Source organism: Heterodontus francisci, chromosome 30 (assembly GCF_036365525.1).
Source record: "Heterodontus francisci isolate sHetFra1 chromosome 30, sHetFra1.hap1, whole genome shotgun sequence".
Classification (NCBI taxonomy): Eukaryota; Metazoa; Chordata; class Chondrichthyes; order Heterodontiformes; family Heterodontidae; genus Heterodontus; species Heterodontus francisci.
Window position 1 is genome coordinate 54,938,386 of NC_090400.1, and position 125,008 is coordinate 55,063,393.

At 44.8% G+C, this 125,008-nt stretch overlaps 3 protein-coding genes and 1 pseudogene across 5 annotated transcripts in view; 3 read left to right on the plus strand and 1 right to left on the minus strand.

Moving 5' to 3' along the window:
• Positions 1 to 18,136, plus strand: part of prr11 (proline rich 11) — a 22,810-nt gene extending 4,674 nt beyond the window's left edge. For all 3 annotated transcript variants that reach the window (XM_068010692.1, XM_068010691.1, XM_068010693.1), the window contains exons 2-11: positions 1 to 87; positions 4,248 to 4,401; positions 6,102 to 6,233; positions 8,718 to 8,966; positions 10,096 to 10,194; positions 10,271 to 10,369; positions 10,797 to 10,903; positions 12,093 to 12,155; positions 13,493 to 13,586; positions 14,922 to 18,136. The exon at positions 1 to 87 is cut by the window's left edge and continues 67 nt beyond it. In XM_068010692.1, coding sequence (XP_067866793.1) covers positions 1 to 87; positions 4,248 to 4,401; positions 6,102 to 6,233; positions 8,718 to 8,966; positions 10,096 to 10,194; positions 10,271 to 10,369; positions 10,797 to 10,903; positions 12,093 to 12,155; positions 13,493 to 13,586; positions 14,922 to 14,993 — 1,156 coding nt within the window. In that variant the 3' untranslated portion in view covers positions 14,994 to 18,136. The remainder of the gene's footprint in view (positions 88 to 4,247; positions 4,402 to 6,101; positions 6,234 to 8,717; positions 8,967 to 10,095; positions 10,195 to 10,270; positions 10,370 to 10,796; positions 10,904 to 12,092; positions 12,156 to 13,492; positions 13,587 to 14,921) is intronic.
• Positions 18,137 to 36,720: 18,584 nt separating this feature from the next.
• On the plus strand, positions 36,721 to 51,691 carry smg8 (SMG8 nonsense mediated mRNA decay factor). Its single transcript, XM_068010697.1, has 4 exons — positions 36,721 to 38,263; positions 42,554 to 42,699; positions 45,451 to 46,335; positions 48,840 to 51,691. The coding sequence occupies exons 1-4, from the start codon at positions 36,745 to 36,747 to the stop codon at positions 49,035 to 49,037; spliced, it is 2,748 nt and encodes a 915-aa protein (XP_067866798.1). The 5' UTR covers positions 36,721 to 36,744; the 3' UTR covers positions 49,038 to 51,691.
• A 5,840-nt stretch (positions 51,692 to 57,531) lies between these two features.
• On the plus strand, positions 57,532 to 120,097 carry gdpd1 (glycerophosphodiester phosphodiesterase domain containing 1). The gene is made up of 10 exons (XM_068010699.1): positions 57,532 to 57,883; positions 73,863 to 73,905; positions 95,304 to 95,439; positions 97,712 to 97,757; positions 107,080 to 107,201; positions 108,594 to 108,683; positions 109,995 to 110,128; positions 112,520 to 112,579; positions 113,273 to 113,324; positions 117,062 to 120,097. Exons 1-10 carry the CDS (start codon positions 57,748 to 57,750, stop codon positions 117,191 to 117,193), a joined length of 951 nt encoding a protein of 316 aa, XP_067866800.1. The 5' UTR covers positions 57,532 to 57,747; the 3' UTR covers positions 117,194 to 120,097.
• Positions 120,098 to 122,768: 2,671 nt separating this feature from the next.
• On the minus strand, positions 122,769 to 123,739 carry LOC137346525 (dehydrodolichyl diphosphate synthase complex subunit DHDDS pseudogene; annotated as a pseudogene).
• Between the last annotated feature and the right edge of the window lie 1,269 nt (positions 123,740 to 125,008).

Below are 125,008 nucleotides of genomic sequence, written 5' to 3' on the forward strand. Positions count from 1 at the left end.
GGCATGGAATGATAGTAAGCGACGTCTGCTGGCAAAAAACAAACGGAATGTCTGCAAGGCAAAGCCAACCACTGCCGAAACAGCAGGGTGAGCAGTTCTGTGACTGATCTTTAATTAGCAAGGTTTTCCTGTGAATGTGGTGTGGATAATTTTAGAAGTCATACTATAAATGAACGAAATTAGTTCCCTTTCTTGCTTTCTGCCCACCCCCAAAAGAAATGTATTGAACTGGTTATTAGAACCTTTTAAAAAAAGGTTTCCAATTGGTTTCGGGTGTTTTTTGTTTACCAACAGGTAGTTTTTTTTTTAAACAATTTGATGTTTGATTTTTCTTCCGATTCCCCCACCCCAATCTCAAAGTAGGCTTTCTCAGTCACAGTCCATCCTGTTCAGGAGAGACAATTTTTAAATTCTTTCATGGGATGTGAGCGTCACTGGCAAAGCCAGCATTTGTTGCCCCTTCCTAATTGCCCTTGGGAAGGTGGAGGTGAGCTGCCTTCTTGAACTGTTGTAGTCCATGTGGTGTAAAGGTACACCCACAGAGCTGTTTGGAGGGGAGTTCCAGGTTTTTGACTCCGTGACAGTGAAAAAAAGGCAATATAGGTCCAAGTAAGGGCAATGTGTGATTTGGAGGGGAACTTGCAGGTGGTCCCATTGCATCTGCTGCCCTTGTTCTTCTAGGTGGTAGAGGTCGTGGGTTTGAAAGGTCCTGTTGAAAGAGGCTTGGTGAGTTGCTGCTGTGCATCTTGTATATAGTACATACAGCTGCCATGTGCACCGGTGGTAAAGGGAGTGAATATTTAAGTTGGTGGATGGGCCACCAATCAAGTGGACTGCTTTGTCCTGGATGGTGTCGAGCTTCTTGAGTGTTAGAGCTGCCCTCATCCAGGCAAATGGAGAGAATTCCATCACACTCCTGACTTGTGGAGATGGTGGACAGGCTCTGGGGATTCAGGAGGTGAGTTACTCACCACAGATTTCCCAATCTCTGACCTGCTCTTGTAGCCATAGTATTTATATGGCTGGTCCAGCTCAGTTTCTGGTCAGTGTTAACCCACAGGATGTTGATGGCGGGGGATTCAACGATGGTAATGATGTTAAATGTCATGGGGAGATGGTGGCTGCCTGGCACTTGTGTGGCGCGAATGTTACTTACCAAGTATCAGCCCAAACCTGAATGTTGTCCAGGTCTTGCTGCATGTGGACACAGATTGCTTCAGTATCTGAGGAGTCACGATGTTTACTGAACACTCTGCAATCATCAGTGCACATCCCCACTTCTGACCTTATGATGGAGGGGAAGGTCATTGAAGCAGCTGAAGATATTTGGGCCTAGGACACTACCCTAAGGAACTCTCCTGCAGTGATATCCTGAGGCTTAGATGTTTGGCCTCCAACAACCACAACAATCTTCCTTTGTACTAGGTATGACTCCAACCAGTGGAGAGCTTTCACCCCAATTCCCATTTATTTCAATTTTGCTAGGGCTCTTTAATGCCACACTCGTTCTAATGCTGCCTTGATGTCAAGGGCAGTCACTCTCATCTCGCCTCTGGAATTCAGCTCTATTTTTTTTGTTCGTGTTTGGTCCAAGGCTGTAATGAGTTTTGGAGCTGAGTGGCCCTGGTGGAACCCTAACTGAGCATCACTGAGCAGATTATTGCTGAGTAAGTGCCACTTAATCGCACTGTCGATGGCACCTTCCATCACTTTGCTGATAGAGAGTAGACTGATGGGGCGGTAATTGGCCAGATTGGATTTGTCCTGCTTTTTATGGATTGGATGTGTCTGGACAATTTTCCACGTTGTCAGGTAGATGCCAGTGTTGTAGCTGTACTGGAACAGTTTGGCTAGGGGCACGGCTAGTTCTGGAGCACAAGTCTTCAGTTCCCAAGAAGGGTCACTGACCCGAAACGTTAACTCTGCTTCTCTTTCCACAGATGCTGCCAGACCTGCTCAGTGGTTCCAGCATTTCTTGTTTTTATTTCAGATTTCCAGCATCCACAGTATTTTGCTTTTATTCTTCAGTACGACTGCCAGGATGTTGTCAGGGCCCGTAGCCTTTGCTGTATCCAATGTCATTTCTTGCTATCATGTGAAGTGAGTCGAATTGGCTGACGACTGTATTGCTGGGGACCTCAGGAGGAGGCCGGGCTGGATCATCCACTTGGCACTTCTGACTGAAGATGGTTGCAAATGCTTAAGCTTTGATCTGATCCTTTGGTTGTGGGATTGCTTAATTCTGTCCATCACGTGCTGCTTAGCATGCATGGAGTCATGTGTTGTAGCTTCACCAGGTTGGCACCTCATTTTTAGGTTGCCTAGTGCTGCTCCTGGCAGGCTGTCCTGCACTCCTCGTGGAAGCAGGGTTGATCCCATGGCTTGATGGTAATGGTAGAGTGAGGGATATGCTGGGATATCTAAGGTTGCAAGTTGTGGGTGAATACAATTCTGCTGCTGTTGATGGTCCACAGTGCCTCGTGGATGCCTAGTTTTCAGCTGCTAGATCTGTTCTGAATCTATTCCATTTAGCAGAGTAATAGTGCCACACAGCATGATGGAAGGTCTTCTCCGTGTGAAGTTGGGTCTTCATCTTCACAAGGATTACTGTGGTCACTCCTATCAATACTGTCATTGACAGGTGCATCTGCGACAGGTAGATTGGTGAGGGCGAGGTCAGGCAGGATTTTACCTCTTATTGGTTGCCTCACCACCTGCCATAGGCCCATTCTGACAGCTGTGTCCTTCAGAACTCTGCCAGCTCAGTTAGTAGTGGTGCTACCAAGCCACTCTTGCTGATGAGCATTGAAGTCCCCCACCCAGAAGTGTGCCCTCAATGTTTATCCCAAGTGGTGTTCAACATGGAGGAGCACAGATTCGTCAGCTGAGGGAGGGAGGGCGGTAGGTAGTAATCAGCAGGAGGTTTCCTTGGCCATGTATGACCTGCTGTCGTGAGACTTCATGGGATCCAGAGTCAATGTTGAGGACTCCTAGGACAACTCCCTCCTGACTGTACACCACCGTGCTGCCACCTCTAGTGGATATACCCAGGGATGGTGATGTCTGGGACATTGGCTGTAAGGTATGATTGTTAGGCTGTTGTGCTCTCAATTTTGGCACAAGTGCCCAGATGTTAGTGAGGAGGACTTTGCAGGGTCAACAAGGCAGGTTGTGCCATTGTCGTTTCTGGTGCCTAGGCTGATGTCAGGTGGTCCGTCCAGTTTTTTTGTTCTTCGACTTTTCTGCAGAGGTTTGGTACAACTGAGTGGCTTGCTCAGCCATTTCAGAGTCAACCACATTGCTGTGGGTCTGGAGTCACATGCAGTGCAGACCAGACCAGGTAAGGACAGTAGATTTCCTTCCCTAAAGGGCATTATGAAGTAGGTAGGTTTTTATGACAATCTGGTAGTTTCATGATCACCATTACTGAGTAGCCTTCAATTCCAGATTTATTAATTAAATAAATTTAAATTCCACCAGCTGACAAGGTGGGATTTGAACTCCTGTCCCCAGGGCATTAAGATTTTTGGATTACTACTCCAGTAACATTGCCACTACGCCACTGTCCCCATGGTGGCAATTAGCTCTTGTGCTCAGCACTGTTGCTAATTGCAGTGGCCCTCCCACTGCTCTGCTTGGGACTTGCCTGATTTGAATGGCTCAGATCCACATTGGGAATCACTGTTAACTAGTTTAGGTCATTAGCTCATTGGTTGTTGCATGGTGGCTGAAGGAGCTGGGGACATAATCTAGGCTGACACTTCAGTGCAGTACTGAGGGACTACTGCACTGTTAGCAGAAGCATCAAACTGATCCCCAATTGCCCTCTCGATTGGATGTTAAAGAACCCACAGCATAACATGAAGAATAGCAGGGAAATCCTGGCTGTCATTTGTCCCTTTTTTAAAAAAGGTTAGCCGATCACTTATCTCATTGCTGGTTCTGGTATTTTGCTGTGTAACAATTGGCTATTGCATTTCCTACATTTACAACAGTGACCATGATTTAATCTACTTCGTTGGTTGTGAAGCGCTTTGGGCATCCTGAGGTTGTGAAAGGCACTACCTAAATGCAAGTTCGTTCTGTCCTAATTTAACTGAATTTGTCTGACAGCATGCAGCATTTCACAAGACTTGCCTACTAATACTTGATACAAATAAATTATTTGATGTTTGTTTGTTCCCACTTTGTGGATAGTTTGTAGGATGCATGTAGTTCGCTTACATTTATTTTTGTTTTAAATCCAGGAAGAAGGATACGCCAGTGTCTAACAGCAATTCCTTCCTGCATGAGCCAGTTCCTGTCAGGCTCATTTCTTTAGTGAATGTGAAGAATATGCTGAATCCTCTTAAGGCTGTGGTTTCCTCCATGTACAGCTGGTGGCTGAACAGCATTAGGCAGGTATAAGTGCAAATCAGATCTTCTCCAATTCACATGCTACAGGTTATTTTGATTTTCCACAGCCAGTTGTGTAATTATCTCTGTCCAATAAATTGGATGAGTTGACTATAATTCTCTACTTCGACATCTTAAAAAGGATTGTTTTTCCGATTCACATTTTAGAATTGTTTGGTCAGTTTTAGTTTGTATTCTGGTAAATTGGAATCTGGGAGGAAGAAAAATTCTTGCAAATTCCCTACCTCAAAATGATTCCTTGCTGTTTTGGTCTGAGTACCCTTGGCTACCTCTCCCAAGTAGCTGTTGATGTGCTCCTCAACAGTGAGTGTTAACAGGCTGTTTGGCTGCGAGGGAAGAATACACTAAATTCCACAGCTTCACAAAATTATTCTTCTCCAGCTTTGGGATTCTGCTTACTCCTTCCCAACTAGGGCACTGTTCAGTCTCCATGACTTGCTGACCCAGACCCCTGCTTCTATGAAGACTTTCTTCCTTCTATCATCCATGTGTACTCTGGCAGTTCACGTATGAGCCAATACCAATCCACTGTACATGAACAAGCATGATCTGGGGTAAAAGTCCCTTCAAGGCTTGATCCTGGCAGAACACCTTCCCCTATCTCCCCCTCCCATATCCAAACCCCAGTTCCTCTTTTAATATGCTGATTACTCACCTCCTCAATAGTTTCTCCTCAGATCTCCACCTGCAAGCAGATACATTTTAGATCTTGTATTCGCGAGCCTTTTTTAAAAGTTCTAGAACATATGAGATGCACATAGACACAACGGAAAACATACAGGAGAGGGTAGAGATTTTCAGAATGAGTGCAGGTGGGAGTAGGGGTGGAAGAGGTTTGTGACAAATGGTACAGAGGCAAGAGAACACACACAGTATTGAGATGTTGGAAAGAACACAGGTTGTTAGGTGAGACATCAATATTTTTATCCAGGAGCAACATCTTGGATGATCAGTTTGCCCTGTGTTTAATAATTTGTGGGTGAGGTATACTTGTCTTCATTCAACCCACCCAAAAATGTTCTTGAGTGCAGCAAAATTCCTAGTTCTCTTGCAGCTCATTTGGCTGAGATTGAAAGCTCTTCTTCACCAAAGAGGAATGTAATTAGTTTTATCTTAAAAGCTTAAAACTGTGATGGAAAGAATAAATTCCTTTTTATGTCTGCTCTTTTCTCTATTCTCTGTTTTGGTTTCTTCTATCTTCCCCACCCCACCTCCCCCGATGCCTGTTAAATTAAGGTACTGCAAGATTTGGGTGCCTTGAAGATATGTCCAGGTGGTCATTTTTCATGTGCAAACCTCAATGATGAATGTTGACAGGCTGGTAAAATATATGGGAATCGCAGCCAAACCCAATCCTGTTTTCACTTGGCATTGACAAACGTGCACTTTCTATCAGGGGTTGCTGGATTCTAATTGAGTGGAAATCCTGGCTTTTTTACCCTCATCTTGCCACCACCCCACCATCCCAATCCCAAATTGCTACAATTAAGCCAGTTGTATTGCCTTGCTGCCATTTGATTGCAAACAGTTAATTCATTACATTGAGACTAAAACCCGGGACCTTTTTGATCTGTGGCTCAGATACATGCTGCCTTTATGAAATAAACCAGGAGATGGAAGAGTTGGTTAATTGACAATCAAATCCTATTGCTTTGCTGATGATTTTGTTTCTTTTGTGTTTACAGGGATTAGTAGTAGTGAAGGACACTCTATTTCCTTCTCGTGTTTATTTGAGAGAGCTGAATGCGCTGCGGCAACACATTGAGGCACTTGAGATGAAACTAACACAATTGCGAGAAATCGTCAATGTAAACCTGGTAAATACATTATCTTTATCAGGATATGTTTCTTTTGTCCGTACTGTATCCACAGTTTAAAAGAAAAATACAAAATGCTTCTACTTGCTAGTTGTTGGAATTCTTATGTTGGGTGAAATTACGTAGGCAATCTGACAAGCACCATCCAAATTTATTGGACTGAGTAGAGAATTCCCACAATTCAGATCACCAATGTTTCAGTGCTAAATAATCATTTGTTGCAAATATTAAGAACTTCGGGTGGGCACAGAATAGCTTTTCATTATAGAAACCACTGACCTGAAGAATTTGGAAATGCGATGAACAAAAAACTCCTAAGCCAACAGGGTCAAATAAGAGTATGTTCATGGAAATTAAGGTATAGGTAAAGGAAGTTGTGATTGAGATTTCTTGCTTCATTTAAAGACTGTGTTCTGACTACAATGTAAGGATTACCTTCCAACTTTTTTAAAAAATCGTCAAGGAATACAATTCTTGGAATTTTAGCTTTTCATTCTTTAGTGGAAACAACAGTCTTATTTTTCAGACAGGTAGTAAGTAAGCCTATTTAATGAGTAAAACTGAACTAGAAGATGTATATAAATTGGCTGAATAATAGGAAACCAAGAGAAGCAGTCAACTGTAGTAGCTCTAATTGGACATGTGAGCTATTGTGTAATATTTATAAATAAATGGTCTTACTGAAAGGTTATTGGAAATGGTGTTTATTAGTGGATGATGCCGATTTAAGTGAGAAAGCAAGATTTTTATTGGAATCAAAGAATGTATTTTAATTACCTGCAAAGACTTGACAAAGTGAGTAGATAAATTGCGAATTAAATTTGAATGCTAAGAATTACATGAATACTGGTATAAAAATGGGTAAGAGATGAATTGGTGAGATAAGTGGTATTCTGTTTAGTTGTGGTATCCATGCTTGTGAAAAGATGTAGAAGCAGCAGAAAGAATCTGGAGGATGACAAACTGAGCTATGAAGAGGGGATAATGAGTTGAATCTATTATAATTTGAGGGGAGAAAGATTTTGAGTGAATGTGATCCATGTTTTAGGAAATGGATAAGTTGAAAATACTTTGTGGAAAACCAGAATATGTGAACAAGATAACTGGCTCAACTGCACACTCATTCATCCTAGATCACTGATTTTTGGAGTAAACCACCACCTAGTGGAGTAAATAATGACTGTCAATTTGAAAATCTACCTGTTGAGGTTGTCTGACTTATCCTTTTATTCACAGCATGTGGCCAATGCATATACAGTGAAGAGAAACATTTTGCCATTTGAAATGTCCCTTTACCTTGAAGTAAATGTTCTGCATTATTGGTTTATAGATGTTAGATAATGTTCTGAACTTTCACTAACTAGAACTGCATAAGGCCATTGAATGATTCACAAGAACAGATTCAGGTTCCCAGGAAATGGCAGAGGTTTTAAGTGGCTACTTTGCATCAGTATTCCCTACAGTAGGCGATGCTAAGTTACCAATGTACATTGTAAGGTTGATGCTAAAGTTGGAAGTGTTAAAATGAATAATTGTATAGTCTGGGATGGAATAAGGGGTTCTCAAAATGGATCAAACCATTGATCTTCGTTACATTAATCCAAGAGAGCTCAAAAAAAGTGGGAGCCGTTATTGAAAAAGTATATGTCAAAACTCAGGAATTACATGCCCATTATCATGACTTCTGTAGTAGGCATGTTGGGATTATTATAGATATATAATATGACCACCTTGACAGAGAAGGAGTTATTAGATACACTTAGCGTGACTTCTGGGGGGAAAAAATCTTGTCTGTAATCTGGTTGAATTTGTTGAGAAAGTTACTAGATTGGCAAACTATCTACTTCTGCCAATGTATATCATGACTTTCAAAAATAAATAAGCTGCCACACAGTAGGCTATGCAATAAGATAAACTCCTGTGGGGTTAGTGGATAGATTTTAAGTTGGATGAAGAATTGATTGCATTCATGTATGCAGAAATTTGTTAATGGCAGTAGTTCTGCATGGGAACCAGTTACTTGTGGAGTGTATCTCTTCACAATCTGTATCTATGATCTGATTGAAGGTCAATGGGAACTGTCTATAAATTTACAGGTTATAATACAGGTAAATTATAGTGTTATGCACATGGGCAGGGTTAGTGACGAGCATGTGTAAACCATGCATGAATGTGAGCTCAAGTCCAAAGAGGTTTTGAGAGCACATCAATGCGAAAGTGGTACTATGACTCGGACTGCTGAGCATATTGAATCCCCAAATTGAGAGATTTCCTTTCTCCTCCAAGATAGTTCCAGTTGCACAATTCCTTGTTTTTTTAATTTGGAAAAATCCTTCATTTATTTAGGAATAATCTGCACTGAATACACATAATGGAAAAATTTACTGTGTTACACAGTAAGGCGCAACTTTTGTATTAATGAGAATGTCTGTAGTTTTAAATCTTGTCAGCTGTTCTTGAATTCTGCCCTCCTATCTTTTGCAGGAGTCTAATAATGCAAAAGCTGCTGAAACATGTTGCTGTCGAAAGTATGTCGATTTCTCCCCAGGTCCTACAAAAATACCAGTATGGCCAGTCCAGCCAATCATTAGTCGTACCATGCTGCCAGAACCAGTTGGAGCCCCTCCTCCTCCTCCTCCTCCTCCTCCTCCACCACCCCCTCCTCCACTACCTCCTCCCTCTGTTTTTGTACAGAAGATTCAGCGAAAGACTAAGAGTGAAAAATCTTTGCAAGTGAGTGTGTGCCAAGCTGTGGAATTGCTTTGCAATATTTCAAAGTTATTTGATTTTTTTAAACATTGATTAAAATATGACTTACATTCTTATAATTAATGTTTGTTTTCAAATAATTCCACAACACTTTAAAAAAAAAAAAAAAAAAAATTTTGAGAGACCTCAGGTTTGTTGATCCTTAATGAATTTTGCATTTTGGCTAGATGTCAATGTGATGTAGATAGCTGCATAAGTTAAATACTTGAATCAAATCACAAATGCAGGATGAGGCAGCCTCACAGATGCCTGAACTTGGACAAATCCATACCTGCAGAGTGCCAACTTGGCTTTGTTGGTATTCTTGCCTCTCTTCATGGGTTCAGGATGACCCTTCAGTGCAGTAACAGAGGGAGTGCCGCTTTATTAGAGGTGTTGTCTTTTTTGAATGAGATGTTGAGCTGAGGCCCTAATCCATCTGTAAAGTATCCAATAGCGTAATTTGAAGAGTGGCGGGTCCTCATTATTTCCTGGCCAACATTCATCCAGATTCAAATCCTGTTCCATTCCATTCTTGACTAAAGATGGATCAAGTTGGGTAAAGGAGGCCACAGCATTTCCCATTATACGAGGGAGTTAGGAGCAAGAAAAATTCTGTGAGGTTTCTCTGAGAAATAAAATGATGGGACAGATTGAGCGTGCCATTCTCATGCCGATGCTTTGGAACAGCAAACAGATGGAACATTAGACATTTGGAACACATTGGGAGACCAACTGAACTTTAGTGAATTATGGGTTGCTTGTCCTCCTTAGAGCTGCTGGTGACAAATTACTGTGGGCGATTTTTAAAGGAAAAGATCACCTTCTGTCTTTACTCCCTTCATCTTGTAAAATTAAGAACATTTTCCTTGTACGCTAGGAAAATCTAACTCTCACTCCTGACTTTCATTCTTATTCACTTTCACCAATGCTAAAGTTTACTCTAGTATCTATTACTTGCCATCTAGCCAATAAATGTCATTCTAATTTCTGAGAGCATTATCCACAACAGCATTAATCTGGGGTATAATCTTAAGAAATAGATCATTTTTAAATAAAATAAAACATTGTGACTTGCAGACACTTTATTGCTGGCTCTTATTGTATTCGGCAGACTGTCTCTGAGGAAATGGGTAGACTGCCGTCCATAACTATGAAAGATTTGCTTAAAGTAAAGCTGAAGAGGCCTGCAGATAAATTAGAAATAAAAAAGGTTAGTGTTACTCCAAAAGGCTATTTGTTTCATTAGTATGGAGTAAGCTGTGTAATGCTTTATGTGGTATTCATAGACTGTTCCTGAGAGGATGGATGGACCACTATCTGTGACAGTAAAGGATTTACTTGAAGTGAAACTGAGGAAGACCCAGAACAAGTTGGAAGAGCCAAAGGTGAATACTGTACAAACCTTTCATTTTAAGCAAATCTTTCTGGAATTCTCAATTTCACCTGAAGGAACAGGATAGTTATCATGAGTGATTAGTCCCGTTGCTGCATTGCTTATATATTAAACTAACACACACAAAATGTTTATTCCAAGCTTTAACTAGCCATTTTAAACCACAAATATGAACAAATTATGGCTACATTTATCTCTAGGTTGCCATATCGTGAAAGGAATGTTATTTAATTTGACAGGAAGATTTTTTACTTCAGAATTTGCTGTATATCTTTTTTTTTTAAAAACTGTTTGCACAGGACATGTAATAAGCTTTTGATATTACTAATCATAAATGTGCCTGGAAATTCAGCTGTGAACATTAGTGTCATTTTTAACTATTATTGTCTGAAGTACTGTGATTCGTACTTTGTTCACAGATGGATATACCAGGAAAGAAAAGGTTTCCTTTAGTCACAATCTCTGATCTACAAGGCTTTAATCTGCAGGCAAAAGCTAACCAACTGCAGAAACCAACAAAAATGATGTAAGCCTACAAGGTCCTTTAGTGACTATGATTGTGTGAACTCTAAACAGCACAAGAAAATAAACAGATTACAGAATAGTTTTAATTGTATGTAGTATTTTGGTATAATCATTTATCTGCAATTTTTTTAAGCTGGTGGGGAAAAAACCTTTTAGTTTTAAACCCATTTTTAATTCTAAATGTTAATCACATTTGTGGAAAGAATAGAAAAAATAAAGGCATTAATTTGTATAGTGCCTTTCATGACTTCGGTTTATCATAACATTTTATAACCAATGAAATACATTTGAAATATAGTCACTATTGTAAATGTAGGAAACATGGCAGCTCATTTTCACACAAAGATCCCACAACAGCAATGTGATAATGACCAGCCAATCTGTTTGTGATGTTAGTTGGGGGATAAATATTGGCCATGATACTGGGGAAAATGCCCCTGCTCTTTGATTAGTGTAATGGGATCTTTTGCATCCAACCGAGAGAGCAGACGGGGCCTCTGTTTAATGTCTCATCCAGAATATGGCACCTCTGACAGTGCAGCACTCCCCTGTGTTACACTGGAAGTGTCAACCTAGATTATTTACTCAAGCCCCTGGAGTGAGATTTGAAGCCAAATCACCTGACTCGGACAAGAATCTTTATCAGTCCTTGAATTGCCAGCCCTGAGAGTGAACAATTCTTCAAAACAATATCGTTCTATTCATATTTTTTGAGGATGTTATTAAACCTGAATAGGATGATATTGTTTTGAGAAATTGTTAGTATTCAGGACCCCCTATCAGCAAGGAGTTTATTGAGCCAAGCTTTTACAAGACTTGCTCGAACTATAACAATGCTTTTACCTAATTCTAATTAAAATCCACCTCTGTTTTCAAAGTAAATAATTTGAACACTTCTGCATAATCTTTATTTTGCCAGGAAGATTTGGTATTCTAAGCTTTGAACTTTTCCACAGTTGTTACTGATTAGTATTCAGATTGACTGAGCAGAGCCAGAAGTGAAAGACATTATTAGTTCAAATCTTGCCAACAGAATGTACAGTGTCCTTTTTATATATTTTTTTTAAAAAGCTAACTGTCTAATTATGGCATCTGCATAATATACAGAGCATGTAGTACTAAACTTGAAGACAGTATCGAACTGAAAAAATGGCTAATTATAACTTCACTTTTTGGATTTTATTTTTTAGAATCACTCCAAATAAACCTGTAGTGGATCTTCGGCAACGTCTAAAGAAAGTAGCTATAGAAAGGTAATATTAAGAATATGAGAAATAGGAGCAGGTGTAGCCAATTCGGCCCCTTGAGCCTGCTCTGCCATTCAGTAAGATCATGGCTGATCTGACTGTGGTCTCAACTCTACTTTCCTGCCTGCCCCCTAAAGACCCTTGACTCCCTTGGAGATCAAAAATCTGTCTAACTCAGCCTGGAATATATTCAATGACCCAACCTCCACAGCTGTCTGGGGTAGAGAATTTCAAAGATTCACAACCCTTAGAAGAAATTGCTCCTCATTTCCATCTTAAATGGGAGACTCCTTAATCTGAAACTGCTCCCAAGAGAGGAAATATCCTCTAAGCAGCTACCTTGTCAAGCTAATAAATATCATTATTCACATTTAAATTGTTTTTTTTTAAACAAGCCATAATGAAGCATATCCATTTCAGTCTGTCCTATCTAACTTACTTAAAAAGTAATGAAGTGGCTTCTGTTCCATTTGTTATAGTTGCACATTACAAACTCAGCAGAAGAGTGTTGTGATGATCTGGTGGCGCAGTGCACCAATGTACTGCTCTGTATTAGGCAGTTGATTCATACACTGGAAAATTATCTTCCCTTTCTCCTCTCCTCATCGCTGAAGACATTTACTCCTTCTTGGAGTACGGTTCCAATTGTGCTGGTTGCCATCCAAGTTCATGACCATGTTACTTCATGATCCTAGGTGGTGCACGTTGGCAAGCTGCTAGACTGCAGGTGAACATCACTGTCAAGTCTGATCCTGTTTACCCCCAAATTCTACATGTGTACTTCCCAGTAGGGTATCACTGGATAATTATTGAGGGAAACTTGTTTAAGTCTTTCACCACTACCCCACCTCCATCAAACTGTAACACTCTACTGCCACTCTTGCTTGGATCAGCTAGCTCAACCATCTAGGAGTCTCTGGCATATCTAGACATATTTTACTACCTGAATCATTGGGAAGCTTTTTCACTTTAAAGTCTCCCCTCACCTGCAGTTATTTTCATCACTCCCTTTCTACTCCCTTACCTTCCCAAGAGGCAGCAAGGTGCCAATCCAAATCATTTTGGCAGGATCGAGATTTAAATTGCTGGGCCTGAAGAAAGTTTTTTTAAAAAAACCTACACTCATCAATGGCTGAACCAGAAACAAAAATTAAACTGCTGTGAATTTTTACTGCTAAACAAGATTCATCATTTATTAAAACTGTTCAAAACCTAGAATTAATTAGAACCTTGTTCTGTAAAGCAGTTGATGCCAGAAATAGCTGTCTTGAACGATGGAAGCTTGTGATTTAGAAAGATGTTGAATACTACAATTAATTGTCCTATGAAATGTTTGGTTGCAGGAGTCCTGGTGGAACACCTCTCTATAAGGAGAACAGGGACACTGGGACAGGACTAACGCCAGTTATGACACAAGCGCTAAGACGTAAATTTGAGGTAATTTCGGGGAAGCAGTTCAATTGCTTTGTAATGTTCCTCCACCAACCCCATAGATAATTTACTTTGCAACTTTTTTTGACCTTTGCAAAATAATCTGGTTTTCCCCAGAACACAAGAAAAATTTATTTCCTTTTGTTCTTCCAAATTTTTCCCCGAAGGAATTGAGTGCTTGCTGGACTATAGTTCTATGATTGCTTTTTGGTCCCCTTCCAAGAAGCCACACTTCATGTAAGAGGCTAGAGGGTGATTGTCGATCAGCTGTTCTTCTGCCAGGGCATCACAGATGAGCCAAATGCTTACCTCGCCAAAACATCCCTATCTACACTCTTAAACCAGGTGTTACTGGTTAGTGACCAGCCTCTTCTGTTTGTCCACCACCCCAGTGCTGGAATCTGCTAACTCAACAGCCTTGGCTTAAACTGGTCATGTCTAGCCTGTGTGGCTTAGCTATTCAATGTTCCATCTAGCTGAACAAGAAGTTCCCAACTAGGGTTGTGACAGGGTTATTGGGGTGCTGGGGATGCAGTGGGTTGCAAGGAGGGAACTCATGAATAATGGCTGCAAGATGTATTTTCTCCATTGGTGGCGCTGTGGCACTGCCTGCAACTCTTTCAGGCTAATTCCTGATTCCACTCACTCCAAACCCCTGCGTACCCAGCAAACAATGCCAGCTCGTGGGAAATTTCAATACCCCCCAGTTTCAGTTTATAGAAAGAAAGACAGTGCCTACTGATCTGTACCGCTGTGCGACATAAATCTCTTTTTCGAAATGTTCACGAGCCCTCAGTCCCGTGCTGCCATAAACAAATAAATAGCAGCAAGTTGTTGCCCCTTTTTCTCCTCTTTTTTTTTTTTCCCCCCCCCCACCCCCAATCTGCATAAACATCTGTTAAAATGTTCTTTGTCCCAAGCTCTGCAGCACTGTGAAGCTTTCTTTTTGTTTTGCCCCTGCAGTGAAATCCTTGGGTGCCCATGATGTTTATAGAATGTAGATAAATAAACCTTCTTTTAAAAATTTGTCTCTGCTGCAAAAATACTTTACTGCTCAGTCTTTTTCTTTCTGGAAAGTTTCTTTAGTTGTGCTTGGATTCTGTGTTGTTGCTTGCTTGGCATCATCTTGAATTGAGAAATAATTTAATAATGGCGTTAGCACTTGAGGGTCCCTGCTCCAAATCTCCAAAGCGGGGGCTTGGCAAAAAATATTAGGGAATCTCTAGACTAAAAGAAACCAATATTTGTTTGATTTGTGAAGAGTAAAAAGTGATGCCTGATTGTAACAGATCCTTTGAAATATGGACAGTTTGATTTAACAAGCTTTCTGCTGTGTTTCAGATGGCTCATCCTAAAAGTCCTCCTTGTTGCTTCTCTCCGAACACCAGCTTTGATGAACAAAATGCACACTAACTTTCCTCGCAATACTTTTTAAGTTTTAAAATGGAAGAATTTTAATGTTTTGTGTTTTTGTATATGCATATAAAAATCATATGTAAATCTCATTATACATAATGTGCAGATGAATGGACTCTCTGTCTGAAGGTGAGTATGCTGTGCTTTCCATTATATTTGGTAACTATTCATGTTCAACCAGCATAGCTGTGATATGTGCATTGTCGGACTCCTATGATTAATTGATACTGTTAACCTAATTGCGTTGTGTGCACTATCCTCCCAGAGTGTAAATCTGCAGCTCGAGACTAGGAAAGAGAATTAAGCCAATTTTAAACCACAAGGCAAAAAGTCAAGTGCTTTCATTGTTTCTTTTTGATGAATAGCTATATTTCAGCATTGAATCTACATTTATACTGTAGCCATTAATTGCCTGGCCTGTGATACTGTTAACTTTACACAGTTCTGCTTTGACATTTTTAAATTGCAGTTTAAGAATGCAAAAAAGCTCAACTCTTCGTATCCATTTTTCCAGCCCTGTTGGTTTTCCTGTTCTTTTCAATTAACTGTGATTATCCTACACCTTTTTAAATATTAAACTCTAGAGATAATTCCCTTGACCACTAGGGAAAAAATGTAATTCTTGAAACAACTGTTTTCATCTGTAGCCTGTTTCCCTGAAGTTTGATTTACGCAATTTATTGGGGCTGATAGAATGTGGTACTTGGTCTTTTGATCCAACATGAACCTGAGTGGACCACAGTAGTACAGATTATACACTGCAAAATCTCTTAGCAATAGCACTTTACAGCATTGCAGATTCTGCAAAAGTTTTCATTACTTGCAGTGTCAGCTAATAGGTGAAAAATGCAAACAATTTATGTGATGGGAATTAAGTAATCTGGATCACAAATTTTTAATAGTTTCTACTCTGGCTAATTGCAACATATTTAGAGGAAGCAATTTAAATTTACTGTAATATATAAACGCACAGCTCTGTGCATGATCTGAAATATATTGGTACCTTTTGTATCTCTGCACTTCACCCTTTTTTTTTCAAAGCTGGCAGATGTTCACAGTGCATGTTTACAGCAACCAGGCTACTTACATGATGCAGTTGGATGCATATTTCAAAGAACTGGATATTCAGCTTTACTTCAGTCAATGGAAAGTAAACTTGTACCCAAAATGTTTTGTGTTAGAACTAACACTGGCTCGTTCTCTCCTTTTTTTGCTCTCGCTCTCTCCTGTCCTGCTCTGACCTATCTGGTTGCTGTGGTTTACTACCGATGGACATACATACCTATAATTTTAAAATGTACTTTAAAAAAATTTAACCCTGTTTTCATAACCTCAACTTAGGGACTGAAATGTTGACTTTCCTGGTGACAAGCTTTTCCTGATTCAGGTTCTCTTGTGTGAAACAGTTGTGAGCTTCCGGATGCAGCTGCAAATTTTCTTTTTTTTTAAAAAGTGAACACCAACTAGTGACTAACTGTATAACCTCCACAGAGTGTTTTTTTTATGGGGTGAGGTAAATGATTACTCTATTCCAAGGTAGTCAGGATAAAGTTAAATGATATCTTAAAAGTCCATATGGCATTTTCTGTTTTTCCCAGTGCTGGGAATTGAATGACTGCCTTTGCTGTCTGAGTGGCAATTGACCTTTCATTGCACAGTAAATGGATACAAGTTGGAACTCTGGACCAGCCCTTGATCTGTGCACATCTGGTCAATGGGAGGGTGATTGCCATAATCCAGTAATCCTAACAAATATAAGCATTACCTACAACCCATCTCCAGATGAGTACTACTCTGCAACAAGTTTTGTTTTCCTTTTTAACAACTGCACATACTTTAGAGTCTGAATCAGAAAGAGCTGTGAAAGTATGGGGAAACTTCAAGACCAATGTATTGTTTCCAGTTATTAATCGTCCAAAAAACATTTTTACCTTTTACAAGAGCATATTTTGACAGCTGCTTGAAAAGCTGTAACTAGCTCTGCCAAATTATGTGAAATCTCAAAGGTCTGTTACCTGTCTCCGTTAATATGAAAACAGTTAAAATCTTGCATTTCTCTGTCTAATAGCACCATGAAAATGGTGTTTTTCTTTGTAGTTAGGCAAACTGTATAAAAAGAACAAATGTCTTCAAATTACAAACAAAAGCTTTACTTTCACCACCATTGTGATCTAATTTTCCATGTGATCCTTCACTGGCCATGAAGAGAGCTCATGATTTGGAGCAGTTTGTGGGGATTTCATTACTCACAGGTCTCAAAACTGAGATTCTAAATGGGATTTGTGTGGGTTAGAAGTCGGAGATGTTTGATCAATTTAATAGTAGTGTTAAATTTTAATGATGTAAGTACTAGTTACATAATGTCTTGACCACACACAGCTTGGTATACTCAATAACAGTCACTGTTTATCCAATGTCATTTCCTGTGTGTTGATTTTAAAAGATTGTAAAAAAAGGGAATTGTCATCAAGCCTGAAGTGCTTTCTAAGTTTGGGAAAACAAACTGTTCATGCATTATTTTAATTCCTATTTCTGGCTTATCTGCTGTATGCCACTAAAACTTAATTTGTGTAGGAAATTCAGGGTGTTTAATCTGTTCAAAATACTCTTTCTACAGGGGTGAGGGGAGGGAGAAGCATTTTTTTTGAATTGTCGATTCAATGGGTGCACTACTGCACTCATATCAATGGTTGGGAGCAACCCTATACATCTTGGACTCATTTAACTAAAAACAGTGAGAGTGTATGCCTTCTGACCCCCTGGAAATGACCCTGAAGACACCACAGTATAGGGTGAAAAGCAACAGAGGCAGTCGAACCAAAAAACTGTACCTTTTTTTTTTCTCATATAATGGAGCATTTTGAACAAAAAAAAAAATTCCTTGAGAATGGCTGTTACCAAAATGATCTTGCAAAGATCTTCGACTAAAATTTGCACTTTTATTTATATAGTAGAATATAGAAGTGTTGCTTGTGGGCATAATCAGTAAATTTATTGTAAAATCAACCAACTAAATCAAACTTGTATTGACGGTTGCACTAGTCCCATTGTTGTAATGTTAAAATAGTTTTTAAAAATCAATTTTTAACTTTAAAGTATTTTTTGTATTGATGGCCTTTTTTTATTCCTCTCTATGTAATAATGCATTTTGAGTCTTGGCCATACCCTTCCAATGCATTATATGTGCTTTTTATGTTATTTAATAAAAAACTAAACACTTGTATAGTAATTCCTTTTTTGATCAAATATAGAGCTAAAGTTCTGATCACTCGTCTTTTTAAAAAACAAAATGCAATATTGGGGAAGTACCAATTGGCTAAATAGTTTTTCTCTCCGAATCCTTGACCAAGGACAGATGACCAGAGAACATGTGCACAAATGCACTGGCCATCCTGTTTTCCTGCAGGATATCTATTGAACAAAGGAATTTCACAATGACTGCCTCATATTCATTGTTTGTTCTGGGCTCATTGAATTAAGCAAAGGTAGATTGTTCTTGTAGATGTGTAATCACTGAGTGAATTTTCGGTCAAATAGGGAGGATGAGATAGTGGGCTTGCTGGTGCATTGTGAATGTTCTGGTAATAGTGCATACTATATCCTATTTTAACTATACTTGCTACAATGAGAGAGAACTGTTCCCAATTCAGCTTATAGAGGCTGAGTTAGTGATTACAGTTGTAGTGTATACAAGAGTCTACTATAGGTTATACTATAATATGGCTGCTCCTTTCTCTTCTCATTTTCCCCCACCACATTGTGTTTTCACTTTTCCTCCCTCTCTCCTCCCCTGTCTAGTCCAGTCCCACCTGCGCCTGCTCAGCACTGTTCACATCACTACCTTGTGTTTCCCTTTCATGGAATTCATCACCTAGATCCCAGATAATTCTATAGAGGAATGGGATATAGTGCTGAACTCTTACTGCCAGCCTTACTGCTTTAAGAAGGTCTGAGCACGAGGGGGAGGGGGGGGGGTCGCATAGGAGGAGAAGAGAATGAAAGTTGTTTCTGCACTGCTCTTGCACAACTTGATGTAGAACAAAGAAAATTACAGCACAGGAATAGGCCCTTCGGCCCTCCAAGCCTGCGCCGATCCAGATCCTCTATCTAAACATGTCGCCTATTTTCTAAGGGTCTGTATCCCTTTGCTTCCTGCCTGTTCATGTATCTGTCTAGATATATCTTAAAAGACGCTATCATGCCCGCGTCTATCACCTCCGCTGACAACGCGTTCCAGGCACCCACCACCCTCTGCGTAAAGAACTTTCCACGCATATCCCCCCTAAACTTTTCCCCTCTCACTTTGAACTCATGACCCCTAGTAATTGAATCCCCACTCTGGGAAAAAGCTTCTTGCTATCCACCCTGTCTATACCTCTCATATTGTGAAGTTGGGCTCAGGTAAGTTTATTTGAGAAGGTGGAGGTAATCATGTTTATATCTCCCACCCTCTTTCAAGAGCTGAAAGTAAAGGAATCTTTTAGCGTATGTTACCTTACATTACAACAGTGACTGTACTTCAAAAATACTTAATTGGCTGTGAAGTGCGTTGGGACATCCTGAGGTCGTGAAAGGTGCTATATAAATGCAAGTCTATGCAAAAGAAAAAGGAAGCAGATTCAATTGTAACTTTCAAAAGCAAATTAGATATACACTTGGGGAGAAAATTGCATAAATTGCAGGATTCTGGGGAAAGAGCAGGGGGAGTAGGACTACCTGGCAGGTCCTTCAAATAGCCAACACAGGCACAATGGGCTGAATGTCTCCTGTGCTGTAAGGTTCTATGGTTCTAAGATGTCGTCTGTATATAGCAATGGAAATAATGCTAGTAAATTTACTAAAGTAGATGTCATTATTGTGCTCACAATGTACAATTAACCTGATTGCAGATATGTAGTAATCTGATGATTTTGGAGATACTTGGGGATTCCCTCACTCCAGTTTAAAAAAAAAAACAAACCAGTGTAAACTCTCAAAGAATTTTTTCCAAAAATGTACTTTATTCATAAAATTTGTAAAAAAAAAAATTACAAATTACATTACAAAACAATTCAATTTTGACATTTCAGAAAGTGCAACCAAGATCAGATTCTTTTGATACTGAACATGAGGTGTCTCACAACTAGTGCCATTCCATTTTACATACAATGTACATTTGCATTACATACCAAAAACATTCTCTAATACATCCAGCCCGAGGGAATTTGAACAAGTTCCAGCCCCTCGTTATATTAAGGCGAGAGGACCTTACACCATGGCCTTTCCCCATTGACCCTTTACAGCAGCTACACCAAGCTTTAATGTGTCCCTCAGCACATCGTCCTGGACCTTGGAATGTGTCAGTCTGCAACACTCAGTTATGGACAACTTTTTGCGCTAGAAGACCAAAGAGTGTCTTTCACTGAGTTGATGGTCCTCCAGCAGCAGGTGATGTTTATCTCCGTGGGAACAGTCCATAGAGCAACTCGTGTTAGAGTTGTTCGGGATGAACCAGGACAAAAACCATTGCATTTCTTTCCACACCCGCTTTGCAAAGACACATTCCAGAAGGAGGTGGATGCTGGTCTCTTCCCCACAGCAGCTGCCTCAAGGGCCACATGCGGAGGAGGTTAAACTTCGGATGTGCAGGAAGGATCTGATGGGGAGGGTCCTTCTCACCACCAGCCAAGCTATATTTTGGTGCTTGTTTAAAAGTTCTGGTGATGAGGCATTCTGCCAAATGAGTTTAACAGTCTGCTCGGGGAACCATCCAACAGGATCCACCATCTCCTTTTACTGCAGGACCTCAAGGACATTACATGCAGACCACTACCTGATTGAGTTGTGGTCAAAGATGTTTTTCGGCACAAACCTTTCCACAAGGGACAAGTGGTATGGCACAATCCAACTGAATAGAGTGTTGCATGGCAACGCAGCATTCTTCGCAACGCCGGGGACAGATAGAAACTCAGCACGTAGTGGCGCTTGATGTCTGCACACCGGACGTCTAAGCAAAGTCTGATGCAGCCACAGACCAAAGGTGGTAATCAGGATGAGGGCGATGTCAAGGACATTTTTTTTCTCCCTTTTATTTAGAGGTTTGAACATCGTGTCCCTGTGGCCACTGTCCATTTTCGATCTCCTGATAAAGCGGAAGATGGCTCGGGTGACCGCCACAGCGTAGGAGTGGGGTATGGGCCAGACCTGCGCCACATACGGTAATAACGTGAGCGCCTCACACCTGATGACCAGGCTCTTACCCACAATGGAAAGAGAACGCTGCTCCCACATGCTCAGTTTATGGTGTACCATAACTACACGCTCCTTCCAGCTTTTGGCACATGCCCTGGCCCCTCTGAATCATATCCCCAACACCTTCAGGTAGTCTGACCTGACAGTGAAGGGAACAAAGGATCGGTCAGCCCAGTTCCCAAAGAACATGGCCTCGCTCTTGCCACGATTTACATTGGCTTCCGAGGCCAGTTCGAATTGGTCGCAGATGCTCATCAGCCTGCGAGCGGACAGCGGATCCAAGCAGAAGACGGCGATGTCATCCATGTATAGGGAGACTTTGACCTGAGCGCCTCTGCTATCTGGGATTGTCAGCCCTCTTATGCCTGCATCCTTCCTAATGGACTCAGCAAAAGGTTCGATACAGCAAACAAACAAGACAGGGGAGAGAGGACAGCCCTTCTGACTCCAGATTTGATTGGGAAACGTTTTGATTCCCACCCATTAATTGAGATTGCGCTACTGATGTTTGTGTAGAGCAGTTGGATCCAATTGCAGATTCCATCCTCAAACCCCATTTTGGAGAGCATGTTCATCATGTATGTGCGCGATATCCTGTCAAAAGCCTCCTCCTGGTCCTAGCTGATAAGGCAGGTGTCCACCTCCCTGTCCCGTACATAGGCAATTGTATCCCTGAGTAGCGCGAGGCTATCGGAGATCTTTCTGCCGGGTACAGTGCAGGTCTGATCGGGGTGAATCACCAACTCCAGAATAGACTTGACACAACTGCCATTGACTTTGGACAGAATTTTGTAGTCTGCATTAAGCAGTGAGCTGGGCTGCCAATTTACGGTGGTGTAGTGGTATTTTCACTGGACCAGTAACCCAGACACCGAGGGTATTACGCTGGGGACATGGGTTTGTATTCCACCACAGCAGAAGATGGAATATGAATTCAATTAATAAATCTGGAATTAAAAGCTAGTCTAATAATGGCCATGAAACCATTCTCGATTGTCATAAAAACCTATCTGTTTAACTAATGTCCTTTAGGGAAGGAAATCTGCTGTCCTTGCCTGGCCTGGCCTACATTGATTCCAGACCCACAGGAATGTGGTTGACTCTTAAATGCCCTCAGAAATGGCCTAGCAAGCCACTCAGTTGTATCAAACCACTACAATGTTGATAAAGAATGAAATTGGACGGACCACCCAACATCAACCTAAGCACAGGAAACCACAACGGCAAACCCGGCCCCGTTGACCCTGCAAAGTCCTCCTTACTAACATCTGGGGGCTTGTGCCAAAGTTGGCAGAGCTGTCCCACAGACTAGTCAAGCAACAGCCTGACATAGTCATACTCACTGAATCATACCTTGCAGACAATGTCCCAGACATCACCATCCCGGGTATGTCCCGTCCCTCCAGCAGGACAGACCCAATAGAGGCGGTGGCACAGTGGTATACAGACCCCATGAAGTTTCATGGCATCAGGTCAAACATGGACAAGGAAACCTCCTGCTAATTACCACGTACCACCCTCCACACCCCCCCCCCCCCCCTCAGCTGATGAATCAGTACTCCTCTACATTGAACACCAGTTGGAGGAAGCACTGAGGGTAGCAAGGGGACAGAATGTGCTCTGGGTCCATTGACTAAGAGTGGCTCGATCGCACCACTACTGACTGAGCTATCCAAGTCCTAAAGGACGTAGCTACCACACTGGGTCTGCGACAGGTAGTGAGGGAACTAAGAAGAGGGGGAAAACATACTTGACCTCGTCCTCACCAATCTGCCTGACGCAGATGCATCTGTTCATGACAGTATTGGTAGGAGTGACCACCACGCAGTCCTTGTGGAGACAAAGTCCCGCCTTCACATTGAGGATACCCTCCGTCATGTTGTGTGGCACTACCACCGTGCTAAATGGGATAGATTTCAAACAGATCTAATAATGCAAAACTGGGCATTCATAAGGCACTGTGGGCCATCAGCAGCAGCATTGTACTCAACCACAATCTGTAATCTCATTGCCCGACATATCCCCCACTCCACCATTACCATCAAGCCAGGGGATCAACTCTGGTTCAATGCAGAGTGCAGGAGGGCGTGCCAGGAGCAGCAGCAGGCATACCTCAAAATAAGGTGTCAACCTGGTGAAGCTACAACCCAGGACTACTTGCGTGCCAAACAGCAGAAGCAGCATGTGATAGACAGAGCTAAGTGATCCCTCAACCAACGGATCAGATCTAAGCTCTGTAGTCCTGCCACATCCAGTCGTGAATGGTGGTTGACAATTAAACAAATGATTACTTTTCATCGGTGTTCACTATGGAGAAGGACGATGTAGGTGTGGAGATCAGGGAGGGGAATTGTGATATACTTGAACATATTAGCATTGAAAGGGAGGAAATAGTAGCTGTTTTAGCGGGCTTAAAAGTGGATAAATCCTCAGGCCCAGATGAGATGTATCCCAGGCTGTTATGTGAGGCAAGGGAAGAGATGGCAGGGGCTTTGACACAAATTTTCAAATCCTCTCTGGCCACAGGAGAGATACCAGAGGACTGGAGGACAGCGAATGTGGTACCATTATTCAAGAAGGGTAGCAGGGATAAACCAGGTAATTACAGGCCAGTGAGTCTAACATGAGTGGTAGGGAAAATATTGGAAAAAATTCAGAGGGACAGGATTAGTCTCCACTGGGAGAGGCAGGGATTAAGGAATAGTCAGCATGGCTTTGTCAGGGGGAGATAGTGCCTAACTAACTTGATTGAATTTTTCGAGGAGGTGACTAGATGTGTTGATGAGGGTAACGCAGTAGATGTAGTATACATGGATTTCAGTAAGGCTTTTGATAAGGTCCCGCATGGGAGATTGGTTAAAAGAAGGTAAGAGCCCATGGGATCCAGGGCAATTTGGCAAATTGGATTCAAAATTGGCTTAGTGGCAGGAGGCAGAGGGTAATGGTTGAGGGCTGTTTTTGCGATTGGAAGCCTGTGACCAGTGGTGTACCACAGGGATTGGTGCTGGGACCCTTGCTGTTTGTAGTGTACATTAATGATTGAGACATGAATATAGGAGGTATGATCAGTAAGTTCACAGATGACACGAAAATTGGTGGTGTTGTAAATAGTGAGGAGGAAAGCCTTAGATTACAGGACGATATAGATGGGCTGGTAAGATGGGCAGAGCAGTGGCAGATGGAATTTAATCCTGAAAAGTGTGAGGTAATACATTTTGGGAGGACTAACAAGGCAAGGGAATATACAATGGATGGTAGGACCCTAGGAAGTACAGAAAGTCAGAGGGACCTTGGTGTACTTGTCCATAGGTCACTGAAAGCAGCAGCACAGGTCGATAAGGTGGTCAGGAAGGCCTATGGGATACTTGCCTTTATTAGCCAAGGCATAGAATATAAGAGCAGGGAGGTTATGATGGAGCTATATAAAACGCTAGTTAGGCCACCACTGGAGTACTGTGTACAGTTCTGGTCACCACACTATAGGAAGTATGTGATTGCACTGGAGAGGGTGCAGAGGAGATTCACTAGGATGTTGCCTGGCTGGAGCATTTCAGCTATGAAGAGAGACTGAAAAGGCTAGGGTTGTTTTCCTTGGAGCAGAGAAGGCTGAGGGGGGACATGATTGAGGTGTACAAGATTATGAGGGGCATTGATAGGTTTGATAGGAGGAAACTTTTTCCCTTAGCGGAGGGGTCAAGAACCGGGGGCATAGATTTAGGGTAAGGGGCAGGAGGTTTAGGGGAGATTTGAGGAAACATTTTTTCACCCAGAGGGTGGTTGGAATCTGGAACGCACTGCTTGAAGAGGTGGTAGAGGCAGGAACCCTCACAACATTTAAGAAGTATTTAGATGAGCACTTGAAATGCCATAACATACAGGGCTACGGGCCAAGTGCAGGAATATGGGATTAGAATAGTTGGGTGCTGTATGGCTGGCACAGACACAATGGGCCGAAGGGCCTGTTTCTGTGCTGTATAACTCAATGACTCTATGACTCTAACTAACTGGAGGAGGTGGCTCCACAAATATCCCCATCCTCAATGATGGGGAAGGCCAGCATATCAATGTAAAGGCCTGCTACCTGACCCGAACTCGGGTTCGGGTTGGGTCACGCTTCCGGGTCCGGCATTTGGGCTCAGGTCGGGTCTGGCTGGATCGGACACGCTCTATCACCACCTCAGGTAAGTGACTTTAATGTTAAATTTACTTTTTGGACTTTAAAGGTGGTTTTGTTACAGTTATTTTAAGCTTGTGCAGGTAAAGAACAAAGTAAAAAACGGAAGGTAAGTTAACTGACGTTCGGGTCAGGTCAGGTTGGGTGCGGGAAAAAATGGAAGGACTTGGGCCGGGCCGGGCTCGGGCTCGGGCTCGGATGGGGTTCTGTCGGGCTCAGGTCGGGTCTCATTTGCAGACCCGAGCAGGCCTTTACATCAGTGCAAAAGATAAGGTTGACGCATTTGCAACAATCTTCAGCCAGAAGTGCTGAGTGGATGATCCATATTGGCCTCCTCCTGAAGTCCCCAGCATAGAATCATAGAAAGTTTAAGGCACAGATAGACGCCACTTGGCCCATCGTGTCTGTGCTGGCTGAAAAGTGTTCCACTCATTCTAATCCCACCTTCCAGCATTTGGTCCATAGCCCTGCAGACTACGGCACTTGAGGCGTATCACAAATGTCAGTCTTCAGCCAATTCGATTCAATCCATGTGATATCAAGAAAAGTCTGAAGGCACAGGATACTGCAAAGGTATGGGCCCTGACAACATTCTGGCAATAGTACTGCTGACCTGTGTTCCAGAACTTGCCGCTCCCCTACCCAAGTTGTTCCTGTACAGCTACAACACTGGCATCTACCCGGCAATATGGAAAATTGCCCAGGTATGTCCTGTGCACAAAAAGCAGGACAAGCCCAACCCGGCCAATTACTGCCCCATCAATCTACTCTCAATCATCAGTAAAGTGATGGAAGGTGTCATCGACTGTGCTATCAAGCGGCACTTGCTTAGCAATAACCTGCTCAGTAACGCTCAGTTTGGGTTCTGCCAGGGCCACTCAGCTCCTGACCTCATTACAGCCTTGGTTCAAATATGGACCAAAGAACTGAACTCAAGAGGTGAGTTGAGAGTGACTGCTCTTGACATCAAGGCAGCATTTGACTGAGTATGGCATCAAGGAGCCCGAGCAAAACTGAAGTCAAAGAGAATCAGGGGGAAAACTCTCCGCTGGTTGGAGTCATACCTAGCGCAAAGGAAGATGGTTGTGGTTGTTGGAGGTCAATCCTCTCAGCTCCAGGACCTCACTGCAGGAGTTCCTCAGGGTGGTGTCCTAAGCCCAACCATCTTCAGCTGCTTCATCAATGACCTACCTTCGATCATATGGTCAGAAGTGGGGATGTTCGCTGATGATTGCACAATGTTCAGCATCATTCGCGACTCCTCAGATACTGAAGCAGTCCGTGTAAAAATGCAGCAAGACCTGGACAATATCCAGGCTTGGGCTGATAAGTGGCAAGTTACATTTGTGCCACAACTGACTTGCTACCAGCCAGAAGTATACTTTCATACACTTCCGCAATGACTATCTCAAACAAGAGAGAATCTAATCACCCCTTGACATTCATTGGCATTATAATTGCTGAATCCCCCACTATCATTATCCTGGGGGTTACCATTAACCAGAAACTGAACTGGAGGAGTCATATAAATATTGTGGCTACAAGAGCAGGTCAGAGGCTAGGAATCCTGCAGTGAGTAACTCACCTCCTGACTCGCCAAAGCCTGTTCGCCATCTACAAGGCACTAGTCAGGAGTGTGATGGAATACTCTCCACTTGCCTGGATGGGTGTAGCTCCAACAACACTCAAGAAGCTCAACACCATCCAGGACAAAGCAACCCACTTGATTGGCACCCCATCCACAACATTCACTCCCTCCACTACCGACGCACAGTGGCAGCAGTGTGTACCATCTACAAGATGCACTGCAGCAACTCACCAAGGCTCCTTAGACAGCACCTTCCAAACCCGCAACCACTGCCACCTAGAAGGACAAGAGCAGCAGATGCATGAGAAGTTCCCTTCCAACCCACACACCATCCTAACTTGGAACTATATCGCCGTTCCTTTACCGTTGCTGGGACAAAATCCTGGAACTCCTTTCCTAACTGCACTGTGGGTGTACCTACACCACACGGACCACCAATTTCTGAATTCTTCCCTCTCCCCTTTCCACTTGTAGATGAGGGTGATGATCCCTTTCCTCATGGATTCTGACTTGTTACCAGCCAGAAGTATACTCTCGTACACTACCGCAGAGTCGAATACAACTCAATCGGCAAGCTGTCGCGTCCGGGAGTTTTGCTTGTCTTGAAGGACCTGACGGCCTTTGTCAGGTTGTCCAGAGTTAGCGGTTTGTCCAGACCGTCCCAGGCAGGGAGGCTGTGACATCCGTGGGCTTAACGTCGTACAGCCTGGCATAAAAGAATTTACTGATCCTTAGTATATCAGACTGCAATGACGTTACTGAGCCATCCTATTCCTCAGGCTACTGATCACAGAGCTCTCTCTGTGTACCTTTTGGAAGAAGTAACACAAGCACGTCTCATCCTGCTCAACGGAGCGGACTCTGGACCGGAGGATGATCTTGGAGGCTTCCATGGCAAAGAGCGAGGCCTACTGGCTCTTCACCTCTTGGAGATCCTCCTTGACCTCGACCCCCATCGACTGCAGCTGGAGCAGATTTTGCATTCTTTTCTGGAGTCGGGACATTTCCCTCTGTCTCTCTCTCGCCCTCTGAACACTTTTGAGGATAAAGAACCTCTTGATGTTCTCCTTGATCGCCTCCCACCAGTGAACTGGAGACTCAAAGAGGGGTTTCGCAGTTCTCCAACCTTTGTAATCCCTTTTGAGTTCCAAAATGTTCTCTGGGGTTAGCAGTGTAGCATTGAGCTTCCATATCCCCCTGCCAACCCGCTGGTCATCCTGTAAGTGACAGTCAGTCAGTAAGAGGCAATGGTCAAAGAAGAACACCGGCTTGACGTCGGTGGATCTGACCGCGATAGCACGGGACACAAACAGGAAGTCAATCCTGGAACGGACAGACCTGTCCGATCTTAACCAGGTGTATCTAAGCTGTGCTCCTTCTGCAGGTTTGCTGAAGACGTCGTGCATCTTTTACTGTTTCCATCGGGAATCTGGACGTAGCGTCCAGTTTGTTGTCGTCACTGCCGGATCGTCCAGCTGCATCGATGATTGAGTTGAAGTCACCGCCTAGGGTGACCGGCCTGGACGTTGCCAGCAGCTGGAGGACAATCAGCCGTTCGCTGTATTGGACCAGGGTGTACACGTTGATCAGCCGGAGCGGAGCATTGTTGTATGTTACATCTGCTATGAGGAGGCGACCACCCACCAGCTCCTTAACTTCAGAGATGTTGAAGTTGTCTCCCCGCATCAGAATACCCAGGCCTGAAGAATGGGAATCATTTCCCCCCGACCAGATCGATGGCCCATGGGACCACCATCATGACCATTGCCTGTATGTGCTGAGGTGCGGTATCACAAAAATAGCAGGTCAGCCTTGACTTTGGCCAGGTAACCTAAGGTCGAAACACATCGTGTAGTGGATTTAACACTACGCACGTTAATAGAGGCAATTTTTAAACCCATCTTAAAGATTTTAGATTGTGCATCCAAAAGGTCTATGCAAGTGTCAGTTCCTGGGTATGCTTCTGCATACCTGTGGTGTGTATAAACTGGTCCACAGTCGTTGGGCTGAGAAAACAGACCTGCTGTGCCACAGGAGCATTGTACCGTCTGGGCGACATTCGGGGGAGGTCTTGTACTCGGGAAGGGTTTCCTTGTGCTCAGCAGGTGTTTTAGTTTCATTTTGCTCCTCATCGAGGCTATTGCTGTTCCTGGTTTCCCAGAGCTGGGGGTTGTTGGTTGCATCGTTGCTCCTGGCGTCCCAAATTGGATGTTCCCTGGGCCCTTCGCTGCTTCCAGTGTTTCTCAGCTCGGGGCCATATGTCTCCTCGACCACCTTGGTGTTTTGCCGCTTCTTTTACTGATGGCGGCTTTCTTGCCCTTCCTCATCAGAGGAGGAGCAGCCACTGGTGTCTGACTGGGACATCAGTCGCTTCTTGCCATTACTTCGCAGGGTGGCTTTCCCTGTCTTTTCTGTCTTCTTAGTATTTTTACGTTTTATGATTTCCTCACAAAGCAATGCCACGGTGAAATAGTGAAGGGTGCTCAATGCCTGCAGGAATAGATCCACCAAGGAGAGGATAAGGGGAGAAAAGCAACAAAAGAATCTATGCGAAACTCGCCATGTTTTTTTTCTCTTCCTATCTGGAGAATTAGCTTTTCTGTTTTAGCTTTGTGAGGAATATTTCTAAAGGGTTGTATGATGTGTTTCTAATGGTTTCCTAAAATAAATAATGGTTGGTATGGAATTATGCAATATGCTAATTAAGTACTCATTCTAAAGAGCTGCACTTCTACCTATCAACAGCCTTTGCAAATGAATAATTCATGTTCAGAGGGTCTATTATAAAAATGGTAATCAGCTAACTTTCCAACCATCATTCAATAATCGTGACATTTTGGCTGCCCTATTTCTCTTTAATTGTAACCTGTTCCCATCCCCCCCTATAGTGATGCTCTACTAGAATTTTTACTAATTTATCCAGTTGCCTTTTATGGATAAATATATTTTATTCATGAAAATCTGTAAAAAAAAAATTACAAAACAGTTCCAAGATGACATTCCAAAAAGTGCAAAGGAAATCAGTTTTCTTCAATACAGGAGTGAAATGCCTCACAACTCTTCCATTCCATTTTATATACCATGTACATGTGCGTAGATCCCCAGTACGCAAACACCAAATGTCACTACGTGCTGAGGTTCTATCTGTCCCCGGTGTTGCGAAGGATGGGACTGGTCACATTGCCACGGAACGCTCCGTCCAGTTGGACCGTGCCATATCACCTATCCTTCGTGGGAACGTTTCTGCGGGACAACACCTTTGACCACCGATCCATCAGGCAGTGGTCTGCACGGAATGTCCTCAAGACCCTACGGGAAAAGGAGATGGTGGATCCTGTCAGATGGTTCCCCGAGCAGACTGCCAAAGTCATTTGGCGGAATGCCTCATCACCAGAACTTTCAAACAAGCACCAAGACATAGCCTGGCTGGTGGTGGGAAGGGCCCTCCCCGTCAGACGCTTCCTGCATGCCTGGAGACTCGACCCCCTCTGCACACTGCCCTCGAGGTGGCTGTTGTGGGGAAGAGACAGTTGCCCACCTCCTTCTGGAATGTGTCTTTGCAAAGCAGGTGTGGAAAGAGATGCAGTGGTTTTTGTCGAGGTTCATCCCAAGCAGCTCTGTAACACAGGAGTCTGTGCTCTACGGGCTGTTCCCAGGGACGCACACCGAGATAAACATCAACTGCTGCTGGAGGACCATCAATTCGGTGAAAGATGCTCTTTGATCTGCCCGAAACTTGGCGGTCTTCCAGCGCAAAGAGTTGTCCACGACCGAGTATTGCAGACTGGCACATTCCAAGGTCCAGGACTACGTGCCAAGAGACGCACTAAAGCTTGGGGCAGCCACTGCAAAGGCTCAATGGGGAAAGACCACTGTGTAAGGTCCTCCCACCAAGCTGAACTGAGGGGCTGGACCCATGGAAAACCCCTCGGGCTGTATACACCAAATATGGGTTTGCTGTAAAATGTATATGGCATTTTTATTTTATTTCCAAAATATACTTTATTCATAAAAATCTGTAAAAAATACATGACAAAACATTTCCAAACAGCACCAAGTCAAAAATTACAAACACTGCAAAGGAGGTCAGTTTCCTTCAATACAATCATGAGTTGCCTCAGAACCCTTCCATTTCATTTCTCATGCCATATACATTTTACAGCAAACAATTTTCCCGATACAGTTCGAGGGATTCTGACATGCTGCCGGCCAGGAGCATACTCTCGTATACTTCCAGCAGGTCCGGGCCGACCCAGTCCCACAGGGCCGAATACAACTCGACCGGTAAGCCATCGCTTCCGGGAGTTTTATTTGTCTCGAAGGACTTGACGGCCTTTGTCAGCTCGTCCAGAGTTAGCGGCTTGTCCAGTCTCTCCCTCATGCTGTCATCTAAGATCTCTGTGATAGATGACAGGAAGGATTGGGAGGCTCTGTTGTCTGTGGGCTTCACGTCGTACAGCCCAGCATAAAAGGATTTGCTGATCCTTAGTATGTCGGACTGCGAAGATGTTACCGAGCCATCCTCTTCCTTCAGATAACAGAGCTGTCTCTGTGTACCTTTTGGAAGAAGTAACGCGAGCACGTCTCATCCTGCTCAATGGAGCGGACTCTGGACCGGAAGATGATCTTGGAGGCCTCCGTGGCAAAGAACGAAGCCTGCTGGCTCTTCACATCTTGGAGGTCCTCCTTGACCTAGTCTCCCAGCGACTGCAGCCGGAGTAGATTTTGCATACTTTTCTGGAGTCGAGACATTTCCCTCTGTCTCTCTCTTGCCCTCTGACCACCTTTGAAGATAAAGAACCTATTGATGTTCTCCTTGATGGCCTCCCACCAGTGAACTGGAGACTCAAAGAGGGGTTTCACGGTTCTTCAACCTTTGTAATCCCTTTTGAGTTCCTCAACATTCTCTGGGGTTAGCAGTGTAGCATTGAGCTTCCATGTCCCCCTGCCAACCCGCTGGTCATCCTGTCGGCCAATAAGAGGCAATGGTCGGAGAAGAACACCAGCTTGATGTCGGTGGATCTGACCGTGACAGTAAGGGACACAAACAGGAAGTCAATCCTGGAACGGGCAGACCCTTCCGGACTTGATGCTGGGCTCCGTCTGCAGGTTTGCTGAAGATGTCGTGCAGTTTGGCATCTTTCACTGTTTCCATCAGGAATCTGGACGTAGTGTCCAGTTTGCTGTCGTCCCTGCTGGATCGTCCAGCTGCGTTAATGATGCAGTTGAAGTCACCGCCTAGAATGACCAGTCTGGATGTTGCCAGCAGCAGTGGGAGCTGCTGGAGGACGGTCAGCCGCTCGCTGCGTTGTACCCCGCGGGGCGTACATGTTGATCAACCGGAGCGGAGCATTGTTGTAGATTACATCTGCTACGAGGAGGCGACCACCCACCACCTCCTTAACTTCGGAGATGGTGAAGTTACCTCCCCGCAGCAGAATACAGAGGCCGGAGGAACGGCAATCATTACCCTCTGACCAGATCGATGGCCCGTGGGACCACCATCGCCTGTCGGTGCTGAGGTGTGGTATTCCACACTCCTGCAGAAACAGCAGGTTGGCTTTGACCTTGGTGAGGTAATCCATTGAAACACAAAGCGTAGTGGATTTAATGCTATGCACGTTAATCGAAGCCATCTTTGTACCCATTTTAAAATTGCGTGTTGCTTCCCAGACCATTTGTCCTTGCTAGTCCCAGTTCTTGGGTATGTTCCTGAATACCCATAGTGTACACAAGCTGCTTCACATTCGTTGAGTTCAGAAACCCCTCCTGGTTACTCATGGGGGGTTTGTTCCGCTGGGGTGACATCGGGAGGGGGGGGGGTGGTCTTGTAGGCAGCAAGGCTTGGAATGTCCTCTGCTGTTGGTGTCTTTCCCCTCTGTTCCTCCTCGAAGACATCACTGCTCCCAGCTTCCTGGAGCAGAGTGCGGCAGACGCTTCGTTGCTCACAGTGTCCCTGGGCTGGGATGTGCTGGGCATGTCGCTAGGCTCAGTGCTTTGGGTTTGAGGCACGCTGGGCCCATCACAGCTTCCAGTGCCCGGGGGCTGGAGGGGCTTTATCTTCCAGCTCCTTTGAGTTCTGTCTCTTCTTTTGCAGGTGCTGTCATTCTGGCCCTTCCTTGTCCAATGAGGAGGAGCTGCTGTAGTCTGTCTCAGACTGTAGCCTCCTATTGTCACTGGTTTGGGTGGTGGGTGGCCTGTTGCTTTTTTGGTGATTTTTTCTTTGTGGTTTTCTTTTGTACCACTTGCCACTGACCTGTTTGTCCATCTGCTGCCTCCTCCTCCATTGATTCTGTCTGTAGAGGAGGGGTTTCCGGGCGCAGGGTAAGTGCTGGGTCGCTGGTTTCAGCTGCCTCCCCTTTCTTCTTCTTCTCAGGTAGACTTGCCTCGCTGCGGAGAGGTTTGCTTGTCTCCTTTCCAGCACCAGACCCATTAGTCGTTCCTTCTCCCAGCCTTTCCTTGGACCTTGCCACCTGAGTATAACTGAGGCAGCGTTTGGGGCAGGTTTTGTAGAGGTGACCTGCCTCACCACACAGGTTGCAACACTTACTCTGTTTACAGTCCTTGGTCTGATGGCCTTCCTTCTTGCAGTTCTTGCAGATGACTGTGCCGCAGTTAGCTACCACGTGACCAGATTTGCTACAGGTGTGACAAACTCTGGGCTGCCCAGCATAGACCAAGAAACTTCGACTTCCCCCTGATTGCGAAGCTGGAGAGAGGATGGATGATGGCTCCGTTGGCATCGACCGTCAAGGTCACCTTGACCTGCCACTTCCTGGTCCAAATCCAAAATGGGTCCTTGACATCAGTGCTGCTGCCAGCCCCCTCGACGTACCTGGCAAGGAAGGTGAGTACATCCACGACAGGAACATGGGGGTTGTAGAGGTGAATTGTCATCACGCGGTCGCGTTGCGACGGCAGTGTGAAGAGCATGAGGATTGACAGCAGTGCCTGGTTTTCCTTCTCCTTGAACACCTTCAGGAACTTGATGCATCCCGCCATGTTCTCGAACGTCATGTTGAAATATCCACTGCTGGGGAAGTCCTGCAGGCAGAAGATGTCCGCAGCTTGGAATCCACAGCAATCAATAAGGATTTTCCTAATGAAGAAGGTACGGTCAACAGGTGCATCTCCTTCCTTATCCTTCACCACCACCCGAATGGTGTTGCACACTCCCTGGCCTGAAGCTCTAGAACTGGTTACAGCCATTTTACTCAAAACCTACCTGGAACAGGATGAAAGGTCACTAATCATGGTCTCTCCCCTGCCAGGTTTCTTTGATACAGAACATGAGTTGCCTCACAACCCTTCCATTCCATTTTACATGCAATGTACATTTGCATTACACAGCAAAACCATATTTTGGTTCATACATTTTTTTACCTCAAAAATATACTTTATTCATAAAAATCTGTAAAAAAAAATACATTACAACACCTTTCAAAACAGCACCAAGTTGACATTCCAAAAAGTGCAATGGAAATCAGTTTTCTTCGATACAGGAGTGAGTTGCCTCACAACCCTTCCATTCCATTTTACAAGCCATGTACATTTTACAGTAAACCCATATTTGGTGTATACAGCCCGAAGGTTTCCCATGGATCCAGCCCCTCGGTTCACTTTGGTGGGAGGACCTTACACAGTGGTCTTTCCCCATTGAACCTTTGCAGTGGCTGCCCTAAGCTTTAGTGCGACCCTCAGCACGTAGTCCTGGACCTTGGAATGTGCCAGTCTGCAACACTCGGTGGTGGACAACTCTTTGCGCTGGAAGACCACCAAGTTTCGGGCAGACCAAAGGACGTCTTTCACCAAATTGATAGTCCTCCAGCAGCAGTTGATGTTTATCTCAGTGTACGTCCCTGGGAACAGCCCGTAGAGCACAGACTCCTGTGTTACAGAACTGCTCGGGTTGAACCTCGACAAAAACCACTGCATCTCTTTCCACACCTGCTTTGCAAAGGCACGTTCCTGAAGGAGATGGGCAACTGTCTCTTCCCCACCACAGCCACCTCGAGGGCAGTGTGCGGAGTGGGTGAGACTTTTGGCGTGCAGGAAGGATCTGACGGGGAGGGCCCTTTCACCACCAGCCAGGCTACGTCTTGGTGCTTGTTTGAAACGTCTGGTGATGAGGCATTCTGCCAAATGACTTTGGCAGTCTGCTCAGGGAACTATGGTGGTACAGCATGGTCCAACTGGATGGAAAGTTCCGAGGCAATGTGGCCAGACCCATCCTTTGCACCAAAGATAGAACCTCAGCATGTAGTGACACTTGGTGTTTGCATACTGGGGTTCGATGCACTGCTTGATGTGGCCGCACACAAAGATCACCATCAGGATGAAGCCAACATTGGGTACATTTTCTCCCCCTTGTTCCAGAGGTTTGAACATCATGTCCCTCTGGACACAGTCCATTTTGGATCTCCAGATAGAGTGGAAAATGGTTCACGTGACCATTACGGCGCAGGATGGAGTATGGGCCAGACCTGTGTCACACACAGCAACGTGAGCACCTCGCCCCTGATGACCAGGTTCTTACCCACAGTGGAGAGGGAACGCTGCTCCCACACGCTCAGTTTATGGTGTACCCTGGATGGGTGCAGCTCCAACAACACTCAAGAAGCTCGACACCATCCAGGACAAAGCTGCCCGCTTGATTGGCACCCCATCTACAAACATTCACTCCCTCCACCACCGACGCACAGTGGCAGCAGTATGTACCATCTACAAGAGGCACTGCAGCAATGCACCAAGGCTCCTTAGACAACCCCTTCCAAACCCGCGACCTCTACCAACTAGAAGGACAAGGGCAGCAAATGCATGGGAACACCACCACCTGCAAGTTCCCCTCCAAGTCACACACCATCCTGACTTGGAACTATATCACCGTTCCTTCACTGTCGCTGGGTCAAAATCCTCGAACTCCCTTCCAAACAGCACTGTGGGTATACCTACCCCAAATGGACTGCAGAGGTTCAAGAAGGCAGCTCACCACAACCTTCTCAAGGGCAATTAGGGATGGGCAATAAATGCTGGCCTAGCCAGCGACGCCCACATCCCTGAATGAATAAAAAAAAACCCTGGCTACTCGCTCCTTCCAGGTTTTCGCGTATGCCCTGGCCCCATGAACCTTTTATGGATAAATATGGATTTTGTTTCTACCTTTGTTTCTGGTAGGCTAACGAGCCTCTGCCAAAAAAAAAACAGGGGAGTGGGATTAAGTGGATGTCACTTTCAATGAATTTGAACTTTGGGGTAAGGGAAGTTTTCCCCTTGCAATGCACAGGAAAATGTTTATTTTTGGACAGTTGTCTTTTAGCAGTGCTGTTAATATTGGGGAAATGTAAGACTTGTGATTAGCTACAGTGACGTTTTAAACCCGTTATTATGAGTAATTTTCATGCCCAATGATTGACTTTGCCAGGTCTGTTTCCTATCATCTTTTTTATATCAAAAATGTTGCAGTTGGCAAAATCATTTTGTAGTTTGGTGCTGAACCGTGAAGAGACCTGGAAACAGGAGTATTACAAGAAAGAAAAAAGTGGGGTCGGGGAAGGGGGAGAAGATGGGTAGGAAGAGGTGATCTGACTTTAATTCCTCAATGGCTGAAGCAGAGATGAAACTCAGTGTTTCCATTCAAACCAGAGCACATTTTGTTTCCGGCCGGATGTGATGAACGGCCGGACTCCCTGCCAGGAACGCTTGTGGCCGCAGCAGTTCCTCCGCCGGACGCTGTTGAGGACGGGACGGTGAGCAAGATGGCGGCGGCCAGGGCGCTGAGGACCGCGCTGGCCTCGGACTGTGAGGAAGCGGCTTGGAAGGACGAGGAAATGTGCGTGGTGGGGATATTCGGCAAGACCTCGGAGCTGAGCGCGCAGAAACACGCCATCATCAACACCCTGTGCGACAAGCCGGTCTTCCCCTTGTACCCGGGGCTGGGCGCCGGCCATCACCAGGGCAACAACAACAACTTGCTGCAGTGCTACTACAACCAGGACAGCAAAGTCCTCTACCTGCTCCTCACCGCCGTCTGCGACAACCAGCAGCTTTTGCAGGCCTGCAGGACTTTGGCTGATGATGTTTCCCACGCCGAAGCCCACGAGTTCTGGAAGGGGGAGGAGAAGCTCCACTGCATCCATCTGCTCTACCTCTTCTCGGTCTCTCACATCCTCCTGCTGGTTCACCCCACCTGCTCCTTCGACATCACTTATGACCGTCTTTTTAGAGCCCTGGATACCCTTAGGCAAAAGGTCCTCCCCTACCTGAAGAATGCGATTAAGGATTGCCCGGTAGGGAAGGAGTGGAGATTGAACTGTCGACCCTGCCCTCCGAGACTGCTCTTTATTTTCCAGCTAAATGGGGCGTTGAAGGTCGAGCCTAAGTGTCTGGACCCCTCCAATCTGGATAAGCCGAAGAAGCATTCCCCTAAAAGGAGGCTCCAACATGCCCTGGAGGATCAGATTTACAGGATTTTCAGGAAGAGCAGAGTGTTGACAAACCAGAGCATTAACTGTTTGTTTACTGTCCCTGCCAACCAGGCATTTGTTTACGTGGTGGCTGCACAGGGGGACGACCCAATTAGTATGCTGATCGGGCAGCTGAAAAGCACCTGTGCCATCAGGGAGCACGAGTCCCTCCCATTGTCTGGGTCACGGCGCTATCAGATGATGAGACATGTCCGTCAGCCATCCTTCATATTGGAAAGCAGCCTCAATAGCTCCAGTGGCCAGCTGGTGGACTGCACCTTGAAGGAGTTTCTATGGCAACATGTGGAACTGGTTCTGACCAAAAAGGGATTCGAGGATAGTGTCGGGAGGAACCCACAGCCTTCACACTTTGAACTTCCTGCCTATAAAAATTGGCTGGCTGTGGCCTCAAAACTCTATGATGTGATGATAAGCGGGAAGGACGAGGACCTTGGATTTCTTGCCGGGGATCTTTCCTCCAAGATACAAGGTCAGCTGAAGGGGCTTGAAGGGTTTTTGGATGCGGATAATAAGTTTTCAGAAAACCGTTGCCAAAAGGCCCTGCCTCTGGCTCACAGCGCCTACCAGTCCAATCTGCCCCACCATTACACCACAACTGTCCACAAGAACCAGTTGGCACAGGCCCTACGTGTCTACAGCCAGCATGCTCGTGGACCAGCCTTCCAGAAGTATGCCATGCAACTGCATGAAGACTGCTACAATTTCTGGAGTAATGGGCACCAGTTGTGTGAAGAGAGGAGCTTAACGGATCAACACTGTGTTCACAAATTCCATCTACTGCCTAAACCAGGTAAGTCATAAATCAGAGGCTTTAATCTTGGTGGGGGGAGGCAAGAGACTACAGAATCGAGTTAGTAAATTACTCATAAATACAAACACCCACCCAGCTGTGGCAAAGTGATAGATCTTGGCATTACACTGCAATGTTTATACTCTCAAAAGCATTTGAGATATATCAGCTTATTATTTTATTGTGACCAAAGAAAGTTTGCAGTACAACAAGAAACCATGAGTCTGGATTGATACTGTGGGTAGGATTAGTGGCAGCTTTACTAAAGACCCTATAGTCAAATGCCTATCTCTATGCATTGATTCAGCTTTCTGCTGAGAGGCAGTGGCTAAAAATGCTCATTGATGTGGAAAAGCTCTATAATTGCTATAGATTGCCTTCACTTTTGTATAGCTTTACGGGTAAGACTAAATTGGCAAGAATCTGTCTTCCTAAAGCAGCAGGAGAGGAATGGATAATGACATACCACACCATCATTAGTATGTTATGCCATGCGCCATTGTGGCATGTGAATCCCAATATATTTATCAAAGCTTAATACTAAACTGTTGAAACATGGAAACTCTAAAGAAGCATATATTTTTGAGTTAGCTTAATTTGTAATTTCTGCATTATAACACAGTAAATGTTTGGTAGCGTAGTGTTTCTGGTACTGGACTAGAAGTGAATAAATTGCAAGTAGTGAAATTGTTTCTAGTAACTCTGATTATTTGTGGACTCGCACCAGGAAAGAAAATTTACCATAACAGCTGTTTTGTCCTAGAAATCCAACTGTTTACTAATGTCCACCTGTCCAACCTACACCAATCTGACACGTGATTGGATCTTAATACCATCTGACTGGCAAAGCAAGCCACAACATTTAGGGACGGGCATAAATGCAGACTTGGAAGCAGACAAAAGTAAAATGCAGTGATAACAAACAATATTTAATCAATTAAATATAGTGTTCCTAATTATTGGGAAAAATTCCAAGGGACAGGCTAATTCTTCATTTAGAAAGATACGGATTAATCAAAAGCAGCACAGATTTGTTAATGGAAGGTCGTGTCTGACTAACATTGAATTTTTTTGAGGTGTTAGCAAGGAGGATTGATGAGGGTAGAGCATTTGATGTAGTCTTTATGGATTTTAGCCACGCTTTTGATAAGGACCCACATGATAGATTGGTCACAAAAGTAAAAGCCCGTGGGATCCGAAGCAAAGTGGCAAGTTGGATCCAAAATTGGCTCAGAGGCAGGAAGCAAAGGGTAATGGTCGTTGGATGTTTTTGTGACTGGAAGGCAGTTTCCAGTGGGGTTCTGGAGGGTTCAGTACTAGGTCGCTTGCTTTTTATGGTATATATCAATGATTTGGATTTGAATGTAGTGAGGTATTAATAAGAAGTTTGCAGATGATACAAAAATTGGCCATGTGGTTGATAAGAAAGCTGTAGACTGCAGGATGATATCAATGGACTAGTCAGTGTGCAGAACAGTGGCAGATGGCGTTCAATCGGACAAGTGTGAGGTAATGCATTTGGGGAAGGGAATACACAATAAATGGTAGGATACTGAAAAGTGTAGAGAAACAGCGGGACCTTGGAGTGCATGTCCACTGATTCCTGAAGGTGGCTGAACAGGTAGATAAGGTGGTCAAGAAAGCATATGGGTTACTTCTCTTTATTAGCTGAGGCACAGAGTATAATATCTGGGAGGTTATGCTGGAACTATATAACACACTGGTTAGGCCACAGCTGGAATACTGTGTGCAGTTCTGGTCACCGCACTATAGGAACTAGAGAGGGTACAGAGGAGATTTGCAAGGATGTTGCCTGGACTGGAGAATTTTAGTTACGAGGAAAGATTGGATAGGCTGGGGTTGTTTTCTTTGGAACAGCAGAGGCTGATGGGAGACCTAATTGAAGTGTATATAATTATGAGGGGTCCAGATAGAGTGGATAGGAAGGTTGTATTCCCCTGGGTTGAAAGGTCCATAACCGGGGGGCATAGATTTAGGGTAAAAGGTAGGAGGTTTAGGGGGATTAGAGGGGAAATTGTTTCCCAGCAGAGAGTGGTGGGGATCCGGAACTCACTGCATGAAAGGGTGGTAGAGGCAGAAATCCCCATAACATTTAAAAAGTACTTGGATATGCATTTGAAGCGCTGTAATCTACAAGGCTACAGACCAAGAACTGGAAAGTGGGATTAGGCTGAATGGCTACTTGTTGGCTGGTGTGGCCATGATGGGCTGAATGGCCTCCTTTGCTGTAAATTTCTATGATTCTATAATGTTAACATTTATGTGGTGCCAGGAGTTAGCCAAGTCACGTCTACATTATTATTGACGTTAATTATAGAGTAGAAGGTGTTGATATCTCATCATCCATACAAGGGAGACTAATGTCCAGAATCATGGAAGTCTTGTGGACCCCCAGTTGACTGGGAGGGCAGACGCTGAAGGCTCATCTAGTCATTAAATCTGAGCTACAGAAGACATAAGGATTGAACAGTAGGAGTTGAAGACAAACGAACAGTACAGGAATTAGAAGAAGCACCAGAGCTGTATCAAATTGGCAGCAAAAGTAGGACCTTAGGGAGACTGAGACCCAGGCGATCACCCATCCCACAAAGGGGAAGTCCCAGAAACTCTCGCCTGCTTCCTTTGCACCAGGTATTTCTCTCAAACGTTTTTAATGAGCTTTATGGGGGATGTGGGAGGGCAAAGCAGTGGAGCAGCATGTTGCAGTGCCAACATCTTGCATCAGAGTCTAGGTGGTGATACTCTGCATATGTGAGTCACTAATCTTAGTCACGGAGAGATGCTGAGTAAGGATCTTGGGCATTCCCTTGAGGAGAAGGCGTGTAGTTACTCCCAACCAGTCGCCTCCACCACCTATTGGCTGATTGCTGAATAACACTGGCAAATGCATTTGAAAACTACTTGCACAATTGTGCAAAAGCAAAATATTGCGAATGCTGGAAATTTGAAACAAAAAAACAAAAATGTTTGCAACTCTAAGCAGGGCAGCATCTGCGGAGAGAGAAACAGAGTTAACGTTTCAGGTTGATGACCTTTCATCAGAACAATGGTGATTCTCTGCCAACGATTTGTTTTATTCCATCTCTCGATAAATATTTTGCTCTCGTTATCCTGTTGGTGAGAGACCAGGAAAAACCCTCTCGCTCTCCGGGGCCGATGATGAACCAACATTTTTGGCTGGTGGTCTAGTGTAGAACATGTTGGGAGATGTTGTCTTTTGATTGAGGCTTTGAACCAAAACCCCAATTTTCTGTTCCCAGTGGTTCAGGAGAGAATTAACTACAGCTTGCATTTATATAGCATCTTTAACATACCAAAACATCCCAAGGTGCTTCACAAGAGTGACTATCAAACACAATTAGGGAACAATTTAAAGAAGAACAGGGGCTTGGTTCAGTCCTGGTCAAAATCTATTAACTCAAACAACATTACCAAAAAAAGTCATCCAGAATCCTAGAATAATACAGCACAGAAGGAAGCCATTCCAATTGTCGTGCAAGTGCCTGGGTAGAGCTATTCAATTAATCACACTCTGCTCTTACCCCATAGTTAGCTCTATAAAAAGATTTTCCTTCAAGTTTTGAATCCAATTCTTTTTTGAATGCTACTATTGAATCTGCTTCCACTGCCCTTTCAGGCAGTGTATCCCAGATCATAAAACCTGCGATTTAAAAAAAAAAATTTCCACATGTCATAGGAACATAGGAGCAGGAGTAGGCCATTCAGCCCATCGAGCCTGCTCCACACTATCCTCATATCCCTATGTTACCTCTAGTTCTTTAGCCAATCATAAATCTGTGTCCTCTGGTTACCGACCTTGCTGTCACAGGAAACAATTTCTCCTTATTTTACTCTATCGACCCTTCATGATATTTTTTTGAACACCTCTGTCAAATCTCCCCTTAATCTTCTCTGCTCTAAGGAGAACAACCCCAGCTTCTCTAGTCTCTCCACATAACTCATCCCGGTTCTGTCCTAGTAACGTCTCATTGTAGTCTCTGGGATGTTGTGACTCGGAGCGGAATTTACATTTGCCTACATTATAGTTGTTGCTCCTCAAAAGTAATTAATTGTCTTTGAAGCGTTTTGACACGTTTTGACATGGGGTGGTGCAATACAAGTGCAAGCAACATGTCATATTAACCAAGCCTGGGTGCATGTCTCCTTCTCCCTTATTGACTATGGATTCAAGTGCAACAATAATTAAATAATCTTGAATACACTTTTTCTGTGTGTGCGTGTGTGTGCGTTTGCCTCTCTTTCTTGCAGGAGAAAAACCAGAACCTGACAGGAACCCACCCGTTCTGTATCACAACAGTCGCGCTCGCTCTACCAGCTCCTGCAACTGCGGCCGCAGGCAAGCCCCTCGAGACGATCCCTTCGACATCAAGTCAGGCAATTACGATTTCTATCAGGTATGGAAGGTGTTTTTATATGTTACAGGCAGACCTAGGGTGATAAATATGGACAAACAGGCAAATATATTTGCCATTACTGTGTCAGTGCAACTTCTTCCTCCATTTTCTTGCATCACTTTCTTTCCTGTTGTAGCGGTGGAAGCAAATGGGGAGAAATTCTAGCGACTGGTGATGGAGGTAGATGCCTGGGAATGGGGCTGCTCTTTTGAGCTGGGGGTCATGCTAGCTATGGAATGGGCACAGAAAAATAAAAACAAAGTCTTGCATTTGTACAGTGTCTTTAACAACCTTAGGATGCCCCAAAGCCTTTCACAGCCAATGAAGTACTTTTGAAGTGTAGTCATTGTTGTAATGTAAAAAACGTAGCAGCCAGTTTTTATTTATATATTCCTTCATGCACAACAAGGTCCCCACAAACAGCAACAAATTCATGACCAGATAATCAGTTTTCTAGTGGTGTTGGTTGAGAGATGAACAGGACATTGAGGAAAATACCTCTTCTAATAGTGCCATGGAATCTTTTACGTCCACCTGAGGGGGCAGACGGGGCCTTGACATAATGTCTCATCTGAAAGACAGCACCTCTGACCCCTTGATACCTTTGTACTGCACTGGAGTGTCAGCCTGGATCTCGTGCTCTGATCCTGGAGTGCGGCTTGAACCCAGAACCTTCTGATTCAGAGGCAGACAAGTTGGCGACCGCTGAGCCGAGCCTAACACCCAGACCTATAGTGTCAGTTTGGCTCAGTTGACCACATTCTTGCCTCTGAGGCACAAGGTTGTGAGCTAAGCCCCACTCCATGACTTGAGCAGGTGGTCCAGGCTGACACTTGGGTGCAGTACTGCGAAGGTGCTGCACTGTCTAATGTGCCGCCCTTCAGAGGAGATCTATATATAGGAGCACATGTGAATCCCCAGTTAATGCCCATTACCTGAATGCAATTAAACGCTCAATTAATATACCACTATCAGAGACCCACAAAACATTTGGGGTGAAATTGGTATCTTTATTGCAACAATACTACTTTAAATCCCCAACCCATGCCATTCCATCCATCCCTCTCATGCTATACCCATCCCATTCCTTTCATCCCTTTCATATAACCCCATCCCATCCCTTCTTTCTACCCCACCCCCATACCCTATTCCAACCTTCTTTTGCTTTCTGACCGCTGTCCCCCCTATGCTGTCTCTCTCTCTCTCTCTCTCTCTCTCTCTCTCTCTCTCTCTCTCTCTCTCCCCCTCCCGCCCCTCACCACCGATGCTGTCTAGTTCCCTTCTATGCCATCCCACCGACCCCCACAGTGCCGTCCAAACCTCCACCCCCTTCCTCCATCCCTCCAGCCAGGGTGAATTTAGTGTTGGGATCTCCTTAGCTTCCACTGTTTGTTTTCTCCACCAACCTCCACCGCCCCCCCGCAAACCCTCCTGCTGCCGCTGCCTCTAACCGTTGACCGCCCCGCATGCGTCATGCCCGTGTGCCCCACATGAGCCCGTGTGCCCCACATGACTCCATGTGCGCTGAGCCCTGCCCACCAAATCAACTCATCAACCAATCAGAACTGTGCGGACAGACAGAAACTGCGTACTATTATTATAGATGAACAATGGGGATTGTGAAATTGAGGTCAAGGATCAGCCGTGATCCTATTGAATGGCGGAGCAGGCTTGAGGGGCCTTCTCCTATAACCTACTCCTGCTCCTATTTCTTATGTTCTTAACCAAAACCATTTAATTAACCAATCATAATTTCATTACTATCTGTGTGTGAAATGGTTGTCACTTTATTCACATAACAACAGTAACTTGCACAAAGTGAGTATCTCTGCATGAAACACTTTGGAACACTCCTGAGAGATATAATAAGGTGCTGTATAAATGCAAGATTTTTGCCCAAAAGCTTATCGCACATAAAGTTACACAGACTTTTTACCTACAGGAAAAAAAAAGGTCCACTTAATTCTTCACTTTGGAAATATGTCTGTAAATGCTTTCTGGGACGGAGAAGAACACTTTTCAAAGCCTCTATTAAATCTTTTTGCCTTCTCTGTTCTCGCGCAAACAGTCCCAGTATCTCAAATCTCTTAACTATCGTTTCCCATCCCTGACATCATCCTGGTGAATTTACACAGGGAAATCCTAGAATGATAACATAGAGAAACGGTATCAACAACAACTTAGATTTATGTAGCACCTTTAACACATTAAAATGTCACAAGATGCTTGAAAGAGGCGTTATCAAACAAGATTTGACACCGAGCCACATAAGGAGATCTAGGGACAGGTGACCAAAAGCTTGGTCAAAGAGGTAGATTTTAAGGAACCTGTTAATGAAGGAGAGAGAGGAGGAGGAGGTATAGGGAGGGGATTCCAGAGCTTAGGGCCTGGTCAGCTAATGGCACAGCTGCCATTGTTGGAGAGTTGAAAATTGGGGATATGCAAGAGGCAAGAATTGGTGGAGCACAAAGATATTGAAGGGTTGTAAGGCTGAAGGAGGTTGGAGAAATAGGAAACGACGAGGCCATGGAGGGATTTGAATACAAGGACAAGAATTTTAAAATCGAGGCGTTGCCAGAATGGGAGCCAATGTAGGTCAGTGAGCACAGGGAAGAATGATGGGTGAACAAATCTTGGGGCAGATTAGGACACGGGCAGCAGAGATTTGGATGTGAGAATGTACTTGAATACCAGGTGCGGGAAAATTGTAAATTGCGTCTTCTGACTTTCTGTTTTAAAATATCTTTGCAGGTTCAAGAGGAGAAATGCTGTGGGAAGCTTGAGCACTTCTATTTTCCCGTCTTCCAACCCAGCACTCCTGACCCAGCTCCAGCCAAGAATGATTCCACTGTGTCCTCACTACCCCCGCAAGAGGGTGAAGGAGAGAAAATGAAAGAAAAAGAGGCCCAGACCCAGGGAGAGAGCACCAGTCTCAGTTTGGCACTCAGTCTTGGACAGTCCACAGACAGTCTGGGTACATTTCCCCCTGACCCCCATGCAGGAGGGGACAACCCTGACGCCCATGGCCAGGGAGGAGAAGCTAAACCAGAAAAGAGGCCCAGTATTGTGGATCGGCAGGTGTCAACGGTGGAATATCTACCTGGCATGTTAAATTCCAGCTGTCCGAAGGGACTTTTGCCTAAATTTTCTAGTTGGTCCTTTGTCAAACTGGGGCCTTCCAAAGCTTACAACTTTCACAGGGGCCTGGACCAGAGTGGCTTCATTCCTGGGACTAACTACCTGATGCCTTGGGACATAGTCATCAAGACCAGGTCCGAGGACGAAGTGGACATGGACAGTAATTCTTGGCCAGCACCCAACAAATCAGTGCCGGCCAAACGGGCTGGCACCGTGATCGGCCGAGGCAGGCGGAGGGATGACATTGCACGGGCATTTGTTGGCTTTGAATATGAGGATTCGCGGGGTCGCAGGTTCATGTGTTCAGGGCCAGAAAAGATTATGAAGGTAATGGGGAGCGGGCCAAAAGAGTCCGCCATCAAAGCCCTCTCCTCTGACATGCCCTTGTACATCCTGTCTCCATCTCAAGGTCGAGGACTTAAGCCGCACTATGCCCAGCTCACAAGGCTGTTTATTGTGGCTCCTGATGCCCCATTACAGATCGTACTCACACCACAGGTAAGATTTCAGCTCCAAAAATGTTTATCTGTATCCTACAGGCTTGTCAAGATGACAGTCTATCTGAAATCCAAAGAGTAATAAAAGCGGAGGAGTGATTTGAAAGCGGAACTGCAAATGACGGGCTTGAGATGAGTTAATGAATCATTAAAGTAGAACTTGAGCTGTTTATGACTGTTACGTTGAGCCCTAAGGTTAGATCAATTTAAACCCATCCCGGATCTGTTTATAACATATGCTTGTTTCATTTTCATTCAGTTTTTAAGCTAAGACCAGATACCAGTGCAGACACTGGTTGCCCATCGTGTCCTTGGTTTTTAAAAATTTTATTGCCTGCAATAGAGAACATAATAAATTGCAGGCATTGTCATCATTAGAGCAGACTGCTGTTGCTAGGGTTTCAAAAAGGCATCATGTTGAGTGTGAAATTTGCATATCCTGTCCATTTGAGCTGTGAAATAAACCCAGCAGTAGAGTTATCAGATGTGCTCTTCCAAACCTGCATTGTACCTGTAGAGTGTAATTTGAGTGACATGAAAGACTGAAGTAGTTGTGGTAACATGTCTACCGTTAGTAATGATGGGGACAATTTGTGGTGATGATTTAGTGCATCATACAAGAAATATATTGGTGTAATATTACAGTATTTAAGTGCAATATCTATAGCACTATTAAACTGCCCACAGTAAGTTGACGAATATAATTGTTTTTAAATACAGATGGTGATAGAATTGGTAGAGAAACTTAAGAAAGTCACCCTGCAGAGTTGCCTAGTGGCCAGAGTGTTGTGACAGTTGACATAGCATAACTGAATGAAAATGTTGACATAGCAATTTACAGTGGTTAATGTTGATGCAAAAGCATGACCAAACATTGTGCACGTTCTGCGTAAGATTTTTAATAATATATAGATATTAATAAAACATGTAATAAGCACTCGCTGGCAACATTGAGCTTCATTAGGAAACATTGCGTATGAGTGAAAGTTTACAAATGTTTGAAAGTAATGGCTGAATATACTTCAAAATCACGGCAAGGGCCTTAATATTCTAGCAAGCTAGTGGAAATTAGAGCTGTGTGTACAATGAGATAGCTAATTCTTCTCAGCATCTACCCAAAGGGATTAACAATTGTGAAGTTGTTTCAACATGTTTAGTATGAAATAATCTGCAGTTGATTACATGTCCCAGGTTTATGAAATGCTAAATTAATATTAATTGTCTCCCCTGTAAAACTATCAGTGGGAAAACCTCATCTGAATTAGGCAGTATCTCATTTAAGTGAGCATTTCCTTCCTTTGTTCATTTACTTAATCTTTTATAGTATATATCAGCTTTGCTTAGAATTGCCAACTCTTTTTAGAATTTAGTATTTTAGAAAGTCAATTCTCTGTTGCTCCTCCCCTGCCTTAGAGGGGAGAGAGTTACCACTGAGTCAAGGTGTCAGCTGTGGCTCAATGGTAGCACTGTCTCCTCTGAATCAGAGCATCGTGGATTCAAGCCCCACTCCCGTGATTTGAGACCATAATCCGGGCTGACGTACCAGTGCAGTACTGAGAGAGATCTGCACTGTCAGAGGTGCCGTCTTTCGGATGAGATGTTAAACCCAAAGACCCTATCTGCCTCCTCGGATGGCTGGGGATTTCTAGCCAGTGACCCGCCCCAATATTTATCCCTTAACCAACATCACGAAAACAAGTTATCTGGTCATTTATCTCATTGCTGGTTGTGGGACCTCGCTGTGCACAAATTGACTGAAGGATGCATTTTCCTGGTCATAATGGTGACGCCGGAGGGAAAACTTGCAGGAAGTTGAGGAGGTTTCTGCAAGGTATATAATGTTGGTGCCTATGAAAACATTTGTGAATTGAACCACATTTATTGTGATGGACAGAGGCTGATGAATGACTTGGTAAAGAAAAATTAGTTTGGGGGAAGGCTACATCCTGTGGAATGTGGTTGAGATTTTACTTGGAAAAGGTGAGATGCGCTCATCAAGACCTGGAATATGCTGCCTGAACAGGTGATGGAAGCAGATTCAGTAGTAACTTCCAAAAGGGAATTCAATACATACTTGAGAAGGAGAGCTTTGCAGGGGATTGGGATTCATTGGAGAGCTGGCACAGGCACGATGGGCTGGAAGGCCTCCTCTTGTGCAGTACAAAGCTTTTACATCCACCTGAGAGGGCAGACGGGCCCTCGGTTTAATGTCTCATCCGAAAGATGGCGCCTCCAATAGTACGGCACTCCCTCGGTACTACGGTGGGAGTGTCCCCCTGAACTGGGTGCTCAAGTCTCTGGAGTGGGAATTGAACCCACGTGTTTCTGAGCCAGAGGCAAGAGAACTGCCCACTGAGCCACAGCTGACATGTGAGGTTCATTGTTGCAGTAGGTTTAGGGAATCCCCATTCTGTGAAGAATTTGCAGTGTGGTAGTTTTTTAATTTGCAAGTGTAAGAATATGGTGTATTTTTCCTGTAAGATTGAATTTCCCTTTACCTTGCAGGTTCAGCCTGGGCCCCCACCCTGCCCCGTCTTTTACCCCGAGAAGCAGGAAATACCTGTTCCGCCAGATGGACTCTGGGTTCTCCGCTTCCCCTATGCCTACGTCACGGACCGTGGACCCTGTTTCCCCCCAAAAGAAAACCAGCCACTGATGAGTTACCGGGTGCTACGGGGCATCCTTAAGGCTATCCCACAGTGATGATGCTTTCCTAACTGCAAGATGCTTCTTTACAGCCAGAGAGAGATGGGATGGATTGAATGTCGGACTGTCCCACACCAACATTTAGGGTTGAACTGAATGTTCTTGGTGATGTGAATCCTCTCCTTGACCTAACAGACCTGGAATGCCTGCAGAATCAGTTCGCAAAAAGCAGATGTACCCTTTCTGACTGAAAGGATTAAGGACTCTGATCAAAACAAACTTGAAGCCCATAGGCAGTTCCCGTTACAGTATTCCTGATACTCTATGACTGTGCATATCCTGGTATAATGTGATGCAATCTTTTTCAGTCAAAATCTCACTTTGGTTGTATGAGGGAAAACCCGCACTTTGTTTTCTCAGTAAAGTGCTTTCTTCCTGTCGTGTGATGAAAAACCACGTGACAACACTTGGGGCCATTGTGACAGTCAGTGGTTGATGATTTGTGTCAGATACAAACTCAAAGGAGAGGGCTCAGTGATTAAAAGAATGGTTTTAATTGGGGGTTCCAATAACTATATACTGCTGTTCAGGAGCCTCATCCAAACCCTCAGCTGCACTGCAACCTCCAGTGACAGCTTCCTGTCATCCTTTCGTCTTTTGGTAGCCTTTACCCGGGTGTGTAAAAGTGGGTTTGGGGAGCATTGAACACATGAGTTTTTTTCTGTATACTCTTAAGTCTATTGTGGTGCTGCAAGCAAAAAGCAGTTTTGTCAGCTGATAGCCCCCTGCAGTCTGGCCGGATGTTCCCTAACTGAGTAAATAGTGTTGGGAAGAATTAACTGCTGTTATGACTTTGCATTGAGGTTAGATCTGTGTCCATGCATGTATTAACTCAAATTGGTAAATTTGTTTACACTATGATAGCTGTTAAATACTCCAGTAGCAAACATATGCCTTGGGGTTTTGAGTATCTTGGCTTTCAGCTCTTGTTGGATGAGTCTGATAATGTAGCGAGAGTTCTTGTGAAATAAAGTAATTAATGTCTTGATGGGCTAGTGGGTAAAGGTGAGCCCAGTATAGTGCCAAAGTGGACAGACCAAGAGGTGCCAGCTTTAATCCCCTGGTGAGACAATTTCAGAAAAGTGCCGTCCTGAGCAAGGAAAGTGTAGAAGGGCAGAGGTGAGAGTGAGGCTGTGCAGAGTCTCTGTTCCTGACCCATGTCAGGTGACTGTTGCTGGAAAGTGCCCATCTGAGCATTGAGAGTAGGATTGGGCTTGGTTGTGGTGCTCCCCGTGGTCAGTTAGCCTCGCTGCTTGGGCCGACACAATAAGAATGGCTGCTTGTTTGAGCTGCCAGAGGGCTGTTGCTGCATGTGGAGCTGTATCTCAGCACAAAGCCTCAGTTTCATTGAGTAAGGAAGGGTAAAGTTGGGAGAGGGGAATGGGGGATGAATTAATTCTCTCAGGCAGCTAAATGCAAATTTTTAATTATATATTGTCCTCTTACTTTTTTATTTTCCTAAAATATAACGCCCTCTCCTTCATGAACAGTTGAGTGAAATCTTTGTCTATCTCGGGCAGAGTTCCCAAGGTTGATATTACTGGGTCCAACAGCATGCTGATAGCCTCCTGATAGAGGTCTGACAAGTAACAGCTACACAGTGACAACTCAAAATGTTTGAATTGGGATTTTGATTGGTGAAATGAACTGGAGCCTGGGTCAGATGGGAAACCTTTAGGTTCTTGCATCAGTCATTACCAAGTCAATAACGGGTGATGCTAATTTGTTTTTACTAATGGCTGTTAGGAGTTGCTGTGACTGCCTTCTCTGGACCAGTGAGCGCAAGTCAGTTGTAGAAGAAAGTTACCCCACTTGAACAAGCCCTGCTCTGAGAGGCCAGCACTTAAAATTATGAACAAAATGACCAATCTGGTGTTGTAGCGATTGATGCTCCAGTTACATCCCCAAGAAGTGTGGAGTGTGGTAACAGTCTGACCTTCAAGTCTGCCAGCTATGTTGTGTAATGAGGCTTATCTCTTTTATTTTAAAGGGACCTTTACTGTCTCATGTCTTGGAGTGCGTTTTACCCTTGAAATTATGGAGAGCTCGGTCTGGTAATTTGCTTTTGTGACCGAGAGGGAAGGTCTGAACCTGGAAACAATTGTGTGGAAGGTGGTTGATCTGGTGGGGGAGAAGTGGGGGCTGAGGCTGACAGAGGTGTTAAGCGCACTCTAAGAAATTAATTTTAGATGTGCGGAGTTCTTGCTGTTGAAGGTTTAATGTTAACACAACCTCATGACTTAAGATACCAGTTCTCACTTTACAAACCCCAATTAAAATATAATTGCTAAAACCTACAAGTACAGTGTCTTTTATTTAATTTAATACCTGTTCTTCCTCCAGATTTATCTGACAAAGCTGCTTTGCTGCTGAGTCCCTTCAAAGGAGACTGAATTAAGAGTTCTTATTATTTGTTCATGGGATGTGGACATTGCTAGCAAGGCCAGCATTTATTGCCCATCCCTAATTGCCCTTGAGATGTTGGTGGTGAGCCACCTTCTTGAACTACTGCAGTCTGTGTGGTGAATGTACACCCACATTGCTGTTGGGGAGCAAGTTCCAGGATTTTGACCCAGCGATGATGAGGGAACGGTCAATATAGTTCCAACTCAGTATGTTGTGTGGCTTGGAGGGGAACTTGACAGTGATGAACAGTGGGTCACTGCTTCTGTGCAGTGCACCATAGGGTGATGGAACTTGGGTTTATCTCCTTAGAAATGCCCTGTGGGGTGAGGTGCTGAGTCCATACAAATTAGAAAGTCCTACATTTAGAGCCTGAATTAGCTAACCTTGTGTGGGCTAGCAATACTGAATCTTGAAGAATTTATGAAAATAATCCAAACTACTGAATGGGTCTTATTAAGCATCTTTTAATCAATATAGTTTATAATTAGGTGGATTGCCTACTTCCTCCTATGTAATATCACCTGCCTCCACCCTTCTCAGGCCATCTGCTTTTGTTAATTACAGACTCAACTATCCCAATGCTCTCCTGGATGAGCTCCCATTTTTTTATTCTCCATAAACTTAATTTCATCCACAACTCTGCTGTTCATATCCTAACCCGCACCCATCATCCCTGTGCTCTCTGACCTACATTTGTTGCTGGTCTCACAACATCTCCATTTAAAAAAAATTTTCATTCTTCTTTTCAAATCCTCCAATGGCCTCACCCCTCCCTATTGCCGTAACCTCCTCCAGTTTTACAACCCTCCGTGAACTCTGCGTTCCTCTAATTCTGGCCTGTTGTGCAATTCTGAGTTCCTTTGCCCCTCTGATATTTGGAGGCTGTGCCTTCAGCTGTCTAGGCCCTCAGCTCTGGAATTGCCTTGTTAAACCTCACTGCCTCTCTCTAACCACTTTTACGATGCTCCTTAACACCTACCTCTTACCAAGCTTTTGGTCGCCTGTCCTAATATCTCCTCCTTTGATGTGGTGTCAATTTTCTTTTTGAATTACACTCCTGTGAAGTGTTTTGGGGCTTTTTATTATGTTAAAGGTGCTTTATAAATGCAAGTTATTATAATTGGGTTTTTTGTTGTCCATTTTGAGAGATGCCTCTGTAATCCTTTACTGTCCTGTACCACCTGAAGGTCAGAGCTTGAATGACTTCCCTGCGTGTCAGTGCCAGTACTGTTCGTCAGTGGCCAGAAGAAGCATTGGTTTTTCCCTCCTCCCCTGTGAGGTGGAGACATTTTGCTACAGTTGCCAGCTCAGTGACCTCCAGGTCATTGCACCTGGAAACCGGAATGACAGTAAGGGTTGCCTGAAGCAGATTGGCTGCCACTCTTATTGGGGCATTGTAACAGGTTGAATCACACCCAGATATTAAACACTTCGATTCACAACAGAAAAATGTCAGAAATATACAGTGGGCTTGTCAGCATCTTAAAAGAGGTGATAGCTTAATCTAAGTGGCTTGTGGTGTCATCAATATTTATTTCATGGTCCAAGGAGATTTTGCATATTTCGCTTGGAATATTTACATCACGCACGACAACAATATTCTTACTGCAGAAAGTGATGGAAATACTCAGCAGAACTCTGAAGGTGACAAAGCTGAAATGTTAACTTTGCTTCTCTCTCCACAGGTGGGTGGGGGGGGGGGGGGAGGGGAGGTGGTGTGTGTGAGACGTAGGGGAGGAATATTGTAGTTACCTCGCATTTTGGAGGGAGGGGGGGGTGATCTGTACCCTTTTTACGTATTCAAAATAGTTGTCGTACATGTGAAACTCTTTGGATTTGCTTGGAGTATGTTGGAGCATTTGCAATGACAGCAGTGTTGAGACTATGTATACACATTGCTGCTAATGTGGAGCATTGTTTAAAGGAGCCTGTTCTTTTATGGCCACAGGGTTTACTTTCTGTAAGTAAACAGAAGCTTGGGATCAAACATAATTTTTAATTGTTTAGAGAAGGAAATTAGCATATTGCAAAATGAGATCATAGAGAGATACAGCACTGAAACAGGCCCTTCAGCCCACTGAGTCTGTGCTGACCAACAACCACCCATTTATACTAATCCTACATTAATCCCATATCCCTACCACATCCCCACCATTCTCCTAGCACCTACCTGCACTAGGGGCAATTTACAATGGCCAATTTACCTATCAACCTGCAAGTCTTTGGCTGTGGGAGGAAACCAGAGCACCCGGCGAAAACCCACGTGGTCACAGGGAGAACTTGCAAACTCCGCACAGGCAGTACCCAGAATTGAACCCGGGTCGCTGGAGCTGTGAGGCTGCAGTGCATTTTTTTGGAATAAAAACCGAAAACGCTGGAAATACTCAGCAGGTCTGGCAGCATCTGTGGAGAGAGAAACAAAGTTAACATTTCAGGTCTACATTTTTTTTTTTGGCTCCGGGTCAGAAGAGTCCGGCATGAAATTCCTGCCGTTAGATTGTTTGCAGTTGTAAAGGCAGAAGTGTGCTGAACATGTACTTAGGCTTGGTCAGTTTTTTTTTGTTTAAAATTACAGCCTAATACTATTCATTACAAATAAATATAACGTAGAGCGCAGAATCATAGTGTCAAACTTAAAAAAACCGCACATGTTGGAAATCTAAAATTTTTTAAAATGATGAACTTCAAAAGGACATAGATAAGTTGGAATGGGCAGACAAGCAGCAGATGAAATTCAATGCAGAGAAAAGTAAAGTCATTCACTTTGATAGGAAGAATCTGGAGAAATAATAAAACAGAAGGGGTACTTTAAAGGGGATGCAAGAGCAGAGGGACCTGGGATATGTCAATTGAAGGTGGCAGGACAGGTTGAGAGAGCAGTTAATAAAGCATACAGTATCCTGGGCTTTATTAATAGGGGTATAGAGTACAAGAGCAAGGAGGTTATTTGAAACTTGTATGAGACACTAGTTCGACCTCAACTGGAGTATTGTGTCCAGTTCTGGATGCTGCACTATAGGAAAGACATGAAGGCATTGGAGAGAGTACAGAAAAGATTCATGAGAATGGTTCCAGGGATGAGGAACTTCAGATATGAAGACAGATTGGAGAATTGGGATTGTTTTTCTTGGAGAAGAGAAGGCTGGGAGAAGATTTGATAGAGGTATTCAAAATTATGAGGGGTCTGGATAGAGTGGGTAGGGAACAATTGTTCCCACTCGCGAAAGGATCGAGAACGAGCGGGCATAGATTTAAAGTGATTGGCAAAAGAAGCAGAAGCAACATGAGGAAAAGCTTCTTCATGCAGCGAGTGGCTAGAATCAGGAATGCACTGCCTGAGAGTGTGGTGGAAGCAGGTTCAACAAAAGTACATGCCGTTCAAAAACAAAAACCCGTCAAGAAAGACCCATCCGTGGCTCACTCAGGAAGTTAAGGAGAGTATTAGACTAAAAGAAGAGGCTTACAATGATGCAAAAAATAGTAGCAAGTCTGAGGATTGGGAGTGTTTTAGAAACTAGTAAAGGGCCACCAAAAAGTTGATGATAATGGAAAAAATAGAATGAGTAAACTAGCCAGCAATATAAAAACAGCTTGTGAGCTTTTATAAGTACATAAAAAGAGAGTAGCTAAAGTAGACGATCCCTTAGAGGCAAAGACAGAGACAGGAAAAATCCTCATGGGGAATGAGGAAACGGCAGAGGCATTGAACAAATATTTTGTGTCTGTTTTCACAGTAGAAGACATCATTTCCATATCAGAAATAGGCAGTAAACTAAGGGCTAAAAAGAGTGAGGAAATTAAGGAAATTGATATCAGCTGAGAAAAAATATTGGAGAAACGTGAGGGACTAAAATCTGACAAGTCCCTGGGACCAGATGACCTAAACCCTAGGGTTCTAAAAGAGATAGCTGCAGAGATAGTGGATGCACTAGCTATGATTTTCCAGAATTTCTTAGATTCAGGAATGGTCCCGTAAGATTGGAAGTTTGCAAATGTTACATTGCTTTTCAATAAAGGAGGTAAGAGAGAAAACAGGGAACTACAGGCCAGTTAGCCTAACATCAGTCATTGGGAAAATGATGGAAATTATTATTAAAGATGTCTTAACAATGCACTTGGAAAAGCATTAGAGCAAGTCAGCATGGTTTTACTGAAGGAAAATCCTGTTTGACAAATTTATTAGAATTTTTTTGAGGATGTAATTAGTAGGGTAGATAAAGGGGAACTAGTAGATTTAGTATACCTGGATTTCCAAAAGGCATTTGATAAAGTGCCACATAAAAGATTAATAAGCAAGATAAGGGATCATGGTGTTGTGGGTAATATATTAGCGTGGATAGACGATTGGTTGACTGACAGGAAGCAGAGAGTGGGCATAAATGGGACATTTTCAAGTTGGCAGGCAGTGAATGGTGGGGTCCCGCAAGCATCAGTGCTGGGGCCTCAGCTATTTACAATCTATATTCATGACTTGGATGAAGAGACAGAGAGTAATGTATCTAAGTTTGCTGATGATGCAAAGCTCGGTGGGAAGGTAAGCTGCGGGGAGAAATTGAAAGGTTAAGTGAGTGGGCAACAAGATGGAAAATGGAATATAATGTAGGGAAGTGTGAAGTTGTTCACTTTGGTTGTAAAATTGAAAAGCAGAATATTTTTTAAAAGGTGTGAAACTGGTAAATGTTGATGTTCAAAGAGACTTGGGGGTACTTGTACAAGGAATGCACAAAGATAACATGCAGATGCACAGGCTATTAGGAAGGCAAATGGCATGTTGGCCTTTATTGCAAGGGGATTGGAATACAGCAATAAAGAAGTCTTACTAAAATTGTACAGGGCTTTGTTGAGACAGCACCTGGAATACTGTGTGCAGTTTTGATCTCCACATTTAAGAAAGGATATACTTGCACTGGAGACAGTGCAGCAAAGATTTACTAAATTGGTCCCTGGGATGAGGGGTTATCCTATGATGAGAGGCTGAGTAAATTGGGCTGAAATTCACTGGAGTTTAGAAGAATGAGGGGCAATCTAACTGAGACATACAAGATTCTGAAAGGGCTTGATAGGGTAGAAGCTGAGAGATGTTTCCGCTGTTTGGGGAATCTGGAACACGGGGACACAGTCTCAGGATAAAGGGCCGATCATTTAGGACTGAGTTGAGGAGAAATTACTTCACTCAAAGAGTTATGAATCTTTGGAATTCTCTACCCCAAAGGGTTGTGGATGCTCTCATCGTTAAATACATTTAAGGCTGAGATAGATTTTTGGTCTCACAGGGAATCAAGGAATATGGGGAGCGGGCAGGAAAATGGAATTGAAGCCCAAGATCAGCCATGATCGTATTGAATGGCAGAGCAGGCTTAATGGGCCATATGGTCTACTCCTGCTCCTATTTCTTGTGGAATCAGACTGTTATCTGAAAAGGAAGAATGTGCAGGGTTACGGGGAGACGTTGCGGGAATGGCATTAGGTGAATTGCTCATTCGGAGAGCCAATGCAGACACGATGGGCTGAATGGCTTCCTTCTGCACTGTAACAATTCTGTACATGCATGGAAGATTTCAAAATCTGAACAAGAAAGGACTGGCTTAACACCTCAGCCATAGTTAGATGCTGAGGGACCTGTTTAATATATAGTTTCACACAAAGTGTATTTTCATTTCTGTTGCTCAGATTTCAGGCAACACTTTTTTCTTTAAACCAGTAATACCATATGCAACTAGTATTTTTGATGGTGCCTAGATGGTATCTTGCTAACTGTGCGGTAACCTATTCTCAACTTCTTTTGTCAGTGGTGATTGAAACCAGAGCAGCACTTCGGATTTTCTTTTTGCATAAGATGTTTTGGAGTTGTGCAAGATATTTTTCCCCCACAAGCTCCTCATAAATGCCATAGACAGACGAGGCGCTTGGCGTCCGCTGTCTCAACAAAAGCTCACAAGAGATTGACAGGTTGCTGTACGTATGTGACAAGTTGCGCGTAGATTGTCCTCTTTGTTGCAACATACGGAGAGGGGGCGTGGCCACGCCGAGCTGCGCGCGCATGTCAGTGGCTGCGCAACAATCGGTGAATTGTAACAAGAAACGGACCAATGGGGGTGCACTCGCGGCTGCCGGCGTCTGTCCTGACCGGCTCTGGCCGGGGGGGGGATGCAGATTGAGAGAGGGAGGCTGAGAGCTGGAGTCACTGTGTGTCCCCCCATCCTCATTCTTTAAATATTCCCACCTATAACTGTTTATCCTTGAATTTTTTAATATATAAATAGGGGGAAGAGTGAGTGGAAAGGCTGCCACTGAGGAAGAAATGTCAGCTGCGATTTATATTCTCTCCACTCTGGGCGGCTATGTGCTCACCTCGGCTTTGCTCTTCAAGTGCCCAAGCCTGCTGCACAGCAGGAAGAAACAGAGCTTCAAGTGTCGGCATATCTCCCACCGCGGAGGTAAGTCTCCTCTCCCACCTGAGTGTTGCTGTGTGGGCTTCTATGGTGCTTTTAACAACAGATTCATTTCTGCAGGTCTTCAATTAAAGGGGTTTGTTCAGTCATTTTGTTATTGGTCCTAAATCCATACGGTGTCACTGTTAAATGACAAGCCTTTAAAAAAAATTTGTGTTGGTGTCAACTGATCCTGAGGGGATGGTGAAAGCCTTTTTTCACATAGGTTCTGGCGGCCACTGCAGCTTCCCCTCATCCCCTAGCAACAAAAACACACACACTCTGTATCCCGGTGGGAATTGGGAGCTGCTTTCCCCCCGCCCCCTCCCCCAGGCTGCAAACTGCGGCTCACAGTCACTGGCAGTTCTCCCGAAGCAGCAGCTCCTCAACCTTGTTCTTTGCTACGTCTCTCCCCAACTCCCAGGCGATCTTAATATGATCCCCCCACCCCCCCCCCCCCGTTCCCTATTTGTGGAAATTGGAATATTGATGTTTTTTTCATCCCCCCCCCCCCCCCGACTCGGTTGACGCCATATTATCTACAGATGATAAGTGGTGATAAAATCATTCAACCTGTCACAAACCGTGTGCACAGTTTGCACCGTCATGGTCTGTACCTAAATATAATCCGAGGGTGATGAGTCAATCATCAGAGGCAAGACGTCTCAAGAGACAAAACTTGAGAGATTTCTCTCGGGTCCTTTCATCCAGCAAAACTTTACAATAATCGAAGGTTACTGTTTACATTTTTTTATGCTGAGATTCTCCTGTTGGTTTCAGGCAGATTGCAGTAACAAGCAGAGCCACACAGACTAGGACTATCCCATGTTTGATTCTTGGTTTGTAGTCTTATTAGCTGTTCTCACCTGGGCTGACTGTAGCGGTGCCTCTGTGCCCTTGGTCGGCTGGGGAGAGGGGAAATTAGTCGGAAAGGAGCATCAGTGACACTCCCTATCCAAAGTGCATGCATCAGGAAAGGATGAGGCTTGGCTGTGCCGTCCCATGTGTTTAAATCTCTGGCAGTCTTTATTGTATTGGCTAAAGCCCCAAGGAATTCTCAGTGGGCAGAACAGGGAGTAAATTGTAGCCACATAATCAGGAATAAATGGATGCTATGTTAAAGAGGAAATATTAAGAGGGGTATTGAAAAGCTTTGTCAAAGTAGGTTTTAAAGAGCATCTTAAAGGAGGAGAGGGATTTGGAAGATCTTGGGGTCTAGACATGGAATTCCAGAGTGGGGGTCTAAGCAGCTAGCTATGGCTGTCAGTAATGGGCAAGGGATGTGGTTGCGATGGGTGGGGGCGGGGCGGGGCGGGGGGGCGTTGGCTGCGGTGCAGAGAATGCAAAGAAGACTAACTGAGACTTTGGAAGAGTTAAAGGCCTGGATGAGATTAGAGATAGGAGCAAGGCCATGACTAGTGTGTAACCATTTTAAATGGGAGACATTGGGAAATTGAGCCAATGTAGGTCAGCAAGGACAGGGGAGGTAAGTGAACAGGACTTGGTGTGGGCTAGGGTACGAGCAGCAGAGTTTTGAATGAGCTGAAGCTTATTGAGGTTGGGAGGCCGGCCAGGTTAGCATTGGAACAGTTGAGCTTGCAGATGACAATGGTATGGTTGAGGGTTTCAGCAGCAGATGAGTTGAGGTGGATAGTTTTACAGAGGTGAAAGTAGATGGTCTTTGTGATGGAGGTGATATGAAATTGGAAACTCGGCTCAGGGATCAAGGATATATTGATGGAAGACCATCAGGAAAACCAGCAGATACCAAAATGCAAATATCAATTGGGACAAGGGCTTGCATTTGTCTTCTAGATGACAATTCATTGTCAAAGCATTATGGGCTATGCCTGGTCATTGTTTTCATGAGGATTACACAGCTTTGATCAGTTTCCAGGCAAATCACCATTCCACTTAATCATAGAATGGCTACAGCACAGAAGGAGGCTATTTGGCCCGTCGTGTTCATGCCACCTTTCTGTTAAGAACAACTCACCCAGTCCCACTCCCCTTGCTTTTCCCCATAGCTCTGGAATTTTTTTCTCTTCAGATAATTATCCAATTCCCTTTTGAAATCCTCAATTGAATCTGCCTCCACCACACACACAGGCAGTGCATTCCAGATCCTAACCATTCGCTGCGTTAAGTTTTTCCTTGTGTCACTTTTTTCCCATTCAGCTTAAATCGGTGTCCTCTGGTTCCAGATCCTTCTGCCAATGGGAACAGTTTCTCTCTATCTACTCTGTCCAGACTCATCATGATTTGAACACCTCTATCAATATTCACCCCTCAACCTTCTCTTTTCTAATGAGAACAGCCCCAGCTTCTCCAATCTATACTTGTAACTGAAGTCTCTGATCCCTCGAACCATTTTCATAAATCTTTTCTGCACCCTCTCCAATGTCTTCACATCCTTCCTAAAGTGCAATGCCCAGAATTGGATACAATACTCCAGTTGAAGCGGAACCAGTGTTTTATAAAGGTTCACCATAACTTCCTTTTTTTTGTACTCTACGCATCTATTTATAAAGCTCAGGATCCTGTCTGCTTTATTAACCATTTTCTCAACCTGCCCTGCCACCTTCAATGATTTTTGTGTATATACCCCAGGTCCCTCCACTCTTGCACCCCCTTTAGAATTGTATCCTTTATTTTATATTGCCTCTGCTTGTTCTTCCAACCGAAATGTATCACTTCACACTGGTCTGCATTAAAATTTGTCTGCCACATGTTTATGTCTTCCTGAAGGCTATCACTATCCTCCTTACAGTTCACAATAATTCCAGGTATTGTGGGCACACCCAAGACTGGGTTATTAATAAATATCAAGAAAAGCAGTAGTCCTAATGGGAACCCCACTATATACCTTCCTCCAGTCCGAAAAACAACCGTTTACCACTACTGTATTTCCTGTCAATCAGCCGACTTTGTATCCATGCTGCCGCTGTCCCTTTTATTCCATGGGCTTTAACTTCTACTCTTTCATCCTTAAGGATTCCATTCCTTAGCCAGTGTTCATTCACCTTGGCTGTAACTGTATTGATCCCATATGGTATTGTGGCACAGCACATTGGAGAAACAACACTGTGCTGTGGATTGATTGAGTATAGGTTCTGACCTCGCTCTTCCCTGTACAGTAAGGTATAAATTGCAGCTAAACTTCTTGAGTGGTCCTAAGTGGAAGTTAAGGGCAGGAGAATAACCTGTGGTAACTTGTATATCTCAGCTTACATTCATTATTCATATGTGAGAGTTAGTAGGCTATTTGACAGTGGGAAAGGATGGATAGGAGGTTGTTGAAAGGCTGGGCAATGTTCCTGGCAGCATCCCAACCCAGCCAAGCCTTCCAAAACCAACACAACCCAACCCAAGGTTTTGAGCTAAACTGAGATCAGCCAAATCCACACAGACTGCAAGCTTTCCAATCAGTATATAAATCAACCAATTACTAGACATACTCGTTGAACTATCAAAGTAATCCCAGTGAATAATCTAAATTGTCATGTTCGACAGACAGAGTTTTGCTGGCTACCTTGGATCATGGAGAAATTGCACCGACCTTCGTATTTTATCTGTGGTAACTCACCTTCCCTGGTTCACTTACCAGCAAAGGCTTTTGGAGCTTCTGAAGTGCATCAGTTGGGTGCATGCTCTTCCTGGAATGGTGTTTTGCCATACAGGTGAGAGGATTCTATGTTGAGTTAGTTGATCTCTGCAAAGTGGCAGTGAAACACTATTTCTTCTGGGCTCCAGAGAGTTGGTTGTGGGGGGAGGGTGTAAAGCAGAGGATTTCTGAAGTTTCTCGTTCTGCACTGGGAGATGTTGAGCCTGTATGGACATTGGGTGAGGTTGGCATGGAGCTTAGCTATGAAGCTCCCCCCACGCGCCCCCCCCACCAACCCCAACTTCCAATGTCAAGTATTGTGCTAACCATCACTGTTTAGGTTCACATTTCATGATTTATCCTGTGCTCCTAACCCAGGTACAAGTCAGTGCTTAAGTAGCTATATTTGAGTCAATGCCTACAACAGATGAGTAATGTGGGGAGTGGGGGAACAAATTAAACATTGTCTTTGCTCCAGTTTAACTGCTGAAGGGGTGCATGCAGTTTATCCCTTTGAAATATATCCAGTTTCTTGCAGAGAATGTAGCTTTGTTCTGGTGGGGGCTTAGCTGCAATCCATACCTTACTGTGTGGGGAACAATGAAGTCTCAAAATTGAGGGACAAGATGGTAGTTAGTCAGTCAGTGTCTTAATGTTCACGAGGGCATCTCCCCTCACAAACCCAGACTGTGATCCCTTAATCAGTTGCAAACCATGAACCTGGGAATCGAGCATCTGTGCTTTTAATGATCGTACCGAGAAGATTATGCACCAGGAACAATCATTACTAACTTGGGAGGATTATTTGCACAATTGACTGATTCTGTATTTCTGCCAGCCTCAGCTGTGAAGTGCAATATATGATTTCAATTGCCTAATCAGTAACTCAGCCGAATAACATGCAGTGAGTGAAGTCACACATCTGAGTGTGACATCCAACCAAGGCCATCAGATAGAAGGGAAAGGGGTGGGAGGGGGGGATTGGACAGAAAAGTATTAGGATACTAGAATTATTTGTCATTTAGTATCTGGTTGGATTAGACAATTACGTACCTCACAATTTTCACAATACCATAGTTGTAAAGGTAGAATGATTGAGATGCAAATATGAGATATCACATTTAGTAAGTATAGTAACATACTGGTTCTATTATATAAAAAACCACAAAGTGCTGGAACTACTCTGGAAGTATCTGTGGCGAGAGAAACAGAGTTAATGTTTCAAGTTGATGATCCGAACAGTGGTTCTTACTGGACTAGTTTTTTTTTTATTTGTTTATGGGGTGTGTGCGTCGCTGAAAAGGCCAGCATTTATTACTCATCCCTAATTGTCCTTGAAAAGGTGCTAGTAAGCTGCTGCCTTGAATGCTGCAGTCCATGTGATACAGTCCACAGTGCTTATTTGACTTTTCTGCAGTTTGATACAACTGAGTGGCTTGCCAGGCCATTTCAGAGGGCAGTTAAGAGTCAACCACATTGCTGTGGGTCTGGAGTCGCATGTAGGCCAGACCAGGTAAGGATGGCAGATTTCCAGATGGATTTTTATAACAATCTGGTAGTTACCTGGTCAGCATTACTGAGACTAGCTTTTAATTCCAGATTTATTTAATTAACTGAATTTAAAATTCCCCAGCTACCATGGTGGGATTTGAACTCCTCTCCGGAGCATTACTCTGGGCCGCTGGATTACTAGTCCAGTATTATTACCGCTATGCTACTGTCCTCAGAGACATGGACTAATAATCCAGAGATTGGTTCTACATGTGACTCTAGACCCACAGCAATGCAGTTGACTCTTAACTGCCCTCTTGTATCAAAAATCACTATTTTGGACTGCAGCAGTTCACAAAGGTAGCTCTTTTCAAGAGGGATAGCAATGGGCAGTAAATTCCGGCTTTGGCAGTGACATGCACATCCTGTGAGTGAATAAATAAAAAATCTATTGGCTTGCAAGGTGGGAAATATTTGAATGGCTTTTACCCTACGTGTCGTGTGTGTAATGCACAGGATACTTACGGATGTGGGAAAGCCATTTACCCCATCTTAGTTCATCCATCCACAGAGATCCTGATGCCACCTCTCCCCTGTCATTGTAGCATCCAGTTGTTTCATAAATGATTCCAGTGTTTTTTGCCTAAATTCCTCCATCGTGGTGGGGGTGGGGGGGGGGTTCACACTCTTCATGTGAGGAAGAATTTCCTGACCTCGTTCCTGAAAGAACACAGGGGTGATATTGGACTTGGGCTGGGTTGTAAAATGTGACATTTCATTGTCGTCTGTCTGATAATCAGTTCCACTGAAGACAATTGTACTGAGTATTGGAAGGACATATAACTGGCATTAGGTGCGATACTCCCTATTTCGTAGCCTCATCCAAATCGATTTTCACCACCCGTTCCCCCCTATCTGTAGTTTGAATCTGTGTCCTCTTCTACTATCAGTTTAATTAAAAATAATAATCCAGGTCAACTCTTTTCTGCACCATTAATAATCTTGCATCCTTCTATAAGATCATCTCCCAAAGTTGTCTCCTACAGACTGAGAAATCTAAGTTTCTCCAGTCTTTTCTCAATCCTCGGACTCCTGGCACTGAACTTGTGACAGCTCTAGTCGGCATTGCCACCAGCGCTTAAATGTTTCTTGTTTAATAAAAGCAGAATACTGCAGATACTGGAAATCTGAAATAAAAATAAGAAATGCTGGAAATACTCAGGTCTGGCAGCATCTGTGGAGATGTGTATCTCCTTCTCTCTCCCCAGATGCTGCCAGACCTGCTGAGTATTTCCAGCATTTCTTGTTTTTATCTTAAATGGTTATTTCCTTTCTTGGCCAACAGAACCGGGTGCGATGTTGCATGGTGTGATCTGACTGGAGCATGATACAGTTTGATCATAACCTCCGGTTCTGGCTATATCATTGGGTCATAATGGCACAGAAGGCGGTCATTCAGCCCATCAAGGCCATGCTAGCTCTCTGCAGAGCAATCCAGTTAGTCCCAATCTCCCGCTCTATTCCTGCAGCCCTGTAAGTTTATTTCTCTCAAATGCCCATCCAATTTCCTTTTTAAATCATTCAATGTCTCTGCTCCCACCACCTTCATGAGCAGCGTGTTCCAGGTCATCACCACTTGCTACATTTAAAAGAAGTTCTTCCTCACATGCTCCCCCTGCAACTCTTGCCCACGACCTTTAATCTGTGTCCCCTAGTTCTTGTACCATCAGCTTATGGGAACAGCTCTTCTTCGCTAACCTCATCTAAAGCTGCCAGAATCTTGTACCCCTCGATCAAATCTCCCCTCAGTCTCCTTTGCTCCAAGGAGAACAATCCCAGTTTCTCCAACCTAACCTTGTAGCTAAAATCCCCCATCCCTGGAATCATTCTGGTAAATCTCCTACCCCACAGTATATATGGCCATTGTACTGATGGTGTCTGCCCTGTTCCCAATGCTGTTGCTTTTGGGCTCTGAAGACTCGTACACCTCTCTTGTCGCTTATGATAAATCCTAACTAAGCATTTTAAGTACACTTCAGTATTGCGTTTGGAACTTACGACTGCTGAATAACCGAGAGCTGCTCCTCCTATTCAGATCCGTGCCCCTGCCTCGCACACTGCTCCCTGGTTTAAAAGGCAGGCAGGTGGCCCATTCTTAGCCCTCTGCCAAGCTCCGCCAGAAATCAGCAGCTGTGTGTGTGTGAGGTCAGCTCGGATGAATTTGCTTTCTGATTTCTTCTTTTTCTGCCCCGTGCTGGGACAGCCCCTGCTGAAATCGGGAGGTTAGACCCCTCCCCTACGCACCCCACACAGGGGCCACCAGTATATCTTTCTACCATGCTGCTTGTTTGGCTCTTATCCGGGGGGTTTTTTTCTTTCTCTTCTTGCATCCAGCTCTCTCCTGGAGGTTGCTGCCTCCTGAGTGGGGGATGGAGACTGCCCTCCAGCATCTCATCCAAGTAGCCTTTCCTCAAAGATGACTTTAGGCAGTGAGCATAAGCAGGTTATTTAACATTTGGGGGCTTCACATGTCAGCCCAATCATATCTGCACCTGCCATCCAGCCAATCAAAAACAGGAACTAAGGTTCAATTCTATTCTTCGCCCCCCACACCTCACCCCCATTCCTCTTGCCATGGAGTGGGAGCAATGAAGGTTCACTAGATAGATTCCTGGGATGATAGGGTTGTCCTATGAGTAGATATTGAGTAGAATGGGCCTATATGAATTGAAACATGGGATTGTGAGAGGTCTTGCCAGGTTAGATGCTGAGAGGCTGTTTCCTCCTGGCTGGAGAGCCTAGAACTAGGAAGCATAGTCTCAGGATAAGGGGTCAGCCATTTAGAACTGAGATGAGGAGAAATTCCTTCATCTCAGAGGGTTGTGAATCTCTGGAATTCTCTACCCTAGAGAGCTGTGGTTTCTCAGTCATTGAGTAAGTTAGACAGAGATTGCTAGTTTTCTGGGAATTGAGAGATTTGGGGATAGGGCGGGAAAGTGGAATTGAAGTAGAAAATCAGCCATGACCGTATTGATTGGTGAAGCAGGATCAAAGGCTCTTATGTCCTATTCTTGCTCTTATTTGCAATGTTCTTAAACCATGTCTGTTTCTCCCCCTTCTTGCTAACTCAGGTTATTTGAGGCCAATTGTAACACCCTACTGCTGTCTAAGATCAGCACGTACTGTGGGTTAGTCATTTGGTGTCAGAAAGGGGTGGTTGTTCATTCCCTGTTGTGCAATTTTTATAGTGTTAAATGATTGTGATTGCAGATGCTGGTCACAAGGATTCAGTCAAAAGTTCAAGGTCTGCGACTGTCCTTGATCCCTTCAAAGACCAGCAGAATGTGGTCAGGGCAGGTCTCCTGGGAAAATTCCACAAGTAAAAACTGCAACTTGCATTTATAAAACACCTTCAGTGTAGAACAAAATGTCCCAATGTAGATTTACATGGATGTCAGGCAGGGCTAAAGTGTGGCTAGTCGAAGAGACTTAGCTGTCGGCAGGAAAAAAAACAGAAGCGTAAGGAGAGAGCCAACTGTGTAACAGATCCGACAACCAATTTTATCTGCAGCGCCTGTGGAAGAGTCTGTCACTCTAGAATTGGCCTTTATAGCCACTCCAGGCGCTCACCCATTGTCTCTCGAGCCAAGGAGGCCAAAGAAGAAGAAGAAGAGCATTTTTTAATAAAAGTGTCGGTCAAAGAAGGCGAGATTAGGAAATGGATTTTGAAGAGGGTCTTCAAGGGAGAGAGGGAGGCAGAGAGGTTTAGGGAAGATATTGCAAAGCGTGGAAGCTAGACAACAACGTACGAGGGCCGGAGAGGAGTAAGAAAGAGTTTAGACGCTGAGAAAAGAGTTTGGGGATGGTTGTAAGACTGAAGGAAGTTAGAGCTTGACGGGTGAGGCCGTGCAAGGATTTTAATGCTAGCATGACGGTTTTAAATTTGAAACATCAGGGAACCCAAGAGCCGATGTAGGTCAATGAGGAAAGGGTAAGTTAAATATTTGAAAGAGATGAGGTCAGTAACATTTTGTAATGTTTGTTTTCTTTCAATATACATTTTCCCTCCCATTTTCCTCCTAACATCTGGTTGTACTGACTGCTGGTGTTCCAACATGAGGAAACTAATTGAGAAAATCTGTGTGGGTGAGTTATCCATTTCCCCTTGACATTCAACGGCATTACCATCGCTGAATCCCCCACTATCAACATCCTAGGGGCTACCATTGACCAGAAACTGAACTGGAGTAGCCATATAAATACCATGGCTACAAGAGCAAGTCAGAGGCTAGGAATCCTGAGGTGGGTAACTCACGTCCTGACTCCCCAAAGCCTGTCCACCATCTACAAGGCACAAGTCAGGAGTGTGATGGAATATTCTCCACTTGCCTGGATGGGTGCAGCTCCAACAACACTCAAGAAGCTCGACACCATCCAGGATAAAGCAGCCTGCTTGATTGGCACCCCATCTACAAACATTCACTCCCTGCACAGTGGCAGCAGTGTGTACCATCTACAAGATGCACTGCAGCAATGCACCAAGGCTCCCTAGACAGCACCTTCCAAACCTGCGACCTCTACCAACTAGAAGGTCAAGGGCAGCAAATGCATGGGAACACCACCAACTGCAAGTTCCCTTCCAAGTCACACACCATTCTGACTTGGAACTATATCGCCATTCCTTCACTGTCGCTGGGTCAAAATCCTGGAACTCCCTTACTAACAGCACTGTGGGTGTACCTACCCCACATGGACTGCAGAAGTTCAAGAAGGCAGCTCACCACCACCTTCTTGAGGGCAATTAGGGATGGGCAATAAATGCTGGCCTAGCCAGCGACGCCCGCATCCCTGAATGAATAAAAAAAACCCCATGGCCAACACACACGAGACAGCATCCCAGCAAAACTCTGTGCTCTCAGGAAACAGCCAAGAAAATTGGAGACAAGGGCACAGGAGAAATAAAGAATTGAACAGATCTTGGTCAATAATTCCCTCAGCACCAGACGATTGTTCCTGGGATTTTTCCCTTTCCTGTTTCTTCAAGAAGATTATAAAGCTCATCAACATGGTGCAGTCTCGTCCATAGCAACAGGAGAAGGCCATTCAGCCCTTTGAGCCTGTTCCACCTGCCATTCAATTAGATCATGGCTGATCTATATCTCAACTCCATTTACCCATCTTTGCTCTGCAACACTTAATGCCCTTACAGGTCAGAATGGCTCCTTCTGTGCTGAAGCCATTCAGCCTGTCATCTCTGTGCCAGCTCTCTGGAAGAGCAATTTGCCTAAGTCCCACTTGCTAACTTTTCCCCATAGCCCTGTAAATTATTTCTCTTCTGATAATTATCCAATTCCCCTTTGAAAGCCTCAATTGTATCTGCCTCCACCACACACTCGGGCAGTGCATTCCAGATCCTAACCACTTGCTGCGTAAAAAAAAAAAAATGTTTTTCCTCATGTCGCTGTTGCTTATTTTACCAGTCACCTTAAATCAGTGTCCTCTGGTTCTTGACCCTTCCACCAATGGGAACAGTTCCTCCCTATCTACTCTGTCCAGACCCCTCATGGTTTTGAACACCTCCATCAAATCTCCTCTCAACCTTCTCCTCCAAGGAGAACAGACCCAGCTTCTCGAGCCTGTCCACGTAACTGAAGTTCCTCATCCCTGGATCCATTCTCGTGAATCTTCTGCACCCTCTCTAATGTCTAACAAAAGTCAGTCAATCTCAGTTTAGAAATTTTCACTCGACCCCCAGCCTCAACAGCATTTTGGGGAAGAGAGTTCCAGATTTCTGCTACCCTTTGTGTGAAGAAGTGTTTCCTGACATCACCGCTGAATGGCCTGGCTCTAATTTTAAGGTTATGCCCCCTTGTTCTGGATTCCCCCCCCCCCCCCCCCCCCACCAGAAGAAACTATCAGCTCCTTTAATCATCTTAAACACTTTAATTACATCACTCCTTAATCTTCAACACTCGAGGGAATACATGTCCAGTGTTTGCAACCTGTCCTTATAATGTAACTTTTTTAGTTCTGGTGTCATACACCACTGACCCTCCACCCCCTTCACCTTGTTCCTTTTTTGTAGTCCCCAGTTCAATACCTGCTCTCTGCTGAGGGCTAGACAGTGGGAACTCTGGCTGCTTTTTACTCTCCCTTTACTTTCCTCCCACAACCTGTCTCTTTCTGCAGGCAGTTTTCGATCGGAGTCATGGGATAGCCCTCGGCAGAGGGAGTGTTGCTAACCCAGCTATGTCTTGAGGCCAATTGTAGCATCCCCCCGTATTTCAGCTAACTTGCTTCAGCTAACTCAGCACTTAACTGAGAATCAGTCATTTTACATGCGGTGGGTGGGAATCGGGGTTTTTGTTTCCCTGTAAATTGCACAATGATCTGTCATAGTTGTAACTGTGGGTTCTGATCACAAGGAAGAGTCAGCAGTTCCAGGTCGACCACGGGAATGGGTCCTTCATTCGCGATACAGATCAGCAGAGCTTGTTTCCTGGTAAAATTGCACCAGTGAAACTATTTAACATTTCAAACCAAGACAGAGCAGTATCACTCACTCGTTTTTAAATTCAAATAAAATTCTCCCTCCCACATAAGGCGCTATTAGGGCAAATGGCCAAAAGCTTGCTCAAAGGGATAGGTTTGAAGGAGCGTCTTGGAGGAGGAAAGTGAGCTGGAGAGATGGTGAGGTTTATGGAGGGAATTCCAGAGCTTAAGACCTCGGCAGCTGAAGGCACGGCCGCCAATGGTGGAGCGATGGAAATCGGGGATGTGCAAGAGGCCAGAATTGGAGGAGCGCAGAGATCTCGTCGAATTAGGGAGGGGTGAGGCCATCGAGGGATTTGGTCGCCCATACATGGGTACAGCCAAGAGCCCAAGAAAGGTGTGGATGAAGATGGCCATTCAGATCACCTATCGAGAAAGACCGTACAATTCCTGCCCCACCTGAGTCGTAGCATTAGGCAGTGTTCGGGAGCAAGAACCCCATTTGTCTTCCTTCCCTCCCAGTTATCCTTCAGGTCAACTGGAGCACCCACCCATACCTGTCCTGAGTTCAGCTAACTGGTCACCCTGTGTCTGGTTATGAGAAGGGGGTGGGGGATGGTGGGGGTGAGAATAGGAAACTATTTTCTCAACTGCGATGCTATTACGCAACCGTGTGTGCATGCGATAGCGTAGCCTCTGATCATGAGAACCTGTCAGCAGTTCAAGATCTGCCACAGCACTAGGTCCTTACACTCGAGACAGATCAGCAGGATGTGGTCAGGGAGAATCTCCCAGCAAAACTCTACTGACACTGTAATATTTCAAAAGAAAAAATGTTTGGCCCATAGCATTTTGTTTTCCTAAAAGAAAAAAATCTCAGTGGTTCCACTGATTAATTAAACCCTGCAAACTACAAATGTCCCAAATTCAATCATGCATACGTACGAATTAGGAGCTGGAGTAGGCCACTCGGCCCTTCGAGCCTGCTTCGCCATTCAATAAGTTCATGGCTGAACTGATTACTCCACATTTCCACCTACACCCGATAACCTTTCACCCCCTTGCTTATCAAGAATCTATCTCTGCCTTAAAAATATTCAAAGACTCTGCTTCCACTCCCTTTTGAGGAAGAGAATTACAAAGACTCATGACCCTCTGAGAAAAAATTTCTCCTCATCTCTGTCTTAAATGGGTGACCCCTTATTTTTAAACAGTGACCCCTAGTTCGAGATTCTCCCACAAGGGGAAACATCCTTTCCACATCCACCCTGTCAAGACCCCTCAGGATCTTATATGTTTCAATCAAGTCGCCTCTTACTCTTTTAAATTCCAGCGGATACAAGCCTAGCCTGTCCAAACTTTCCTCGTAAGACAGCCCGCCCATTCCAGGTACTAGTCTAGTAAACCTTCTCTGTACTACCTCCAACGCATTTACATCCTTCCTTAAATAAGGAGACCAATACTGTACACAGGATTCCAGATGTAGTCTCACCCATGCCCTGTATAGCTGAAGCATAACCTCCCTACTTTTGTGTTCAATTCCCCTCGTGATAAACTATAACATTCTGTTAGCTTTCCTCATTATGTTCTGTATCTGCATACTAACCTTTTGCAATTCATGCACTAGGACACCCAGATCCCTCTGCATCTCAGAGCTCTGTAATCTCTCACCATTTAGGCGCTTCTTTTTTTATTCTTCCTGCCAAAGTGGACAATTTCACACTTTCCCACAGTATCCTCCATTTGCCAGGTCTTTGCCCACTCACTTAACCTATCTATATCCCTTTGTAGCCTCCTTATGTCCTCTTCCAAGTTACTTTCCTACTTAATCATAGAATTAATTACCTCAGCTTGGGGGAAAAAGGAGAACTTTCATTTATATAGCGTCTTTCATGACCACAGGATGTCCCAAAGTGCTTTACAGCCAATGAAATACTTTTGAAGGGTAGTCATTGTTATAATGTAGAAATCGCGGCAGCCAATTTGTGCATAGCAAGATCCCACCAGCAGCCATAAGATAACGGCCAGATAATCTGTTTTTAGTGCTATTAGTTGAGGAGTAAATACTGCCCAGGACGCGGGGGATCTCCCGTGCTCCTCTTGGAAATACTGCCATGGGTTTTATGTCTCATCTGAAAGACGGCATCTCTGGCAGTGCAGCACTCTGTCAGGCACTGAAGCGTCAGACTAAATTATGCGCTGCAGTCTCTGGAGTACAGATTGAAATTGACTTGGCAGGTGAGAGTGCTACCCATGGCTGCCATCTGTGGGTTCAATTAAAACCTTTTTATATTTGAGTTTTGAAGGGTAGGGCCTCGTTTGGTGGGAAGGACCTGCTTGTATCACATTGAACGCTCTCGCCTCTGAGTCTGAAGGTTGTGGGCTCAAGACCCACTCCGGAGACTTGAGCACAAAATCTAGGCTGACCCTCCAGTGCAGTGCTGAGGGAGTATTCTCGAGGGCAGACTGATCAGATACAGCTACCTACTGAGCCATAGCTGACAGCAGGGGGTGGGGGTGGGGGAAGGAAGCCTGCCTAGTGTCCTGCTCCTTGCTGCTTGACCCCTGCTACCGGACATTGGGTGAAGACTGGACCAGGCTTTGCTGGTGCCCATGATTAGCAGGAGAGGCTGGACAGCAATGGATAGAGGAAGGGAAAAGTATTTTTAGTTGTTCAATTTCCCCCTGTCTGACTGCGGAGAATTGCCTTCACTTGTGCAAAAAAAAAAACCAAACACACTTAACATGCTCGAGAAGGATGATTAAATCTTAAAATCTGTTCCCTTGATCATCTTCGAAAAAAATAGTCTAAATTCAATATTCTTGTGTTGAAACTCGGAGGGTTCTTTGAGGGTGCTGCTTGAAGGAGCAAGTCTGCGAGAGATAGATAAATAAACTGGTAAGCTAAGGAAACCTGGAGACTAGGGCAGGGAGGAATTAAATGATTGGAGAGATCTATGCGATTGATGCTCTTAGCACCAGCTGATTTTTTTTTTTACTCCTCCTCTTGCATTTTAGCAGCTTCCAGGGTCTCCAGGTCCAAACACAATACGAGAGGGTGGCTGCTGATCTGAATCAGTCAGCAACTCAAGACTGGCGGGTGTTTTGCTACAACCTGGCAATGCTGTATTCTTATGTTGCTGATTTTTTGCATATCTGTTCAGTTCCTTGGAATTTGTTACAGCTTTAGTTTTCATTTGCTATTGTCTAGGAAGGTTGAATCTCTCCCTACACCGTCACTGCTCATGTAGCTGCTTGTTTTGTGGTTTGAATGCTGTAATCATGGGTATCTTTGTGGCTGAATGGTACTGCAGTTCAAGGACCAAACAGACTTTGGAATTCTATACCAGAGTGTCACATTTATAGCAGTGTTCACTACCAGAAAGCAGGATTTCAAACTGGTTGCAACCTTTCAATCATGCTGGGAGGGAATGATTTTAAAAAAAAACAATGATCCTTTTTCTAAAACTCCATTGTGCCTGGGCCTATATTCCGGGTGCAGAGGGACCATGCACACTTCATTTTCGACATTGTCTTTCCGCTCCGTGTTCCGAAGGTGCTGAACGCACTTGCACGCGGGTACATAGTGTCCCTCCCTCAGTTTCACCTCCTCTCCTCATCCCCAATGAAATTGGTCCAGACAGTAGCCACACCCAAACAATCCAACAATGCAAGCTGGGCCACCTAACCTTGACTGGTCACACCCCATAAGTTAAAAAGGACGGGAACCACGAGGTTCCAGACTCTTCACCTACCTGTATACTGATACCTGTGCAAGAAAGAGAATTTGCAATTATGTAGCACCTTTCATATCCTTAGGACGTCCCAACGGAATACTTTTGACATGTGGTCACTGTTGTAATGTAGGAAACACAGGAGCCAATTTGCACACAGCAAGCTCCCACAAGCGGTAATGGCCAGGTCATCTGATATGTTGATAGATAAATGTGGCCAGGACACTGGGGAGAACTCCCCTGCTTCTCTTCGAAATAGTGCCATGGGATCGTTTAAGCCCACCTGAGAGGGCAGACGGGGCCTTGGTTTAACGCTTCATCTGAAAGGCAGCACCTCCTTCCAACAGTGTAGCACTCCCTCAATACTGCATTGGCGTGTCAGAGACTAGATTATGTGCTCAAGTCTCTGGAGAGCAGATTAAATCTGGGCGAGAGTGCTACCCACTTGAGCAATGGCTGACACCTACGGGAACAATTTAAAAAAAAAAAATTATATTCCAATTTTGAAGGATGGAGCTGGTTTTATGGAAGTGACCTGGTAGTGTTGGATTGAAGAGCTGTGCCATGTCAGTCTGCCCACACGAGCTGGCAAAACTACCTTCGTAAGTGAAAAATAATCCTCGGCCCATAATGTTGAAAGTGTCTCTGTTTTCCCTTTTAACAGGTGCGGGTGAGAACCTGGAGAACACAATGGCAGCATTCAGACAGTAAGCGGCACCAGCTGTATTCTGGAACTTTTCATTTTCTGACTTGAATATAATGCGTAGCAGGGACACTGAAGTGACTTCACTCTAACATCTGATCCCCTGGAGTTTAGTTACAGGTTTTCACCAGTGTGTGAGAGAGGCAGAGAAATGAATCCAACCGGGTCTGTGGGGAGAGATTGAGTTGATAGGCCTGTATTCTCTAGAGCTGAGAAGAATGAGAGACGATCTTATTGAAACATGTAAAATTCTTAAGAGGCTTTCCCCTGGCTGGGGAGTCTAGAATTAAGAGTCACCCTCTCAGAATAAGGGTTTAGTCATTTAGGACTGAGATGAGAAATTTCATCACTCAAATGGTTGTGGATCTTTGGAATTCTCTATCCCAAAGAGCTGTGGATGTTCAATCACAATATATTCAAATGAAAGATCTCTATTTTTGGGCTCTGAGGGAATCAAGAGATAGGGGATAGGGTGGGAAAGTGTTGCTAGACGATCAGACGTGATACTGAATGGCTGGGCCGGCTCGAGGGGGCAAATGGCCTAGTCCTTCTCCTATTTCTTGCGTCTATGATGGAGGCAACCTGTTTTTAATTCTTACAGTTTACGCTATATTGTTTTTGGTCCTCAATCACTACTTTTGCCTTCTCTTTTCCATTCCTTGCCTATCTTTCCCCAAACCCCCACCAGATTTTCTCTCTCCCTTTCCTACCGCGTTCTGGTTCTGAAGGCACTGTGTGCTCTCAACTGGGAAATGATCATTTGTGAGTCAAGCTGCTGATTATTAACTGGTTATCCGATATGGATGGCATCACAACTGAGCCTATAGATACCTTCCAGCAGGGATCATTGTCCATTGATCCACAGATAAAGATTTGTTTCTCACCGTCTGTCTTCCCTAATCCATCCCATCCCCGTTTTGTAGCCATGTTGTTGACGGACATTGATGATGTCCTGAATGTTGCCCCATTTAACAGATCTTGGTTGTGATAAAGCATTTATATAGCGCCTTTCCAAAGAGCTTCACAGCCAATTAAGTTTTTCTAAAGTATAGTCTGTTGTCGGGAATCACAGCAACTCCCAGCAGCTGCAGTGTGATAATGACCCAATAATCTGTTTTAGTGACGTCAATTGAGGGATAAAGATTGGCCAGGGCACCAGGGAGAATTCCCTTCCTCTTCAAAATAATGCCATGGGATCTTTTAGATCCACCAGAGAGTGCAGACATGGCATCAGTTTAAAGTCTCCTCCAAAAGATGGCACCTCGGACAGTGCAGCACTCCCTCAGTGCTGCAGTGGAATGCCTGCTTGGATTTTGTGCTCAAGTCTCCGGAGTGGGAATGGTCAGCATCCCTGGCAACTGTCTGAAGTTGAGCAGACCATTCACAACCTTTATGGTGTTTGACCCCGAGGCGAACCTCCAACCACATGTTTGTTCCATCACGAAGACTGCCCATTTCTACATTGCTCAACTCAGACCCTGCCTCAGCTCATCTGCTACTGAAGCTCTCATTCATGCCTTTGTTACCCTTAAACTTGACTATTCCAATGCTCCTCTGGTTTGCTTCCATCTTCCACCCTCGATAAGCTTGTGCTCGTCCAAAGTCCTGCTGCCAGTATCTTAACTCAAACCAAGTTTCGTTCACCAATGACTCCTGTGTTTGCTGACATACACTTACTCCCGCTCATTAATTTTAAAACCTTCATCCCTGATTTCAAATCCTTCCATGGCCTCGCCCTTCCCCATTTCTGCAACTCCTCCAAACCTACAAGCCTCAGGTCTCTGCAGTCTTCCAATTCTGGCCTTTGCACATCCCTGGTTTTTAATTGCTCCACCCTTGAAGTCGTGCCTTCAGCTACCAATGCCCTAAGCTGTGGAATTCCCTCCCTAAACCTCTCTGCCTCTCTCTCCACCTTAAGTTGGTCCTTAAAACCTACTTCTTTGACCAAGCTTTTGGTCTTCTGAACTGATGGTAGCTTTCGTGACTCAGTATCAAAAATGTTTTTATTGATGATGCTCCTATGAAGTGCCTTGGGATGTTTTGCTATGTTAAAGTGCTATATAAATGCAAGTTGTTGCTGATGGAATTGTGATGCAACTGTGAAGAGTGGACAGGCTGTAGTGAATGAGTGAGTGTGATGAAGCAGTCTGCCAAAGTTAACTGTTGAAAATAATTATTTTTTATTTATTCATTCATGGGATGTGGGTGTCACTGGCCAGGCCAGCATTTATTGCCCATCCCTAATTGCCCTTGAGAAGGTGGTGGTGAGCTGCCTTCTTGAATCGCTGCATTCCATGTGAGGTAGGTACGCCCACAGTGCTGTTAGGAAGGGCGTTCCAGGATTTTGACCCAGCGACAGTGAAGGAACGGCGATATAGTTCCAAGTCAGGATGGTGTGTGACTTGGAGGAGAACTTGCAGGTGGTGGTGTTCCCGTGCATTTGCTGCTGTTGTCCTTCTAGGTGGTAGATGTTGTGCGTTTGGAAGGTGCTGTCTAAGGAGCCTTGTTGCGTTGCTGCAGTGCATCTTGTAGATGGTACACACTGCTACCACTGTGCGTCGGTGGAGGGAGTGAATGTTTAAGGTGGTGGGTGCAGTGCCAATCAGGCGGGCTGCTTTGTCTTGGATGGTGTCGAGCTTCTTGAGTGTTGTTGGAGCTGCACCCATCGAGGCCAGTGGAGAATATTCCATCACACTCCTCACTTGTGCCTTGTAGATGGTGTACAGGCCTTGGGGAATCAGGAAGTGAGATAGTTGTCATAGAACTCCCAACCTCTGACCTGCTCTTGTAGCCACTGTATTTATATGGCTACTCCAGTTAAGTTTCTTGTCAATGGTAACCCCCAGGATATTGATGGGGGAATTTGATTATATTAAGGGGAAGTGTTTAGACTCTCTGCTGCTGGAGATGGTCATTACCTGTGGCCTGAATGCTATTTGCACTTATCAGCCCAGGTCTTGCTGCATGCGGGCATGGACTGCCTCGTTATCTGAAATGTTGTCAATGGAACTGAACGCTGTGCAGCCCCTGGGTCTGAGATGATTTGCCTCCAATAACCACAACCATCACCCTTTGGTATGATTCCAGCCATTGGAGAGTCTTCCCCCTGACTTCCAGTGCTTTCAATTTTGCTAGGTCTCCCTGATGCCGCACTCCGGTCAGATGCTTTTTTGTATTCTTTCATGGGAGGTGGGTGTTGCTGTCCAGCTTTTGTTGGCCATCCCTCAATAGCCCTTGACAATTGAGTGGCTTGCTGGGTCATTTCAGTGTCAAGTGCATTGCTGTGGGAGTCACATGGAGGGCAGACCAGGTAAGGACGGCAGATTTCCTTCCCTAAAGTACATTAGTGAACCAGATGGGTTTTTATAACAACAATGATAGTCTCAACTACTGAGACTAGCTTTCAATTCCAGATTTCTATTATGAACATAAGAACTAGGAGCAGGAGTAGGCAATTCAGCCCCTCGAGCCTGCTCCGCCATTCAATGCGATCATGGCTGATCTCATCTCGGCCTCGATTCCGCTTTCCTGCCCATTCTGCATAACCCTTCAACCCATTACTAATTAAAAATCTATCTATCTCCTCAAATTTACTCAATGTCCCGGCATCCACCGCACTCTGGGGTAGTGAATTCCACAGACTCACGACCCTTTGAGAAGTAATTTCTCCTCATCTCTGTTGGGAAGGGGACGAGATGTTGGGCGTAATGGAGGAATGGACCAGGGTGTCGCAGAGGGAACGATCCCTTCGGAATGCTGACGGGAGGGGAAGGGAAGATGCGTTTGGTAGTGGCCTCACACTGGACATGGCCTCTCCACCATGAATGCAACTGTCGGTATAGCGTCAATTTGTGCTCTGTTTGTTACTATCCATTAGGAACAAGAGACTGCTTGGACTAGCTTCATATCCAGGCTTCGGCGTCAGCATAATTAGCTTTTTTCCTTGAATGTAGCTGTTGCAGCTGGGAACTGAGTTCTGCAGTGGGTTACCACTTCTGTAATCTGAATTTGAACTCTCACTCGATTTGTGGGATAATGATCTCCCATCCTACATGAAATAAGTTTTAACATCCTCAGCACAGTTTATTATCCATACAGCACCCAAAACATAAATTGCCCGTAAATTGGTAGTTAAGTTGGCAACATAACTCAGAAAGGCCATAAGGCAAGCTTAGCTTACATGGGAAGCTGAAAAATGCACACTAATGCAGAAAGGAATGAAGAGCTGTAGATATGTTTAAGGAGTATTGTTCTCAGAAAGAGGGCTCAATGCAAATAAGATTTAACAAGGTAAAATCAACCATGGGGGGAGTTTTCCCAGGCAAGGGGAGACAGATTCGCATGCTTGGGGAGTTAAATCCTCTGAAATTGACATCGGGTTGGGATCCAGACATCAGCCCCCCCTCTGCTGAGCTTTTGTGGGATGGGATTGAAGGCGAGCAGAGAACCCCCTTGGATCTATTGGTAAGTTATCGCGGTATTTAAAAATCCAATTAAGAACTGTTTTAACCCTCAGTTCTGAATTTCAGTCAGGGGACCTATAATCTGTCACCCTGATTAGTTAATTAATTAATTGAATTTTATTGAATTTAAATTCTTTGAATTTGATTTGAACCTGTGTCCCCAGGGCATTAGCCTGGGCCTCTGGGTTACTACTCCAGTGACATTACCACTACACCATCATCTCCCCGAGGTGGGAGAGCGGTTCTGGGTGAGTGACTACAGGAATGATGGCTGTGCAGGGTTAGAAATTGGAGCTGTGTATGGTGGATAATCACTGCCTGGAGTAGTTGAACCTGGAGGTGATCAAACTGAGAAGTATTTTTGAAGATAGGAACATGTGGAATTATTGGGCGATGAAAGCCGCAGGTCCATCTTCATTGCCTTCTGTCACTTTAGCAACTTGATACAAAGATAATGGTGTTATCATTGAAGATTGAAATATAAAATCTTGTTTATGGTCTGCTCTCTTTGACCTTCCGTGAACAGCTTTTCTTTGGAATCTTTGTTTTAATTGGGAGGCCACTGGTCATGTTCGGTTTCTCTTTTGCTCTCCTCTCTATGAACGGGATGTGAGAGGAGAGAGAAAGAAACCTGGTAGCAGGGCCTCCAGCAATGTTGCTTTTGAGCTGACAGGTGAGAGCTTGTTGAGACCTGCGTGGACTTGTGGATGATGGTTGGACACGATTCCCCCAATCCCACAAATAACATGTGCCACTTTTTTGACCGCGTTACTGTTATATTTTAAAATAACTTTTTATTTAGAGAACCTTATCTTCCCTTCCTCCTCCTCGCCCCACATCACCTCCCCCACCCCCCCCCCCCCCCCCCCCCCCACCACCCAATTTCCTTCTGCTACTGAGATCAGGACCCAATGTTGATGGGGACGAACCAAATTCCGCTCCTGAATTCTTCGCTCCGCCGTCCACCCTTTCAGACAAATCTGTCGTGATGGGAGAGAAGAAAAACTGGGCACAGATTGGGACAAAGTGAAAGAGTTAACATACCATTGAACTGTAGTGCTGGCTCATCTTGCAGTGTGTCCCAGTAAAAGGAAAGTGTGAAATCTTAGTCATGTGCTTCCATGTCTTTGAATACCGTCCTCACAAAACTACAACATTCTAATCTTTAAAGTACTTTGATCTTTAAAGTGAGACATAAATTTGATCCATTATTGAAAGTAAGTGAAATTGGAGTCTGAGAACATTCTGACTTTAGATGTCCTGAATTGTGTGGAGTGCTGCTTCTCTTCCATCCCTCGGGATTGCCTTGAAGAGCAGAATAGTTTGGTGTAGGGTTCAGTTGTAATGTTCGCACACAGGGAGAGAGAGAACCAGTCCCCATGAGCACTATTGTTCTATGTTTCATTACTACTGGCTGTTTAAATTGTAATATTTGTTGCAGTCTTGTATTCACGCTGTACAAAGAATTTCAAGCTGTAAGTGTACGTTATCGGAAAGTTTTGTTTTGAATCACCGAGCACAGAAAGGGAGACCATTCAGCCAGTCATACCTGTGTTGGTTCTTTGAAAGAGGCATGCAATTAGTCCTACACTCCCCACTCATTCCCCGTAGCCCTGCACGTTTTATTTCTCCAAGTATTTTTCCAATTCCTTTTGAAAGTTGTGATTAAATCTGCTTCCACCACCCTTTGAGGCGGTGCAATCCGGATCATAACTCGCTGCGTTTTTAAAAAAAAAATTATCTTCCCCGATTCTTTTACCAATTATATTAAATCTGTATCCTCCGGTTACCAAGCCTCCTGCCAGTGAAAACAGTTACTCCCTTTCTCCTCTATCAAAACCTTTTATTTTGAACACCTCTAATCTCCTTCGAGCAGACAAGGTTAAGAGGAGATTTGATAAGAGGTGTTTAATCCATCCAAACCCTTCATGATTTTAAATAGATGAGGCTTTTCCAAATGGAAGAAGGGTCGATAACCAAAGAGCACAGAATTAAAGAACCAGAGGTGGCCGAAAGAAAAACTTTTTTATGCAACGAGTAGTTAGGATTTGGAATGCTCTGACTGATAAGGTGGTGGAAACAGATTCTATAGTTCCTTTGCAGGTAATTGGATAAATGCTGGAAGGAGAAAAAAATTGCCGGGAAAGAAAATGGAAGTGGGATTAACATGATTGCTGTTCAAAAGAGCTGGTGCAGTCTCGATGGGCCAAATGGTCTCCCTCTGTGCTGTACGATTCTGAATCTGTCAAATCTCCCCTTAACCTTCCTGCTCTAAGGAGAACAATCTCCACTTCTCCAGTCTCTCCACATAACTGAAGTCCCTCATCTAGTAAATCTCCTCTGCACTCTCTCCAAGGCCTTGACATCCTTCCTAAAGAGTTTTGCCTAGAATTAGACAACCTAACTCCAGCTGAGGCACAACCAGTGATTTATAAAAGTCAAGCATACATTCCCACCTTTTGCACCCCATGCCTCGATTAATAAAGCAAAAGATTGCATATGCTTTTCAAATGGCCTTAACTTGTTCTGCCACCTTCAAAACTTTGTGTATGTGAAAGGGGGTGCTTCCGAAACTAAACCCAGAGTCCTCTGTGAGCTTTGACTCACCTCTGAGTTTCTGCTTCCTTATCATAGAGTTTATTATTTCCTATTGATCCAGAAATGAAAACTAGACGTGTTGGTTTATTTACTTTTTACAAAGATCTACCGCAAACCAGCACTTTCATAAAGGAAAACCACAGGTCAAGAGGGAAATGTCAAATCAGTCATATGATGTGTGTGAACTCTGACCTCTGTTGCTACCATAAATAATTGGTCTCCTTGAACAAATGTGTGTGGTACCTCAGAGATTTGGCAGTTCCTTCACTGTTCTACCCTCCCCCATCCCCATTCCAATCTGTCCTTAACAAATCCTTTCAATAACAAATGTGACTTAGAATTCTTTAAGACGGGCCTCCTGGGTTTCCATGGCAATGCTGTACTCTCTTCCTTTTAAGTACCAAGGATTGACTTCAAAATCCTAAATTATTGTGGAAGGCGGTGGTTAATGATGTTTCATTTTCGTGTAATTCCAGCTTAGTCCCTGTTTTTAATTTCCCTCTTTAGTTCATCTAATTCCAGAATTAATTATAATGCTTTATTTTGCTGTGTCAAAACTTGTAGGACTTCATCAAAAACTTTGTAAAATCCAAAAGCCCCATATATTAAAAACTCGTATTTTAATAATGCTTTTCATGTCCCCTGAATGCACCAAAGCACTTTCCAGCCAATGAAATTCTTTAGACGGGCCGTCACTGTTGAAATGTAGCAACCAACCTGTGCACAGCAAGATCCCATAAACTAGTGAGATAAGTGACCAGATGATCTGTTTATAACGGTTGGATGGATGATTGGCTAAGCTCTTTTGCTCCCCTCCGCAAGGTATTTTACATCTATCTGACAGTTTAACTCTTGTCACATCTGAAAGAGAGTGCCTCTGAGCCCATCCAGTACCGCACTGGGAGTGTCAGCATAGATCATGGTGCTCCAAGTCTCTGGAATGGGACTTGAACCTACCATCTTGTGTCTTCAAAGTGTAACAGCTACCAACTGAGCCAAGCTGACTCTAAGGCACCAGTCTATAATTGGCTGTCTTTCAATAGTTACATCATCATTGGTTTTGAGAATTTTGTTTTCATATTTCCCTCGGCAAAATCAGTCCTCCAGTACCTCACGGACGGTAATCGTTGATCACGGTAGGTCTGGATGCAGGGGCAATGGTAAAGAGAATTCAAAGAAGAAAAATATATTTCTCTTTGTGTCCCCTGTGTTTTTGAAAATACTTAAACAGAACAAATTTCAAAATAAACTCAGCTGTGGGCTATGCACGGACGGGGGACTTTGTGTTAAACACTTGGGAAAATATCAGCATGCAGGCTAACTAGTGGCTTCATGTCTGAACTTTGACACATATCTGGAGAAAGATCTAAAACAATGCAAGTGTTAGAGATAAAAAGGAGCAACTCTGACCCAAAATAATCCAACCATCACTCGAGGGCAGGAACCTTGCTCAGTTGAAATCACAGACCATTTTGTGTATCAACCATTGCAAAAACCAGGTCTCCATCTTTGAAATTGGCTTGGAACAGAAGACTGGGGCCACAGGATTATACAAATGTAGGTGGGGGAAGGGAACCACTGTGATCACCATTGCTCTCCCAAACCTACATTAAACATAAAAGCCCCTTCAGAGAGGTTACTGAGGCATTTTCAGTGAAGTGCCTTAAACCTGAAGGAATGTGTGGCATGGGATAAACAGCCCACATGATGGGATTAGATGCAGAATAAAATTAACACAGCAATAATTTACAGTGGTGGGTTTCTTGGGAACTAATTGCATTCATCTCTCTTGTTTGCTACGTGTTCTCCCAGCACTTGATTATGTTCGAGTAGTCTCGTGTTGTGTTATGATTTAACCTTGAATTCAATTGTTTTATGAGAGTTGGCGACATTGGTTGGGTTAGGGTTGGGGTTTGGTACAGGATTTCACAGCCACTCCTTGATCCATTTCTCCCCTGGAGTCTTGAAGCATTGTGTTCCAAATCTTGGGAACCCTATTATCAGCATTTCAGCAGTAATGTGAGGTCTGTGCTTTAGGAGGCCACATCATTGGCTCAGCTCTTGCCACAATATACGAGCACCAAAGTTTCAGCTGCAGCTCAGTGGGTCCTGGGTTCAAGTCCCACTCCAGAGACTTGAGCACATAATCTATACTGACGCTTCAGGGCAGAGTGAGGGAGTGCTGCATAGTCTGAGGTGTGTCGTCTTTGGGATGAGATATTAAACCAAAGCCCTGTCAGCTCTCTCTGGATGTAAAAGATCCCCTGGCACTATTTTGAAGAACAGGGAGTTCTCCTCATGGTCCTGGCCACTCTATATCCTTTAACCCACATCACTTTTTAAAAAAACAAAATCTGGATATTATTACATTGCTGTTTGTGGGCGCTTGCTGTGCAAATTGACTGCCACGTTTCCTACACTACAACAGAGACTACACATTAAATGTACTTAATTAGTTTTAAAGCTCTTTGGAACATCCTGAGGTCATGTAAGGTGCTACATAAATGCAAGTCTTTACTGCACAATATGTGAACAAAGCTCACCATTCTGGGACACTTCTTTTGCTCCATCAAAACTTTTGTAAAAATCCAAAGGCCCCATTTATTTAAAAAAAACACCTTGCATTTTAATACTTTCCACATCCTCTGGCTGTGAAACACTTTGGGACAATGCAACAGTGATGGCACTTCTAAGGAATTTCAATGTAGGCATTCGTAGTAAGGGAGGCAGTAATGTCACTGGACTAGCAACCTAGAGCCCAGGCTAATGCTCTGGGGACATGGGTTCGAAACCCACCACGGCAGATGGTGAAATTTAAATTCCATTAATAAATCTGTAATTAAAAAGCTAGTCTAATGATGACCATGAAACTATTGTCAATTGTTGTAAAAACACATCTGGTTCACTAATATAATTTGGGGAAGGAAATCTGCCATCCTTATCTGGTCTGGCCTGCATGTGACTCCAGACCCACAGCAATGTGGTTGACTCTTAAAATGCCCTCTGAAATGGCCTAGCAAGTCACTCAGTTCAAGGGCAATTAAGGATGGGCAATAAATGTTGGCCAAGCCAGCGACGCCTACATCCCACTAACGAATAAAAAAAAACTTGTGCACAGCAAAATCCCACAAACTAGTTACAGTTTTTTTTTTGTGAGCTTTATTACAGGTTACGGAGTTGCTGTGCACTGAGTTGACTATTTCCCATGTTGACTGCAGGGGAAAATCTTCCCAATATCTTAAAATTTTCCTCTTTCTATTCCATGCCATGCATTCTCCTCTCCTACAGTCCTGATTTAGTATTGGACATTAGCGATGGGTGTGCAGGCAAGGATAATTCTGTCCTCTTGGGGAAATTTCACAACCTGTGTTAACCCATGTGGATGGGTCTGAGATTTGATTACATAGAATGTACAGCACAGAAACAGACCATTCGGCCCAACTGATCCATGCAGGTTATTCACCACACAAATCTCCTACAAACCCATTAACGTATCCTTCTATTCCTTTCTCATCTGCTTATCTAACTTCCCTTTAACTGCACCTGTGCTTTGTGTCTGCCATGGCTCAGTGGGTTGCGCTCTCACTCTGAATCACAAGGTTGTGAGTTCAAGTCCCACTCCAGGATATTGAGACTGACGTTCCAGTGCAGTCCTGAGGGAGTGCTGCACTGTCAGAGGTGCCGTCTTTAGGATGAGACGTTATACCCATGGACACAAGAGGTTCCATGGCACTATTTCGAAGAAGAACAGGGAGTTCTTCCTAGTGCCCTGGCCATTTTTTATCACTAAAATCAACATCATAAAAACAGATTATCTGGTCGTTATCACATCGCTGTTTGTGGGAGTTTGCTGTGCGCAAATTGACTGTTACTGTTCCTGCATTACAACAGTGACTACACTTCAAAAGTACTTCATTGGCTGTAAGGCACTTTGGGATGTCCAGTGGTCGTGAAAGGCACTATATAAATGCAAGTCTTTCTTTAATTGCTTCAACCACTCCGTGTAGTAGTGAGTTTCACATTCTAACCAGTCTCTGGATAAAGAAGTTTTCTCCTGAATTTCAACTGATTGACATTAGTGACTATCTTATATTTATGGCCCCAAGTGTTGGACTCCACACAAGTGGAAAAATCTTCTCTTTGTCTACCCTATCAAACCCCTTAAAGATCTCAACCAGGTCAACTCTCAGTCTTGTCTTTTCTAGGGAAAAGAACTCCAGCCTGTTCAATCTTTCCCGATAGTTATAGTCTCCGAGAGCCTGATGTGGTGAATCATTGACCTGCCTGCAAGCCAGGCCTTTGCAGAGCAGCACTTTGAACCGATGGTAAACTGCCCTATCTTTTTTTTTAAATTTGTTCTCTGGATGTGAATGACACTGGAAAGGTCACATTTGATGCCTGTCTCTACTTGCCTTGCGGAGGTCATCTAGACCTGGTGCTCCCACCATGGTGTTGGGTAGTGAATTAGGTGGTAGGGGAATAGAGGAAAGGTGGGGATGGGGTAGGAATATGGGATTAATGTAGAACTAGTATAAATGGGTGGTTGATGGTCGGCACAGACGTGGTGGGCCAAAGGGCCTGTTTCAGTGCTGTATCTCAAATAAATAAATAAATTAGTGCCTCTCTTTTTGTTTCATTTTAATGTGTGTTTGCAGATGGCATGACACAATGATTAGATTCTGGATTGAATCCTTGTCTGTTCCTTTGCTCAAGAACCTATTCAACAACAACTTACATTTATATAGCACCTTTTATGTAGTAAACCATCCCAAAGTGCTTCACAGTTTATCAAACAAACTTTGACCCCGAGATACACCAGGCAATATTCAGACAGGTGACCAAGGAGCATCTTAAAGGCAAAGAGTGAGGTGGAGAGACTTAGGGAGGAAATTGCAGAGCTTGGGAGCCTAGGCATCTGAAGGCACAGCTGCTGATGGTGGAATGATTAAAATCAGGGATGCGCAAGAACGCAGAATTGAAGATGTGCAGAGTTCGGAGGGTTGTGGGGCTGGAGGAGATTACAGAGATAACGAACAACAAGGCCATCGAGGGGTTTGAAAACCAGGATGTGCATTTTCAAATTCGGGAGAATATGGTACTATGTAGCTTGTGTGCCTGCAGTTTTTTTATTTTATTTTTATTTATTTAGAGATACAGCACTGAAACAGGCCCTTCAGCCTGTGCCGACCATCAACCACCCATTTATACTAATCCTACATTAATCCCATATTCCCTACCACAACCCGACAATTCCCCTACCACCTACCTACACTAGGGGCAATTTACAATCGTCATTTTACATTTCAACCTGCAAGTCTTTGGCTGTGGGAGGAAACCAGAGCACCATGCGAAAACCCACGCGGTCACAGGGAGAACTTGCAAACTCCGCACAGGCAGTACCCAGAATTGAACCTGGGTCACTGGAGCTGTGAGGCTGCGGTGCTAACCACTGCGCCGCCCAGTTGTGTCCAGTGCTGACTCTCTTAATTGACCCACTTGCTGTAAGAGGGTGGCGTAGTGGTAATGTCGCTGAACGTGTAATCCAGAGGCCCAGGCTAATGCCCTGGGGATACGGGTTCACATTGCACCGTGGCAGCTGGTGGAATTTAAATTCTGTTAATTATTAAAAATCTGGAATTGAAAGATAGTGTCAGTAATGGCACCCTGAAACTATCATCGATTGTCGTAAAAACCCATCTGCTATGCTAATGTTCTTTTAGGGAGGGAAAACTGCCGTCATTCCCTGGTCTGGCCCACATGTGACTGCAGGTCCAGAGCAATGTGGTTCCCTCTCAACTGCCCTCTGGAATGGCCTAGGAAGCCACTCAGTTGTCGAGGGCAGTTAAGGATGGGCAACAAATGTTGGCCTTGCCAGCAATGCCCACATCCTATGAAGGAATTTTTTTAAAAACCTGACGCATGCAGAGCAGCAGGTTCCACATTCCGTTGGTAGTCTGTGTTTTGAAATCTGATCTCAGCTGGGACAGCAGTAAGGGACATAATTATCCTCGGTCCCTGTGAGGGTGACGAGAGTCAACAAGAGCAGGATTTCTGTTCCTTAATGCTGTCCAGTCACTCCGTTGGAAGGCCTGCGGGATTGGACCATCCATATATGGATGTTGGATCTAACTTGATTGCCCAGCTCAAGTGTCGGCAACTTTAATAACGAGCCATTTTGTAACAATTTAGTCAAAAATGCAGTCTCTGAAGAGCTGCAATGCTTTTACTCAAATGCTGATAATGTAAAAAAAAAACAAGGCAGCGACACATTTCAACAACCTTTTACAGGCTTTTATGAAAAACTTGTTAATTAAATGATACTTTCTCACAAGTACAATGTTAGTAAAAGTTTAAAAAAACAAGCCATTTAATTATCATTAAAACGGATTCGATTGATCAATGGCAGGAGCCACGCACCAGTCCTCAATGAGCCACGTGCAGCTCCTGGCCTAACTGCTTAGTGTTTTAACCACCCTTTTTAATCTGTGCTTTTTTTAAAAAGAAATAAAACTTGTAAGAATGCACTTTTCCCAACTTTTCTTCGTAACGTCTCTTTCTCTCTCGGGGAAAAGATGGTCACAAAATCCCAAAAAGTGACTTCCCCTCCCCCACTCCTGGAAGTATGCACAGGTTGACTTCACGAAAGCAAAGGGTTGGTCTTCCTTGTGCTGTCCTTGGCACCACAGTGTGGGTGTGACCTGCTGACTCATTGGCAAAATGCCTCTTGTATTGAGGTGCAGGAGGATGTGAAATTGTGCTGCAGAATGAGTCACCCTCAGGAGAAGAGGAAGGGGGAGAAATTTGGACAGGAATGTCTGAACAAATAACTGGAGTGAGATCAACTGTATAATTAACGTAATGTCCTAATCACTGCTTTGCCTTCTAAAAACAAGAGAAGCAGGAACTGCTTCCATCAACAAATGGGGGTAAATTGGAGAAACTCAAACGTCTTAAACTTTAATCTTTTCCCGTTGAGCATCAAAGAACTGTGGGATGCTCAATCCCTCTTATCTTAAATTCATCTTTCACACCAGTTACAAGAGCTTAAACTTTTTTTTTATTTCCAGAATATACTTTATTCATAAAATCTGTAAAAAAAAAAAAAAAAATTACATTACAAAACAGTTCCAAAAAGCACAAAGTCAAACAAGACAAAGAGTGCAAAGGAGATCAGTTTCCTTCAATACAGGATTGAGTTGCCTCACAACCCTTCCATTTCATTTTTCATGCCATGTACATTTTACAGCAAACAAATATTTTCTGGCTACAGTTCGAGGGGTTTCCCATGGTTCCAGCCCGTCAGTTCAGCTTGGTGGGGGGGACACAGTGGTCTTTCCCCATTGAGCCTTTGCTGCGGCTGCCCCAAGCTTTAGTGCGTCCCTCAGCACGTAGTCCTGGACCTTGGAATGTGCCAGTCTGCAACATTCGGCGGTGGACAACTCTTTGCGCTGGAAGACCAGCAAGTTTCGGGCAGACCAAAGGGCGTCTTTCACCGAATTGATGGTCCTCCAGCAGTTGATGTTTGTCTCGATGTGCGTCCCTGGGAACAGCCCGTAGAGCACAGACTCCTGTGTTACAGAGCTGCTTGGGATGAACCTCGACAGAAACCACTGCATCTCTTTCCACACCTGCTTTGCAAAGACACATTCCAGAAGGAGGTTGGGCAACCGTCTCTTCCCCACCACAGTCACCTCGAGGGCATTGTGCGGAGGGGGTGAGACTCCGGGAGTGCAGGACGGATCTGACGGGGAGGGCCTTTCTCACCACCAGCCAAGCTAGGTGCTTGTTTGAAAGTTCTGGTGATTAGGCATTCCGCCACATGATTTTGGCAGTCTGCTCGGGGCACCATCCGACAGGATCCACCATCTCCTTTTCCCGTAGGGCCTTGAGAATATTCCGTGCAGACCACTGCCTGATGGATCGGTGGCCAAAGGTGTTTTTCCGCACAAACATTTCCACGAAGGATAGGTGGTACGGCACAGTCCAACTGGATGGAACGTTCCGCGGCAATGTGACCAGGCCCATCCATCGCAACACCGGGGACAGATAGAACCTCAGCACGTAGTGACACTTGGAGTTTGCGTACTGGAGGTCTACACACAGCTTGATGCAGCCGCACACGAAGATGGATCTCAGGAAGAGGGCAACATTGGGTACGTTTTTCCCGTCCTTATCCAGAGGTTTGAACATCGTGTCCCTCCGGACCCGGTCCATTTTGGATCCCCAGATGAAGCGGAAAATGGCAAAATGGCTCGGGTGACCACCACAGTGCAGAAGTGGGGTATGGGCCAGACCTGCGCCACCTACAGCAACAATGTGAGCGCCTCGCACCTGATGACCAGGTTCTTACCCATAATGAAGGGAGATCGCTGCTCCCACACGCTCAGCTTATGTTGTACCCTGGCTACTCGCTCCTCCCAGGTTTTGGTGCACGCCCCGGCCCTTCCGAACCATATCCCCAGCACCTTCAGGTAGTCTGACCTGACGGTGAAGGGGACAAAGGATCGGTCGGCCCAGTTCCCAAAAAACAATCACCAATTACAAGAGCTTAAACATGGAAGGCACCACATTTGAGGAAAGATGCCAAGGACTTGGAGAAGGTGCAGAGGGAATTAACTAGAATGATACCCAGGGATGAGGGACTTCATCTATGTGGAGAGACTGGAGATCCTCCTTCTCTGCGCAGAGAAGTTTAAGGGGCAATCTAATAGAGGTTCAAAATTATGAAGTGTTTTGATAGAACAGGTAGGGAGAAACTGTTTCCATTGGCAAGGGGGTGGGGGGTGGATGTCGATAACCAGAGGTCACAGATTTAGGACAATTGGCAAAAAAGAACCAGAGGGGAGATGAGACTTTTTTTTTTTAACACAGTGAGTGTTATAATCTGGAGTGCACTACCCGGAAGGGCGGTGGAAGCCGATTCAATCATTACATTCAAAATAGAATTGGAAAAATACTTGAAAAGGAAACATTTTCTGGCCTAGGGGGAAAGAGCAGGGTAGCGGGACTAATTAGATAGATCTTTCCAAGAGCTGGCACAGACACGTTGGGCCGAATGGTCACGTTCTATGCTGTAAGATTCTATGATTCTATACACTCAATTTAGAAATCAATTTTGTGAGCTCTTTTTTTCTCTCTCTCCGCTACCTTCCAGTATTAATGAGGCTGTAACGGAGGGAAGTGCGGCAGCCAAGTTACACACAGCAAGATCCCACAAAATGGTAATGATTTAAATGATCAGATCATCTGCACTTAGTTATTGGTTGAGGGATAAATATTCGCCAGGACCCTGGGGATTTCTCCTCGTCGAATTAGAGCCACAGGATCTTTTACATCCCCCTGAGAGAGCAGACCAGGTCTCGGTTTAATGTCTCATCTGAAAGATGGTGCCTCTAACAGTGTAGCACTCCCTCAGCACTGCTCTGGAATCCACAATCTCCTGATTCGGGGCTAAGAGTGCACACTGAGCCACAGATGATACTTACGAAGCACATTGGTTGGGAGTTCATTTTTTTTACCCCAAAGATGCATTACGGATACTGATTGTCATTGATGCCAATAGGAAGTAGGTTCAGGACTGTACTCATGCAAACATACAGACGAGCATGCATATGAATTAGGAGCAAGAGTGGGCCATTCGGCCCCTCAAGCCTGCTCTGCCATTTGATAAGATCAGATGGTGGCCTCAACTCAACTTTCCTGTCTACCCCCATGCCCTTTGACTCCCTTGTCCATCAAGAATCTATCTAACTCAGCCTTAAAAATATTCAATGACCTAGCATCCACTGCTGTCTGGGGAAAAGAATTCCCCTCAGACTAACAACCCTCTGAGAAAACATTTCTCCTCATCTCCATCTTAAATGCGAGACTGCAGTTTAAAGAGAATTTGGGTCAAATAGAAACCACATAAATAATTAGCGCTATAGAGCAATTACTTGAAGGGTGTAACATGAGCTGTGGATTCAGATAACCGAGCTCGAAGCTGTTGATGAGATTTCTGTCCTTCATGTTAGATTACGGCATCAACTGTCATCTATATGAGGGAGAGACTGGATAAGCCGCTAACTCTGGATGAGCTGACAAAGGCCGTCAAGTCCTTCGAGACGAATAAAACACCCGGAAGCAATGGCTTACCGGTTGAGTTGTATTCGGCCCTGTGGGACTGGGTCAGCCCGGACATGCTGGAAGTATACGGGAGTATGCTCCTGACCGGCAGCATGTCAGAATCCATGAGGAAAGGCATCATCATCCTCATCTACATGAGGGAGAGGGCAGAAATCAGAAATTGGCGGCCCATCTCACTGCTTAATGTTGACTACAAGATTCTGTCCAAAGTCACAGCCAGTCGAGTCAAGTCGGCTCTGGAGTTGTCTCGCGCTACTCAGGGATACGATCGCCCATGTAAGGGACAGGAGGGTGGACACCTGCCTCATCAGCTTGAACCAGGAGAAGGCTTTTGACAGGATATCGCACACCTACATGATGGACGTGCTTTCCAAAATGGGGTTTGGGGAGGGAATCTGCAATTGGATCAAACTGCACTGCACAAACATCAGTAGCGCAGTCTCAATCAATGGGTGGGAATCAGAAAGTTTCCCGATCCAATCTGGAGTCAGACAGGGCTGTCCTCTCTCCCCGGTCTTTTTTGTTTGCTGTATCGAACCTTTTGCTGAGTCTATTAGGAAGGATGTGGGCATAAGGGGGGTGACAATCCCAGGCAGTGGAGGCACTCAGGTTAAAACCTCCCTGTACATGGATGATGTCGCCGTCTTCTGCTCATTTCCACTGTCCGTTCGCTGACTGATGAGCATCTGTGACCAGTTCAAACTGGCCTCGGGAGCCAAAGTTAACCACAGCAAGAGCGAGGCCATGTTCTTTGGGAACTGGGCTGATCGATTCCTTGTCCCCTTCACCGTCAGGTCAGATTACCTGAAGGTGCTGGGGATATGGTTCAGAAGGGCTGGGACGTGCACCAAAACCTGGAAGGAGCGAGTAGCCAGGGTACACCATAAGCTGAGCATGTGGGAGCAACGATCTCTCTTCATTGTGGGTAAGAACCTGGTCATCAGGTGCGAGGCGCTCACGTTGTTGCTGTCCGTGGCGCAGGTCTGGCCCATACCCCACTCCTGCACTGTGGCGGTGACCTGAGCCATTTTCCGCTTTATGTGGAGATCCAAAATGGACCGGGTCCGGAGGGACACGATGTTCAAACCTCTGGATAAGGACGGGAAAAATGTACCCAACGTCGCCCTCAACCTGATGTCCACCTTCGTGTACGGCTGTATCAAGCTGTGTGTAGCCCTCCAGTACGCAAACTCCAAGTGTCACTACGTGCTGAGGTTCTATCTGTCCCCGGTGTTGCGAAGGATGGGCCTGGTCACATTGCCGTGGAACGCTCCATCCAGTTGGACTGTGCCTTACCACCTATCCTTCGTGGAAAAGTTTCTGCGGAAAAAACCTTTGGCCACTAATCCATCAGGCAGTGGTCTGCACGGAATGTCCTCAAGGCCCTACGGGAAAAGGAGATGGTGGATCCTGTCGGATGGTTCCCGAGCAGACTGTTAAAGTCATTTGGCAGAATGCTTCATCACCAGAACTTTCAAACAAGCACCAAGATGTAGGTTGTCTGGTGGTGAGAAGGGCCCTCCCTGTCAGATCCTTCCCGCACACCCAGAGTCTCACCCCCTCCGCACAATGCCCTCGAGGTGACTGTGGTGAGGAAGAGACGGTTGCCCACCTCCTTCTGGAATGTGTCTTTGCAAAGCAGGTTTGGAAAGAGATGCAGTGGTTTTTGTCGAGGTTCATCCCAAGCAGCTCTGTATCACAGGAGTCTGTGCTCTACGGGCTGTTCCCAGGGACGCACACCGAGATAAACATCAACTGCTGCTGGAAGACTATCAATTTGGTGAAAGACACCCTTTGGTCTGCCTGAAACCTGCTGGTCTTCCAGCGCAAAGAGTTGTCCACGACCGAATGTTGCAGACTGGCACATTCCAAGGTCCAGGACTATGTGCTGAGGGACGCACTAAAGCTTGGGGCAGCTGCAGCAAAGGCTCAATGGGGAAAGACCACTGTGTAAGGCCCCCTACCAAGGTGAACTGAGGGGCTGAGTCCATGGAAAACCCCTCGGGCTGTATACACCAAAATATAGGTTTGCTGTAAAATGTACATTGTATGTAAAATGGAATGGAAGGGTTGTGAGGCAACTCACTCCTGTATTGAAGAAAACTGATTTCCTTTGCACTTTTTGGAATGTTAACTTGGTGCTGTTTTGAACTGTTTTGTAATGTATTTTTTATACAGATTTTTATGAATAGAGTAATTTTTGGGGCAAAAAAAAACAACTTGCATTTGTGAAGCACCTTTAGCACAGTATAACATCCCTGGGCATTTCACAGGAGCACCATCAGATACAATTGACACTGAGCTCATTGCAGCCCGGTTCTGTGTGTGATACCTGCATATCAACCAGTGGAACATATGGGACGTGAATTGGGAACAATTAGTGTTTGATGAATGAGTGTCGCACAGATTTTTAACAAGCTAGCTGGTCTGGAATCTGGACCAGCTTGTGAGGTTCTTAGCACACTGACCTGGTCTGTGGCTTTTCACCTGACCGATCAGGTAATCCATTTAGTAACCCTACATTACCACAGTGGCAACACTTCATAAAGTACTTCATTGGCTGCGAAGCACTTTGGGACGCCCTGTGTCATGAAAAGCTCTGTAGAAATGGGAGACGTTGGGGACAGGAGAGTTTATCGGATGACCCCCACGGAGAAACCCTGGAAAGGGGAGGCAGGGGCGTAGTGGTAATGCCAGTGAACTAGTAATCCAACGGCCCAGGTTAATACCCTGGGGACATCAGTTCAAATCCCAGAATGGCAGCTGGTGGAATTTAAATTAATAAATTCAATTAATTAAATAAAAATCTGTAATTGGAAGTTTTGTCTCAGTAATCGTACCTTGAAACGATCATTAATTGTTATAAAACCCCATCTGGTTCACTAATGCCCTTTCGGGAAGGAAATCTGCCGTCCTTACCTGGTCTGGCCTACATGTGACTCCAGACACACAGCGATAGATTTGACTCTTAACTGCCCTGTGAAATGGTCCAGCAAGTCACTCAGTTCTCAAGGGCAATTAGGGATGGGCAACAAATACTGGCTTTTCCAGTGATGCCCACATCCCATGAAAGAATTAAAAAAAAAAATAAGGATCACAGCTGATCCTCAACCCCACTTTCCCACCTGATCACAATATCCCTTGATTCCCTTAGAATCCAAAAATCTATCGACTTCAGCCTTGAATGTACTCAACAACTCAGCATCCACAGATCTCTGGGGTAGAGAATTCCAAAGATTCACAAACGTCTGAGTGAAGAAATTTCTCCTCATCTCAGTCTGAAATGGCCAACACCTTATTCTGAGACTCTGCCCCCTATTTCTAGCCTTTCCAGCCTCTCAGCATCCGCCCTGACAATCTCTCAGAATCTTGCATGTTTCAATGAGGTCATGTCTCATTCTTCTCAACTCCACAGATTATAGGCCTATTCTACTCAATCTCTCCTCATAGGACAACCCACTCATACCAGGAATCAATCTAGTGAACCTTCATTGCACCCCCCCTGTCAGGCAAGTTTATCCTTCCTTAGGTACAGAGACCAAAACTGCACACAACACCCCAGGTCTGGTCTCATCAAAGCCCTGTACAACTGAGCAAGGTTTCTTTATTCTCTTGGCTATGGGTGAAGGGATCCATTTTCCTGGGGACAGAGAGGCTGAAGAAATTTAGCAGAGGCTTTTATAAGTTACGAAGAGTTTTGATAGACATATACCCATAACAAGAGATCAATTTTTAAAAAAATTGTCGCCATGAGAGTATGGAGAGGGATTAGAAATTTGAGGGTTGTTGGAGCTTGGAATGCTTTGGTGCACAGAGTAGGTCAGGCACCATGTAAGAGAAAATTGGATAAATATTTGAGGCAAAGGAAGGTACAGGGTTTTGGGGAGAGAGCAGGGCAGTGTGATTAACTTTGGGTAGGGCCAGCAGAGAATCGGGGCACACAGTGGGCCGAATGGCGCTTTTTGTGCTGTTGTCAGTGAGAACCTGGTATTTTCGCTTTGTTTGCCTCCAATTCTTGTATGCTTGACTTTTAACTGTCTAGATTTTAATTACCAAGGTGAAAGCAACTGACTGAAGGTGTTCGGGAAGCTGGGATTGAATAAAATCACCATTTTTTAATAATACAGTCTATTTTCTATGAAAATTTAAATTTACATTTGTGACTGGTTCATTGGTACTTGTAAGGGAAATGATGTTTACCGTTTAACCGTTTCAGTGCCGTGCAGTTGGGAACGGAGATGCTGGAGCTTGACTGTCACATGACCAAAGATGAACAGGTGGTTGTGTCGCATGATGACAACTTAAAGAGAGCCACGGGGGTGAATGTGCAAATAGCTGACCTCACGTTTACAGTAAGCGTTAAACTATTTCTGAAAATTATTTTAATCACTGTTGTATTTTCCTTGAATCAGCCTGTCACATCGTGCCAGATAGTACAGAATGCAGTTTCACCTTGCTAGTGTCTTTCAAATGTACAGCTTATTGTTACGTTGGCAAATGTGGCAGCCATTTTGTGCACAGCAAGATCCCAGGAACGACAAATGAGACGAAAGACCGAAGGAAGGAATATAGTGCAGGGCACAAGTGCTTTCTGTTCTTCTGTGAACAGTGGCATGGGATCTTTCTGATCCACGAGTAGGTGGCACAGGCAGCCATTGATTATATATCTCACACAAAGGGAGGCACCTCCCATCAGTACTGCCCCTCTGACAGTGCAGGGCTCCCTCAGTGGTGGGCTGTAAATGTCGGCCTGGATTACAGGCTCATGTTTCGGAGTGAGTCTCAAACCCATGGCTTTCTGACTCTTAAAACAATGACTAAACTGAAGCAGGGACTCTGCTGTTTGTCTAGTTCTATGAACCCCTTTCAAAACAACATAAAAAAAACAACCAAGGAAGGTACCAAATATCTCAGTAGAATTCAAACCTGCAGTAGTGGGTTGACCTACATCACAACAGTGACCACACTTCCGCAGTACCTAATTGGCTGTAAAGTGCTTTGGGTCATCCAGGCGCTATAGAAATGCAAGCTAGTCTTTTCTTTCTGACCTGGCCAATGTAGAATTAATAACCAGAAAGGGACTGTCTCTAACAACTGTCCTGAAAACTGAAACTTTAGCAATGTTCTTTTAAAATACAGCTGTGGAGATGCTGCTCTGTGTATTTTATAGTATTGTGTAATATTTAATCATTAAACTGCATATCATTGAACAAAGACTTGGATTAAGCGTTCAATATCTGGAAAAAAATGAGCATTTCATGGGTTCTCCAGGGAGATAAAGGCCACAGATTCAAAGGGCAAATGTAGGACAGACATAGAGATATGTCATCATCTGGGGTGAGTGCCAGGATGGAATGCTTGAGGCTGAGAAACTGGAATCATTTAAGGAATAGCGTAGTATTACAACAGGAAATCAGTGGGGTCGGTGATGAGATCAGACCAAATAGGCCAAAGGTTTGTCTTTGTCCCAAACCATCTTATCAAAACGATTCCTGGTGCAGTCAAAAGGTAGCAGTAATTCTTATAATGACATTCTATTTGGGTTGGATAATGTCCACATCATTCCTCTCCACTATCACCAGCCAAGTCTTGCAGTATGACTAAGTTACTAGCAAACCCGCCTCTGAGTTAGAATCATCCACCCCAGGACTTGAACTGCTAACCCAGAGCTGACAGTATTAGTGGTACAGTGCTGGGGGAGTACTACATTGTCAGAGGTGGCTTCGGACAAGCAGTTGAACTGAGGCCCCCTCTGTTTGTTGGCAGAAAGAAAGATTTGCATTTATATAGCATCTTTCACAACCTCAGGACTTCCCAAAGCGCTTTTCAGCCAATAAAGTACAAGCTGTAATGAGGAAGCAGTAGTGTTGCCAACTCTGGTTGGACTGTTTCAAGGAGTTTTCATCACATGACCTCTGACTCCACTCCCACTATTGGTTGCCTGATGCGTTATCCCTTGTCGCAATTAGTCAGTAATGGCGGCTACAATCCCCAGAATCCTCTGTGCTACAGGAACTGCTCTATCTATTGGGTGGTTTTATTGACTAGATGCACCAGGACAAGATTGTACCCTAGAGTGTGTTGTGTCTCCTGAGTTGTCTGGGAAAATCCAGGACAATCTGAGAGGATCGGCAACCCTGGGAGACAGTATGTTTGCGAAGGACAAGATCAAATGGGTTAGTGAGCCACCATTATCTGAACCAATCCACATCTAACTTGTCATGATCTTAATTGAAGCTGGCCAAGGTCGTGCAACGTGCTTAAAAAATATATATCAATATCTGTGATTATAAGATGCAGAACAAAAGTACAAAATGAGGACTGATAGTTGTTTGTCTAAGGGGGGAGGTTCCCCCAGGATCTCTTCACTCTGCCAGCCCTTCCTCTGCTGGATGAACTGTGTCTCTGTTGAGTGAGTCACCCTGTGTTTGCATATTGAGACCTGTCTCTGTTGCATGGTTTTGACTTGTGTGACGTTAACTTCTTTTTTTGGAACTAGTCTTGCTGATGTATCAAGTGACTGCTGCACATCAGTGTATGGGTAATCAGTGTGCTTACGTAATCGGTTCTTTTTTTCCTTTCCCACCCCCACCCCCACCCCCACCCCCACCCAACCCTTCACAGGAGCTCCCGCCCTACCATTGCAGGCTGCATGTTTCTTTCAAGAAAGGTAAGACGATCTTGCCTTGTCTACGGGGCTCTCGGCTGATCTGCAAATTGCTTGAGGTACCATGATGTTGCAATACATCTCACTGGAAAGCAGTCGTCCCGTTTGGGTTTTTTTTTTAAAGAGAATAATTGCAGTGTAATTGCACCATTTCGCTGGAGCCATTTGGGCCAGGAATCTCTGCTTCAACGGTCTGATGTTGATTTTAGCTGAGCTCAACTGGGAGAGCTTAAGGGGGCGCTGCTGTTGGAGTCTTGATTGATGGAAGGGAGAAAGAAAGAATTCCTCATGCCATCTTGTGACCCATGGATAGGGTTGCCAACTCCAGTTGGACCACATTCCAAGAGGTTACATCACGTGAATCTCCAACTCAGACCACTCCGCCAGTGGTTTCCTGACATGTCATTCCTCAGAGTAACTAGTCAACAATGATGGCTATACTACCCAAAATCCTCTGTGCTCCGGAAACTGCTCTATCTATTGGGTGGTTTTAAGCTGAGCATATGTAAGCAGTGGAATGGATTCCCCAGGGTAGAGCAGGACATTATGAAGATTTTAGATGTGGAATTTAGCTGCTTCCGTAAAGGTGCAGTTTCCCCTTTAATGGTGGAGTGGGGTGGGGTGAGAGGGGGAGGCTTTTTTTATGTTTTCCTCCCTTTTTCCATTAATTGTACTCCCTTGTTACCTGCCTGGTTTGATAATCTCTGTAGTTGCAAGGCTCAGACTGAGTCCTACCTGATTGCAGGGCCATGGGGAAGAGAGCAGGGCATCAGGATTCATTTGGGTTGCTACAGCAAAGAGTCGGCACAGACACAATGGGTCGAATGGCCACCTCCCGCTGTGAACCCCTGACATTTGTTACCTGGACTCACAATAACTTGGATTTATGCAGTGCATTTAACATGGAACAAGGTTCCAAAGCATAAAGCGAGGTGGCTGATGAGAATGGGCACTGAACCAAAGAAGGAGATATTAGGAGGGGGGACCCAAAGCTTGGCCAGGGAGGGGGGTCTTTAAGGGAGTGAGAGAGGTGTTTAGGGAGGGATTTCCAGAGAAAGTGGGGTGTAGGTGGGTGAAGGCACAGCTGCCAATATGGTGTGGGGGGTGGTGGGGGGAGGAATGGGTGGAAGACGGAGAGTTTGGAGTGGGCAGTGGGTGGTTGTAGCACTGGAAGAGGGTTGAAGCCACGGAGGAATTTAATTACAAGGATCATGAAGGATTGGGATGGGATGAATTGATGAGGTGATGCACCAAGGTACTGTTTGTGACTGTCAATTCTCACAGCAGCGAGTTTCAATGGGCAGCTTTATATATTGTCTTCATTCTCCAATGTGACGTCATTGGCAGGGCTGCTCGGTCCCAGTTGTCCTGCTTTACAAAGGGTTTGGAGTACAAGAGTAAAGAGGTCTTACTGCAGTTGTAGAGGGACTTGATAAGGCCACATCTAAAGTACTGTGTGCAGTTTTGATCTCCTTATGTAAGGAACATAAGAAGTAGGAGTGGGAGTAGACCATGATGAAGGCATAGTGGTAATGTCACTGAACTAGTAATGCAGAGGCCCAAGTGAATGCCCTGGGGACAAGGGTTCAAATCCCACCATGGCAGCTGATTCAATTTAAATTCAATTAATTAATTAAAAAGCTGTAATTGAAAGCTAGTCTCAGTAATAGCACCATGAAACTATCATCAATTGTCCTTAAAAAAAACCCATCTGATTCGCTAATATCCGTTAGGGAAGGAAATCTATCTCCTTACCTGGTCTGGCCTACATGTGACTCCAGACCCACAGCAATGTAGTTGACTCTTAAATGTCCTCTTAAATGGCCGAGCAAGCCACTCAGTTCAAGGGCAATTAGGGGTGGGCAACAAATGCTGGCCTTGCCAGTGACACCCACATCCCATGAAAGAATTTTTTAAAACACAGCCTGTCGAGCCTGTTCTGCCATTCAATATGATCATAGCTAATCTGCCTCAACTCCACTTTCCCACCCACTCCCCATATCCTTTGATTCCACGAGAGACCAAAAAGCTGTCTATCTCAGCCTTTTTTCCCAAAAATATACTTTTTTCATAAAAATCTGTAAAAATTACATTACAAAAAATTTCAAAACAGTTCCAAGTTGACATTCCAGAAAGTGCAAAAGAAATCAGTTTCCTTCGATACAGAAAGTGTACATTTGCATTACACGGCAAAACCATATTCTGGTGCGTACAGCCAGAGGGGTTTTACACAGGTTCCAGCCCCTCGGTTCACTATAGCAGGCAGACCTTACACAGTGGTCTTTCCCCATTGAGCCTTTGCTGCGGCTGCCCCAAGCTTTAGTGCGTCCCTCAGCACATAGTCCTGGACCTTGGAATGTGCCAGTCTGCAACACTCTGTCGTGGGCAACTCTTTGCACTGGAAGAGCCAGCAAGTTTCGGGCAGACCAAAGAGCGTCTTTCACCGAGTTGATGGTCTTCCAGCAGCTGTTGATGTTTATCTCGGTGTGCTTCCCTGGGAACAGCCCGTGGAGCACAGACTCCTGTGTTACGGAGCTGCTCGGGATGAACCTCGGCAAAAACCACTGCATCTCTTTCCACACCTGCTTTGCAAAGACACATTCCAGAAGGAGGTGGGCAACATCCACAACCCTTCAAGTGAAGAAATTTCTCCTCATCTCAGTTCTAAATGATCGACCGATCGACCTCTTATCTTGAGGCTGTGCCTCCATGTTCTAGATTCCCCAGCCAGGGGAAACAACCTCTTTGTGTCTACCCTGTCACGCCCCTTCAGAATCTTGTATGTTTCAATGAGATCACCTCTCATTCTTCTAAACTCCAGTGAGTGTACGCCTAGTTTACTCAACCTCTCATCATGGGACAACCCTGTCATCTCAGGGACCAATCTAGTGAACCTTCGCTGTACCACTCCAATGCAAGTATATCCTTCCTTATGGAGACCAAAACTGCACACAGTATTCCAGATGTGGTCTCACCAGAGTCCTGCACAATTATAGCAAGACTTCCTTATTCTTGCAATCCCCTTGCAATAAAGGCCAACATGCCATTTGCTTTCCTAATTGCTTGTTGTACCTGCATGCTAACATTCAGTGTTGCTTATATGAATACACCCAGGTTTCAGGTCTTTGAAAAATATTCTACTTTTCTATTCTTACTATCAAGTTGAATAACCTCACATTCCCCACATTATACTCCTTCTGCCACCTTGTTGCCCACTCACTTAACCTGTCTATATCTCTTTACAGCCTCTTTATGTCCTCCTCTCAGCTTACATTCCCACCTAGCTTTGTATCGTCAGAAAACTTAGATACATTACTCTTGGTCTCTTTGTCCAAGTCATTAATATAGATTGTAATTAGCTGAGACCCCAGCACTGATCCTTGCGGCACTCCACTAGTTACAACCTGTCAACTTGAAAATGCCCCTGTAATCCCTAGCCTTTGATTCCTGCCTATGAACCAATCCTCTCTCCATACTACTATATTACCCCAACTCCATGAGCCCTTAGCTTTCGTATTAATGTTTTTTGGCACCTTATTAGATGTCTTTTGGAAATCCAGGTATACTACATCTACTGGTTTCCCCTTTATCTACCCTACTGTTGCATCCTCAAAAAACTCTAATAAATTTATCAAACACATTCCCCTTTTGTAAAACCATGTTGACTTTGTCTGATCATACCATGATTTTCTAAGCTGTTAAGCCATCCTTCATAATGGATTCCAGCATTTGTCCGATGACTGATGTCGAGCTAACTGGCCTGTAGTTCCCTGTATTCTTTATCCCTCCTTTCTTAAATAGTGCTGTTACATTTGCTATCTTCCAACCTGCTGGGACCATTCTAGAATCTAGGGAATTTTGGAAAATCATAACGGGTGTATCCACTATCACTGCAGCTACCTCTTTTAGAACCCCAGAATGTAGGCCATCACGTGCTGGGGATTTTTCAGCTTTTAGTCCCTTAAGTTTCTCCAATACTTTTATTTCAGCTGATATTAATTACTTTAAGTTCCTCACTTAATATTTCTGGTATGTAATTTGTGTCTTCTGTTGTGAAGACAGGCACAAATATTTGTTCAATAGATCTTCTTGCCTTGAAGGGAATGCATCGAAGATTCCACTCAACTTGATTCCTGGGATCAGGAGATTGTCCTATGAGAATTGAGTATAACAGGCCAAAATTCCCCAGAGTTTAGAAGAATGAGATGTGATCTTATTGAGACATATAAAATTCTTAAGGGGCTTGACAGGGTGGATGATGGGAAGATGTTTGCCCTGGCCGGGGAATCTAGAACACAAAGTCATTTCAGGTGAAGTTGAGGTAGAAGATCAGCCATGCTCGAGGGGCTGAATGGCCTTTCCCTGCTCCTATTTCTTAAGTTCTTACTATAACATAGTATTTACAGCACAGAAACGGGCCATTCAGCCCAGCTGATCCATGCCAGTGTTTATGTTTCCCTCGAGCCTCCTCCCAGCTTATTACATCTCACACAATCAGCATATCCTCCTTAAATAAAAAAGGGGTAGCCCATTTAAGACAGAGCTGAGGAGAAATTTTTTCTCTGAGGCTTGCGAGTCTTCCTCAAAAGGCGATGGAAGCAGAGTCTTTGAATATTTTTAAGGCAGTGGTAGATAGGATTCTTGATAAGCAAGGGGGTGAAAGGTTATCGGGGGTAGGTGGAAATGTGGAGTAATCAGTTCAGCCATGAACTTATTGAATGGCGGAGCAGGTTCGAGGGGCCGAGTGGCCTACTGCTGCTCTTAATTCGTATGTTCGTATTCCTTTCTCTCTCATGTGTTTATCCAGCTTCCCCTTAAATGTATCTATGCTATTCACCTCAACCACTCCCTGTGGTAGCAAGTTCCACATTCTCACCACTGGGTAAAGAGCTTTCTCCTATTGGATTTTTTGAGACCAATTTAGATTTATGACCCCTACTTTTAGACTCCATCATAAATAGAAAGGTCTTTTCCAATCCTACCCTATCAAATCACTTCATGATTTTAAAGACCTCTAGCAGATCACCGTCCCCCCCCCACCCCCCCCCCCCCCACCCCCCCCGTGTCTCCCCCAACCTTCTCTCTTCTAGGGAAAAGAGCCCTGCAGCCTCTTCAGTGTTGCCTGATAAGACAAGATCATACACTAATCTTACACAACTGTGGGACTCTTTATGCTGCTTTGTAGCAGTTGTTTTTGCAACTGGAGAGATCGCTGCTCCACTCTAGAAGTGAGCCAAACACGAGGAGCTTCAACGAACCGGTTGAGTTTTAATGAAGCCCCAGAAGTTAGCCGATTTATTGAGTTCACCGCTACACCTTGTCAAGGCGGCTTTCAAATCTCAACCGCTGGGATTTTAGCCCAGTGCCATAAAACATTGTCTCTGAACGGACAAGGGGGCGTTCTGAAGGGAGAGGGTGAACAGCCAGAGGTTGTGGTACACATCGGTACCAACGACATAGGCAGGAATAATGATGAGGTCCTGCAGGGGGAGTTTAGGGAGTTAGGTAGAAAGTTAAAAAAACAGGAACTCTAGGGTTGTAATCTCGGGATTACTCCCTGTGCCACGTGCCAGTGAGGCTAGAAATAGAAAGATAGTGCAGCTAAACACATGGCTGAACAGCTGGTGTAGAAGGGAGGGTTTCAGATATCTGGACCATTGGGATCTCTTCAGGGACAGATGGGACCTGTACAAGAAGGACGGGTTGCATCTAAACTGGAAGGTCACAAATATCCTGGCTGCGAGGTTTGCTCGCGTCACTCGGGAGGGTTTAAACTAGTGTGGCGGGGGTGGGAACCAGAGCAGTAGGACAGCAAGTGAAATAAATGAAGGGGAACTAGTAAATAAGGCCAGTAAGACTAAGAGGAAGTGCAGGCAGGGAGATGTTGCAGGGAACAGCGGGACTGGTGGTCTGAAGTGCATTTGTTTCAATGCAAGAAGTATAACAGGTAAGGCAGATGAACTTAGAGCTTGGATTAGTACTTGGAACTATGATGTTGTTGCTATTACAGAGACTTGGTTGAGGGAAGGACAGGATTGGCAGCTAAATGTTCCAGGATTTAGAAGCTTCAGGCGGGATAGAGGGGGATGTAAAACAGGTGGGGGAGTTGCATTACTGGTTAAGGAGAATATCACAGCTGTACTGCGGGAGGACACCTCGGAGGGGTCATGCAGCGAGGCAATATGGGTGGAGCTCAGGAATAGGAAGGGTGCAGTCACAATGTTGGGGGTTTACTACAGGCCTCCTAACAGCCAGCAGGAGGTAGAGGAGCAGATATGTAGATAGATTTTGGAAAGATGTAAAGGTAACAGGATTGTAGTGGTGGGTGATTTTAACTTCCCCTATATTGACTGGGACTCACTTAGTGCTAGGGGCTTGGATGGGGCAGAATTTGTAAGGAGCATCCAGGAGGGCTTCTTGAAACAATACGTAAATAGTCCAACTAGGGATGGGGCCGTACTGGACCTGGTATTGGGGAATGAGCCCGGCCAGGTGGTCGAAGTTTCAGTAGGGGAGCATTTCGGGAACATTGACCATAATTCCATAAGTTTTAAGGTACTTGTGGATAAGGATAAGAGTAGTCCTCGGGTGAAGGTGCTAAATTGGGGGAAGGCGAATTACAACAATATTAGGCAGGAACTGAAGAATTTAGATTGGGGGCGGCTGTTTGAGGGTAAATCAACATCTGAGATGTGGGAGTCTTTCAAACGTCAGCTGATTAGAATCCAGGACCAGCATGTTTCTGTGAGGAAGAATTTGAAGTTTGGCAAGTTTCGGGAACCTTGGATAATGCGGGATATTGTGGGCCTCGTCAAAAAGAAAAAGGAAGCATTCGTAAGGGCTGGAAGGCTAGGAACAGACGAATCCCTTGAGGAATATAAAGACAGTAGGAAGGAACTTAAGCAAGGAGTCAGGACGGCTAAAAGGGGTTATGAGAAGTCATTGGCAAACAGGATTAAGGAAATTCCCAAGGCTTTTTATATGTATATAAAGAGCAAGAGGGTAACCAGGGAAAGGGTTGGCCTACTCAAGGACAGAGATGGGAATCTATGTGTGGAGCCAGAGGAAATGGACGAGGTACTAAATGAGTACTTTGCATCAGTATTCACCAAGGAGAAGGTCTTGGTGGATGATGAGCCTAGGGAAGGGAGTGTAGATAGTCTCAGTCATCTCATTATCAAAAAGGAGGAGGTGTTGGGTGTCTTGCAAAGTATTAAGGTAGATAAGTCCCCAGGGCCTGATGGGATCTACCCCAGAATACTGAGGGAGGCAAGGGAAGAAATTGCTGGGGCCTTGACAGAAATCTTTGCATCCTCATTGGCTACAGGTGAGGTCCCAGAGGACTGGAGAATAGCCAATGTTGTTCCTTTGTTTAAGAAGGGTGGTAAGGATAATCCAGGAAATTATAGGCCGGTGAGCCTTACGTCAGTGGTAGGGAAATTATTAGAGAGGATTCTTCGGGACAGGATTTACTCCCTTTTGGAAACAAATGGACTTATTAGCGAGAGGCAGCATGGTTTTGTGAAGGGGAGGTCGTGTCTCACTAATTTGATTGAGTTTTTTGAGGAAGTGACAAAGATGATTGATGAGGGAAGGGCTGTAGATGTCATATACATGGACTTCAGTAAAGCCTTTGACAAGGTCCCTCATGGCAGACTGATACAAAAGGTGAAGTCACATGGGATCAGAGGTGAGCTGGCAAGATGGATACAGAACTGGCTTGGTCATAGAAGACAGAGAGTAGCAGTGGAAGGGTGCTTTTCTGAATGGAGGGATGTGACTAGTGGTGTTCTACAGGGATCAGTGTTGGGACATTTGCTGTTTGTAGTATATATAAGTGATTTGGAGTAAAATGTAGCTGGTCTGATTAGTAAGTTTGCGGACGACACAAAGGTTGTTGGAGTTGCGGACAGTGATGAGAATTGTCAGAGGATACAGCAGGATATAGATCGGTTGGAGACTTGGGCGGAGAAATGGCAGGTGGAGTTTAATTCAGACAAATGTGAGGTAATGCATTTTGGAAGGTCTAATGCAGGTGGGAGGTATACAGTAAATGGCAGAACCCTTAGGAGTATTGACAGGCAGAGAGATCTGGGCATACAGGTCCACAGGTCACTGAAAGTGGCAACGCAGGTGGATAAGGTAGTCAAGAAGGCATACGGCATGCTTGCCTTCATCGGTCGGGGCATAGAGTATAAAAATAGGCAAGTTATGCTGCAGCTGTACAGAACCTTAGTTAGGCCACACTTAGAATATTGCGTGTAATTCTCGTCGCCACACTACCAGAAGGACGTGGAGGCTTTGGAGAGGGTACAGAGGAGGTTTACCAGGATGTTGCCTGGTCTGGAGGGCATTAGCTATGAGGAGACGTTGGATAAACTCGGATTGTTTTCACTGGAACGACGGAGGTGGAGGGGCGACATGATTGAGGTTTACAAAGTTATAAGCGGCATGGACAGAGTGGATAGTCAGAAGCTTTTTCCCAGGGTGGAAGAGTCAGTTACTAGGGGACATAGGTTTAAGGTGAGAGGGGCAAAGTTTAGAGGGGATATGCGAGGCATGTTCTTTACACAGAGGGTGGTGAGTGCCTGGAACCTGCTGCTGGGGGAAGCAGGTACGATAGCGACGTTTAAGAGGCATCTTGACAAATACATGAATAGGAAGGGAATAGAGGGATACGGACCCCGGAAGTGCAGAAGGTGTTAGTTTAGGCAGGCATCAAGATCGGCGCAGGCTTGGAGGGCCGAATGGCCTGTTCCTGTGCTGTACTGTTCTTTGTTCCCAAATGGGGGAGGGGTGGGGAAACAAAGCTGCACAATGAGTTATCTCTTTTATTCCCAATTTCGCCCCTCCTGTCGATTCTTCCCTGAGCAAGTTGACACAGCAGCAACTTGTATTTAGAAAGTGCCCTCAACACATTCAAATATCGTAAGATGCTTCACAGGTAATTATCAGATAAAGTACAACACCGAGCCACATATGTGTAGACAGCTGAAGGCACAGCCACCAATAGTGGAGCGAAGGAAATTGAGGATGCACTCGGGGCCAGAGTGGATTAACTTTGAAGGGGTTGGGGACGGTTATGTGGCTTGGGGGGCGGGGGGGGGTTCGCAGGAGAGTAGTGGGGGCAGCTTACAGGTGCATTGTCTCTGCTGGGGAAAGCTCGGTGATGCACAGAACCTGGAACAGTCCAGCCCTCTTCCTATTGGATGACATGCCTTGGTCATCAGTTGATCTGTGAGCGCTTTGGTATGTCTGTGTGTTTGTCGACTACTGCTGGTCCATTGGTTAAATCTGTGGCCAATTGTTCGTCCCTTTGCTTTAGATTGCTTCTGTGTGGGAGGCGAAGATAGAAAGATTCCGCTACTGAAGGAAGTATTTGAAGACTTTCCAAACACCCCCATCAACATTGACATTAAAGTCAACAATAACATCCTCATTCAAAAGGTACCTAATTGTGGGGGGGGGGGGGGGGGTGAACTTTTTTTCTCATTAAGCAATAAAATTAAAACGATGCTGGAAAACGCTCAGCAGGTTAGGCTGCCTTTTAAGAGAAAGAGAGTCAAAGTTTCAGGTCCGTGACTGTTCATCAAAACAGGCTGGTTTCATTAGCAGCAATTCTGATGAAAGGTCATTGAGCTAAAACATTAGCTCTGCTTCTCTCCCTGCAGATACTGCCTGACCTGCTGAGTATTTTCCAGCACAAAACCTTACAGGACAGAAGGAGTCATTCAGCCCATCTTTGGAAAAGCTGTCCAATTTACTCTAACACCCCAGGTTTTTCCCCGTAAACCTGCTTCTGTTTTTAATTTCATATTTCCAGCAGCTGCAGTATATTTTGCTCTCCCTTTTTAAAGATAATTAGCAAAAGGTCTGGGGTGGGCCAAGAGATGAGAAATGGTTTCACGCAGCGAGTTGCAATGACCTGGAAGGTACTGGCTGATAATGGTGGAAGCAGATTCACTGCAGGGAGTGGACACTACCAGGTGTCACCTGCCTCATGTCAACTGCTTAAACAGCCAGGGCGAACATCTCAACCATCGCAGCTTGTATTTATTTAGTGCATATAACAATAAAATATCCTAATGCACTTCACAGAGCATTATAAAGCAAAATATGGCACTGAGCCATGTTAGGAGATAATAGGGCTGATGGCCAGAAGCTTGGTCTAAGAGGTAAGTTTTAAGGAGTGTCTTAAAGGGGGAGAGAGAGGTTTAGGGAGGGAATTACCAGAGCTTGGGCCCCAGGCAGCTGAAGGCACGGCCACTAGTGGTGGAGCGATTAAAATTGGGGATACGCAAGAATTAACAGAGTGCAGATATTTCAGAGGGTTGTGGGGCTGGAGGAGATTACAGAGATAGGGAGAGGTTTGAAAACCAGGATGAGAATTTTAAAACCGAGGCGTGGCTTAGCTGAGCCAATGTAGGTCAGCAAGCACAGGGGTGATGAGTGAACGGGACTTGGTACGAGTTAAGACATGGGCAGCAGAGTTTTGGATGACCTAAAGTTTACAGAGAGTAGAATGTGGGAGACCAGCCAGGAGTACGTTGAAATAGTCAAGTCTAGAGGTAACAAAGGAAGGATGAGCGTATCAGTAGCGGATGAGCTGATGTTACAGAGGTGGAAATAGGCGGTCTTAGTGGGAATGTGGATATGCGATTGGTAGTTCACCTTGAGATTACATATGACACACCAAGGTTGCAAACTGTCTGGTTTCACCTCGTGTAACAAAGTCTTTGATGTAACAAAGTTGAGAACTGTGTAATTAGACTGACAGATCTGTCTGGCTGTTTTTAATGTCCCACCTTCACCTGGTTTGGTCTATCTGTTATGTGCCAGGTATCGGATTTGGTGAAAGAGTTTAATCGGCAGGACCTCACTGTCTGGGGCAATGCTAGTGAAGACATCGTGAAGAAATGTTACAGAACGGTGAGCCCTGCTGCAGTGCAGCTCTGTTGTGTCCCACAGGTTTTGGCACCTTGTAGTCGGGAAGCTCAGATTGGGATATCTGCGGGCCTTTCTCCAGGACAACTTTGTAGCCGATTGCTTGTGGTATCTTTTGGGTGGCAGTTGAAGTGGCCATGAGCACAATTTTTGCTGTCAGTGCCCCCAGCATAGCATTGGATTCTGGCCACACTGGGCTGAGGGCGCATACTCTGGGGAAAATGTTCAGGGAGAGTTGCAAAGCGTGTGAGACCCTGCCTTGGGGCCTTAGCAGTAAGTTGCAGTGCATATACGGTTTCCCTCGAGAAAGTCGATGCTGAAATGTTATTGGAAAGAGATGTGAGCTGGAGGAGGCCATTCAACCCCTCAAACTCCTGTTCCATCGTTCAGTTGGATCACGGCTGATCTGTACCTCAATGCTTACTTACTTTGGCTCCATATCCCGTGATAATGTAACCCAACAAAAGTCTTTCAGTCTCATTCTTGACCATTTGAATTGACTCCCAGCACCCACTGCCTTTTAGGGAAGGAAGGTCCACTTCTGTTACTCTTTGTGTGAAGCAGTGTTTCCTCATTCACTCCTGAATGGCCTAGCTCTAATTTTAAGTTTGTTAAACTTTTTTTTCTAGATTTTCCCCCACCAGAGGAAATAGATGACTGGCTTTCATTCACTCTAAGCAGCATGGGTAAAGGATGTAGCCATTACAGTGAGAGCTCAGAAAGTTCTTTCTGCTTCTCTGTTGCACGTCTTACTTTGCATTTTCCCAGCCCAGTGTAAGAAAGTCACAATCCTACAATCTCACAAGAGGGTTACTAGAAACAGGTGTAAATGACGTAAGACACTCAGTTATTGGCACTTTCACCACCAAGTCAGATGATCATGAGATCAAGCCCCACGCTAGGGCTCGAACACGTAGCTAGGCTGACACTCCAGTGCTGTTCTGCAGGAGTGCTGCACAGTAGGAGGTGCCATCCTTTAATGAGGCATTAAACCAAGGCTCTGGATGGATGTTGAAGATCCACAGCACTATTGGCTGAACAGGGTGTTCTGGTGTCCTGGTTAATATTTCCTCCCTTAGGCGCCACTAGCAAATACCAATTAACTGGTCTTTCAGGTCATTGCTGTTAATATACAAAACAGCTGATAGGTTTGTTTGCATTACTGTGACTGCACAGCCCAAGTAACTCAGTGTCTAGGGGACCTTTGAGGGATCTGATTGTTGCACGCAAGCTTCTTAACCTGTCGCCTGTTTCCTGGCCCACGTCTGAAGTGCTTTGTTCTTGTTGGCTTGACAGAATCCGAGAATCCCAATCCTGTTCAGCCTGCAGCGAGTACTCCTACTGATAGGCCTGTTTTACACTGGGCTGCTGCCATTCTTTCCTCTACGGGAGCAGTTCCTGGAGATTCCCATGCCCTCAATATTACTGAAGTAAGTAAACACGAACCACGAATTATTTCTGAAACTTGAAACCTTTCCCCCTCACAGATGTTAAAGAGGAAGATGTGTGGAGTGGATCTTATTGTGTGTGCAGGGGGCTGAATTGGCATTACTGCGGCTGACCCATTGTTAGGATTGGCATTGCCATGTGCAGAGCCTTGGAGGGATAGGTTATTCCCGTTCATTGCCTGTATGACTGACTCTTGTAATGACCTCTGCCCTCAGACAGGGTGGAGAACATTCACCCCTCACTGGGCTACGGTTTCACGCACACTGGGAAGGGGCAGGAGGTTTAGAGGGGATTTGAGGAAAACATTTTTCACCTAGAGGGTGGTTGGAATCTGGAATATACTGCCTGAAGAGGTGGTAGAGGCAGAAACCCTCACAATATTTAAGAAGTATTTAGATGAGCACTAGAAATGCCATAGCATACAAGGCTACGGGCCAAGTGCTGGAAAATGGGATTAGAATAGTTAGGTGCTTGATGGCCGGCACAGACACGATGGGCCGAAGGGCCTGTTTCTGTGCTGTATGACTCTATAAACCTTTTTCGAAAAAAACCACAGGCAAAACCTCACGTTTCTGTCCCAAACTCACTCAATTCAAAACCCAAACCCTCCCAGGGTTTGGTTGTTACACTTAAAATTGCTTTAAACTCTCAGCCCCAAATACCCCTCGGATTTGGCTGATAACTTACAATCCTCTATGCGGTTGGTCCGTCCGGTGTGAATTTGTAGGTCCATGAGCCAGGTTGACCGTTCCTGACCCCCCTCCTTGACTGCAGTGCCAAACCCTTCGATCTGGTCCTTTTTATGATCCTTATCAAAATATCATAAACACATCTCCTGAAGCCATCCTGCTGGATTGTCAGTACTTAGTACCTTTTAATCCTTTTCCTCTGTTATCTGCCTGGTCCAGACTGATCCACTCAGTGCTGATGTTATTTCCATGACTGAGAACAATGAACTCCACCAAGGTGAGGTATTCCAGACTCCAGAGCTGATATACATGAAAAGGTTTCTCTCCTGTCTTGACAGGAGTGAATGCTGTGGTCTGGGGCCGGTTAGTTGTAACAATGGCCTCCCCAATCACTTAACATGATGGCAGTTATCCTGTGTCACTGTTATAATAATGTCCCAAATTCCAGTCCTTTAACAGTATCAGTTCTGTTGTGATGTTGGAATGTTTGAAATTGATCCCTTGGAATGCAGCCTGCCTCTGTGCGTTTTGTGTTGAGGTTTGGCTTTTATTCACAGTACTAGTGTCTATGGGGGTCGGGGTTTTTCCCCATATTTCATCAAGTCCAGTTTTAAAGTCCAGTTACGGGGGAGGGGAAGGAATTCCAGTCCCACAGGGATCCTGCCTGAATATCGCCCTCTTTAAGCAGCATTGGGTCAATGGTAGCCCCTCCCCCCATATCTGCTGTGGCTGACATCGGACTTCAGTAGTGGACTTTCAGATTTTTTTTTTGAGCCGTTGGTCACCCATCCCAAAATTCATGGTCCAGTTTCACTCTTCCCCACCTCCAGCAACCCAAATGCTTCAGGTTTGTAGCAGGTGGGTCAGTAACCAGAATACACAGAGAACTGACAAAGGAACCATACATACATAGAAACATACTTAGAAAATAGGAGCTGGAGCAGGCCATTCGGCCCTTCGAGCCTCTTCCGCCATTCATTATGATCATGGCTGATCATCCAACTCAGTAGCCTGTTCCCACTTTCCCCCCATATCCTTTGATCCCCTTAGACCCAAGAGCTATATCTAACTCCTTCTTGAAAACCAGACGGGCAATGAGGAATTGTTTCTACTTGGTGAGTTGTTATAATTGACAACATACTGCCCGAAACAGCGCTGGACACAGATTCCAACAGTACCTTCAATCGAGAATCCAGTCATTCAGACCCCCCTAGCCTGTTATGTAGTTTTATCCACCTTTGTTCCACATCCTTTGATACCACTACCCAACAAAAGTCTATTGATCTCAGCATCCACAGCCTTTTGGGGCAAGAGTTCCAGATTGTCAGTACACTCTGTATGAAATAGCACTTTCTGATTTCACACCTAATTGGCCAACTTTACGCAGCCTGTCCTCAAAATTTAACCTTTAAAAGTCACTCTATCTTTCCTGAGGCTTCAGTGTTCACATCTCCAATTTCTGCTCCCGTGACAGACTGTGCTCACCAATACTTGACCAAATGTTATAAGTCTCAGAGTGTGCTGTCCAGGCACAACCCAGGTTTGGAACGGACACGCTCTATAATTCTGCTTTCAAGGTTAATGTGGACGCAGTATTGGAAGTATCAGAGTCACCCTGTTACTGATGAGCATAGACAGGAATTTGATCATCTCTCCCAGAATGTATTTTTGTTTCATGTCCAGGTTAAAAGACCCAAGCAAGATATCCAGGACTCGACGGTTTATGATCTGGCTTGCTGACAAGTGAGTGCTGGCGATTAACCTGAAAAAGCATTACCTGTCTTTCTGTCTCACTGTCTGTTCATATCTCTCTCTGCCTCTATTTGTCAATATCTGTCTCCACGTCTCTTTGTCAAAATCTATTATTTCTGTCTCTCCCTCTCTGTTTCACGCTCCATGTCTCATCCTGCCCCGTCCATCTCCATCCCCTCGTCCCTCTCCCCCGGCCCCCTCCCCCGCCCCCCTTGACCCTCTCCCCCGCCCCCCTCAACCCCCCATCTCTCTCTCTCTGTCTCTCCATCTCTGTTTCTTCAAAGTGGCAAAACTATCTTCTCAACTCCTGCATGGCAACAGGGGAGCTCTCCTTTTGGAGAAATGTGGGTTGCACATGTCTTGCATGACGACAGTGTGATTGCGGACTTTGCGAGGCTGCACGTTGGCCATTAACGGAGACAGGGGCACAGGCCACCCATGCTTCACACGACATAGGGAGTACCTGGGTCTGCGCTGTGGATAGGATCAGGTGAGACAGTCCCTTTGGTGCAGCCATTGTGTGCGGGAAGCGGTTTGTAACATTGCACAGTGAGGGTGGCCTTTTTAAACAGTGAAAACCCTCAAACTGCTGTACAAGAGTAAACTCAGCTCTGTTGGGAATGTGAATCCCAGCTGACGAATTCTGGAAGTTAATTGTGATGTCTCTCATTTCTACCCATTCAGGATACTGATGAGAAAGTCTCTGTTTGAGCATCTCAAAGCAAGAGGAATTCAGGTGAAGTGTGTGCTTTTATTCCGTGGTGCTCATGTGACAGAGCGTCTGACCTTCACAGAATGCGACCAGTTTTATTTTTGCATATTGCATTTGATGTACTGATTGAAATCTGGAAACAGTTCCTCAAATTGTGTGCAATTTGATCTGAGTATGAAATCCAGGCTGGTACTCCCAGCACAGTATGGAGGGAGTGCTGCACTGTTGGAGGTGCCGTCTTTCAGATGAGACCTTAAACCGTCTGCTTATTCAACTGGGTGTAACAGATCCCAATGTTAAAATTCGAAGACGAGAATTCCTCGTGCAGTCACCACCACCAAAAACAAATAACTTCAATTGTCTCATTCTTTGTGGGATCTTGCTGTGTTCAAAATAGCTGCCATATTTCTAAGCATAAATCACTGAAGTTCAAAATAATGCTTTAAGAAGCTACATAAGGCGATATATAAATGCAATCTTTCCTTTGACAACAGAAATCTTCTCCACTGACGAGCATTGATCCAATACTGAAAGTGCAGTTATATTCTCTATAATTACTCATGATATCCTGATTCCTGTGTAAACATCCTCAGTATTAATTACGGATTACTGTGAAATACAAAGAAGGAGGCTGTTCAGCCCTTTGTATCTGTGCTAGCTCTTTGAAAGAGCTGTCCAATTACCCTACACCCCCTCTGCTATTTTTTTATTTGTTCATAGGATGTGGGCGTCGCTGGCCAGGCCAGCATTTATTGCCCATCCCTAATTGCCCATGAGAAGGTGGTGGTGAGCTGCCTTCCTGAGCTGCTATAGTCCTTGGAGTATAGGTACACCCACAGTGCTGTTCGGAAGGGAGTTCCAGGATTTTAATCCAGCAACAGCGAAGGAACAGCGATATAGTTCCAAGTCAGGATGGTGTGTGGCTTGGAGGGGAACTTGCAGGTGTTGGTATTCCCATGCATCTGCTGTCCTTGTCCTTCTAGTTGGTAGAGGTCGCAGGTTTGGAAGGTGCTGTCGAAGGACCCTTGGTGCGTTGCTACAGTGCATCTTGTAGATGGTACACACTGTTGCCACTGTGCGTCGGTGGTGGAGGGAGTGAATATTGAAGGTGGTGGATGGGGTGCCAATCAAGCGGGCTGCTTTGTCCTGGATGGTGTCGAGCTTCTTGAGTGTTGTTGGAGCTGCACCCATCCAGGCAAGTGGAGAGTATTTGTAAGGGCTGGAAGGCTAGGAACAGATGAAGCACTTGAGGAATATAAAGACAGTAGGAAGGAACTTAAGAAGGGGTTAGGAGGGCTAAAAGGGGTCATGAAAAGTCATTGGCAAACAGGATTAAGGAAAATCCTAAGGCTTTTTATACATATATAAAGAGCAAGAGGGTAACCAGGGAAAGGGTTGGCCCACTCAAGGACAGAGATGGGAATCTATGCGTGGAGCCAGAGGAAATGGGTGAGGTGCTAAATGAGTACTTTGCATCAGTATTCACCAAGGAGAAGGACTTGGTGGATGATGAGCCTAGGGAAGGGAGTGCAGATATTCTCAGTCATCTCATTATCAAAAAGGAGGAGGTGTTGGGTGTCTTGCAAAGCATTAAGGTAGATAAGTCCCCAGGGCCTGATGGGATCTACCCTAGAATACTGAGGGAGGCAAGGGAAGAAATTGCTGGGGCCTTGACAGAAATCTTTGCATCCTCATTGGCTACAGGTGAGGTCCCAGAGGACTGGAGAATAGCCAATGTTGTTCCTTTGTTTAAGAAGGGTGGTAAGGATAATCCAGGAAATTATAGGCCGGTGAGCCTTACGTCAGTGGTCGGGAAATTATTAGAGAGGATTCTTCGGGACAGGATTTACTCCCATTTGTTAACAAACGAACTTATTAGCGAGAGGCAGCATGGTTTTGTGAAGGGGAGGTCGTGTCTTACTAATTTGATTGAGTTTTTTGAGGAAGTGACGAAGATGATTGATGAGGGAAGGGCGATGGATGTTGTCTATATGGACTTTAGTAAAGCCTTTGACAAGGTCCCGCATGGCAGACTGGTGCAAAAGGTGAAGTCACACAGGATCAGAGGTGAGCTGGCAAGATGGATACAGAACTGGCTCAGTCACAGAAGACAGAGGGTAACAGTGGATGGGTGTTTTTCTGAATGGAGGGATGTGACTAGTGGTGTTCCGCAGGGATCAGTGCTGGGACCTTTGCTGTTTGTAGTATATATAAATGATTTGGAGTAAAATGTAGCTGGTCTGATTAGTAAGTTTGCGGACGACACAAAGGTTGGTGGAGTTGTGGATAATGATGAGGATTGTCAGAGGATACAGCAGGATATAGATCGGTTGGAGACTTGGGCAGAGAAATGGCAGATGGAGTTTAATCTGGACAAATGTGAGGTAATGCATTTTGGAAGGTCTGATGCAGGTGGGAGGTATACAGTAAATGGCAGAACCCTTAGGAGTATTGACAGGCAGAGAGATCTGGGCGTACAGGTCCACAGGTCACTGAAAGTGGCAACGCAGGTGGATAAGGTAGTCAAGAAGGCATACGGCATGCTTGCCTTCATTGGTTGGGGCATAGAGTGTAAAAATTGGCAAGTCATGTTGCAGCTGTATAGAACCTTAGTTCGGCCACACTTAGAATATTGCGTGCAATTCTGGTCGCCACACTACCAGAAGGAAGTGGAGGCTTTGGGGAGGGTACAGAAGAGGTTTACCAGGATGTTGCCTGGTCTGGAGGGCATTAGCTATGAGGACAGGTTGGATAAACTCGGATTGTTTTCACTGGAACGACGGAGGCGGAGGGGCGACATGATAGAGGTTTACAAAGTTATAAGCGGCATGGACAGAGTGGATAGTCAGAAGCTTTTTCCCAGGGTGGAAGAGTCAGTTACTAGGGGGCATAGGTTTAAGGTGGGAGGGGCAAAGTTTAGAGGGGATGTGCAAGGCAAGGTTTTTACACAGAGGGTGGTGAGTGCCTGGAACTTGCTGCCAGAGGAGGTGGTGGAAGCAGATACAATAGCGACGTTTAAGAGACATCTTGACAAATACATGAATAGGATGGGAATAGAGGGATATGGGCCCCGGAAGTGCAGAAGGTGTTAGTTTAGGCAGGCATCAAGATCGGCGCAGGCTTGGAGGGCCGAATGGCCTGTTCCTGTGCTGTACTGTTCTTTGTTCTTTGTTTGTCCAATTCCATCACACTCCTGACTTGCGTCTTGTAGATAGTGGAGAGGCACTGGGGACTCAGGAAGTGAGTTACTCGCCGCAGAATTCCCAGCCTCTGACCCGCTCTTTCCCCATAGCCCTGTAACCACCTCCTTTTGAAGTATATATCCAATTCCCTTTTGAAAGTTACTATTAAATCAGCTTCCACCGCTCTTTCAGACGGTGCGTTCCAGATCATCGTAACTCGCTGTGTAAAAAAAAAATTCTCTGGTTCTCCTGCCCTGTTCTTTACCCAATTCACTTAAATCTGTATCCGCTGGTTACCAACTCTCCCGCTACTGGAAACAGTTCCTCCTTACTTTGATCAAAATTCCTCATGTTTTTGATCACCTCTATTAAATCTCCTCTTAACCGTCTCTGCTCTAAGGAGAACAACCACAGCCTATTCAGTGGTCTTCTGGTCTCCTTTCAGCATGGCTGACAGTTTGCATTTTTGTTGACCATGAAGGGGGGGAATGGAGGGAATGAGGTGGGAGGGATTAGATTGGCCGTTCTTATGTCATTACTCCTCGCGTGTAATCAGCTGCTTTGTTCTGTCCCCCGCAGGTTTACATATGGGTCTTAAACGACGAGCAGGATTTCAAGAAAGCCTTTGATTTGGGAGTGACCGGGGTCATGACAGATTACCCGACTCAGCTGAAGCAGTTTCTGGAACGCTATCCCCACAGAGAGGAATAGGAACAGAAATTGCGGTGTTGGAGGGCGGGTGTCAGAGAGGGGAAGAAGCCAGGAACATCCCTCTGCTCATCGCACCAGCTTTGGCCGGTCAATTCAGTATTTTCGTAACGCAGGCACCCACCACATTCACTGCAGCAAGAACAGAATCGTTTGGACTTAGTCACTGCCAGTTAACTATAATTTATGGCCGCAGAAAATATTCTCTTTTAAAGTTGATAACTTTGTTTGAAAGAGGCTACAAGGATTTTGAGACTAGTTATTTGAGGCCACGACTCCTTTCCTTGGCCAGGTGTCCAATAGGAATCCTGTTGCTTCTATTACTCACTCGTGCAAGTTTATATATAAAACCAACTGACTGAAAGATTTTTATTAAACTGCGATAGTTGAAACCATTGAATGACAGAATCTTACAGCACAGGAGGCCATTCAGCCCATCGCGCCTGGCTAGCTCTTTCAAAGAGCTAGTATAATCAGTCCCACTCCCCCCTACTCCTTCGCCGCAGCCCTGCAAATTTTTCCTTTTCACGTATTTATCCAGTTCCCCTTTTGAAAGTTATTATTGAATCTGCCAGTACCGCCCTTTCAGGCAGTGCGTTCTAGATCATAACTTTCTGCGTTTCCAAAAAAAAAAAATCTGGAATATTAACAGAACATTCTAGAGATGCTTACTCTAGCGACAGGTGGAAAGTAAGCATTTTAAGTGTGGACCCTTGGTTCGAGTGTAGGTTGGCACGTGGTCTCTGTAATGGAAGATAAGGAAGAGCGGTTTTGCTATGAGGAGATCCTCTGAGCTGCTGTCTCCACTTTTAATCTTGGGTTTTTTTTTTAGCAGTGTGTTGTGGGGAAGGTGAAGGTTGGAGCGGGGCCAGTGAATGCTTCTTTGTAGCTTTGTGAAGTTAAGTGGAGGGTGGTTGAAAGAAATCTTAACAACTAAACCAAACATCAATAAGTAAAGCAACAGGCTTCCCATTAATTGTGGGAATTTAACCCAAGAGATGGCTGAGAGTTGATCACAAGGCAGTAAATGATGTATTCTTGTGGTTGATGAATCCCTGCTCATTAATTTGTAACAACAACTTGCATTTATATAGCACCCTTTAACTTAAGAAAACATCCCAAAATGCTTCACAGGAGCATTTACCAAACAGAATTTGATACCAAGTCTCACAAGGAGATATTGGGGCAGGTAACCAAAAGTTTGGTCGGGGTGGGGTGGGGGGGTATGTTTTAAGGATCATCTTAAAGGAGGGATGAGAGGTGCAGAGCTTTAGGGAGAGAATTCCAGAGCTTAGGCCCCAGGCAGCTGAAGTCACGGCCGCCAATGGTGGAGTGATTAAAATTGGGGATGCTCAAGAGGCCTGAATTACATGAGTGCAGTTATCTTGGAGGGTTGTGGGGAGTGGAGGAGATTACAGAGATAGGGAGGGGGGAAGGATACGGAGGGATTTGAAAACAAGGATGAAAGTTTTAATATTGAGGCGTTGTCAGACAGGGAGTTCGATATAGGTCAGAGAGCACAGGAGGTGATTGGTGAATGGGACTTGGTGTGAGTTAGGATACGCAGGTTTATGGAGGTTACAAGGTGAGAGGCGAGCCAGGACAGCAGCCTGTGTAAGATGGCGTTTTGACTGATTGATTTCTTATTTCTCACCACCCCTCGGACACTGGGGTGTGAGATTACAGGCAGTGCACCCAAATGAAACCCTCACCCAGTGTCGCTGAGGCCCATCTGTAGAGTCACAGGAAGAGGAGAAGGCCATTCAGTCCCTCTAACCTGTTCCACCATTCAATGAGATCTGTATCCTAACTGTATCCACTGACCTTGGCTCCATATCCCTTAATATCCTTGTCTAGCAAAACTCTTATCAATCTCGGATTTAAAATGATCGATTGAGCTAGTGTCCACTGCTTTTTGTGGAAGAGAGTTCCACACTTCTACCAGCTTCTGAGTGAAGAAGTGTTTCCTAACTTCTGTCCTGAAAGGCCTGGCTCTGATTTTAAGGCCTTGTCCTATTGCCCTGTACTCCCCCACCAGAGGAGAAAGTTTCTTTCTATCCAGCCAACCAATTCCTTCCAAAATCCTAAGACCCGCAATCAGATCGTCCTTTTATATTCCAGGGAATAGTTTAATCGCAGTTGCTATCCTTGGCTGAGGACTTGTCACAGACTGGGTGGGGATCAAACCTGGCATCATCTGGTTCAGTGCAGAACAGACGGTGCACTTGCTTGCTGACCCAACGGGGCGCAGTGTTTGTAACTCATTGCTTTGTGCTTTCACCCGTTGGCTGGGCAGGGCTGCGCAGGTGAGCGGTAGAGACACCTACTTTGCTGCCTCTACAGAATGGAGACTGCAGCCTCCCGGGAGTCATGTTGTTCATTAGGGGAGGGCACCATTGTGCTGGTGTTTTTGCATTGGAGGCTGAGACAGCACTTAACCATCCTCCAGAGGCAGGAAGGAAACCCACTTGCCTTTGGTGGCACTGCCTCCACGGGCATCTGAGCCAAGGTGGCGTCTCTTCTAGTTCAGGTGGTGGGTTTCACCGACTGTATGTGCCAATACCATGGGACTGCATCTGTAACCAGATCATCGTAACCAGACAAGTTCTACTCCAAGGAAAAGAACTGACCTCTCTTCAATCGAATGCAATGTTGGGATTATTATTTTTCTTTTGTTTTAATTTATTTTAGCATTGTATGATCTGTTAACATTTGCTGGTCGACAAATGTTTCCACGGGATTTGTTTTTTTTAAACTTTTAAACGCGCCTACCTGCCACTGAAATAGATTCAAGGACAAAACAGGGTTTTCCTCTCGAATAATAATTAAACTTAAATGTATTTTGTGTCTCGTCTTAACGCTGAGCGTAAGTTAACAGTCATTAATGTGATTAAAATGTTGTGATTTATGAGTGTTTAAATGTTTTTTTTTAATAAAAAAAGATCTTCCTAATAATGCCATTGGCTGTTGTGATCGCTTTCTGAGGGTGTAAATCACTCCTTTCTCACATCCCCCTCCCACTTTATAATTCCTTCCTCTTCTCTGTCTGACCCCTCCCTCAGTCTTCCACAGACACAGACCTTGGACAGTTGAGGGGTTGCATTACCCCTCGTTATATCAGTGCAATCCGGGCGTAATCGACCGGATCAGTGCAAAAAGATCAGGGAATTTTAATCACACACGAGTTATGCCCAAAACCATTTACATTCCTGTTTCCTCATAGTTTTTTAGACTGGTTTAAGATTCAATTTGCCTGGATCAGGCCCTGCCCGCAACGCTGGCTACACCCCCAGGTCAAAAGTACGATATTCCACTAATTGTGCTTGTTTAGGAAGGGTTTTGCAGTCCCAACTGTTCCGCAAAGCAAGTCTGCTGTAAACACTATCAAGGGGTGGTGACAATCTGTGAACTGAAATGTTTTGTTCATTTAGTTTATTTCAAACAAAAAATTTCTTCGAGTAAACTGTCTTCATTTTATCAGAGCTGATATATTAGGAGACTCAGGGAGGGAACAGAATTGACAAATCTCTCCGCATTGCCTTCTGCGTTCTGACTCTTGCCTTGTTTGCACTCTGTCGCCTGCCATTTCTGAACACACCATCCAGACATTTAATAAACCTTAAGCTCATGGTCAACCTCCTGTAATCTCTCCTTTTGCACCAATAACGCCCCATTCCTTTCAATCGCTCGTTTCAACAGATCCAATAAGATGAAGGCTGAACACATTTGGATCTTGCTGCCCTGCCCCCAACTTGCCAAAAATTGCACATTTCGACCTTTATTGACAGCCATGCAACACTGTCTATCACTCACGTACCTCAACTGTTTTGTGAAAACCACCAAGTAACAGCTAAACAAAACCAAGTTCTTCAGTTAGCACCCCCTGTGTCACTAGAAACATAGAAAATAGGAGCAGGAGTAGGCCATTCGGCCCTTCAGGCCTGCTCCGCCATTCAAAAAAGATCATGGCTGATCGTCTAATTCAGTACCCTGTTCCTGCTTTCTCCCCATATCCCTTCATCCCTTTGGCTTTAAGAAATATATCTATCTCCATCTTGCATTTAATGACTTGGCCTCTAGATTCCTCAAGAAAATGTCAAGTGCAATCAGACTACTGTTCCTCCGAAGGCCAGCCCTGCTTTCACAGTGCTTCCCAGACCGGTCCCACGGATCTAAATGTATCCTCACTGGAGGCACCCAGAGAAGAGGAACAGAGAAGGTAACAAACGGCGGAATATTTTTCTTGTGTCAATGAGCAAGTAGCCCTTAAGCTTCCTGGTCACGAGAAATCCAAAAACTGAACTATATTCTGATAAACATCATCGCAGTTTGACTGATATGTGACTCGTGGTTGATTCTTCCTTGCTCAATTAGGAACAGACAACAAATTGCAGCCTAGTGAGTGACACCCATACTCATACCCACCGCTACAACTTTAACACCACTCAGTATTGTGTGACTCTAAAAATGAACAGCATCAATTTGTCACATGTAGCGAGCATATTGAACAGCACTGTCCTACATTACAACAGTGACTGCACTTCAAAAGTATTTAATTGGTTGTAAAGCACTGAGGTCGTGAAAGGCTTTTTTCCTTCTTACCAAGAGCTATTTTATATTATTCAGATGAGATATTAATTTCAGAATTGACTAATTAAACAGACAAACCATGAGGGCAACAGAAGAAACTCCTCACGTAAAAATTCATACCCAGAGCTTGCTGGGGGATAACTGGGGGAAGGGGGACTATACAAATACTTTGCCCTCACACTTCTCACAGGATCCATTTCAAACACTGTCGATGTTCACAGGCTCGAGCATCTTGTTGAAGAGCTCCATGACACAATAAGCATTTTCCGCACCAGCCTCCCGGCAGTGCAGGCACTCACTGACATCTCAATGACCACTGTTCCTCACTCATGCCTGCTCCTAATGCAGGATCCCAGACGTCGTGTGTCAGCAGGTCATTCAATTTTGGAGGAGACACAGCTGAACTCAATCCCGTCTACACAGGCACATCAATCAGCGGTCAGTCGATAGTGATCAGGAACAGGAAGCTTGGCAATGCACTGCTGGCAAGCATCAGACTGCTGCCTTGGAAGTCTCAAATTCCTGGCCCGGTGGGAGGGGTCACAGTGCCATGCTGCTACATGTTAGTCCCCTGCCACTGAGGGACAGAGTACCACCATGTTTTGGCACCAGGTTGGCAGAGAAGACGGCAGCAATTACATGTTTCCCATTTGCACCGGAGGCTTCGCAACTCAAATATAATCAGTGGTCATCACCTTTGACAACATAATGCGCGTTCTGCATTCCCGCCAAGAAATGCCAACACATTACTTTCCCTTCCTGGCATATACATTTGGAGACAGCTGCATTTAACTAGCAGCTCATGTCAGAGTGAGAAACATAGCAGGCAGGAACTGCGAGAGCGAGAAGGTCCAGAATCCAGCACCCGCACGGTGAATTTAACAGACAGTGGAACAATGACATCCAATAACACCACAAAGACACTCGTTTATAGATTTATGCACAATGGATGCTCACCCTGCTGTCTGAGCTGTGCAGCCTATGTCCCCTAAACACGCAGAAATGGTGCAGAGCCCTGCACTAGGTCAGTGAGGAATTTCCTCCCTTTATTCTCTAGCCTCTGCAGGAGGTTGAAGATTCTCTCCTCCCGTTCTCTGCTGTACTTTAGGATCAGTTCTTGTTTGCACCCTGTGCCTCCTGTCTTCCCCCACCATGCCCAACTGCTCCAACTCCAGCACACAGGCGAGATCTTTCCCGTGGAACAACTTGGCTTTCTGAAGGGCAGGATGGTTGAGATACTGCAGGATGACCTGACACAGATTCCAGAAAGAGTATTCTGGCCACGGCACAGGCTGGAACACCAAGCAGGAGTGAGAGGTCTGCCCACAGCAGGAAGTCACTCAGACGAACCTCCCCAGATGTGCGGATCAGCGGGTCTGGGTCTGGGGAGCTGCTCAAGTCGAGGCTCTGAAAGATCACTGGGTCTCAGTAATCCTTCCTGCACCCCCAGAGCCAGCTCACAAACCGCACTGGTAATCTCACGTTGAGAGGTGTAGGCGAAGCACACGTTCAGGAAACACTTGTCGTAGCTCTGTGTTGCTAAGACTGCCTGTGCAATCAGCTCCTGGATGTCAACAGGCAGCAGGGTCAGCTTTCCCAGGACTCTGATACAAACACCATGAGTCTTCAAATTCTCCTGTCCTCAAGGAGTCTGGTGAATTTCTGCCAGGCGAGTTCCAGCAATCCATTCACCTCCTCTTTGCAGTGTTTGAAATTGTCGATACCGAAAGAGTAAACAGTCACCTCTTGGAAATTCAGGTTCAAACACCAGTGAAGGGTCTCAGCCAGTTTCTCAAACCCCTGGGAGTGGCCCTGCTCTCTCTCCACTCGACATTTCTGTGCATAGTGTCCATTCCCATCCATGATGAAGGCCACATGCTCAGACATTGGACCAATCTTTGAGAAGGATGCACACGGTGTCTCTGCAGGGTCCAGCTCTGCTTCCCGCATCCAAGACATTCTCAGCAGCTGGATGCTCTTCACTGCAGAGACAGGGCTGGCAGGAGTTACCAGTGGCCTCACTGCAACGAGCCCGCGGACCAGACGCTGCCTACCTGATCATGCCATCGATGCAGATGAGGTCGTTAAAGGTGCTATATAAATGCAAGACTTTACCACTGCAAACCAGCAGCAGTAGTGTCCTGTATCACAGGCAAAGCAACGTGCCCTCGCCTTAACCAGCAGTAACATTGGTGTCAATTCTTTTTCCAAAAGATGAGTCATAGAAAATAGGAGCAGGAGTAGGCTATTAGGCCCTTCGAGCCTGCTCCGCCATTCATTATAATCATGGCTGATCATCCAACTCAGTAACCTGTTCCCACTTTCGTCCCATATCCTTTCATCCCTTTCGCCTCAAGAGCTATATCTAACTCCTTCTTGAAAACATTCAATGTTTTGGCCTCAACTGCTTTCTGTGGTAGCGAATTCCACAGGTTCACCACTCTTTGGGTGAAGAAATTTCTCCTCATCTCAGTCCTGAAAGGTTTACCCCGTATCCTTAGACTATGACCCCTGGTTCTGGACTGCCCCACCATCGGGAACATCCTTCCTACATCTACCCTGTCAAGTCATTTTATAGGTTTCTATGAGATCTCCTCACTCTTCTGAACTCCAGCGAATATGATCCTAACCGACTCAATCTCTCCTCATATGTCAGTCCCGCCATCCCAGGAATCAGTCTGGTAAACCTTCGCTGCACTCCCTCTATAGCAAGAACATCCTTCCTCAGATAAGGAGACCAAAATTGCACACAATATTCCAGGTGTGGCCTCACCAAGACCCTGTATAATTGCAGCAAGACATCCCTGCTCCTGTACTCGAATCCTCTCACTATGAAGGCCAACATACCATTTGCCTTTTTTACCGCCTGTTGTAAGTAAGTAAGTAAGAGTCGTCAGTAAGTGGTGCTATTGTCACCAATGGGACAGGGAGGATGGATTCTCCTGTGTCTTAGAGGGACCAAAATAGTCAACTGGGAATATTTTGGTCCCTCTAAGACACAGGAGAATCCATCCTCCCTGTTCCATAATCTGGGACAAAGTTAATAGTCACTTGGAGAAATGTGGATTAATTAAGAAAAACAAATCGTGTTTAACTAACTTGCTTGTGTTTTTTGATGAGGTAATGGAGAGGGTTGATGAGGGTAATGGAGAGGGTTGATGAGGTAATGGAGAGGGTTGATGAGGGTAATGGAGAGGATTGATGAGGGTAATGGAGAGGGTTGATGAG

Bases quoted from the DNA above. Each gene is read 5' to 3' on its own strand.
- smg8 (XM_068010697.1), top strand. From the start codon at position 36,745: ATGGCGGCGGCCAGGGCGCTGAGGACCGCGCTGGCCTCGGACTGTGAG. The intron at 38,264-42,553 runs GTAAGTCATAAA...TCTTTCTTGCAG, and splicing joins CCATCTACTGCCTAAACCAG to GAGAAAAACCAGAACCTGAC. The intron at 46,336-48,839 runs GTAAGATTTCAG...TTTACCTTGCAG, and splicing joins AGATCGTACTCACACCACAG to GTTCAGCCTGGGCCCCCACC.
- gdpd1 (XM_068010699.1), top strand. From the start codon at position 57,748: ATGTCAGCTGCGATTTATATTCTCTCCACTCTGGGCGGCTATGTGCTC. The intron at 112,580-113,272 runs GTGAGTGCTGGC...CTACCCATTCAG, and splicing joins ATGATCTGGCTTGCTGACAA to GATACTGATGAGAAAGTCTC. The intron at 113,325-117,061 runs GTGAAGTGTGTG...TGTCCCCCGCAG, and splicing joins TCAAAGCAAGAGGAATTCAG to GTTTACATATGGGTCTTAAA.